This window comes from Crinia signifera, chromosome 2, assembly GCF_055691185.1.
Source record: "Crinia signifera chromosome 2, ASM5569118v1, whole genome shotgun sequence".
Lineage (NCBI taxonomy): Eukaryota > Metazoa > Chordata > Amphibia > Anura > Myobatrachidae > Crinia > Crinia signifera.
The window spans coordinates 142,166,387-142,310,565 of NC_139218.1; the positions used below are offsets into that span (position 1 = coordinate 142,166,387).

At 45.3% G+C, this 144,179-nt stretch overlaps 1 protein-coding gene across 2 annotated transcripts; it reads left to right on the forward strand.

Annotated features, from left to right (window-relative positions):
• The first annotated feature begins 44,690 nt into the window (after positions 1–44,690).
• MAPKAPK2 (MAPK activated protein kinase 2) lies at positions 44,691–100,648 on the forward strand. 2 transcript variants are annotated; one of them, XR_014470374.1, is made up of 11 exons: positions 44,691–45,395; positions 80,833–80,972; positions 82,110–82,174; positions 84,190–84,269; positions 86,265–86,391; positions 87,172–87,247; positions 97,058–97,182; positions 97,381–97,466; positions 98,242–98,322; positions 98,560–98,808; positions 98,975–100,648. XR_014470374.1 is itself a non-coding variant. In XM_083173048.1 (10 exons), the coding sequence occupies exons 1-10, from the start codon at positions 45,183–45,185 to the stop codon at positions 98,692–98,694; spliced, it is 1,128 nt and encodes a 375-aa protein (XP_083029174.1). In that variant the 5' UTR covers positions 44,691–45,182; the 3' UTR covers positions 98,695–98,862. The 2 variants fall into 2 exon arrangements, 1 of the variants encoding a protein (XP_083029174.1); XM_083173048.1 differs by lacking the exon at positions 98,975–100,648 and having other exon boundaries at positions 98,560–98,862.
• Positions 100,649–144,179: the final 43,531 nt, after the last annotated feature.

Below are 144,179 nucleotides of genomic sequence, written 5' to 3' on the forward strand. Positions count from 1 at the left end.
GCGTCTTAGCCTCCCTTCCATGTCAGACATTTTTTGACGCATGTCTACCATTTGACCACTCAAAGATTTGACCTGTGTTTGTAGTGGGGCTACTGTATCTTCCACTGCCGATATTCGATTTTCTACCTCAGTTACTCTTTCACGAATCTTTTGAGCGTCGTTTCTTAGTAGTGTAATATCTGACTGGACTTTATTTATTTGCTCAAGGAGACGGGTTTCACAAGTATTAATTGCCTCAAGGACTTGTTGCAGGGTTACCTCTGGAGGTTGCGGGTTTTTATTCTCCTTCGTAGGAGTTGATTGGGGGGTGCCCGTCTGGGAACTGCTTCCTGCTTGGGACCGGGCATACTTCTCCAGTCTGGCCGCCGCTGTATTTTGGCCTGTTTTGCCCATAGCGCCTGACCGCATACACCGCAACTGTGATGCGTTGTAATCACTTCCGCCCCTAAGAAAACAGTGAATTTCTCAGTCCAAACAACCAAGTTTCTGCCTCTAGATATAGCCCGGCCACCTGATCCTTATGAACTGCTGTCCGCAACCGGTATCAAGTCCGCTTGACAAGGAGATATGACCTATAGGATCACTCTTTGTCCTTTAGGGGGCTCAGGGTAACACGTGCAGTACTGAGGGTTCATTTTTTACCTGCGAGCAAAGCTCTAGTTTATGCAGTAAGTGGATAGTCAACTGAGTTTACAGCCACTCTGACCCTATCTCCCAGCAAGCAGGTTTAGCTCACTCCAGAGATTCATATAGGATAGAATAAATTGCTCAGTCCTTGCAGGCTGTAAACTGTCGCTCTCTCTTAACAGTCTCAAAAACCTTTATAGAAAACCGTCCAGCTCAAGTAGACACCTTCACATATCCCAACGTCTCATATGACAGAGAAAGTCTGTTTTGATCTTCGCCTGGGTTTTGCAGAGCGAGCCCACTTCACGCTTTCCTGTTTCACACAGTGCCTGCTGGTAGACAATATTTTTAATAACCCCACTGGTTCTGTCTTTTTCCCAGCCTTCCCCAGGTAGCAGCTATAACTCGAATACACCTGTGTTTCTTCAACTGGAGCCTGCCCTATTTCAGGGTACACAGATAATTTTACAACACTCTGTCACCTGGGCTGCCAACCAGTCCTGCCACACAGTATTGGTGAGGGATTTAAGAGTCACTCACCCACCGGGACCGAAGCTCTGTCCACACTTAGGTTAATTCAAACCCAGCAGCCCTCCTGTGGGTTAACGTGCCTCTGTCCTGCCCGGCGTCTCACTTGCGACCGGACTGGTCTCGCTGTATGCTGGCTGAAGTATAGTCAGGCACCTCCAGAGGCAGCCGCGCCGAAAGACCCTCTGCTTGGGCCGACTCGTCTCTCCTCGGCCTCCTTCCGGCAATCTGTGTTTGCCCGGCACCACGACTCACACCCGAGCCCGGGCGCACTCAGCAATATGCGGGGGAGCTTGCGCAGCCGTCTCACCCGGCGCCGCGTCCCTCCACCGACCTCCGAGCAGGCACTGTTGGGGCAGCTCACCAGAGGACCCCTCTGCTGCGTCCAAATCCGTCTCTCACACGGAACCACGGACCTCACCGCCAAGCCGCAACACCAGCCAGAAGGTACGCGCTGTATGCTGCTACGGTGCCGTCTGTCACAGAATCACTCTGGGGTTTCTGAGCTTACTTTCCCGGGGGAACTTAATTGAACATGGGCAGGAGTTTCATCTACGGCGGTAGGCACGGGGGAGTCTGGACGCACACCTTACTCACGTCCTGCCGTGGCCACGCCTTGTACCATCTTGCTTTTAACTATATTTTATTCACTGTGTTAGCGCTTACTGACAAGTAGTCAGTCACCTCCTGTCTTTCACTAAAAACACCGGTCCGTGTAGACCCATTACTTTCCTCACTCGTGTCCGGCATGGAAGACCCAATGACTTCTAGTTTCTGTCTACTGGGCGTTGGATGTTCGGTTGAAGCACTCGGTGGAACGCACCTAGTGTCCGTACCATCTAAATATATTCAGAGCTGCACATATCCAATAATTGTAAATGCAACAAACCTCACAACACAGAGAAAATATTAAACAGATTATCCACATACATTGTAAGAATACATTGTAAGCTTGCATTGTAAGCTTGCAGCAGGTCCCTCTGTAGTTACCCAGTTTGTTTTCTCACTGTCTACAATAGTAAAGCGCAACGGGAGGTGTGGCCAGTGGCCGAGGATACCTCCCGGCGCTCCTGAACCCGACTCCCTAAATACCCCTTCCCCTGGATCCCTACACTCTCCATGAGGCGTCCCCACATAACCCCCACACTGGGGGAACAATCCGATTACAGCGGTTCCCGGCCGGGCAGTGCTGCATATACTACCTGCAGCCTGCTCAGGGCTGTGAAGCCGCGGCCTGAATTTCCAGCCGCAAATGGGACCCATGGCCACCCACACTCCCGACCAGCTGCCCTACTAACCTGTGGGTCCTGACCGCTGGATGGCAGATCGCCTGCCCCAGCCAGGAGGCCTCACACCACGGCTCCTGATGCCACCGGTGCAGCCTGTGTGTGCTGCCAGGTCACAGGGATTCCATCTTCAACATATCTCCTTCCCTCTGGGACCACCAGGGCCGGCGCTACCCACTCAGCAGCTCCTGCAAAGCAGGGAGACGCCATGCTGAAAAGGCGCTGTCTCCCTCCCTGCTCTGCTAAAGCTGCCTCAGCCCTCACTGTCACTGCCTCCTGCATGCCGCCCGCAGCGCCTGTCTGACAGCGGGAGGGCGGCAGTATAAAGAGCTGCTCCCTGCAGCGCACACACACTCTCATCCTCCTGCGACCTGCCTCCTCTTCCTCACGGACACTTGTGCTGAGGCATGAAGCGCTGTCTGTGAATGCCTGGATGACATGTCATGTCCGGATCCGCCCCCTACCCATTGCTCCCTGCGTCTGTCAGCTGTCAAACAAATGACGAACAGGCAGCAGTGCCGCCCTTCCTTCCCTCTTCTCAGTGTGCTGTGCCAGTGCCACTGCCAGGCCTCAACACTCTGCCCCCTCTATCTCCTCTCCTCTTCTTCCATCTCCTCCTTCTCTCCCCTCCTGTCCCCCTTAGTCACAAGAGGGGTGTAATGGCGTCCTCAGCGTCCTGCCTACGCAGATAGAAGAGGAGGGGCTGCACAAGAGTTAAACAGCAAAATAACAGTGAGTCTTTTATTATACATGTTTATAAAAAATTTTTTAATAATTGTAGATTTTTTTAATATTAATTTAGATACTTTATAAATAATGGGCTGGGTTATGTGCCTAAAGGTGGCCATACACGCTGCAATAGCAGCATGCGATGCGATGTGCGCTCCTGCGGGCATCGCACAGTACAAAAAGTATGTGCTGCACATACTTTTTGTACTGCTTTCAGACCGCATCGCACACACATTGCATGCATGCCATGCGATGCGATCTAGCACATAACGTATGCGATTCTCGCAGTGTGTATGGGCACCTTTAGTGCCTGCAACATTTTGCGGACACAGCACTGAGATGGTGTATGCATACATGTACATTTACCCGAGGTCCTCCATAGGATCGCATGTTGCATACGCTCCCACAATCGGGCTGCAGCTTGTTGCAATGGCAATGTGAAAGGGCGCAAAATTTATGGTTTGCAGGAGGGCGCCAGACACCCCAGCACTGGCCCTGGGGACCACCCTGGATCAGGTACAGCATAGAGGGGTACAAGGGGCTCCCATACTCCCCCAAATCAGTGTGTGGCCTGTACAGTAGACCAATCTCTACGTCCTGGAGTATCAACATATCTACTCTGGAACTCTATAGGCCATATATCCCTTTGTACAGTCGCACCATCTTTTGGCCACAGGGTGTAATTGCACCCATCTGTACATTGTGCCCTTATTGCATCCCATTACCCTCCAGGGCCTATCATATGCTTGACTGTTATTTGGAATAAAATGCCCTGGATGTGATGTATCACCCCAATGCCACCTGTGCTCCACCTTCACCCGCACATCCGATGTGACTCTTTTGACTGGAACTGAGCTGGCTCCACACCATATACCTCTACTTTGCTGTCAATATTTTGCTGGACCTTATCCCCTCAACAAGTGTGATGCCATCTAAACGCAATAAAAGCTCCTCCAAAGTACCTCTGGTGAGCTTTTTAAAGGAATCATCATTGTCCCAAAGCACTACGTGTAAACCCATGCCTAATACAGTACGGAATCCCCTTTCTCTTACTAATAATCCATCCAATTCTCCCGCCACAACATCATCAGCAAAGTACGAGATGGCAGATGACACTCCGACGGTTGGCACTATGAAACAGCTACTCGCCTCCTTCAAGTCAGAGGTCTCACAAGAATTTAAACTGGCCCTCCAAAGCTGCCAATACTCTGTGGATGCCCTAGGCCAATGCACTGACCATTTAGAGAACAAGCTAGACGAGGTGGTCAAATCTCACAACAAGCTCATCTTACTACACGACGACCGCGAAGTGGAAGTTACAGCTCTCTGTAGTAAGGTTGGGGATTTGCAAAGACAGGTCACAATGGAATAATTTGAAAAAAGAAGAATTCCAGAATCAGTGCCTAATTCTGACTTAACGCAATTTGCTATTCATGTCTTCACAAAACTGCTCCCTACAGTCCACCTTACTGACTCTCTTCTGGACTGAATCCACCACCTCCCCAAAGCGAGAGCGGCTTTGAAAGCTGCACCCAGAGACAAACTCATGCATCTTCAATACTACCACATTAAGGAACGGATCCTTCAAGTGGCCAGATCAGTGGACAACGCAGAGTCTATACTGGGCGATCTCCAGATCTTCGGGGACCTGTCTGCCCCCATACTGACCCTTAGACAATCCTTCACTCAGGTCACCAGAACTCTAAGGCAAGTGAATACTGCTGGGGCTTTCCCACTCGCCTGATCATCAGGCGGGACGGCCGCACCACAATTATCTCCTCCCCTGCTGAGGGCTTCAAATTATTGGCCTCCTGGATTCTGAACATGACATCTGACGGCCCCCCTGTCTATTTCCAAAGTGACGTAGGACTGGTGGTAACACCCTTTGAGTTGTATTTGTCTTAGTATATGCTTTTATTCATGTTTACTGATCTGTTTTTGTTTATTCCAGTTTAGTGCCTTGTCATCTTATTATGTACAGGCCTTTTGTTTAAGATGTTTATGTGGCTACAAGTTTGGACCACGTTATATATCCTACAGTAAAGCACAACGGAATTTGCTGCGCTATATTAGAAACTCTAAATAAATAAATAAATACATATTATACAGCGGGATGTATCACCACCCCTATGTCCAAGTTGAATTTCCTGTTGTGGAACGCATCACCACGTTGTCAACTACTGGATGTTACGGCCATATCTCAATCATTTGAGCTTATACATAATTCTATAATATTATCCAAGGAAATTAGACATTCAGCTGAGCAGTAGTACCACAATGGCTCTATTTAGTTGCACCAAGGTAGCTGGATGACTATGAAAAGTGACACACGTGGGCGGCACAGACACGTGGCCCATCTAGGAGTGGCACTGCAGTGGCAGACAGGATGTCAGTTTGAAAAACTAGGCCCTGAAAAGCACATAATGCAAAGAAAAAAAAATAGATGCAAGATGGAAATGTCCTTGTGTTGTATAACCTGGGCATGCACAGTTTAACAAACCAATCATTTCATTGACAGGGTTTGCCGCATGACTGTGGCTGAAATGATTGGTTTGTTTGGGACCTCACACAAAAGAAAGCAACTCATCTCTCCCTGTAAAAACTGGCTCTACAGAGGCAAGGTGTGTACTTCCTCATCCTCACAGATTATCAATTAGTCCCCACTGGACTCCACAATCTAAGGTTCCTCTGTAGTCTCTGGAGGCAATTGTTGGTCTTCAATGAAGAATTGATAATTACTTTTGATGAACATCATCTTCTCCACATTTTGCAGAAGCAATCTCCTACGCTGCTTGCAGACCAGGTTCCCGCTGCACTAAAAACTCTTTCAGAGTACACACTGGAGGGGGGACAACTCAGGTAAAATAGAGCAGGAACCTCCAAACTGCCTTTTTTTCCTGCCAGTAAAGGTACGGACTGTCTGACATGTCTACTTGGATGCTGTCACCAAAGTTATTCTTTACCATTTTTTCAATGGTGACAGCATCATATGCAGCAACAGTAGACATGTCAGTAATCATTGGCAGGTCCTTTAGTCCAGACCAGATGTCCAAACTCACTCGTCCCTGCCCTGCATCCCCACCAGTGGGTTGGGTAGGAAATTTTAGCTGTTTCCTTGCAGCCACAGGTGTGGGAGAAAATGAAGGAGGAGCTGTTGCCATGTCATGGTCTGCTTCAGATGACAATCTCCTGACCAGCAGGTCTTTGCATCTTTGCAGACTTGTGTCCACCGGAAACAGAGGTTTTAAACCGAGGATCGAGTCCGGTAGCCAGAATGTATTCTTCTGACTTTAACAGACTGGCACCCTCATATCCTGGCAAAGCGTTTGTAGGGTTTCATCCAAAAGAGCTACATGTTTTGCAGAATCGCAACACTTTAGCTCCTCCTTCACTTTCTCCAGCTGCTTCTGTAATCCTGATCAGGGGAATCACCTGACTCAAGCTGGCAGTGTCGCAACTGACTTCACGTGTGGCATGTTCAAATGGCTGGAGAACCTTGCACAACACCTTTTGTTTGAGGTGATGGCAGGGCAGGTTGAGGAGTTTTTGATGCCGCTCCAGCCTTCAGCAGGCAGTGGCAGAATGTCGAATGTGTCCTGCAATTTTGATAGCCACTGCAAGCCTCTCGTGCGTCACTTGAGAGGAAATGCTGCAACACCAAATTTATTGTGTGGGCAAAACATGGTACATTCTGGAAATTGCCCATATGTAATGTTACTGGCGTTGTCCAACACCACAAATCCCCAGGAGAGTCTAAATTGGGTAAACCACTGCAAGATGATTTCCCTCAGTTTCTCTAAGAGGATCTTGGCATTGTGCCTCTTATTGAAACCGGTGTTACACAGTGTAGCCTGCCTTGGATGGAGCTGGCGATTCGGAGATACTGCTGCTGCTGTTGCTGCGGAAGTTGATGCATTGACCCAGTGGGCTGTCACAGTCATATGGTCCTTAGTTTGACCTGAACCACTTGTCCACATGTCCATTGTTAAGTGTACAGTGTGTACAACCGCATTTTTCAGGACAATGAGGACACTTTTTCAGACGTCTCTGTACATCACAGGTATCCGGACTGAACATAGACTGACTCATGATAGACAGCCATATGGTTGACCACTAATGGTCGACAGTCAAAAGGTCGACAGGGTTTAAAGGTCGACACACAATAGGTCGAAAGGGTCTAAAGGTCGACATGGTCAAAAAGGTCGACATGGAAAGGATCAACATGAAAAAGGTAGACATGCATTTTTTTTTACAAAATTGTCAGCTGATATGTGCCTACAGGTGGTATTTCATGCCCTACCATCCACTAGGGCGTGGAGGGAGAATAAAATAGTATGCCAAGCGCAGCGAGGCACTGAGCCCGAAGCATGGCGAGCACAGCTCGCCATGCAAGGGGACGCGGTACACTTAGACAGTGTCCATGTCGACCTATGTCAACATAGACACCCTACAAACATTAAAAACTCATGTTGACCTTTTTCCATGTCGACCTTTTGCATGTCGACTTTTTTTTTACCATGTTGACCTTTTACTTGTCGATCTTTAGACCCTGTTGATATTTTGACCCTGTCAACCTTGTTACTGTCGACCATTAGTGGTCAAACATATGATTGACTATCATGAGTCAGTCTATGTTTATACCATAACCACATCACAGGTATCGCCTGCCTAGTGAAGTGGAATCTAGACAGGATTTGGTACCGGGGACACAATACCTCCATCAATCGTCTAAATCCCACTCCACTGATGGCGGACACCGGATGCACGTCTAACACCATCATAGCTGTCAAGGCCGCAGTTATCAGCTTTGCCATAGGATGAATGCTGTTGTACTTTGTATGGCAAATGACTGTTGGATGGTCAATTGCTTAGTGAAAGACAAAGGTGATTTCCGACTTCCCCTCTGGGATGATGATGAATGACTTGCAACAGCAGCAGTAGGCATAGCACTGCAGGATCCTGTGAAAGAATCCCGGATGGAAGAGGAGTCAGTCATGCCAGTGACATGGCCTGCAGGACTACCTCCACTCCGTATCGAGGAGGAAATTGACGAGGAGGGAGATGCTGGTGTGCTTTTCAGGCATTTGGATACAACAGGACCAAGGGATTTAGATGTCACTTGACTGCTTACAGTCCTAGCCACAGTTTCTGACCTAAACACTGAATTATGAATGGTCTTCAGGTGATGTATAAGGGAGCATGTCCCTAGTTGGCCAACATCCTTACTCCTGCTTTTTGCAGCTTTACATAAGCTACATACAGTATGGCAATACATTTGTTGTCCGGAGTTGGATAAAAATAATCCTGACTGAATAGGTGGATTTATTGGTCTTCTGCCAAGGCATGGTGATGGGCTTTTTCATTCCACACCCTGGTGCCTCATTTAAGTAAACTACATCAGCATCCTCCTCGTCAACTTCTTCCTCAGCACCATCTACATCAATATCCTCCTCCTGGTGTACTTCAACAGGGCCATCTTCAATATCAGGAACTGCACTGTGGGTGATCCTTCCAGCATATGCAGAGGGTGTGCTGCAAATGGTGGAAGGAGCCACCTCTTCCAGTACAGTGACGGGAAGGTCAGGCTTCGAAACCACCAACACCCTTGGACTCTCCTTGTGGATTTGTGATACCATGTTTTTATAATGTGAACAAATGAAGTAACAAAAAATGTGCGCGATTAAAACAATGTGCAGCTATGTGTATATACACCAAAGGGTAAACATCCAGAAAGATACCCAAGAAATATTGAATAGACAGCGAAAAAGGTGTTTAACACAAAGTACTCAATGTATAACCTTTTTTACAGCAAATATAATAAAATCAGAGTCTCCGTATTCCACTGCATGGACACTGAATTAACTTATTATACAGGATTGGAGACCTGAAACGATAACCACCTATTCTCACAATACATGTTATATAGGTGGTATAATGGAAGACAAAAATAGTGCAAATTATCTTCAGATAAAAGGTTATTTAATACTCGTCCTCACTTTCAAAGTGTATAATGAGTTAATTCAGTGTCCATGCAGTGGAATACGGTGACTCTGATTTTATTATATTTGCTGTAAAAAAGGTTATACATTGGGTGCTTTGTGTTAAACACCTTTGTTTTTTTCTGAGCACTTCATTCGTAGAGCAGTATTCAATGACTATAATCGACATGTGCAGCAAATCCTTTTTAGGATTCACTGCACAGTCGCCGTGTTCTGGAGGGCTGGAGCCTTCGCTGCCAGCCCTCGCTGACACAGTATTCAATGCCGCAGGGGCTCTCTGCCCCTGACGGTGAATCTGATGGAAGTCTCCCTGCCTGCCCCAGAATGTATGTGGGGGGTAGGAGGGCCCCCCGGGACCCAGGCAGCACAAGCTGCCCCCCGGGAGAGCTAGCAGGGGACGGGGTAGGAACCACTAGCACTGCTCCCGATCATGCATTTGTAATGATCGGGAGCAGTGAATATATGAATATGTAATGAGCGGCTCTCAGCTCCCGCTCCCCTGCTGGCTGTTATGTGTAAAAAAATTTTTTTTTTAAAATTAAATATATATACATGTGCTGTAAGCACATGAATAAAAATAGCATGCCCCTTCAGATAATAAAATTCCTGATTTTTTTACACCTATTTTTTTTTTTGGTACTTCTGTACTTTCACGGCGCCAGCATGGCACCGCGCGTCAGAGTCCCCTTGCGGGGCTCACTTCGCTCGCCCACGCTGCGGGCTCGGTGGCTCGCTACGCTCGCCACGCTAATTAAAATCAACTCCATGCCAACATGGATAGTGGAGGTATGAACTATCCATGTTGGCATGGCGTTAACTTAGTTTATTTTACTTAGTTAGTGGCGAGCGTAACCCGGAAGTACGCGCGGCGCCATGCTGGCGCCGTGAAAGTAAAGAAGTACCTTTTTTTTTAAACTTTATTTTAAAAGTTCACATTCCACTTCACCATGAAAAGATGGCAATTGCTACACGGTGACACACAGCGAAAATCACTTAGAAAGCAATTTGCCATCTTCTCATTGAATACATTCACGGCAAATCACATTGAAAAACCGATTGAAAAACCACAGCGAATGGCAGAGACTATCAGACGGCGAATTGTCCGTCATTCACTCTTCGCAGACGGCGAAAAGTGCATGTTGAATAGGGTGATTCAGTTTCTGACACAAAAAATCACCTTCCAACGTCAAAATAGCACAAATTTGCCGTAAAACATGGTGAATTGGCCTCATTGAAAATTGGGTGTGCAGCTTATTGTAAATCTGTCACATATTTGTATAGATAGCTATATAGCCTGGCCCCAGATTTAGAGTAGGAATCCAGGGATTCTGAATGCTGCAATGCTGCCCAGTGCTCAAGATGCCTCTGCTGCAGTTCGTTGCAGCCTTGCATGTCTCCAGAGGACGTGGTGAGCAGGGCTGTGTCTGCAGGAGGCAACTGAAGACGCCTGGTTTCCCACTTGTGATTGTCTCTCCTCAGTGGTTACACAACAAAACTGCACTTCTATGAATGGGCTGGGTTGAACATACAAACTATATGTATGACAAAAGGAAGCTCTGAGTTTAAATAACAATGGAGATCTGTAAAAAGGCACAAAAATATTCCACAGGGAGTGTACACTTGTAGATTAGAATTGGTCCCAAAGGAAAATGGGTTATTCCTGATAATCGGATATAAAACTCCAAAAGCTCAGGAAATAGAGCAAGACACAATTTCCCAGCATGGAAGTCAGGCCACCCCAGAACAATGATTTTAGTGTCACTTCCATTGACACGCTTTAACTCATTATTCAAACACCAATGGGTTTGTAGTTGTACTGTGTTCTTCTGGTCTTTGCAGCAAGGAGCAGACATTAAATTGGATCTTTACCAGTTTAATTAATGTAATTGTCGAAGATAAATGTATTTGGTACTTTTTGTGGCTTGCACCTAAATTAAGAATTGTTTTTAAAAAGGTGTATTTTTTGCACAAACACTGCTATAATATGTACTCATTGTCACATGAAATATAATATTTGAAGCATGAAGATAAAATACAGTAGGTTCCCTGTACTGGTCTAAAGGAGGTATACAATAACCTGCGATCATTGATTGCGAGCATTAGTTTCAACCGGGGCTATACAATTAGCCCTGATAAGCTGCCACATGCTGTAGCTTATCAGGAATTTTGTTTTATCTGCTTCAGGCAGGCAAAAGAAAAATCCCTATCATTTTTTTGCATCAAATGCTTCATAACACAAATTGGATTCCTTCCTAAATGTAACTGTACCAAGTCAGGTCAGGACTGGCTACTTAGTGACTTAGGCCATTTGGCTACCGAATTTCCCCGGCATCTAAATACGGACGAGGCTAAAGCATCACACACCAGAGGTTTGGTAAAAACATAAAGATTTATTTAGACAAATCACATATATTTAAAAAATAGAGGATGAATCCTTACCCCTAAGGGTATTTGGAGCCAGCTAGGGATGGAAAAACGCAGGGATGCAGTCTGGAAGTGCACCCTGCAGTGGCCCCAAATACCTTAGCACTGGTCAGGTTCAGTCCAATGAAAGTCCAAACAGTCACTGCCGCCAACACGTTTCGAGCATCAGGTGCTCTTCTTCTAGGGCAAGGTGACTGGTATAAGTGTGGTGCTGGTATTTATACTTGAAAATGGCACCCATTATATCAATGGCCGGAAGTGCGCGATCGTGACCGGAAGTACCGCGGCCGCGACTTCCGGTTTTCGTGGCTGTGTTGGAGATAATAATTCTGGTAGTAGTTATGTCCCCCACAACTTCCCATGCTGCTGATAACATGCCCTGTTTATCTGTCTTGAAAAAGTTCCCAGTGCATTTTGGGTACGAAACGCGTTGACGCAATCTACAGCTCTTGTGGAGTCTCCAACCTTCCCCCAGCCAGTGTATACCTAACACACTGAACGCCGAGCAAATCCAGACTTTGGGTGAGATTCTATGGTTTGCGCTAAATGCGCATGTTTTATTCGCGCACCACATCGCCGCAAATCGCCTTTTTCTAATTCGCACTTTTCAGCCAAAATTCGATTATTTAATGTGATGCGCATTGGAGGCTGAAAAGTGCGAAGAGGGGCGATTTGCGGCGAAGTGGTGCGCTCTATTTAGTCCTGAAAATGTGTGATTTTCATGTCTGAAAATCGCACATTTGCAGGACAGCGCAAAGTGTAAAAAAAAAAAAAAACGAGCGCGGGGTCCCCCGCCCGAGTATAACCAGCCCCGGGCTCACTGAGCCGGTGCTGGTGACATAAAATCAGGGTCCCCAACAAATCGGGGTCCCCTTGATTTCATGAAAACAGCACCAGGCTCAAGGTCCGGCGCTGGTTCCCAAAATACGGAGGACAAAGTGACTAGGGGTCTACCGTATTTTAAGAACCAGCACCGGACACAACCAGCCAGCAGGGTAATGCCACAGCCGGGGGAAACTTATTATATAAGCTCCCGCGGCCAAAGCATTAACCCCCTGGCTGGTCAGCATGGACAGGGGTCCTGGGGAAGTGGGGACCCCCCCAATGAAGGGGTCCCCCCCCTCCAGGACTTACCAGCCCATGCTGATAGTCCGGGGCTGTCCCCGATGCCCCTGGGCGGTGGGCATTGGGCTGATGGCTTGTGGAAAAAAAGAAGTACAACTATTGTTTTATACTGGCGAACTATGAGTCCCAGCAAGCCTACCCCGCATGCTGGGACTTGGAGAACCACAAGTCCCAGCATGCGGGGCATTAAAGGGCCCGCTGGCACTTGTAGTTCAGCAGTACAAAAAATAGTTAACAAAATCACACTGACACACTGTAAAATAAAAGTTTAATACATACAAAACACACACACACTGATACTTACCTACCTTGAGCCCGTAGGTCGGTCCCTGGGTCCTGGGTCCGGGCTCCAGGGCAGAAGAGTCTGGTTCCGGGGAGGAAACATCTCTGCTCTAGATGCGCTGAGATGTTTCCTCCTCGGCGTCTCTAGTTAGAATGATTTCTGGCCAATCAGGAGCCGACTTTCTCGGCTCCTGATTGGCCAAGAAATCATTCTGTGCAGAGACGCCGAGCAGGAAACATTTCAGCGCCTGTCAAAGTCCTGCGAGCCGGATACCAGATTGGAGCAGCGCTGTCACCGGAGAGGATTCCGAGGTCGTCGCCGGGGACCAGGTGAGTTGGATTTGCTTCCTTAGGTACCCCTGGGGACTACCTCGGATCCCAGACCCCGGATTCTGCTGCCCAGGAGCCCCGGAACCCCAGGACCAGCCCCGGAACCAGGACCAAGGCCCCGGAACCGGACTCTTCTGCCCTGGAGCCCCGGAGCCCGGACCCAGGACCCAGGGACCGACCTACGGGCTCAAGGTAGGTAAGTATCAGTGTGTGTGTGTTTTGTATGTATTAAACTTTTATTTTACAGTGTGTCAGTGTGATTTTGTTAACTATTTTTTGTACTGCTGAACTACAAGTGCCAGCGGGCCCTTTAATGCCCCGCATGCTGGGACTTGTGGTTCTCCAAGTCCCAGCATGCGGGGTAGGCTTGCTGGGACTCATAGTTCACCAGTATAAAACAATAGTTGTACTTCTTTTTTTCCACAAGCCATCAGCCCGATGCCCACCGCCCAGGGGCATCAGGGACAGCCCCGGACTATCAGCATGGGCTGGTAAGTCCTGGAGGGGGGGGACCCCTTCATTGGGGGGGTCCACACTTCCCCAGGACCCCTGCCCATGCTGACCAGCCAGGGGGTTAATGCTTTGGCCGCGGGAGCTTATATAATAAGTTTCCCCCGGCTGTGGCATTACCCTGCTGGCTGGTTGTGTCCGGTGCTGGTTCTTAAAATACGGGGGACCCCTAGTCACTTTGTCCCCCGTATTTTGGGAACCAGCGCCGGACCTTGAGCCTGGTGCTAGTTTCATGAAATCAAGGGGACCCCGATTTGTCGGGGACCCTGATTTTATGTCACCAGCACCGGCTCAGTGAGCCCGGGGCTGGTTATACTCGGGCGGGGGACCCCGCGCTCGTTTTTTTTTTATTTTAACCCTTTATTTTATTTTTTACAGCAGAACCCTGCACAGAACATTGTGATCTGTGCAGGGTTCTGGCTAATTCGCCAAACAGACCCTGGTCTGAAATAAGTGTGATAATTAGGCACCTAAAAAATGCGATGTGCAAATGCGCATTGCATTAAATAAGCGACTTGTATACTTTTCTATACGAAAACATCTGGATGCGATAAAAATGCGAATTAATCTCGCAATTTTTATCAGCATACCTTAACGCACATAATATGCGATTTCAGTCCCTTAGCGCATCACATTAAATTTGCGATTTCTATGAAAAATGCGATATCGCCATTTTGTGGTCTAATTACTGCAAAATAAGCAAAATCGCATCCCATAGAATGTCACCCTTTGCCTCTAATTAAAAACAGCAGCACAGAGAAACTACTCTATTTGCGGTGAGCACACCGGCCCGGCTTCTCTCCTTTGGCCTTCCGCTCTCAACAAACTGAGCGAGGGAGACCCCTGCCGGTACCGACTGGTGTGCAGCAAGCACATCAGCCCTTTGCCATACAGTGTGCCACGCTCTGTGAGTATATAAAGGAATCAAGTGTAATACTTTACCTGCATTTGACCGGTGACTGATCTCTTCGCCATACAAACTCTTTTGAGTGTCAATCTACATGCTAATGGACTGGCTACATAGTGAAATACCGGCTTATTAATCCTACTAACACAGAGGCTACTACTGCTTGTTACATTGCTGCTAAACAAGAAAAATTTCTTTGGTACCAATAATCCATTTACTATTTGGAGACTCCAGCTGATATATTATTTCAAGTGCTATATTAACATCACAGCCCTATCCATAGAGCTACATGTTATATTTTATCTAAATGTATTTCTCTGTATAGAATGTTGTAATTTTTATTTGAGTTACTTTTTATAAAAAAGGTAGAATATATACAGTGTGTACATTTATTATTCTTGATCAGCAGACTATCATTTAAAGTACTACTATTCTACAGCAGCGCAGAGCATTACATATAGTGTTTTAGTTCTTGTATCTTTTTGGTGAGCTCCGGTGAACTCACTAGATGCTTGCAGCAGCTGGTTTTAAATAAATGTAACACACTTGTGTTTTTTTTAATTAAATCTTGAATCAAGCGCCAGGATTGTGAAGTCAGGTGGGGGCTTCCAACCTCTACTTGACTACACACCTTCCCCCATGCCCTGTTTATGCCTAGGGCTGGGAGCAGTCAGTGTGGCTTGTTTATTGCCAGGCGGAAGTGCCGCGATTTCCGAGTACCATGTGACCACTTCCACACTGCAGGGTGCACTTCCGGACTGCATCCCTGCGTTTTCCATCCCTTGCTGGCTCCAAATACCCTTAGGGGTAAGGATTCATCCTCTATTTTTTAAATATATGTGATTTGTCTAAATAAATCTTTATGTTTTTACCAAACCTCTGGTGCCTGTAAATTGTCACATCCAACCAAATTCTATACTATTTCAAGGTCTGAGGGAGACCTAGCGTGACAATCCAAAGGCAGCCTGAGAGGGAACGCAGGACAATTGGTACTCAAATCTACAATAAAGCATCACACGGATCTGTGTGATGCTTCCCTGTGTGAAAAATAGTAAAATAAATTAATAATTAAAGAAAAAGGCTTGGGGTCCCTCTGGCTCGTTGAGCCGGTTCTGGTTGCAGAAATACAAGGGAAAAAATTAAGCCCCCCTTTATTTCTATAACCAGCACTGGGCTATTGGACCAGTCCTGGTTACAAAAATAAGGGGGGAAAAATAGAGGTCCCCCAATTTTAACAACCTGCACTGTGCTCCAACAGCCAGCAGTGCCACACCACAGCCGAGGGAAACTTTTTTTTATGAGTTTCCCTGGCCAAAGAATGACAACCTGGCTGGTCAGCCCGAGCCGGGTCCCTGGGGGAGTGTAGACACTCCCAATAAAGGGGTACGCCCAGCTGAAGCAGTGGACACAGACACAAATAAGTATAATTTTATTACATACCTCACACATCCATACTTACCTTTCTTGATCCTGTAGGTTTGGTCCACTTGTCCAGTAAAAAATTCTGAAAGGGTACCTGTGAAAAAAAAAATGATGCTTCCCATCCATCTGGCGTAGATCGGTCCTTTTCTTTCCATGTAGGCAATACAGGGGCTAAAGTATAACAAAGCGCAAAAACCCAGTCCATACAAACTGAAAGAAGCTCATGTATTCAAACAGGCTTTCTTCCACCGAATGCCGGGTCCCTGCATGACTCTTGTCACTGCAGGACAGCGAATCAGGGAGCAACATGTCAGTAGCACTCCCCTGATTGGTTGAGCTCCGCTGACCTGTCAGTCAAGCTGAGCTCTCTATCTATTTAGAACAGTGAGGGATTTTCTGCTCTAAATATCCATGGGAACTTTGTGGTTTCCAAAACCACAAAGGTTAATTAAGCAACCACACAGCAAACCTTTATTGGGGTGGTCCACACTCCCCAGGGTGTCATGTTTTGGCCAGGGGGACTAATATAATAGTTTTCCCTCAGTTGTGGTATGGAGCCTGGTGCCGTTAATAAAAATACAGGGGGATATTATTTAATTTTTGTCCCATATTCCTGTAACCAGGACTGGTTCAAAGAGCTTGAGGCTGGTTATGCCAGCGATACAGCCAGGGCCGGCTCTACCATTAGGCAGCTGCCAAGGGCTCCGAGATCTTGGGGGGCGCCACAGAGTGTGCCTATAACAAAAGTACAGATGTCTATGAGGAATACATCTTTGTTGTACTTAATGCAGGTGGTGACTGAGGAATGTCTAAGATGCTACCGCAACACCTTCACTTATGGGGCTGGAAAGAGGGTATTGGTGGCAGTGTGGGTTTGCCAGGGGGGGAATAGACTGAAGTTTTGCCTAGGGTGCCAAGCAACCTTACACCGGCCCTGCGTACAGCCTTTAATGGCCGTTTTTAAGATCAAATGGGTACAATTGAATACATAGGTAAATTCCCCCCATATGTCTCCTGGCTCACTCCCAGCTTTGTTCTTGGACCCGTGCATTGCCCCCTAGTGGTGGGTCAACAGCATTTCAGGAGGCAAAATAGATATTTTGGTCAGCTAACCCATGACATCAGCTTGGGGGTAAATTTACTAAAACTTAAAAAAAAATAAGAGGTTATTTTGCCCATAACAAACAATCAAATTCTGTCTATAATTTATGGTTGCTATGGGCAACATCACCTCTTTTAAAAGAAAAATAAGCTTTAGTAAATGTACCCCTAGGTATCAAGCAAGATTGGTAGGGAACAGTGGCTCTAAACTGCACACCCTCAGTAATGAAAGGTGCCATCTGCTGAGAATAAAATGGTTTACACAGAGAGAGAGGGTGCAAATGCACTATGCAATCATTACATTATAATATAATATATAATAAGAGGTTGTTGGTATATCATTGGCAGTGATATTGGCCTGCCCACCAATCGTCCAGGTCACCTCTTGTCGAGCAGGTCCCTAACACTATTGGGTCACCACCTGGGACGCATATGGGGGAGGGCGCTGTGTGTAAGGTACACTAGGGTGCTGTGTGTAGTGGGTGGAAAATGAGGGTTAGTGGCTATGTATAATGCAATATGAAGCGTTGTATACTGGGTGTATACACTAAATGATTAACCATATCATTCAGTGGGGGGGTATTCAGTCTGGGATTCTGAACGTTCCGACAGTCGTAATCCCAGGCCATTTTGGTTTAATCCGGCAGTAATTTGAGTCATAATTCAATGTTCTGACTGTCGAGTGACTGGCGAAAACAGCTGCGGATGCTCAAATAATGGACGTGACAATCCGCTGCCGTTTTCGACAAGACAGATCTGATCTGACAGCCTTCAATGCTGTCCTCAAAAGTAGCATTGAATAGTTGAGTGCCTGTTGGGAAATATTGGCATATATTGAATACCCCCCAGTGATGTTACCCCGTCCTCTCTCCGTACAGGCAGTTATTGACGATAAAGAGGGTATTCAATCCCGGCCCAAAAAATCCAGCATCGGTGAAAACCTCATTAATTGCCACAAATTCCGGTGGTTTTGTTGAAGTCGCAGCCATTTTTGTAGCCGTTTTCACATTTTCTAAAATGTACTCAAATATGACCAAAAACGCCTGTGACTGAATACTGATAGGCGAATCTTTGCCATTTTTTTCGCTTGGTGAAAAATTTGGTTGAGATTGAATACCCCCAGTAGGCGATGTCGCTGAGCTCACACATCATGTAGTGTGTATCCAGCATAAATGTTAAATGAAAGGTTTAAACATGATCAGTCTGCTCCATTTTTTCTCAGGAATCCTCTGCTGCTTTTACAGACCAGGCTAAAAAATGGGGTGGTATGAGAGTCATGAGCCACAGTCCAGAGTTCTTTTACTTGTCCACCATCTGCTGCCTTATAAATGTGGGTAACTTAAAGCATTTGCTGGTTTACAGAACTGGTAGTGCACTGGGAATACTGGTGCACATAGTAGCATTCATGTCTATAGCATGTCACGAATCAGGGAGCCCCTCTACTTTTCTGAAATGTATGGGAGAAATATACAGATAGCCACATAGGCTCCTGTGATACTATTCAGGTTCTTAGTAAAATGGGCAGGATGGGGAGAATACCGGGAGCCACGGTCCATGGTGGAGGGGGCCAATGAAATATAATTCTAATAGATGGCCCGTGCGAAAATTGTGCATGCAAATTTATAGCAAGGTTGGTGGTTTGTAGTAGGATGAAAGAAGAACCAGTTCATTTGTAGCCATTTCCAGTAGCCTGGTAAAACTTAAGGGGCCTACACATGGGGATATGCTGAAGCGCTCAGAGGAGAACTACATCTTAAAATAGTACCTCATTTATGGATTTTGGTTAAGTATGAAGGGAGAAAAAGGAATCGTCATTTTCCTATGGACCACCTACTTTATTTATTTTTCCTTAAATTTTAGATAAACCTCAGGAGGAGCCACAGGGCCTGTGTATAGAGGCCTCTGCTGTGATTCCCACTGCTGGCTGCACCTGAGGTCCAGAAGGTAAGCAGCCTTTCTTCCTACTGCCTTTGTATACCACAACTAGTCCTCAGCCGCGGCTTTGTAAGCAGGGATGTGGCGCGGGCGGACTGGTCTCCAGCTTGTAGTGAGGACCACGTGCGCTTGTCCCGCTGCAACTGCATGGCTCTGCTGCTGGACAGGACTTAGTGTGAAGCGGCCGGCCTCTGATTGCACACGTTCTGCAGGAACTGAGCTGCAGGAACTCTAAGTAGCTGAGAGGGCTCTGTTTTAGCTGTCAGGTGGGGGCAGAGACTGCACAGCGGTGTAGCAGTACTGGCGGCAATGTACTAGTACTGCTAGTCTTATTAGCATGTGGAATCCACCATGTTTATTGTACACTGAGCGTATCCAGGGCAGTGGGAAGGTGGAGGGGAGGAGCTTACTGCTCCAAAGTCAATTTTTAACTTTGATTTTTAAACAAACAATACATTGTGCAATTAAAAACTAACAATTTGTCAGAAGCGGAGGACTTAAAACGGCACCTCATTTATCTATTTTGGTTAAGTATGAAGGGAAAATAAAGGATCGTTACCGAAAGCACCATCTAGAATAATATATATGATGATAATTGTTCATTCTGGCCCTATCCCCTCTTTTCAGGTCACTGCATTTTGATGTGAGAGGGTGGAGCCTAATGACACAACTATTCTAGCCCTGCCCCCATCAGCTCCCACTTGCATTTCCTCTGCAGGGACCAGAAGTACTAAGCTTCAAAAAGTTAGCGGAAAATGACAAACTACCAACAACTAGTTCCTAACTGCCATTTGTCAAACACAGCCTGTAACATGCAGATTGGTTGGTGCATTATCACCTTCGAATGTATCACATTTTTAAGCTAAGTACATCTGACCCCAGGGGTGACATTCTATGGGATCAGATGTGTGTTTTTTGGCGAATATTAGTAAAAAAAATGGCGACATCGCATTTTTCCTTGAAATCGCATATTTAAAAGGATGCGCTAAGGGGCGGATATTGCATATTATGTGCGATAACTCATGCGGACGAAAGTGTGAGAAAAAAATCGCATTTTTATCGCATCCAGATGTTTCAGTACAGAAAAGTATACAAATCGCTTATTTAATGGGATGCGTTTTCGCAAATCGCACTTTTAAGGTGTCTAATAATCGCACTTTTTTCAGACCAGGTTCTGTTGGGCGATTTGACCCAGAACTCACTTTGGTCAAGTGCACAAATGGTTAATTTCAACACAGGTGCACTCAATTTCACTCAGAAACACCCCTACATATACCCCAACATCATTAAGGACACCTGTGAGGGTTTAAGGCATGGAGATTTTGCAGAGTGGTTTGGAGTTGCTGATTTGTGATGTGGCCCATTTGGAGGAGCTGCGCAGGAGGGAGGAAGCTGCACACCAGATCCAGGTAGCCCCCCCGACTACTGCGTACCCCATGTATGTATCGTGCTCGGCTCTACCTGGACTCCCTCTCGGATCAACAGGTTGTGGGGATGTTTAGGCTGAACCGCAATAACCTGTTGGACTTATATGAGCAGGTGAGAGATGATTTGGACCCTTTCGGGGGTGGCAACTATGCAGTGTCTGGGCTGCAGAAATTAATGTGTACCCTCTACTATTTGGCCACAGGCTCCACTCAGTCTGTGACCTCATGGTCCTTGGGGGTATCACAGCCCACTTTCTCTAAGCATTTTACTCAAGTGTTACTTGCTTTAAAGAAGTTGTGGCGGACATACATCAGATTCCCACGTTCTGAGTTGGAGTGGCAGGACCACAAGGTGGCTTTCTATAGACTCTCAGCATTCCCTCACGTGCTGGGAGCTATAGACTGCACACACATTGGGATTAGGGCACCGCACGTGCGGGGATACGTCTATGTCAATCGGCGTGGGGCGGCACTCTTTGAACGTTCAGGTGGTATGTGATGCTCATCTCAAAATCCTAAGGCCTGGTACACACCAGAACGATCCTGATTGTTAGTAGATTGTTAGCAGATTGTGTGATGCTCACACGATCTGTTGGGTGCACACAATATGCTAACGATCTGCATCCAATCTGATCCCAATCCGATCTGAGTCTGTATCCAGTTGAATGGATCTTTTACAGATCCTCACTGCAGCAGGTAGGATCTGTAAAACGACCAAACGACAGCGGGGACGCGCATCGGATTGGAATCGGATCGGAATTGGACCTAAACATGCCCAATCTACATACAATCTGCATCCAATCGGTCGGAATTGGATCCAGATTGATGGAATTGAGCCCTAATCGTTCTGGTGTGTACCCCCCCTAAGTGTTGTAGCAGGCTTCCCTGGGAACTGCCATGACGCCTATATTCTGAGGCACTCAGCCCTCTGCAACCGATTCAACCAACAACAAATGCCAGAGGGCTGGCTACTTGGTAAGTACATTTTTACATATTACCCTCTCTGTACTTATTTGTACCTGCTCAAATGTGTGTGTTTCCAGTTTAACAAGCATATTGCTCTTGTCCCAGTGTCTCCTGTTTGCACAATGCACATACCTTACCATATAAGGCAATAACTTCCTATCTGTGTTTTAGGTGACTCAGGATATGGATGTGTTTCCTGGCTCATGACACCTTTGCGCTCCCCAGAGGGCTCTGCACAGCACCGGTATAATGAATCCCATATTGCAACCCGCAATGTGGTGGAGCGTACATTTGGCGTATTGAAAAGTAGATCCCGGTGTTTGGACCGGTCATCGGGTACGCTGCTTTACCACCCAGCAAAAGTAGTGATGATCGTCCAGGCTTGATGCATGTTACACAACATAGCCCTGTCCCAACCTGCCTATGTGGAGGAGGAACATGCAGCATTCGTGCAGGAAGCCCAACCTACCACACCTCGGCTAGTGAGGGGTACGCAGAGGGGGAATCTGGTGGGTACACAAATTATCAGGCATTACTTTTCTGGTAAGTACATGTGCCCTGTATTCCAACATGTACCTTTGCTGTAAGTGTACTCATAAACAAATGATTTAGCAATACCATCTGTTTCCACCCACATTTAGCCTAATACACAGAGCCCAACTGATGCAGCTTGTGGTGCTGACCTATCCCTTGCTGTAATCAACCTTGTAAGTACATTTGTAACATGTATGAATTAATTTTGCTCTAAAACATGGCTCACCTGGTGTTGTGTAACTACACGTGCCAGCATGCCCTGACACACTATAACCATTACAGTCCAAACAATGAGTGCCAGAGCTTGCTGGCATATGTAGTTCCACAACCTTTGACGGGCCAGAAGTTACCCAACACTACTTTTCAGCAATCCCATTGTCATATACCATTACACTATGTCATATTTCACACAACAAAATGGTATGCGTTTAGACATTTTTACTGCAGTATAGTACGTCATAAACAACCTGCATTTTTGTCACTCAAACATTCGAACTGTCGGGGGATGTAACAAGATTTATTGCATATTAGATGCAAATTAAAAATGTATAAATTATTTTCTCCCACCATCAGGCCACCCTAAACCACTTCTTGAAGCTGCACCCAGGCCACCCCGGGTCCTAATACTCCGACAGGGTGGGGAAGTGGGGGAGCCACTTACTGGGGTACTAGATACAGTACTCAGTGTAGATGCTGCTGCACCTATGGCATTGCCGTCCATCCGCTGAAGTTGTGCCTGCATACCTAATAAGGCATTGGTCTGCGCTGTACACGATTTGCTAAGTGCAGCTATACTTTGCGCAAGGCTGCCAATATGGCTATTCTGTTCCCTTACAGCAGAAGTAAGATCTGCAAAACGGGTGTCAATGCTATTAGCCATGCGCACATGAGTACCTACACCAACCCGTACACTCCTTGAAATTTTTCTTAATTGAAGAAAAGTGTGACGCATGTACCCCTGGATGTTCCCTATTTGCAGGCTTTGGGAGGCCATGAATTCAATTTGTTTCTCCTTCAAATTTACCAAGGAGTTAGCTACTTGTGCAGCAGAAGCTGCTGTAAGGGGTGTGTTTGTGGGTGGGGGTGGGTTGGGAGTCACACCACTTGAGGGAAGATCACTCTGTGATGACGTCTGTATTTCCTCCTCAGCCGCAAAGGTCTCCACGGGTTCTAGAATGATGTCCATTTCGTCCAACATCATAACAGAGGATTCTGTTGGTTGTGTTCCTAGTTGTACAGTACCTGTGGATACAGATGAAGAGGTAAGTACTGATGCATATATAGGCCAGTCTCTCTTCAGTACTGTTTTTGAAAGGGCTAGAGATGCTGAACGCACATACCTAGGGGTATTATGTACTTACACATGTACCCCGATACTGCATGTAACATTGACATTAATAATAAGTAAGATGGCTAGGTCAGATTACATTAATTTCCGTTGCAATGTAGCAGCAGGAGTTGAATGTAGTGTGAGATATTGTTGATGTGACATGGGTGTGTGTACTGTATGTGTAATGGCCTGTTTTTTGTTCATTTACCTGCTTCCACAGATTCTGCTCCAATGGGCCTTCTTTTCTGTGATGCGTGAGCACTTCGGGACCGACAATCAGTGAAAGGAAAGATGGCCAGCCATTATCTACCTTGCAATTGATAAACATTTATGCCAAATATGCATTGAAATGACATTACTGGACAATACTTCCTTTGGTTAAGGACTACATTATTTAGTCCCCACATTATTTGACATATGTTTTACACCTGAATTTTTTGTTAGATTATTATTAAACTATTTGTCACATTACAACTGGTGGAAAAAATGTGGTATGTAGGCAGGGCAGCTAAACCACCAGTACACCAATGTTTTTTGGGCCACATACATGTTAAGCTGCTAGAAAGAATGTTAAAGTGTTGATCAATATCAGCAGTTGTGGAACTACAAGGCCTAGCATTATGACCAATTTGAAAGTAGGAGCAGGCAATTTTTTGTGCCTGACCTTGCTGGGCTATGCAGTTCCACAGCAGCACTTTACTTAGCATAACAATACAAGTAAACATTACAGTTTGAAAACATTGCCATGTATGTTTAAGATTGCATGTGGTCACACTTACCAGCTCTGGGTGGCGTCGGCGGCCTATCGGTATCTGCGACGTGCATGCCAGGCAGGACCTCAGGGGGTATGATTCGCTTTAACTTGACCTCATAGGACGTGTAGCAGACAGTGGTGGGGCTTCCTCCGCCAGTCTTGGTGGCCTCCTCTAACTCCATGGCCATTTTACTTTTGAGCTGTCTCTTGATATCGTTGAACCTCTTCTTGACATATCAAAGAGTGAAATGGCGCCAGTGCCCCTTTATATAGGGGGTGTGATACATAATGGAGGGGACAGAGGTGGGCCAATAGGTTAGGGGGTTCTTAGTCATGCGGAGACAGTCTTGTAAATCGCACTCCGGTTGGTCCAAAACTCGCACATGACCGGCGGAAGAAATCGCACTTTTTTGTGTCATAAAATCACACCACTTCGCCGCAAATCGCACTACATCGCACTTTTCAGCATCCAAATCGCATCCCATTAAATATGCAAATTATTACCAAAAAATGCGATTTAAAAAAGTGCGAAGAGCGGCGATGTGGTGCGAGATAAAAAAATGCGCATTTATCTCATCCCATAGGTGTCTTATGTAAGGATTTATAAAGTAGGTTAAGTATGAGCTTCTACCTCCTTTTATGTATCCGGATGATAGGTTCTAGATACACAGTCAATAGTTTGATTCCAAAGGGTCATCATGTACAAGGTCGGCTTTAACAAAAGTTTGACACAAGCAAAGGGTTGAGGTGACAATGGTCGACACGTGAAAAGGTCAACATGAGTTTCTCATGAAATTTTTTCACTATTTGAACTTTCTCATACTTAACATCCACATGGACTCCAACTGGGAATGGTAAAATTTGCCAAGGGAAGTGGGGTACCTGGCCCAAAGCATGGCAAGCAAAAGGGTGAGATACAAGGGTACACACTACACTAATTGGGGATCCAATATGTGCTCATATGTCAATATTGACACCAAAACAACTTAAGAAAACTCAAACTTTTCATGTATTGACCTTTTCCTTGTTGACCTTTTTCTTGTATTCGACTTTTTGTCAATGTTGACCTTTTGGTGTTGACCTATTAACTGTCTATCTAGACCAGGCATGTCCAAACTATGGCCCTCCAGCTGTTGCGAAACTACAAGTCCTATCATGCCTTGTCACAGTTTTGATACAAAAAAACTATTTGAAACAGCGCTGTGCAAAATATATGGGTTATTTATTAAAAATATTTGGGTACTTATATTTTAGTTGGGAGCCCACTAAGCTATTTGCTTAGTTTTACTCGTTCCCTCACGGTGCTCGCTATGCTCGCCACGCTTCAGGCTATAAATCAGCTCCATGCCGACATGGATAGTGGGGGTATGAGCGTAGTAACTATAGTGGGCGCCCAACTAACATATCAGTACCAATATTTGTTTAAAACAATTGCTTCAGCAACAGCAAACACTTTAAATGTACATATACTAAACAATTTAAAAAGCTTTACTTTTCCCCTCTGGCTGTTATTGAGATAGTTAGTGCATGCATATAATTTTTTATCCAAGTGTCTTTGCTTTAACCGGTTTTAGTAGGTTAGTAAAACGCATTAATTCAAGCTCAGTCCCACCTATGGGCATATAATGTAATATACTTTTATACCTCTGTGCTATTTTTGTAGGGAAATAGGTTCAGGAACTGTGGGCAGGGCAGAAGTGGGCGGTGATATGGGTGGAGCTACCAAAAGGGGCGGGGCATCAATCGTTGCATAAACTTTTTTTTAACCACATAATGACCTCAGCAATGCCATATACACACAATGCCCCCAGCAGTGCCATATATACACAATGCCCCCTGCAGTGCCATATATACACATAATGCCACACTCCTATTATCCTCATGATAACAAATGTGACACAACCCCCCCCCCCCCTGACAACTCTAACCACCTGTCTCACACAGAGAGCTCCTTCACACACATTGGCCCCCCTCCCGACACAAACACAGACACTAGCAACACACATATATACATAGTAACAGCACAATCCCATCCCCAAAGCTAACAGCCACCAAAGATTTTACTGACTCACAGTGGTGTGTCAAGCAGGCGGTAGGCTCCAGCTCACAACAGCAGCCAGGGGCAGATTTAGGAGTCAGATGGCCCCTAGGCACAATATTTTTACCGCCCCCCCCCCCCCCCGTATATACGTTATACCTATCACCCAATATGTATTTCAATACACACTGTTTCAACTTACTTTTTGTGCTGATTGTGGCTGTTCCAAGTGACATTCAACTTGGTCAGGAGGCAATGGTGGCTGTAGGGTTACAACCTTTTTGTTCAGAGATTCCCAGACAGTGGCCTGCCTCTTGACCCACCCACATCCCACCCATTGACCTTCCCCTTGTGTCCCACCTTATCCTTTCTTTTAACCTTTGCTCCAATTCTATTCTTGATTTTGCACATGTAGGGAGAAATTTACTAAAGGAAATTTGTAAAAAAATAGGTGTATTTGTATCCAGAAATACACTTATTTTTGACATAGTGGGGGAAATTTACCAATATGAAAAACCTAGTTTTTCGTATTGGTATTTTCCCTACGACTGCATACGACTGTTTAAGTCGTATGCAAAGTCGTGTTCCGGAGGGGGATTTACAAAGCAGTCATATACGACTGCTTTGTAACCCACCGATGTCGTAGGAATTTGTATTAGCGGCCGTATATACGGCCGCTAATACGAATTATTTCTAGCAGTCTGCACGGATCAGTCAGATCCGTGCAGGCTGCAATGTGTAAAAAAAAATAGAAAAATAAATAAATTAAAAAAAAAAACGGCGTGGGGTCCCCCCCACAGCCGAAACCAGCACCAGGCTGACAGAGCCTGGAGCCGGTAATTAAAAATCAGGGAACCCGACAAATAGGGGTTCCCCGATTTTTAACAACCAGCCCCAGGCTCCTGCTCTGGGGCTGGTTCCCAAAATACGGGGGACAAAATGACTAGGGGTCCCCCGTATTTTAAGAACCAGCCCCAGGCAAAACCAGCCAGCAGGGTAATGCCACAGCCGGGGGGAGACTTTTTATACAAGTCCCCCCGGCCAAAGCATTCATCCCTACCGACCAGTCAGCCTGGCCAGGGGCCCTGGGGGAGTGGGGACCCCCCCAATAAAGGGGTCCCCCCCTCCAGGACTTACCTGACCAGGCTGAAGCCTGGTGCTGTCCTCGATGCCCCTGGGCGGTGGGCATCGAGCTGATGGTATGGTGTAAAAAATAGAATAAAAACCATTGTCTTTTACTGGTGAACTATGAGTCCCAGCATGCCTCCCCCGCAAGCTGGGACTTGGAGAACCACAAGTCCCAGCCTGCGGGGCATTAAAGGGCCCGCTGGGTCTTGTAGTGCCACAGTAAAAGAAAGAGTTAAATAAACACACTGACACACGTGAAAAATAAAAGTTTAATACATACATAACACATACATACTGATACTTACCTTTCTTGATCCCGTAGGTAGCCCTGGTCCTGATGTCCTGTGTCGTCCATGTCGGCTGTCTGCGTCGTCCTCCAGGTCCATGTCGACGGTCTGTGTCGTCCTCCAGGTCCATGGCGGTGTCCGGGTCCGAAGAAATCCATGTTGGAGCTGTGGAAGGAAATCCTACTCACCTGGTCCTGCGCTGAAGAAGTCTTCTCTTGATCCGACGTAGTCCAGGTAATCTTCATGCTGTCGCCGGTCCCCGCTGTCTGCGCTGTCTCTGCATCGCGCTGAGGAGAGATGCTGAAGTTTCATATTCGGCGCCTCTCCTCAGACTGAATTCTATTGGCCGCCTAGCAGGCCAATCAGGAGCCGAGAAAGTCGGCTCCTGATTGGCCTGCTAGGCGGCCAATAGAATTCAGTCTGAGGAGAGGCGCCGAATATGAAACTTCAGCATCTCTCCTCAGTGCGATGCAGAGACAGCGCAGACAGCGGGGACCGGCGACAGCATGAAGATTACCTGGACTACGTCGGATCAAGAGAAGACTTCTTCAGCGCAGGACCAGGTGAGTAGGATTTCCTTCCACAGCTCCAACATGGATTTCTTCGGACCCGGACACCGCCATGGACCTGGAGGACGACACGGACCGTCGACATGGACCTGGAGGACGACGCAGACAGCCGACATGGACGACACAGGACATCAGGACCAGGGCTACCTACGGGATCAAGAAAGGTAAGTATCAGTATGTATGTGTTATGTATGTATTAAACTTTTATTTTTCACGTGTGTCAGTGTGTTTATTTAACTCTTTCTTTTACTGTGGCACTACAAGACCCAGCGGGCCCTTTAATGCCCGGCAGGCTGGGACTTGTGGTTCTCCAAGTCCCAGCTTGCGGGGGAGGCTTGCTGGGACTCATAGTTCACCAGTAAAAGACAATGGTTTTTATTCTATTTTTTACACCATACCATCAGCTCGATGCCCACCGCCCAGGGGCATCGAGGACAGCACCAGGCTTCAGCCTGGTCAGGTAAGTCCTGGAGGGGGGGGACCCCTTTATTGGGGGGGTCCCCACTCCCCCAGGGCCCCTGGCCAGGCTGACTGGTCGGTAGGGATGAATGCTTTGGCCGGGGGGACTTGTATAAAAAGTCTCCCCCCGGCTGTGGCATTACCCTGCTGGCTGGTTTTGCCTGGGGCTGGTTCTTAAAATATGGGGGACCCCTAGTCATTTTGTCCCCCGTATTTTGGGAACCAGCCCCAGAGCAGGAGCCTGGGGCTGGTTGTTAAAAATCGGGGAACCCCTATTTGTCGTGTTCCCTGATTTTTAATTACCGGCTCCAGGCTCTGTCAGCCTGGTGCTGGTTTCGGCTGTGGGGGGGACCCCACGCCGGTTTTTTTTTTTATTTATTTATTTTTCTATTTTTTTACACCGAAGCCTGCACGGATCTGACTGATCCGTGCAGGCTAAAACGCAAATACGACATGAAAATGGTGTTCTATTTTCCTGTCGTATTTGCATGCCTGTTTTACACCACTAAGCAGCCGTATTATCAGTACGGCTGCTTAGTAAATCAGAAACCACCATTCTTTTGAATGGTGATTTCTGTCGTATTCTATCGATGGTGTAGACATTCGTATTTGTAAATACAAATACGAATGTTCCATCTTTAGGACTACGAATTGTTGTATTTTTGGGATTGTAAATCCCAAAAATACAAATTCGTAAAAAAAAGGTGTATTTCTGCCTACGAATACACCTTTTTTCTACGAATCCATTTTGGTAAATTTCCCCCTTACTATCCCGAAAATACAGCAATTCGTATTCATATTGATAGCACATCAATACGAATACGAATTGCCGTATTTTTGGGATAGTAAATGTCAAAAATAAGTGTATTTCTGGATACAAATACACCTATTTTTTGTACAAATTTCCTTTAATAAATTTCCCCCGTAATGTCACTTACATGTTATGCCACACACAGTAATTCCTATTACACAGTATGCAACACACTGCAATGCCCATTACATGTTATGCCACACACCGATGCCCATTACACGTTTTTCCACACACCGTGCTGCCCATTACACATTTTGCCACACACTGTGATACGGTATACCCAGTACACCACAAACCATGATGCCCATTACACCACACCCTGATGCTCATTACATAAGCCACACACCATGATGCCCATTACATGTCATGCAATGGCTCAGCAATTTTTTTTTAAATGTAGGAGTCAGGATAAAAGTGCAGGAGCCAGAAAACCAGAAAATACGGGTAATGCGAGCCGAAAAATTTGCACCACAATGCTTATTAAACATCACATACCCATTACATATTATACCTGTGCCGTAATGCCTATTACACATTATGCCACACACCGTAATGGCCCGTAACACACAATGTAGTATCTATTACACTACATGCCACCATAATGCCCATTACACGTTCTACCAAAGACTGTAATGCCCATTACACATTATTCCACACGCCGTAATACCCATTACATATTACATATTAAGTGCTGCTTACCTACTTGCTTGTTGCTACGGGTTTGATTCTTGATGCCAGGGCTTTCAATGCTTCATGCCCAATGCCAGGGATTGCAGGCTCTCTGCAAGAAGTTACATGATCTGCCAGGGGTTGTATGCGCTTTGCCAGGGGACACTCAGTGTATAGTTGAGTGTAAGAGCTTTCTCTGCGCAGCTCAGCCACCTGTCCAGACTCCAGGGGTAGGGGGTGAGATAATGCAGCCAGTTACCTGTGGAAGGTCGGGGAGGGTGTCACTGAGAATGCGCTATGCTGCAGCATCAGGGAGAACAGATCTCCCTGTCCTCAGCACCCACGGGCCAGGCGGATCCCCCACCTGCGCGATTGCTCCATAGGCTCCCGGGAAGTACAAGTCCCCGACCATTGCCCGCCTCCAGCCCTGACAGCAGCCACTTCTCCTCTCCCCGTGAGCTGTCAGAGGCAGACTGGGAGGCAGACTGCAGACACGCCGGGTTACAAAACGGATGCCCATCCATGTCTCCTTCCCAATCCCTTCACAAGCTGTGTCCCTGTGAGGCTGTGAGGCTGACAGGGACACAGACAGTGAAGGGCAGAAGAGACGCACAGTGCGTTCTCCCATCCTATCAGAAGGGAAGCGGCGGTGAGAGACCAAGGAGGAGATGTAAGGAGGACAGGCCGCAGAGGTCCCGGAGACAGTGGCGTCACTAGGGTTGGTGTCACCCGGTGTAGGAACTGATGGTGTCACCCCTCCCCCCCACCAACTTTCTGGAAGACGGAGAGTGGATGCTTGTGCGCGCCCAAAAATTGGGGGTGTGGCCTATCAGAAGGGGCGTGGTCTGTACCATGAATGTATTGTGTACCTGCAGATTGCACATTTTAGCGAACTATACCCATTACACATGACGTAATGCCATTTACACATAATGCCACACAAGTGATGCCAGTTACACATTACGCCCACACCGCAATGCTAATTACATCGCACTCTGATGCTAATTACACATTATGCCGCAACACCTTGATACCCATTACACCCCACACTGTGATGGCAATTACCCAATGCTCCCCACACCGTAATGCCCATTACGGCCCATAATGTGATGTCCATTAAAAATATGCCCCCACAGTGCAAGATACACATATGCCCCCACAGTGCCAGATACACATATGCCCCCGCAGTGCCAGAGACACATAAGCCCCCACAGTGCCAAATACACATATGCCCCCACAGTTCCAGATATGCCCCCACAGTGCCAGAATCACATGCCCCACAGTGCCACACATGCCCCCAGTGCCAGATATGCACACACAGTGCAATACATATGCCCCCAGTGCCAGCCATATGCCCCCCAGTGCCACACATGCCCCCAGTGCCACACATGCCCCCAGTGCCAGATATGCACACACAGTGCAATACATATGCCCCCAGTGCCAGCCACATGCCCCCACAGTGCCACACCTGCCACCAGTGCCATATATGCACACACAGTGCAATACATATGCCCCCAGTGCCAGCCATATGCCCCCCAGTGCCACACATGCCCCAAGTGCCAGATATGCACACACAGTGCAATACATATACCCCCAGTGTCAGCCACATGCCCCCCAGTGCCACACATGCCCCCACAGTGCCACACCTGCCCCCAGTGCCAGATATGCACACACAGTGCAATACATATGCCCCCAGTGCCAGCCACATGCCCCCACAGTGCTACACCTGCCACCAGTGCCATATATATGCACACACAGTGCAATACATATGCCCCCCAGTGCCAGCCATATTCCCCCTAGTGCCACACATGCCCCCAGGGCCAGATATGCACATACAGTGCAATACATATACCCCCAGTGCCAGCCATATGCCCCCAGTGCCACACATGCCCCCATAGTGCCACACATGCCCCCAGAGCCAGATATGCACACACAGTGCAATACATATACCCCCAGTGCCAGCCATATGCCCCCCAGTGCCACACATGCCCCCACAGTGCCACACATGCCCCCAGTGCCAGATATGCACACACAGTGCAATACATATGCCCCCAGTGCCAGCCATATGCCCCCCAGTGCCACACATGCCCCCAGTGCCAGATATGCACACACAGTGCAATACATATACCCCCAGTGCCAGCCATATGCCCCCCAGTGCCACACATGCCCCCACAGTGCCAGGTATTCCCCCCATAGTGTCAGCACTGCACAACTCACCTTGCAGTGCTGGCTGGCCTGCTCAAGTAGTCTGAGTCCACTCCTCGCTCCCACCGCGCGCTGCTGCTGCCACCTCCCACTGCTGCTACTGAGGGAGGGGAGGGAGAGGAAGGAGAGCCGCGCAATGCACTCCCCGCCCCTCCCCTCCATAGGGAATCTGCTGTGGCTGGGGGCGGCGGACCTGTATAGGCCGCGCCCCCCGCCGCTTACGTTTCGGGGGACTTTCATATGGCGGTACCGGGTACCGGCACACCCATACCGCCTAACCTGCAGCATTGGGTGTCACCCCACTAACTGGTGACACCCGGTGCGGGCCGCACCCCCGCACCTGCCTAGTGACGCCACTGCCCGGAGATGTAAGGAGGACAGGCCGCAGAGGTGACGTCATTTTGAAGATGAGCTTCAGGAACGGCTTTCCGGGCCGTTCCGGCCCAAAAATAGCCCTGGATATATCTCTGTGATCGGTGGGAGTCCCGGCTTCCAGTCCCTGGTGGCGCACTCCGTCCACTGGTGCAGTCTGATGCCGTCCCCTTCACCTCTACGCGTTTCTCCACCTAAAAGTAGTCTCAGCGGCTTCCTCAGGAGGTAGATCTACCTCCTGAGGACAGCATCGGCAGCACGCAGATCCAGAACTGGTTGGTGACCCTCAGACAAGGACGCACACAATACAGACTGCACCAGTGGACGGAGTGCGCCACCAGGGACTGGAAGCCGGGACTCCCACCAGTCACAGTGATATATCTAAGTATAAAGGTATATTACACCATGTGCACATAGGTGGGACTGAGCTTGAATTAATGCTTTTTACTAACCCACTAAAACCGGTTAAAGCAAAGACACTTGGATAAAAAGTTATATGCATGCACTAACTATCTCAATAACAGCCAGTGGGGAAAAGTAAAGCTTTTTAAAATGGTTCGTATATGTACATTTAAAGTGTTTGCTGTTGCTGAAGCAATTGTTTTAAACAAATATTTTTTATAAATAACCCATATATTTTGCACAGCGCTGTTTGTTTGTTTTTTGTATCAAGATTTGTATGTGGAAGGGGTTCTGGTAATCCCCCTTTTAGAAACAGCTGCAGTGTAGAATATAACAATCTGCGCTCAGAATCTTGTTTGTACTAGTTGTCCCTGTTTTGCTATTAGGGAATGCTAAAACTATGGCAAGGCATGCTGGGATGTGTAGTTTCACAACAGCTGGAGGGCCACAGTTTGGACATGCCTGATCTAGACACTGTAGACCTTTTAATCTGGAACCCTAATTTTACTAGTGCTGTTACAATTATCATACATCTAAAGACAGAGCCCATTATACACTAGACCCGCACTGCGGATGATGTAGTAAACGATATCGGCGCAGGTGGAAGAATTGAGCATACTCACTGAACAATATCTGTAAATTATATTGTTCAGTGGCGTCACAAGGATCCGCTGAACATGTGAGGTATAAAACTACAATCAACCTGCATGTTTAGCCAACGGGAGGAGGGTCATTAAGGTTGCGGGCATGCGTGCATCATTAACAATGTTGAGTGTACACTCAAGACCTTTTTTTTTTGTTTAAAGTTATTGCTCAGAAGGGCCCTTCTGTGGGATATCATTAAAATGTTTAGTGTGTATGGGGCTCTAGGCATATTCTGACTTACACACAGTACTGTAGTTTGGTTATTTTTTTTTACACTCTTGGCACCAGCCAGGACATAATTAGCTAATCAAAATACATTTAGAATAGTTGATAGATTTTCATTTCTAGATATAAATAGATGGGTTGGGCAGTTCTTAGCTAATGTTTACACATTTCCAGAACAATTTTTTCTGACATTTGAAGCAATGATGCATTTCTCAGGTTCCCATCTCCAATAATTTGCATACATATTAAATTGACAGCACGTACTGTACCTTATTCTATCAGACCAGCTAAATTATAAGAAATACGCCCACAATACCAAGTACTGGAAAATTAGGTATAACTCTACCACCCCCTTAACCACCCTTGACCCCCTCCACTAAACATCCCTCCCCTGTATGTGCCAACAAAATATATCACCAATGATTTCATCTTCACTATTTCATTCCGTAGCCACAAAATGTTAACATTTCTAGTCTATATCTTTGTCAAGCCAGGAACAGAACATGCTAGTCACCTGCATTGCTCGAAATTGAGCAAAAAACCCCAAAATATCAGGATAAAGTAGTTAGTAAGAATTAATGATACCAACTAAATTTAGGGTAGCCGAAAAATTCCGACATACCTATTCAATGTGGCGGTTTTTTTTGTTAAAAAGTCAAAAAGGCATCCGCGGAAAATAGTTGAAAATGCAGACGTTTTAGACTATTTTCCACTGACGCAGATTTTTATGAAAATCGGCACTTGAATTGAATAGGTCGAATGTAAATTCAACCAAAAATCGTCGAAAAGTGCAGATTTTCTGACTGTGGATTGAATATTCTTGATGAGTACCAGAAAAGAAGAGTAGAGAGAGTTGCATCCCCATATGCTCTGTGGGATCCATATAGTCAGGAAAACAACCCACCTGAGCCTGAATGCTAGAGAGAAGACTGTCTATGGGGCACAGAAGAGGCCGGGACAGTGACTTCTACATATGTGGCCTGTGGCTTGTCGCAGAAAAGACTGGTACAGAGGAGAGGGCTGGCTAGTGATGCACTGACAGCAGTGTCAACAGTGGTGTAACTATGGTGCGTCAGCCACTGCAGTGGCTTGGGGGAGCCAGGGCCGGCTGGGCACACTGACCTAACCCGATCTCTTGGGACCAAATTGAACTTCAGGGAGGCAGGTGCGCTGGTTGTTAATAAGGTGCGCCCTACACCTGTCTCGATGGTGGCAGCAGCCTCTGTGCTCCCTGTCCCTTATGTGGGTGGGCCCCAACGTCCCCAAGTGCTGTCACACTCTTGAGTGACAGTGCGCTCAGCCAGCGCCATATTAACAATGGGGTGGATGGAGCTGCAGCTCCAGGCCTTCACATAAAAATAGGCCTACCATCATGACAAAATGATGATCACCAGACAGACACCAACTGACCACATAATAGGCCATAAATCATAAGTATTAAAATCGCATACCTATTTTACACATTTATGCAATTTTTGTACATTTATATGTATGGAGACATGAGGGCATATAGTGTATGGGTTCTACATCTCAATTTCTCATAATAAGCCCCCTGAACATTTCCAGCTCCAGGTCCATTATGCTCTTAATAGTGCCCTGCACTCAGCCAGCCCCCAGCACACCAAGTCAGTGTGTGACTGTGAGTGCAGCGTGTTTAGTGGTATGTGTGTGTGCAGCACCGCTAGAGTGCCCGATATAGCGTGCCTCTACCTCACTCTGTGTCCATCCACCACCTGAGGAGAGGGGACCCTGCAGCATGACAGGACAGCGTATCAGTATACAGTGCGTCCTGAGTCCTGGGTCCTTAGCTGTCAATCACTGCTCGGCCAGCATGAGTTCCCTGCATAGTGCCGCAGCGCTACAGACTTTAAGCCTACAAAAGAGAGCTCCATACTCCACTCCACCTATCATCCTTCTACAACAGGAACGATAAGTATCCTGCACCATACACCTGTGTACCCTGCCTGTATTACATGCTATCAGTATTAACTACTGCTACACCTGCCTGTGATATACATACATCTGTTTGTCTACCTTTCATTTCTGCTCAAGCTTCTAACCCAAAACGTCTTTTTAATACATTTAAATCCCAACCATCCCTCACCCAAGCCACCAGCCACTATCCATGCACAAGATCTTGCTTCATATTTCAGGGATAAGATTGCCAAGATCAGAGATGAATTGGTATGCTCCAACTCAGTTGGTGATCTGCTCAACTCCATACCTGAGCCCTCTGACGCATTTACTTAATTTGTTCCCACGAATGAAGATGAAGCACTTTTCTCTTGCTCCCACTCTATTACCTCTCCTCTTGACCCTATACCCTCACAAATAAGTAAATCTCTGTCTCCTGTGCTCATCCCAATCTTAACTAAAATCTGTAACCTCTCTTTCTCTACTGGTGTCTTTCCTTCATTGTTCAAACATGCAGTTATCACTCAGATTCTAAAAACAATTAATTCTGATCCAAGCTCTCTCTCAAACTACCATCCCATTTCTTAACTTCCATGCACCTCCAAACTACTTGATAGACTTGCCTACACTCGCCTCACAAGCTTTCTTAACTCGCACAACTTACTAGACCCGCTTCAGTCAGGCTTTCGTGCCCAACACTCCACAGAGACAGCACTTACTAAAGTTGTGAATGATTTGGTCACTGCAAAGTCTAAAGACCACTATTCACTACTTATTCTAGATCTCTCTGCTGCTTTTGACACTGTTGACCCCACCCTTCTCATACTAACAGTACAATCCCTAGGTCTTAAAGACACAGCCCTCTCTTGGTTCTCATCCTACCTATCTAACCGCTCCTTTAGTGCTCGTTTCTCTGATTCTACCTCCTCTTCGCTACCTCTTCCAGTTGGAGTACCTCAGGGTTCAGTTTTAGGTCCTCTGCTTTTCTCAATCTACAGTATACCTCATCTCTTGGCAAACTAATCAGCTCCTTTGGATTTCAGTATCATCTGTATGCGGATGATACTCAGCTCTACTTATCCTCCCCGGACCTGTCCCCATCTGTATTGAGCCGTGTCTCTGAATGCCTTTCTGCTGTTTCATCCTGATGTCATCTCGCCACCTCAAATTTAATATCTCAAAAACAGAATTAATTATATTTCCGCCAATAAATAGTAGTTACCAACCTGATATCTCTTTTGCTGTTGAGAAGATGACAATCACTCCTACCTCTCAAGCTCGCTGCCTAGGTGTTATCCTTGACTCTGAACTTTCCTTTGTACCTCACATTTAATCTGTCTCAAAATCATGCCACATGCACCTAAAAAACATATTCAAAATTCACCCTTACCTTACACAAGACACTGCATAAACTCTAATCCATGCTCTCATTATCTCACACATTGATTATTGCAATAGTGTTCTTATTGGCCTTCCCCAATACAGACGCTCACCACTACAATCCATTATGAATGCAGCTGCGAGGCTATTCTTCCTAGCCAGACGTTCATCGTATGCAAAGCTACTCTGTCAGTCACTTCATTGGTTATCTGTATTCTACCATACTCAATACAATATTCTTGTACTTACACACAAAGCCATAAACCAAACTACACCAACATATATATCTTCTCTTATCTCAAAATATCTTCCAACACAACCTCTACACTCCTCCCAAGATCTGCGTCTCTCATCCACACTCATTACTCGCTCCCATTCCAGACTGCAGGACTTTTTTTCGGGCTGCACCCACTCTGTGGAATGCCCTCCCAAGCACAATAAGATGCCTCAAACTTTTTTTGCAGGGGAGAGAAAAATGTATAGTTACGCCACTGAGTGTCAATAGTGTGGTGTGTCATAGGCTGAATACAGAAGGCTGGGAGCTGAGCAGGCTGGGGTAGAGTCGAGGGCTGTACCGCCATTGCTGGATTTTCTGAAAACTACCCAACCAGTATTAGGCAGCCTTCAAATTCCACAGCTGATTTCAGGATGGTCCAGAGGAATCCTGGAAAGTGGCAACCCTAGCTACACCATAGACTGCATGGCAAAAAGATGGGGAAACTTGGAAGCTATGATATACTGCATAATTATCCACACATAAACTAAACTACAAAAGCAAAGTTCCCCATTCTAAATAGTCAACTAGGCAATTACACAATGTTGCAACTTGCCAAACACAGAGGTGTAGCGTGGAGCCATGGCACCAGGAACCAGCTCATGTCACCCCATGCCCACACACACATATATATTTACACACACACACACACACATGTTCACAAATGCACATTGTCCTAACAGGGAAAATAAGCATTGACCCCCACAGGGAGCAAAGAATCACAATGTCCCCCACAGAAAAAAAGAAAGGGGCTTATTGTAAAAAAATAGTTTATTATAATGCATTAAAATTGTTCAGTGAACGTGTGCCTAAACAGATTAAACACAGACTTCAATAAATAGATGGTTTATTCCACTAGGATTACACTGGTGGTGACCTGGCTGCAGATAGGTATTCAATGTGTTTATTGGGCTAGAGGGGTGGTAGAGAGGGGCAGCCCATCATTGTTAAGCATGTACACTCATGGCATATACTGCCTAACGGCACCTTCTCTATACAATTCATTAGTGACTGAATACATCAAAATAATTATAAATCACCCTTTGCGCCATGCACATGTAGTAACAACTATGTTGGCTTTCCACAGTCCTCCGTGTTGCGGCGTCCGCACAGTAAGGGCTCCCCTTCACGGTTTCAGTGGCAGAGCTTCCACTTTCTTTCCGTCCACCCAACCCGGTAAGCAACTTTGAAGAGCCAATTGCTGAGTTGCGCCATGGGTAAGGCTACCGGCAGCAGACACAAGCACCCTGTGACATTTTCCCTGGCCACACAATGGGGGAATTTACTAAAATGTGTATTGTACTTCACATGTGATGTTGCTATGGGCAACCAATCAGATCCTGTCTACTATCTTCTAGAGGTTGCTAAATAAATAAGAAGTAGATTCTGATTGGTTGCCCATAGCAACATCACATGTGAAGTGGAATTCACATCTTAGTAAATTTCCCCCTACTGTATGTCTTTTTTTGAATGAATTAATGAATGAATGTTTTGCATGTTTATTATATACTGTAGTGAAGGATCTATGTTCAGTAAAAGAACCCCCAGGCAGTCGAAGAATGAAAATATGTCACATAAACTGTGGCACCATTAAATTAAATATAAAATTTTTTTTGGGTACTTGTGTAGTTTCACGGCGTCAGTCTCTGTATTCAGCGTAGGCTAAGCTACATTGTCAGCGTAGCTCAATGGCTGCCTGGCGTAGCCAGCATAGTGTCCCCGCGGCAGCCCTGCGTAGTGTCCCACGTCAGGCAGCGGAATCACCGTACTGTCCCCGGGAGCTGCAGCTCTGTCCCCGACGTCACTGGCAAGCCTAGTGAGCACCTCTCACACAGCGCTGGCGGACACCTGAGGAGAGGGGATCATGCGGACGCTGATGGAGAGGCGCTCCATCTGTCTGAGACACACGAGCGTCTCAGACGCTTGTGCGTCTCAGCAATTCTTGCGGCAGGGCACGGCAACCCTGCCTGTGTCTGCTTCAGTGAGACGGACAGGGTTAGGGGTTCAGTAGCGCATGCATCTCCTGCACAAAGGGGCGTGCGGAGCACAAGTGCGTCTCATGCACAATAAAGGCCGCATTTGCCAGTGCTCCATGTTACATACTAGCTAATGCCTCCATTTCAAACCCCCAATATCATCATCAGCCCGAAGCGAGATGAGCGTAGCGAGCCTTGCGAGGGGCCGCAGTACACGTCCTCCTGACCTTTTCATACACCCACTATCCACGTCGGTGTGGAGTTGATCTTATAAAGTGTGGCGAGCCCGAAGCGTGGTGAGCGGACGCGGATTACTTGATGTGTATTCCGTGTCCCATTGCGGGTCTCGCTGTGCTCGCCAGGCTTTGGGCTCAGTGGCTCACTGCGCTCGCCACACTTTATAGAATCAACTCCACGGCGACGTGGATAGTGGAAGTATGAACAGGTTGGGAGGATGCGTACCATGCTTTGGGCTGGCGTGGATAGTGGGGGTATTTCAGAAACGCATTCACACCTGTCATGTCAGGCAGGTTAAAATGGTCAATGGTTCCCACACAATGGGCGGTATTCAATGAGAATACCTGTGAGGTGCAGCGAATCCTTTTTAGGATTCGCTGCACATTCGCCACGTTCCGGAGCCTCGCTGGCTCCGGTATTCAACGAGTCAGGGGCTCGCTGCCCCTGACCGGCGAATATGAGCCTGAGGATGGTGGCAGGCAGAGAGATGGAAGTCTCTCTGCCTGCCCCAGAACGTTTGTGGGGGGGAGGTGGGCTCCCCGGGTGCCAGGCAGCACAGGCTGCCCCCCGGGGTGCCAGCAGGGGACCGCGTATATTCACTACACCCGATCGTAACGATCGGGTGCAGTGAATATATGAATATCTAATGAGCGGCTCGGCTCCGGCGCCCCCTGCTGGCTGCTGTGTAAAAAAAAAAAATATATATATATTTTTTTTTTTATTAAATCTATATTCATGTGCTTACAGCACATGAATAAAAATAGCATGCCCCTCCTCAGAATAAAATCCCTGATTTTTTGACACCAAATGTAAAAAACAAAACACTTTATTTTAAAAGTTCACATTCCACTTCACCATAAAAAGATAGCGATTGCTACTCGGTGAATCATGGCGAAAAAAACCTTTAAATGTATTCGCCATGTGGTCATTGAATAGGGTGATTCACCGTTTTAGTCAGAAATTCGCCAAACAGCACAAATTCGCCATAAAAACATGGCGAATCAGGCTCATTGAATACCGCCCAATGTAATAAGCATTGACTTACTACACTAACTGCGTAGCGCTGACTGACTACGCAATGTAAGCTCCGGTTAGCCGCAAATGGGCAGGAACACGACGCTAATACTGACAGGGACGCCTGACTGACTACGCTAACTACGTAATTTCCGGCTAGCCGCGAACGGGTGGGAACACTACGCTGATACTAACAGGGACGCTGACTATGCTGGCCGCGTTAACACTACACTGATTCTGACAGGGACGCTAGGCTGATTACGTAACTGCCGCCGTGAAACTACACAAGTACCTTTTTTTGTACTTGGAAAGTACTCAGTGCATTTCAGTAGTTGCCACATTTGCATTAAACCAGAGTAACCTGCCAGACACCTGCTTTCCCTGTCTAGCTTGCACTAGATGTCCAAAAAGGTTATGGATCATTAGGTCACCAGCATTATGATCGACAAGCATTAGGTCGACACCAGTAGGTCAACATGAGTTAAGGTTGACATGCAGGAAGGTCAACAAGGTCATTAGGTCAACATGGGTAAGGTCGACAGGGTCATTAGGTCAACATGGGTAAGGTTGACATTGAAATAGTCAACATGTTTTTTTAATCGGAATGTCAACACAGTCAACATTAACTCTAAAACGTAGCACCTCTCACTGCGCTCACCATGCTTTGGGAACGGTGCTTCGCTACGCTCGGCACACTATTTTATTCTCCTGCCACGCCCTAGTGCAGGGCTGGGCAATTGCAGCCCTCCAGATGTTGATGAACTACACATCCCAGGATGCTTTGCATTAATTTTGCTATGTGGCCATGCTGAAACTGATGCAAGGCATGCTGGTATGTGTAGTTCATCAACAACTGGAGGGCCGCAATTGCCCAGCCCTGCCCTAGTGGATGGTAGGGCATGAAATACCGCCTGTCGGCACATGTCGTATCGACATGGAGACAAAAAACGTAGCACCGCATCCCCTCGCATGGGTCGCAACGCTCACCATGCTTTAGGCACATACTGTCGGCACATTTCGGGTCGACATGGACACCAAAATGTTCCACTTCGTCCCCTCGCATGCCTCGCTACGCTCGCTATGCTTCAGGCACAGGAGCCTCGCTATGCTCAGCACACTATTGCATTCTCCCACCACGCCCTAGTGGATGGTAGGGCATGAAATACCACCTGTCCGCACATTTTGACTAAAAAAACTGCCTGCAAGCCGCGGTCAGAGGGGTCCCTGCGGTGCTGTGTATTAAGTTGCCGGGGTCCCTGCAGTGACTTGGAAATAACTAGCGCTATCCGCCGGGCGGCGGCGTGGGAAGTGCGTCTGATTTTGAAATCAATGAATCTCAGCCAATCAGCGTGCGACCAGTGTTTTCAAACCCAGCAGCGCTTCCCCGCCACTGCCCGGCGGATAATGCTAGTTATTTCCAAGTCACTGCAGGGACCCCGCCAACTTAATACATAGCGCCTCAGCGACCCCTCTGACCGCGGCTTGCAGACAGCGCCGCAGTTACCCCCCGCGCCACACGAACCCCCCTGCCAGCTCCCCAGTTAAGCCCGGCTTGTGGCTTAACTGGGGTGGGAGGGGGCAAAATTTGTTGTTACGCCACTGCTCTAGGGTCCTTATTTTAGTTCACTCGCAAAGGCAAATTTCTTCATAAATGGTCAAAACCATGGCCCTTATTCTGATCGGTGCGGCCGAATCCGAATATGCGGCCAGCACCGTGCGTCCTAAACCCCGCCTTCCATACGGATCGCCAACTCCGTCCGTACGCGGTAAGAAGCTGTCCGAACGGACCGCACGTGTATTTCTCATGAATACACCTCCTCCATCTCAGGGAACCTCCCCCATCATTCAATGGTTGCAGAACATCGAATGCAGGGCCGAGTGGTCCGCCAGCTCCCGCAACCTCAGACCACACGGGCATTTCTCCGTGCAAAAGCAGGGATCTGGGCGGGCAGCTGACATCCGGCAATGTCATATGTCTGCCCCCTACACGTGCGTCACGGCCGCATTACCATATGTACGCCCAGCGTTTGCATGAGAACGCCAATGAAACGCGGGGTGTAAACATATGGTAATGAGCCCAAACAGCCCTTCACACCCCTCTCCACCCCCTGTTAGTAGTGTACACATTTCATGCGGAATGTGGCCGTGCGTCCCGCTCGCACATGCGCAGACGCCTCTGCACATGCGCAGACACAAAACATCGGCGGCACGAACGCACGTGGATATTACCGCACCAACCAGAATAAGGGCCCATGTGCACTGCAGGTGAGGCAGATGCAACTTGTGCAGTGAAAATTAGAAAACGTGGCCATCAAAATGGTGAGGCTTGCCAGAAAATGCAGTGGACTCGCTGCATTTGCGGCGAACTTCGCAGTTTAAAGGAATCCTCCCCGTCCTCTAACAGCGAGGATTCTGGCCAAACTTTGAATATGGCGAGGGAGGGGTTGGACGGCGAGGATGGCTTTTCTGTGCCGAAAATAAGCCATCCTCGACCATACAACCCCCCTCGCCGCATAAACATGATATATACAGGATTACAAATTAGACACACAAACATATGGTGCAATTTCAAACAAAAAGGAAATAACAGAAAATATAACATGCAGCCCTTTTCACCATGCTGAAACAACGTATGCTGAAATAACATAGGGGCTAATTCAAACCCGATAACACGACTGCTAATTCACAGGGCAGACGAAAACCATCAGGCGATAAAGTCCTGCTACTTTTTTGATCACTGGCTTGTGAATGGATGTTACACAGTAACATCCATTCGCAGGGGGAACCTCCCACATCTTTCGATGGTCGCCAACCATCGAAAGATGTGGAAGGTGCACGCATATAAAAGTGACTCTCAACTCACTTACATATGTGTGCATGCTCGGAAGGAAATGGGCGGGCAGCTGACAGTCGGTGATATCAGCTGCCCACCCCAAGCACCTGCGTCATGGCCTCATTAGCATGAGAATGCCCAGTGTTTTCATGGGAACGCCCCCAGTCCTGGGTGCGTGCACACAGCAAACAAACTGTTTGCCATGGGAGCACGCACCCTGCATATTCGCAGTACTAAAACATTGGTCTCCGTGTGAACGCAACCCTGCTGCGAATGAATCAGCATAACCCCCAAAGCAGAGGCGTAGCTACCGTAAGGCAGCCACCGCGGCTGCTTGGGGGAGCAAGCGCCAGCGGGGCGCCCCCGGTGCCCGGGCACTCTGGTCAGACCCCCCCTTACCCCTCCGCATGCCGCCGCCACCGCATTCAGTCCGGCACTACAGATAGCCTCCGGGCTCCGTCTCCTGCAGTAATGAAAAATGTCACGACAAAATGGCTGCCCCCTAATAGCTAATAGGCTATCTGCGGTGCCGGACTGAATGCGGGGCCGGCAGCGGCATGCGGAGGGGTAAGGTAATTTTTTGGCGGGGGGGGGGGGGGGCGCCACAATATTAGTTACGCCTCTGCCCCAAAGTATGGAAACTGTTATATCTTGCCTCTCTTTTACCTCTTGCTTCTATCAATTAGTTACTAACCAAGGGGTAAATTTACTGGATTTTGCTATTTTTTTTATATTGCAAAATAGGAAATCCGGTTTTGTGTTTCAGCTGCAATTCGATTTTAAAAGCTAAAGACTAAAGTCAGTCGGTTTTGTTAGTTTCATTTCAGATTGCCTACAAAAAGAGAAGTAGTAGAGCAGCCTCAGTGTCAGACTGAATAAAAACAAAACCCCCGCTTCTTATTGAATTTTTTATTGGTGAAAACATACCACATGCTAAGCAAGCGTCACAAACAATACTGTGGGAAGAAGACTGTTGGGGGCCCCACTGGCAGCACTATCAGTTGCTGTTTTAACAGCTTGTGTCGCCCTTTTAAGAGCGGCAGCCGAGGCTGAAAGCGAGGCTGTGACGTAATCGTGGAAGTGATCCGGCGCTGGAACGTTGTGTAGCAGCCGGAGAGTCAACGTTCCAAAGAGCGATCGGTCACGGTGTGGAGTTCCGCGTGAAGCCGGTTCTCTACGGGCTCTCCGCCAAGCCGCCCGAGGGTTTCCTCCTCCGAACACACCAATTGGCACCTCCGGCTTTCTGCTCACTTTGTAGGACCTTTAAAGGGTGAAGTCTCAGGGGCCCCTCCCCCCTCTCCATATAGGGTCCCATAGAGTCCTAGGCTCAGGGGCCCCACGTACGTTCCTTATGTCCGATGTAAACGCCGTGATTTTTATAGATTCTTTGTTGGTTATATGGCCGGTGATTAGAACGTAATATCTCCTCTCTGCCCCACCGAGCCCTATATATAGATCGCCAGGTACAGCCAGCACCGGCCACACCGTCCTGTTTTCCTGTTTTAGTGGGTACATATAGTTCCTAAGCATGATGAACCCGGGGCTCCCCTTCCTTAATCCACCAACACTTAACCAGCCCCCAGTCCAACAGCAGCAACCACAGTATAAATCTGCCCTACCCATCAAGAAAAATGCTATTACTGATGACTACAAGGTGACCAACCAGGTCCTGGGACTGGGCATCAATGGAAGAGTGTTAGAGATCTTCAGCAAGAAGACTGGTGAAAAGTTTGCCTTGAAGGTAAATGGGATAATGGAGGAAGGGGTGCTTCTATCTGACAATAGGGAGCAGATGGCTGACCGTGGCCATTCATACAACTAGCTCACAAGTATTTGCTTTATGATAACAAAAAGTGGAAGTAATGTCATTACCAAGGGGAAGCTGTTATTGCATCTTCTTTTATACCACAAGGAAGCGTAATGTTTTAAGACACAGTACTTCGGTTTTAGGTTAGTGTTATCATATTGGAATCTGACAGTATTCGAAGGGGTCGATCCTATTAACTGCAAAGTGTGTGCGGTGCTGATGAAGCAGTGTTTAAACACTGGCACCATATCAGCCCCTATGGGGCAACAGGCACTTTTATGTGAATTTCAGCCGGCGTAAAGTACTGCCGTGATGATTCACATTGTAAATTCATTGCAAATAGGTTTGACCCCTAAAAATTTGTGGCGTAATCTGGTGTACAAGTTATGTTGCTAAAGTTGGGGTTTTACCAAATGTTTTGATGTTTCTTTGCTATGTTATATAGAGAACACTTCCATAAGTCTGGTTTTAAAAGGCCTCAACTGTTTGACTGACAGATTGAGTGTAGGTTTGACAGCTGTTTGAGCAAATCAGCATCCTGTATACATGGACAGTGCAAGGGACACCTGTCACAGATATTGAAGCACATGAAGGCTACATTGAGCATTGCAAGGGGATGACGGGTTCCTTTTTTAGAATAAAGTTGTAATATAAAAATAATCTTCTACAGGATGTTCTTAATCTGCAGGAATTATAGAAAACATATTGTATATTATACATATATTATAGACCTTTTCTTTTCTTTTTATTCCTAACATACTGTAGCTCCACTTTCAGTATATAAAAACAAACCTGTAATGGTCTTTGAGGGGGTGCCAATTTGCTGTTGATAAAAGGCCTTGCTAAAAACTGCACATTTTATTTGACCTATATCCTACAAAAGTATATTGTTGAGGAACCTGTGACTATGGCCCTTATTCAGATCTGATCGCAGTACAAATTTGTTCTCAAAATGGGCAGAACCATGTGCACTGCAGGTGGGGCAGATGTAACATGTGCAGAGAGAGTTCAATTTGGGTATGGTGTGTTTGAAACAAATCTAAATTGCTGTGTAAAAATAATGCAGCCAGTATTTACCCTGCACAGAAACAAAACACTCACACAATTCTAACCCTCTCTGCACATGTTACATCTGCCTCACCTGCAGTGCACATGGTTTTGTCCATTTTGAGAACAAATTTGTACTGCGATCATATCTGAATAAGGGCCTATATTTCTATCTTTCTGAATGGCAGTAATGCAAAGCTTAAGTGAGCTAACCGGTAAACTCTTAAACCGATTAAAGGTCCAAAATTGTCAGATGTGTGAGCTGCTGTGAACGTTTGTTTACCTGTACACATCGAGTGAGAATCATGCTTCCCTTTATCCATTGTTAGTTCTAAATCCACACAACCATTTATATTAAGATACAGGTTGCCCACCGTTTTTCCTGGCACCACTTTTAATCCGGACACATTGGGTGCTGGGGGGAAATTAGGATTTGGTGAGATGAGGGTTAAGTGAGGCAGGGGTGAGGGGAAGTCATACTGACATGGGATCACGCCGCAAGGGGGAGATCAGTGGCCGGAGGAGGCGCCTGGAACATGTAATGCTGGCCACACATCAGACCAACTTTCCTCCAACCATCCAACTAGTTGCTTGGATGGAATAAAAACCTGGTACTGGATAGGAGCAAATGTAATTAAGTCATTTGTTTCCCAAATCTGAAAATGGACAACTGTCACTCAGACAATGTACTGTAGTTGGACCTTTTTGATTTAAACAATTTTACTGAATGTTTTTGTCCATTCTCCTGCGTTTGTGAGCAAATTGCTTATTGGCATTTGCCCCCACACAGTACCAGATTTTCAGTCCAGCCAACCAACTAGTTGGATAAAAGTTGGTCGGGTCTGATGTGTGTGTGTGTGTGTGTGTGTGTGTGTGTGTGTGTGATTCTGTGAAGCGAATACCAAAGATAATCCGGCACAATGGATGGTACTTGTTTCCTAGAACGGCCACAATCGCGGGCATCGTGTACCTTAAAGTTAAGGTACACGATGGACCCGATTTCCTTTGAAATCAGGTCCATTTTACCATCAAAGGCAAAATCGGGGGCATCGCTTCGGTCGCGGCCATTAACATGGCCCCCGACGCGATGCCCTCGATTTTGCCATAGGCTTCAATGTTAAAATATTTTTTAACATTGAAATCGGGAGCATCGCGTCGGTCTTGTGCCATTATAATGGCACAAGATGAGATGGACTTGATTAAGTCCATCTCACATAGGAAACAATGTGAAATGGGCCAATATGACCCATTTCACATTGTATATGGCCCCGTCGTCACCCCACGATTGACGCCAACCCGAAGCGTGGCGAGCCCGCGAGGGGCGGCGGTTTGCGTCCTTTGACCTTTTCATACCCCTACTATCCATGTCGGCGTGGAGTTGAGAATATAAAGTATGGTGAGCGCAGCGAGCCACCGAGCCCGAAGCGTAGCGAGCGGTCGTGTATACCTGTGAAGTTATACGCGTCCCCTCGCGGGGCTCGCTGCGCTTGCCACACTTTATGTTCTCAACTCCACCCCGACGTGGATAGTAGGGGTATGAAAAGGTCGGAGGACACGCACCGCCGCCCCTCGCAGGCTCGCTGCGCTCGCCACGCTTCGGGTTGGTGTCAGTCGTCGGGTGGCGGCATTAAGGGGGTAAAAATGGGGGTCTGGGGAATATTTTACATTGAATCCAATGTAAAATAGGGTCCCAGGGACCCTATTCACATTGGATTCAATGTAAAAATCGGGTTGATCGCGTCGGTCGCATCGCATGCGATTTTTCCGACACGACCACCCCGATGCAAATCGGTGTGGCCGTGCTAGGAAGCAAGTACCCAATGGACTATCTGACACAGTGACGGAACCGAGGGTGCTGGGTTATAGGTGGTTTACGTGTACTTAACATTATTATTATTATTATTATTATTATTATTATTATTCCACCTGCTTGCCTTAAATTGTCAATACTTGGCTGCAATAGGGTTAGCACACTGACATATGCAATTCATCAAATAATCTTGTGATCTATAGCACTAGCTAGAACTATACTTTGACAGGCCAGATGCAGGGTGGCTCTCGGCTGTGTGGCAAGTTGTAGGGCAGTATATAAACTTGCCAGATATATTGCTTTTTTTTTTTTCTTCTATATCGTGTATTTGATGTTGGTATTGGCATAATGGTCGTGTCCTCCTGGTGTGAACTGAACCATATTGTCTAATTATTTGATCAACTGTAAAATATAGTGTCTCCTATGTCAGAATGGGTGTGTATACATCACTAAGGGAAATTATAGTATGCATTTTCAATGGCAACCCTGCCATTGACTTTTTTTTAAATTAAATTTGCATTATTTTCAGTTAACTTATGAAATCGCGTGGTAGTGCGGGCTTAGCTACACGGGGCTGCTAATAGCCTCCGAGTTGCCATGGGTTTGAGATTTTGTGCGTGTGTGGTTTTTTTTTTTTTTTTTTTATTGTTTTGTATTTGTTTTACTTTTGCAACAGTTTACAATGCAAAAGCAACCTGGATTTGCCTTGTAAATGATTGGCTGTTAAAAAAACAAACAAACAATAAAATTATTAATGTTCATTGCAATAGACCAGCAGTTCTCAAACTTGGTCCTTAGGCCGGCTTCTCACACTCCGGCTCCTGCCGGACGGCGAAATCTCGCACGGGCAGGCAGCCATGCCGCACACATTAGTTGTGAATGGACACTATTGTGTCCATCACATGGGACGGTTGCAGCCGGATCCCGCCACTGGAAGGGACGGCTGCCGGGCTGTGGCCATCCCCTCCATGATAAACTACTGTGTGCGGCACGGCTCTCTGGCCGTGCGGGATTTCACCGTCCGGCAGGAGCCGGACTGTGTGAAACCGGCCTTAGGACCTCACAGTGTTCATGTTTCCAGGTCACCAGGTGCACTCATTACTCACTGACACATTTTAAAAGATCCACAGGTGGAACTAATTATTTCACTTGATTCTAGGAGGAGCCCTGCAAAACATGCACAGTGTCGTTTCCTGAGGACTGACTGAAAACCTGTGTAATAGACAAAACCAGTGCTGATGGCTGCCATTCATATAATGTGTAGAAACTAAAGTGAATCCTATACCCAGGGCTATTTTTGTGCAGGCTCCAGCAGGAACTGTGGCCATTATTCTAGTTCACTCTTTCTGAAAAAATATTCAGATGGACAAAACCATGTGCACTGCAGGTAAGGCAGGTGTTACTTGTGCAGAGATAATTAGATTTGGGTGGGGTTTTACACCTGCAGTGCACATGGTTTTGTCCATCTATGAAATATTTTGTCAGAAAGAGTGAACTAGAATAAGGGCCACAGTTCCTGCTGGAGCCTGCACAAAAATAGCCCTGCCTATACCCCACCACATAAGTGATCCTAAGGATGACACAATATACTTCATTTAATAGTAATTTTTTTTCCCTATATTTTCCAATAAGAAACTTGTTGAGGTTGCAAAAAGTTTGGGAACCACTGTGCTAAACTATTCCCTACAATACCCGGCTGCTGTAATGAACATATGAAGCTCAATTTATCTAGAAGATTAGTTTTGCATCTCTGTTATGCTTTTGGGGTGTCTGCCAGCCAGAGAAGCTTCACAGGATCCCTTCTTTTTCTTCTACGATCCCCATGGCAGCCATAACACTGGGATGTTCCCTTCCCCCATAGAATTAGACAGGATAATTTTTCTCTAGGACCGCCCACCTTGGGGTATAATAGCCTCCTCTTCCCCCTCCTCCATGTCTTTTTTCCTGTCTCCGTTAGAGTTAGGACAGAGTAGGCTGTTATGTTTGTTTTAAGCAGGGTTACCTCACGCAGCATGGAGCTGAAGGGGTGGCTCCCCGGGGAGAAGAAGTGTCTAACTAGCTTTAGCTATGTTAGTGCAATGGTTCCTGCCTGTATACGCGATGTGAATAATGGTGACAGTCCCACGTGGAGCGGAGGTACCTGTAGTAGATGGACACAGGGCGCCAGCGGGATCCTTGTGGCAGGGTGAAGCTGTGTGCGCGTTCCACGTGGAGTGGATGCAGACCGGCTGGAAGCCGCGTCTGCACGCTCCGGATACATCAGGCAGAAGGGGCGGAAGTGTGCGCGCGCGTCACTTCCGCCTGCAAACGCCGGGGGACGGGCGGTAAATGCTTCCCCGCGGAAACAAGGGGAAGCATATTGGTTCCGCTCGGCCATCCTGAATGAAGGTGAACCGGGGAACTGAGGGTTAAGGCGCCATATTTAAAGGTGCAAATGGACAGCGTGCCTTACACTGATCTCAGTGCCTGGCTGTTTTTGACTGCTGTGTGCATCATGGATGAGCCTTCTCCCCATAAGCCGGATAATGCCCCTCAGAGGTAAGCCCTTGGTTTTTGTGGGCATTAGCTGTTTATTTGTAGCATTTTATTACAGAATAGTACTTAGTATATTCTCTTTTGTAGTGTGCCTATAGAACAGGATGAGGATGTACCTGCTATTCCTAAGAAGAGAACAGCCAAAAAGAAATTTATACAGACTAATTGCATGTCATGTGACAAATCATTTGCATCTGCCCAGAAGAAATCTCTATGTGGAGAATGTGAGTCCAGGCAGGACAGATTAGAAAAGAAAGAAAAGAAGTCAGATGTTCTTAGAGAACTCATGGACTGGATGAAAGAGTCCTTTGTGTCAAAGCAGGAGTTTGCTCAGTCACAGACCCAGAAAAGATCCAGAACCCAGGCGGAGTTTAGCCAGGAGGAGGATACAATTGAAGAGATAGAGGGTGATAGAAGGGATTCTACAGATGAAGGTGAAGTTGAAGATGTAAGATCTTTTAATTTGGAGCTGGTGGAAAATGTATTAAAAAACATCTATAAAGCTATGAATTATAAAGAAGAACCAGGTACGTCGGAGAAAAACCCCCTATTTGAAGATAGGGAGAAAAAGGGAAGAACGTTCCCGGTTCACAAAATGGTAAGAGATACCATTTCCAAAGAATGGACGAATATGGATAAAAAGCTGACTCTGGGAAATCGTATTGAGAAGATGTATCCGTATAAGGATGATGAGTTCCTGGGATGGTGCTCTATCCCTAAGGTGGACGCTGCTGTAGCAGAGCTGACCTCCAAGTCTACTATTCCGGTGGAGGACGCAGCAGCATTCAAAGACTCAATGGATAGAAAAATTGAGAACGGACTTAGGAAGGTTCATACGGCCTCAGCTGGGTCTCTTAAGGCTACGGTAGCAGTCGCATCGGTGTCCAGGGCCCTGAGACTGTGGGCGACTAACCTACAGACAGACGTGGAGGAAAGAATATCTAAACATTATGTATTGAAGAGTTTGGAGGTGATGCAGAAATCCATAGATTATCTGTGCGAGGCCTCCCTAGATTCAGTGGCCTTTGCAACGAAGACTATGGCAGCAGGGGTAACCGCAAGGAGGGCCCTGTGGCTAAAACCCTGGAGCGCTGACGCGAATTCCAAGAACAAGCTGACTACTCTGCAGTTTGAAGGGAAATTTCTCTTCGGCTCAAACCTGGACGCTATGATACAGAGATTGTCAGGAGGGAAATCTGTACGTCTCCCGCAGGACAGGAAGAGTCGCTTCCCGTACCCCAGCACGACCAAGCAATCCTATAGGGACTCTAGGAGTTATAGGCCTGGTAGGCCTTATTATAGGAGAGGTGGAGCAAGCACTTCAAGGCAAGCCTTTCGCCAGCCCTTTCGAGGACGCTTCCAACCTGACAGAGGAAGATCATGACTATGCCCAGGAGGCAGTGATAGGAGCCAGACTCCTCCAATTCAGGACCCAATGGGAGAGTACCATATCCGACAGATGGGTACTGAAGATAATCCAACAGGGTTATCATATCGAGTTTATGGAAATCCCACTACAGAACAGATTCCTGACGTCCAGAGTACCTATAGAAAAAGAAAAAAGGTCAGTTTTATGCTCCAAGATAAGCCAACTACTGAAGCAAGGAGCGATCGAGTTTGTACCCGAGATTTACCACAAGAAGGGATTCTACTCCAACCTATTCTTAGTAGAAAAAAGCAGTGGAGGTTTCAGGACAATCCTGGATCTCAGGGACCTGAACTGTTTTATCAAGAAAATGAAGTTTCGCATGGAGTGTCTGTCATCCATAGTGACAGGCATAAGACAGGGCGAGTACTTAGTGTCAATCGACCTCAGGGACGCTTATTACCATATCCCGATTTGTATGGAACACAGAAGGTTCCTAAGATTTCATGTGGCCGGCCAGCATCTCCAATTCACGTGCCTCCCGTTTGGGTTGAGGACATCCCCAAGAGTCTTCACCAAAGTCTTGATTACGCTGGTAGCGGAGATGAGAAAACAGAAGGTCCAGATCTGGCCATACTTGGACGACTTATTGATAGCTGGGAGCTCAGTGGACGAGCTGAAGCAAAGCTTGAACCTGGTCACAGAGACACTGCAGAGCCACGGATGGGTCATAAACAGAGACAAAAGTCAGTTGATACCGACCAGAAATATTCTTTTTTTGGGGGTAAGGATAGATACCAGAAACTATTCTGTAGCCCTATCTCTCGAGAGGTGCATGAAAATAAGGGAGCTAATTCTGGAAGTCCTGCAAGGAAGGAAAATTCCCCTAATAAAAGCAGTACAGTTACTAGGAATGATGGTCTCCTGTATAAAAGTCATTCCGTGGGCACAGTGGAACTCGAGACAGCTTCAGTGGTTTCTTCTGCCCTTACTAAAAAGAGGACTAAGGGATCAACATATGATAAAGTTATCAAGCCAGGTGAAGCAATCTCTTGGTTGGTGGCTCCAAGACTTGGAAAACAAGACATCAAGTTTGGAGAACCCACAGTTCTTGGTCCTGACCACGGACGCCAGCTTAGTGGGGTGGGGAGGTCACCTCGAAAAGATGTCGGTCCAGGGAACTTGGTCCAAGGAAGAAGCAAGGAACTCTTCCAATCTCAGAGAACTGCAGGCAGTCTGGGAAGCTATGTGTCAACTAAGACCCAAGATTCGGGGCACCCATCTGAAGATTATGTCCGACAACGTGACTGTAGTCGCTCACATAAACCATCAAGGCGGGACCAGAAGCCTGAAACTGATGAGGATGTCGGAAGAAATTATGAAGTGGTCGGAGAACAACCTAAGGTCAATCTCGGCAACCTATATTCCAGGCAAGAAAAATGTCATAGCAGACTACCTGAGTCGCAAGACTATATTGCCGGGAGAATGGGAGTTGAACAGCGAGGTTTTTCTGCAGACAACAAGAATCTTTGGAACACCGGAAGTGGACCTGATGGCCACCTATTTGAACAGAAAGGTGAGCGAATTCTACGCAAAGTATTATCATCCACAGGCGAAGACGTTAGACACTTTCTCAATCAAGTGGACATTCAAACTGGGATACCTGTTCCCGCCATTCCCAATGATATCCAAAGTATTGAAAAAGATCAGGGAAGACCAAGTAATAGTGCTGATAATTCTTCCACATTGGCCAAGAAGAGCCTGGTTTTCCAATGTCTTAAGGATGGCGATACAGGGACCATGGCAGCTACCCAACAGGCGGGACCTTCTTCATCAGGGGCCTATGCTGCACCCAGAGCCGGCGAGTTTACAACTAGAGGCGTGGAAATTGAGCGGCAGATTCTAAAGAGACACAATTTGTCACCCCAAGTGATTGAAATGATGCTGAGGGCCAGAAAGAAGGTTTCATCGGAGGCCTACTATAAAACCTGGTATAGGTTTATTAGTTGGGGACAGTTCAAAGATAACTATTTGGACATTCCTACTGACCAAGTATTACAGTTCTTGTTTGAAGGTTTCCAGATGGGTTTGGCCACAGCGACGATTAAGGCACAGATATCTGCATTAAGTGTGTTACTGGACAGACCTCTAGCAGAAGAAAGAATTGTTAAAAGGTTTGGTAGGGCGATGAAAAGGATCAGGCCACCGATAAAATCAATTGTCGCCCCCTGGGATCTAAACCTGCTTCTGACGGTATTAACAAGGGATTCCTTTGAACCACTTGAAGACTGCCCGCTAAAATATCTAACTTGGAAAGTGGTGTTCCTAGTAGCTGTGACTTCAGCACGGCGGGTTAGTGAGCTTCAGGCACTGTGGATGGAGGAACCATACTTGATAATCTTCCCTAATAGGGTAGTATTACGGACACATCCAGACTTTGTCCCCAAAGTAGTGTCAGCGTTTCATCTGAACCAGGAGATAACCTTACCTGATTTCTATCCTCAGCCTAAAGGTAGAGAAGAAGAGGCGTGGCACACGTTAGACCTGGTGAGAGGGATAACGTTGTATCTGGAGAGAACGAAGCCTTTCAGGTTAACTAAACACCTGTTTGTGATTCCGGAAGGAATAAAAAAGGGTAAAGCACCGGTGAAGCAGACCATATCTCGGTGGATTAGAGAGACCATCTTATTCGCTTATAAGAAGGAAGGCAAAGCACCACCTTCCATAGTACAGGCACACTCTACCCGGGCAGTGTCTACCTCATGGGCGAATAAGGCGAAGGCGTCAACAGCTGAGATCTGTAAGGCAGCAACATGGTCGTCCATCCATACGTTCTCAAACCATTATTCACTCAACGTTTCTACTGCCCACTTTGGGACGCATGTGTTACAAGAAGCCCTTACGGGTGAATGACTATATATATATATAAAATATTTCATGCAGTATCTAGCCCTCCCGTGTGTTTACTTGGGTATGTCCCAGTGTTATGGCTGCCATGGGGATCGTAGAAGAAAGAGTCGAATTATACTCACCGATAATTCCTTTTTCTTCCTAGAGATCCCATGGCAGCCACTGGTTTGCCCTCCCTGTGTTATGTATTTTTCTCCAGGACATATTCGGAGACAAGAAAAGACATGGAGGAGGGGGAAGAGGAGGCTATTATACCCCAAGGTGGGCGGTCCTAGAGAAAAATTATCCTGTCTAATTCTATGGGGGAAGGGAACATCCCAGTGTTATGGCTGCCATGGGATCTCTAGGAAGAAAAAGGAATTATCGGTGAGTATAATTCGACTCTTTTTCAAATCTTGATTCTGGTGGCTACTGTACTGTATATTGCAACAACTCTCAGTGATAAACTGCTGTGAGGGAGAGGAAACCTTATAGAAGCAGGGATTTGCCAGATTGAAAATTGCAAATGAAATTCATTGGGTATTGTTACCGGATGCACTCACAGAACCAACAATAATAAATATACATCTCTAGAATGCTTTACTGTCCTTCATAAATAATAACCAGAACCTCCTCACATTAATTTTAAGAAAGTTGCTTACACCTTTTGATTAAAAGCCCTCACATATGTACATACTAGGTCAGCGGTTCTCAAACTGTGGGTCCTGACCCCAAAGTGGGTCCCGACTTTCTCAGCATGGGGTCGCGACTCCATTTTGCTGACCATCAGGCTGATGACTTTTCTAATCTCAGTCAGTGATTGAAGGAGTCTGAAATATCTGTTGAATTGTGTGTTACTTCAGGCTCCTCCCATCATTTTGTGTCTCCACAATGCTGCCCTGTACATGCTGTCTGCTGCCTACACATGTGATGTGATGACCTTCTGCTGTAACTTGCTGGGGTCCCGCAATTATTTTTATTGTCTGATGGGGTCCCAGAGCAAAATAGTTTGAGTACCCCTGTACTAGGTGATTCATCACGCCCTACGGGCGCTCTTCACACAGTCGTTAGGGTTTGCGCCCCTTAATTTGTGAACATTTGTATTGAGAAATATGGTTAGAATTGTATGAAAGATGCCCTGTATTGCAACTTGAGTTATAGGTGAAATGTGTTAAATAGAAAGTATATGATTTGGAAGGGGGGGTGTATTCTTTTGTTTAATTAAAAAGCGGTTGTTGAGGTGTGTGTGTGTGCAATAGTATAGTAGGGTGTTTTTGAGTCAGCGGCTCCCCACTGGCGGAGGTCACGACACGGGAAAACAGGAGGCTGGGTAGTGATGGGGTGTGTGGGCATAAGGGGGACTAAAGAGGAGGGTGGGGGACACTGTGCAGCTTCTGCCAGTGGGTGAGGGTCCAGCGTGGCAGCACGGGAGTACAGGACGGTGCCCCTGAGTCAGTGTCTCCTCCTACTGGGTGGGAGTCAAGTGCATGAGAGCAGGAGGCTGGGTGGTAAAGCATGATAGGGGAATGTGGGCAACACACGGTTAACGGCTCCCCACTGGCGGAAGTTACGGGGCAGAAGAACAGGAGGCAGGGCAGTGATAGAGATGTGTGGGCATGAGGGGTAGTAAAGGTTTTTGGCTGTTGCTGAGTAGGGATAGGCATTGGTGCAGACGCCATCGATGGTTGGCATTGATGGCGATTTTGCACCCTCGACTGTGCGCCATCGATAGTAGTAACATATTACTTGGATAACCATCGATTGGTTGTAGCTATCGATGGTCATCCATTATATCTGACCTGAATAGGCCATGGGTCAATCAGAACTTGGTGGCGGGACTTCCGGGTGTGGGGGGCGGAGCTATGCTCCGTGTCCCGGCACCTTAAAAAAATTTAAACTTGATCGGTTCTCCTTTTGCCATCGATGTAGGGAAAAATCTGATCCTCCCACATCGATGGCAAAAGTATTCAACATCGGCCATAAACCATCGATTATTTGAAATCGTCGATGGGCATCCCTAGAACTGGAGGAGGGTGGGGGACAGTATGCAGCTCCCGGCAGTGGGTGAACGTCTCCTCCCACTGGGAGGGAGTGAGCGTGCATGAGAGCAGGAGGCTGTATAATAGTGGTATGTGGGCAAAACATTGATAAAAGTTGTGGCACTGGTGCAGAGGACCGTGGGGACACTTCTGGCAGTGGGGGAACCTGCAGCGTGGCAGCCAGGGCCAGATATCCCACCTAGGGGTGGCACCTGCTTCTGGCGGGGTACGTGAAATGCGGGGTCGAGGGGGTCCGCTGGGGGGTGGAATTGCCGGAAGGGGGTCAGGGGGAGGGGGTGTGTGCGGGGATCCACGATTAGCGGGAGGGGGCAGGGGGCAAGTGGGGGCTTAAAACGCGGGAGGGGGGTTGTCGGGGTCAGTGAATTGTGGGAGGGGGGGGGGGGTTGTGGAGGTTTGTGAATCACGGGAGGGGCGCCGGGGGTGCCGTGAATCAAGGGAGGGGTGGCGCGGGGGTCCATGAATCGCGGGAGGGGGCATGAATCGCGGGAGGAGGGGGTCGTGGGGTGCCGTGAATTGCGGGAGGGGGTGTGAATTGCGGGAGGGGGGGTCCACGAATAGCGGGAGGGGGTCTGCAAGTTGCAGGAGGGGGGGCGCTATGGGGGGTTCCGTGAATCGCGGGGGGGTCCAAATTCGCAGAATGGGGGGTCGCGGGGGTCCCGTGTATTGCACGGGGAGGTTGCGGGGGGTCCCGTAAGGGGGGTCCGAGGGGGGGGTGCTGGCAGAGGGGGGTGGGGTGCGGGAGTAATGCTGGATGGTGGCTGTGGAGTAATGGTGTATGGTGGGTGTGTACTGTACCCCTGGCTGGGTGGGGGGAGGTGATGTCAAGGGGGTGGAACATTATACACATAAAACACTGGTCTTTTCCCTGGGGGGGGGGGTGTATGCCGCTGGACAGGAACGTTGTATACACAGGGGATGAGTGACAGATCTGGCTAAATATAGAAGAGATGTTGATTTGTGAACTCAAATAATTGGACACCATAATGTAGAATTTAGTCGTCATTGATCGCCGGAATTGCTTCACCGTGCGTATTTAATTATCCCTAATAAGCCGGTGCAAACCACATCTTATGCTGGCCATACACCGACGATCAACTTTCATCCAGCTAGTTTATGTGGGAGAAAATATATTATGTAAACTGATTGATTGTATATAAAATTGCTGAAACCATGTTTAACCCTTTGAGTGCCAAGTGAATTTGCCAAAATAGGTGTGAAGAATGGCAAGCAAACTCTTTTATTCCTCATAATGACCTGTTATGTTTTCCCTTTTATTTAGGAAATAGGTTTTTTTTACACAACTTTTTTTTTTTTTTTATCTGAGGCTGGCATTTTTATCAGATATTTTCAGCATCTCACAGAGATGGTGAGGGATGTTTTTAACATTTTCGCTCCCCTCCGCTGGCCTTTGCATTCTTAATAATCTCATATGCTCTAACATATGTGATTATTATTAACACAAGGGACAGCTCTTGCGATATGAGTTGTCCCTTGTGATGCGGCTCCGGACTTCCGGTCCGAGATACAGGAGTTCCTGGGCTGGGGCCAGCTGTGGGACATGCTGGGATCTATGACTGATCCCTTACACAATGCTGCGGTAAGAAGCCCATAGGATACTGCAGGGAATCGCCAGCTTTTGCTGGCGATTCCCTCTGCAGCGCCGACACTGCAAAGGGGCAATAGAGCATACAGAAATGTGGTAAAACCCCCAATAACTATGGAATCGGCATATGGCAGTTGAACTGGAGAGTTCCGGTACACTACGCATTCGCTATGGAACTTCAGAAGCTGTTGGGCCCGTTCTGCCGATAACAGCCATGGATTGTCGTTATCTGGGCCGCAGATCGATGATCCACGGCCGTTTTTCACAGCCACGCTCCCTTTGTGCCCATCAGCAGGTGGGACATTGAATCCCGTCTGTCGTTTTGCGGTCGATCTGATCGCAAACGGGCCAGGATCACTGCTGTCGGCGGGGATCCTCAGCCGTGATCCCAGATTACGTACCCTCCCTGCCCAGCCATTTTTCCCAGGGGTGGATGGCTTTCCATAGCAGGAGGCTATGGAAAGCCATCCACTCTGTCGCTCATCTGCTGGTAATGCCAGCAAATGAGCGGTGTCCGGCAGCGCTGATGCGGGTGTGCGCAGCAGTGCTCACAGCTCATCGCTGCCCCGTATACACTGGGTGTCTTTCATGCTGAAAGCTGCCCAAATGAGAAAACTGAGAGACTTTGACTTGAAAGACTTTAAACTACAGCTTACCTTCTGTTTTGTAACATTGGGCCTAATTCCGATGTGGTTGGAGATGCTATCACTGCTGCTTCCATGAAAACAATTTCTACGGCATGTGAATTATCCCCAATATGTAAATACCAGAAGAAGAAAAAAACAAAAGTGACCAGCACTTCCTTATCTTGGCACAGAAAATCCCAGAAATCTCCTTCCAAAAAGCGGTACAACTAGTACTAGTTATACTATTTGAGGGTAGACTTTTTAATATACTGTGTTGTGTTGCATCACATTGACTTACATACTGTACGTTTACTACTTAATTATGGACTCTAAAACACGTGGCGTGTAACCAGACACTCCGCCCTTACTTATAAACTGGAATGTGAAATAGAACCATGCTGCTATAAAAAGCTGTTTTTTATAGTACATAATCTACAACCGTCTTTCTGCTATAGGTGAGCCTGTTCTATTTAAGTACACTGGAGGCAAAAGGGTTAACCTTTCTTATATTGTCATTCTGCCAGAGAATTAAACAGGCTTCAGTGTTGGTTCAGAGCCCAAATTGTGCCCCTTTGTTCTGTGAAACAAACTCAGTGCAACTTGTGATTAGTTGTTGCCAGGAACATTAACTGTAGATTAATGCTGCCACGTGAAGCATTAACCCCTTCCTGACAGAGCCAGTTTTTGCGTTCCTGACAGAGCCCTTTTTTTCAAATCTGACATGTCTCACTTAAGTGGGGATAACTTTTTTTTGCTTTTACTTATCCCAGTGATTTTGAGATTGTTTTTTCGTGACACATTGTACTTCAAATTAGTGGTAAATTTGGGTCGATACAGTCTGTGTTTTTTTGTGAAAAATACCAAAATGTCGTGAAAAAATGGAAAATTTAGCAATTTGCAAAATGTTAAATTTTCTGCTTGTGAGACAAATAATCATACCACTCAAAATAGTTAATAACTAACATAGACCATATGTCTACTTTATGTTGACATCATTATTTCAACTTCCTTTTCATTTTTTTGGACACTAGGAGGCTTACAATATGAATAGCAAATTCTCAAATTTTCAAGAAAATTTCAAACACTGATTTTTTTAGGGACCAGTTCAGTTCTGATGTGACTTTGAGGGACTTGTATGTGAGACACCCCCATAAATGATACCATTTCAAAAACTGCACCCCTCACAGTATTCAAAACAGCATTTTGGAAGTTTGTTAACCCTTTAGGTCAGGGCTTGACAAATTTTTTAAAATCTAGGAGCCAGGATGAAATTGTAGGAGCCAGACAAACTAAGGGTGTCCATACACGATGCGATGCGCTACAGCATGCTGCACTTACTTTTTGTACTGTGCGATGCACGGGAGCGCACAACGCCTCACATGGTACAAAAAGTGGGCCCATTTATCATATAATATTTGCAGTTATATCCCCAAAAATGGGTTAGCCTCAAATATTAAGTATCAGGATGGACCACAGCAGCAATCTCAGATTCCTGCTGCGATCCCTCCTATCCTGGCGCCAGCAGCATCTCCCATAGGTTTCTAGGGAATGCAATGCTGCCCAGGTCTCGGGTCTGCCGCATGCCCTCTTGCATGCGGCAGACCCGAGACCTGGGCAGCATTGCATTCCCTATAAACCTATGGGAGATGCTGCTGGCGCCAGGATAGGAGGGATCGCAGCAGGAATCTGAGATTGCTGCTGTGGTCCCTCCTGATACTTAATATTTGAGGCTAACCCATTTAGCACAGGGAACACTAGGATGCAGAAGGCAAAGGGCGACACTAAGATGCAAGAGGGCATCTTAGTGCCGCCCTTTGCCTTCTGCATCCTAGTGTTCCCTGTGCCCCCTTGCGGCTTACTCACCCATGCCCTCTTGTGTACTAGTATTACCCATGTACCTTTAGGTCACCTGTGCCTTATTGTGTTCTACTGTTACCCACACACTTGTGTGCTTTTTGAGCAAGTGTAGTACATGCATCCTATTTATAGCCAATGCCCTGTTGTGTGCCCTAGGGTCGCCTGTGACCCCGTGTGCCCTAGTGTCGCCTGTGACCCCGTGTGCCCAGATCCCGGGCTGGAAGCCGTGTAGCCACCGCTCATCCAGCAGCAAGGAGCACTGCTGGGGGCTGAATGGTGCCCCGGATGAGTGGAGGTGTTCTGGCAGGGGATGGTGGGGGCACTTGCTAAGCTCCCGTATGAGTGTAGCTGCTGCCTACCTTGCTGTACAGGCTCAGGTCCAGGTAGCCGGAGAGCCAGGGGAGTGGCAGCTTTGCAGGGACTTAAGTGTCCGGCGTCTGCTTCAGGTTGGTGCAGGGCAGGAAGGGCACGGGCAGAGGTGAAACGTCTTAGGCAGTGAACAAATTAACAAATTGCTGGCTGTGGTGATTGGTTGGGGTGGCGCTGGGGATTTTTTAATTAATGCGCATTTCCCTCCCAATAAGAGACCCATAATATCTGGCCTGGGCATAGGTTGGCTGAGGCTCACCTTGTAGACAGAGACTTCAGAGTGTACTGTAGAAGGAGAAGCTGGGGGCACAGACACACGTGAAAAGAGAGCCTTACACGCTGCTCTGAGAGTTTAGCAGCGTGTCAGCCAGCAGTAGTAGCCGCATCTCGTCGCGCTGGGGGGAGTGAATGCAGGAGCTTACACGCTGCTCTGTTTAGCAGTGTGTCACTCCGTGCTGCCAGCCGCGTACCGCCCCGCTGACCTATAATGAGAGCGGCTGTCAGCACAGCTGACAGCCGCATCCCGCCCCTTCCGCCGCTCAGCCTATCAGCAACAGTTATGGGGCACACCAATAAAGAGGAAAACGGATGCGCGGTGCCCCGCACAATCACGTAGCAGGAACGCTACACTGCCGGGGGTCAGTCAGCGCTCCACACGCTGCTGCTAGTCTGCCCTCGACTAGATTCTGCTTCCTCCCTGTAAAAAAATCTGTTCGCCAGGAAGCAGAATCTGGTCGCCATGGCGACCTGGCCCCTGGGATTTGTCGAGCCCTGCTTTAGGTGTTTCACAGGAATTAAAACAAAGTGTAGGTGAAATTTCAAATTTTCATTTTTTTTGCAGATTTGCAATTTTAATACATTTTTCTAAGGAACACAGTACATTTTACTAGAGAAATGTGACTAAAAATTGATTCCCCCAATTCTTTTGTTTTCATAAATATCCTATATGTGGCCCTAGTGTGCACGTTGACCAAACCACAGGCTTCATAATAGAAGGAGCACCTACTTGATTTTGGAGCCTCCTTTTTATGAGATTATTTTTTAGGCACCATGTAGGTTTCTAGGCACCATAAGATGCTAAAAGTTAGGAACCCCCCCACAAGTGACCCCATTTTGCAAACTACACCCCTCAGGGAATTCATCTAGGGGTATAGTGTACATTTCAAACCCCCAGGGGTTTCACCAATTGTGGTACAACTGGGCAGTGAAAATGAAAAATTAAATTTTTTTACACAAAAATGCAGTTCTGGCTCAAAATTTTTCATTTTCAGAAGGTATGAAGGAGAAAAAGCACCCCAAAATCTGTGCCCCAATTTCTCCCGAGTACGGCAATGCCTCACATGTGACCAAAAAATACCATTTGGGTGCATGGCAGGACTCAGAAAGGAAGGAGTGATTTTTGGATTTTGCAGCTCAGATTCTGGTGGAATGTTGGTGGGTGCTATGTTGCATTAGCAAGACCCCCCAAGCACCAATACAGTGGAACCCCCCCACAAGTGACCCCATTTTGCAAACTACACCCCTCAGGGAATTCATCTAGGGGTATAGTGTACATTTCAAACCCCCAGGGGTTTCACCAATTTTGATACAACTGGGCAGTGAAAATGAAAAATTAATTTTTTTTTACACAAAAATGCAGTTCTGGCTCAAAATTTTTCATTTTCACAAATAATGTAGGAGACAAAGCACCCCAAAATCTGTGCCCCAATTTCTCCCGAGTATGGCAATGCCTCATATGTGACCAAAAAATACCAGTTGGGTGCATGGCAGGACTCAGAAGGGAAGGAGTGATTTTTGGTGGTGGAATGTTGGTGGGTGCTATGTCGCATTAGCAAGACCCCCAAAGCACCAATACAGTGGAACCCCCCCACAAGTGACCCCATTTTGCAAACTACACCCCTCAGGGAATTCATCTAGGGGTATAGTGTACATTTCAAACCCCCAGGGGTTTCACCAATTTTGATACAACTGGGCAGTGAAAATGAAAAATTACATTTTTTTACACAAAAATGCAGTTCTGGCTCAAAATTTTTCATTTTCAGAAGGTATGAAGGAGAAAAAGCACCCCAAAATCTGTGCCCCAATTTCTCCCGAGTACGGCAATGCCTCACATGTGACCAAAAAATACCATTTGGGCGCATGGCAGGACTCAGAAGGGAAGGAGTGATTTTTGGATTTTGCAGCTCAGATTCTGGTGGAATTTTGGTGGGTGCTATGTCGCATTAGCAAGACCCCCCAAGCACCAATACAGTGGAACCCCCCCACAAGTGACCCCATTTTGCAAACTACACCCCTCAGGGAATTCATCTAGGGGTATAGTGTACATTTCAAACCCCCAGGGGTTTCACCAATTTTGATACAACTGGTGAGTGAAAATGAAAAATTACATTTTTTTACACAAAAATGCAGTTCTGGCTCAAAATTTTTCATTTTCAGAAGGTATGAAGGAGAAAAAGCACCCCAAAATCTGTGCCCCAATTTCTCCCGAGTACGGCAATGCCTCATGTGTGACCAAAAAGTGTCAGGACTCAGAAGGGAAGGAGTGATATTTGGATTTTGCAGCACAAATTCTGGTGGAATGTTGGTGGGTGCTATGTCGCATTAGCAAGACCCCCCAAGCACCAATACAGTGGAACCCCCCCCACAAGTGACCCCATTTTGCAAACTACACCCCTCAGGGAATTCATCTAGGGGTATAGTGTACATTTCAAACCCCCAGGGGTTTCACCAATTTTGATACAACTGGTGAGTGAAAATGAAAAATTACATTTTTTTACACAAAAATGCAGTTCTGGCTCAATTTTTCATTTTCATAAGGTATGAAGGAGAAAAAGCACCCCAAAATCTGTGCCCCAATTTCTCCCGAGTACGGCAATGCCTCATGTGTGACCAAAAAGTGTCAGGACTCAGAAGGGAAGGAGTGATATTTGGATTTTGCAGCACAAATTCTGGTGGAATGTTGGTGGGTGCTATGTCGCATTAGCAAGACCCCCCAAGCACCAATACAGTGGAACCCCCCCCACAAGTGACCCCATTTTGCAAACTACACCCCTCAGGGAATTCATCTAGGGGTATAGTGTACATTTCAAACCCCCAGGGGTTTCACCAATTTTGATACAACTGGGCAGTGAAAATGAAAAATTACATTTTTTTACACAAAAATGCAGTTCTGGCTCAAAATTTTTCATTTTCAGAAGGTATGAAGGAGAAAAAGCACCCCAAAATCTGTGCCCCAATTTCTCCCGAGTACGGCAATGCCTCACATGTGACCAAAAAATACCAGTTGGGTGCATGGCAGGACTCAGAAGGGAAGGAGTGATTTTTGGATTTTGCGGCTCAGATTCTGGTGGAATGAATGGTGGGTGCTATGTGGCATTAGCAAGACCCCCGAAGCACGGTGAAATGATGAACCTAAAAATCCATAGATGTGTGGTATATTTTAAAACACTCCTTTATACATAGGCCGGGTTTGTCGGGGCAAGTGTCACACTGGAAAATAGTTTGCTTTCTTATTCCCTTTTTATAGCAAACTTTGCACCTTTTTTGTGTCCTGCCCTTTTTTCCAGTGGAGGGGATTTCATCAGGAAAATGCTGCCCTGGTACAATACGGGGGCCAGTACTAGAAGTACTGGGGCCCTCTGCCTGCTGGTTCCCAAATACTAGGCCCTTTATGACTTCCTCTTGAAAGTGCATAAATGTCCCCCTCTGGCCGGTAGAACGGAATAGCACGTAAGCGTTATACAGTGCCATCTGGATGATATACACGGCCAGCTTCTTGTACCAGATTTTTGTTTTCCGTAGGGCACTGTACGGCTTCAGTACCTGATCTGAAAGATCCACTCCGCCCATGTACCTATTGTAATCCAGGATACAATTAGGTTTGGAGGTGTGGGTACTGGTACCTCGTACAGGGACGGAGGTGGTACTGTCTCCGTGAATTGTTGTCAGTATAAGGACATCCCTCTTGTCCTTATATTTGACCAACAACATATTTTCGGTGCATATTCCCCTGCTTTCACCCCTTCTCATTACTTGGGCAATGTGCGTTTTTGGGAGGCCTCTTTGGTTCTTGCGCACAGTACCGCAAGCTGCTGTACCTCTTGAACCAAGGGCCTTAAACAGGGGGATGCTGGTGTAAAAGTTATCCACATATAGGTGATAACCTTTATCCAGGAAGGGGTGCACTAAATCCCAGACAATTTTTCCACTAACACCTACGAGGGAGGGGGGGCATTCTGGCGGTTCAATTCTTGAATCCTTCCCTTCATATACCCTAAACCTGTGGGTGTACCCTGAGGTGCTTTCACACAGCTTATACATTTTTATGCCATACCTTGCCCTCTTACTGGGAAGGTACTGGCGGAATTTAACCCTTCCTTTAAAATGTATAAGGGACTCGTCTATGCAAATGAATTTATCTGGGATGTACATCTCTTCAAATTTGGCACTGAAATGATCAATGACCGGCCTGACTTTGAATAGCCGGTCAAAGGTGGGATCATCTCTGGGTGGGCACTGTGCATTATCGTTGTAATGCAAAAATTTAAGGATCGTCTCAAATCGAGCCCGGGGCATGGCCATACGGTAAAATGGGGTGCTGTACAGAACATCTGTACTCCAATATTGCCTAATTTCTGGCTTTTTTACTATGCCCATATGAAACACCAGACCCCAAAACGTCATCATCTCTACTGCATCTACAGGGGTCCACCTAGCAAATGATGACGTGTGGTTTTGAGCAATAAACTGCTGGGCATATAAATTAGTTTGGTCCACAATTAAATTTATAAAATTATCAGAGAAAAATAATTTGAAAAAGTCAATTTCTCTGAGACCTGTGGAATCAAATTGGATTCCTGGCATGGCCAAAAACTCAGGAACCTGGGGCTCAAAATTGTCTGGTGGTGGGGTCCATACGAGATCAATTATTGGGGAGGGGGTCTCAGCTGCTCTACGGGGGCGTCTTTGAGGGGGTCCCTCATTACTAGAGGAGGAAGATGAGGTTAAGATGAATCCTTCAAATTCCCCGCTTGCCTCACTGGCTGTGTCAGAATCAGAGGCAAGCATGGCATATGCCTCCTCCGCTGAATACATTCTTCTGGATGACTGGGATGACATTTGGGATGCCATTTTTATTTTTGTGTTACTGGTAGTGAAATGTTTCAACACGTGTATAGTGTAGGGGGGGTACAAACTTTATTTCAACCCGGGGGGTATGTAGTGTGTAGTGTGTATGTAGTGCAGAAAAAAAAAAAATACTTTATACAGGAATTTGAACCCAAAAAAAAAAAAAATGAAGGGGTTAAAAAGAAAAAGGTCCTGCGCCAAAAATTGAGCACAGATGTTGGTCAGTAACGTCCGTCACTGAACAGCGCTCAAAGGCAACAGGAATTTGATCAAAAAAAAATAAAAATAGATCAACCCTGTGCCGAAAAAGCTGATCAGTGATGTACGTCACTGATCAGCGCACAGTGGCCACAGGACACCCACAAAATCACAGTGTGTGTAAAAAAAAAAATTAAAAAAAGACCCACAGCAGCCTCAAAAAAAAAAAGGTGATCAGTGATGCAACACTGATTACCAGTGAGGGGCAGCAGGTGCACAACCTTTGGTGCAACTGACAGTGCAACTGGCAGCAACTGACAGGTATATATAAAAAAAAAAAAACCTCTGCGCCCCCAAAAAGTTGCTGATCACCTCAGATATAGTGATCAGCACAAAAGGCGGGGGTAGCAGACACAAAATATACACTCTCTGTCACTATCTCTCTCTATCTCTCTCTATCTATCACTATCTATCACTATCTATCACACTGCAGCAGCAGCACTGACAGTTATATGTATAAAAAAAACCTGCACCCCCAAAAAGGGGGGGTAGCAGACACAAAATATACACTCTCTATCACTCTGTCACTATCTCTCTCTATCTCTCTATCTCTCACTATCTATCACTATCTATCACTATGACACTGCAGCAGCAGCACTGACAGTTATATATATAAAAAAAAAAACCTGCACCCCCAAAAAGGGGGGGTAGCAGACACAAATCTCTCTATCTCTCACTATCTATCACTATCTCTCACTATCTATCACTATCTATCACTATGACACTGCAGCAGCAGCAGTGACAGTTATTTATATATAAAAAACCCCTGCACCCCCAAAAAGGGGGGGTAGCAGACACAAAATATAGCTCTCTCTGTCACTATCTCTCTATCACTCTCTATCTCTCTCTCTATCTCTCTATCGCACTGCAGCAGCAGCAGGAAGTCCCAAGAAGTCAGATCCAGGAAGCGTCCAGCACGCTACAAGCAGTGATCAAGTGATCAGGTAAGGTATTTGCAAGGATCAGGTAAGTATTAGCAAGGATCAGGTCAGTATCACGGCAGATAGGCACGGTGACCGCTCTGCACGCTATTCCAGACCGGAATGGCGTCTGCAGCGCAGTCACCGGTAGTTTAAATGTCGCGCCTTGGCTGTGATTGGTCCGTGGGTCCCACGGACCAATCACAGCCTTGGGGGCAGGTGGGGTGAGGGTGGGGTGAGGTGTCATCGTCACCGATGACCCCCTCATGCCCCCTGACGCCCGGCGGTGATTGACACCTGTGTTACCGAGCGTCCGATTGCACAGACTGAACAGCCAATCACAGCGATCGCCGACGGGGGGGCGACATCGCAGCCCCCCCTGGGCATGCAGGGACATGTCTGCTGTCAGGGACAGCAGACATCGTCCCTCTGTCACTGCGTCTCGAGACGCAGTGACAGTTTAAAGTCATGACGTACATTTATGCCATGTGTCGGGAAGTACATCCCGGCCATGACGTAAATGTACGTCAAATGTCGGGAAGGGGTTAAAGTAATCGGTACATGTATCTGTAAAACATACAGAATACCCGCTTATTGGTTTCTGTTGTAGCGATTGCGTAAATGCTTAGAGAATGGTTAAAGGTATTTAAATGTTTTTCATATGATTAAAGTGATGCATAATAATTTCTATGTCCAAATGTGTCCTCATACATCTTTGCAGTCACGGCAAACAGACCCTCTTGGTACGCCATGCCGCATGTGAATCTTCTTCTTTTATTTTTTTAAGGGATCACACAAGGATACTGATTGAATAATTTGAGACCTATATGGCCAGTATATCTGTGTGACTGTGGGCCAGATGTATCAAGCTTGAAAAAGTGATAAAAAAAAAAAAGCGCAGAGAGATAAACAGCCAACCAATCAGCTCCTACCTGTCATTTTTCAAGCGCAGCCTGTAGCATGGTGTGTAGGATTGGCTGGCTGTTTATCATTCTCCGTTTATCATTGTTTGAAGCTTGATACTTCTAGCTCTGTGTGTCTGCACACAAAGTGTTAAAATATAGCATCCACATGTTTTTCTTCCAATACATCAGGGCTCCACAAATACCGGGCGCCAGGCCACCACGATGACCAGATTGTGCTTCCTAGTGACCAGATTTTTTGCAGGGAGGGAGGAATCAGAATCACCCAACTCCCCCTCCTGTCAGGCCAGCCACAGCGTGGTCCACCACCCCCCCCCCTCCATCGGAAAACACTGGCAGTGAGGACCCCATTTTTTAATGAGGTCATGCAGCAGCCAATAAAAATCCCCAGCGCTGCCCCAGCCAATCACTGCAGGCAGCGACTTCTTTAATTTACTGCCTGAGACCTCTGACCTTCCTTCCCTGGCTGCCGTCTGCGTCATCCTGATAGATGCCAGGCACGAGTCCCGACTCCCCGCAGAGACGCCGCTCTCCTTGTGACTGACTACATGACTCAGCAAGGGAGACAGCGGCTAGCTACTTCTCATACAGGGGTCTTTCGGCCCCGCAGCCTCCGCTCTTCGTGGCACAGTGCGCTGAGCCCCCACCGCTTCTTGCTGCTGGACGAGCCCGGCGTCCGGCATGTTGACCCCTGGCATCAAGCTTACAACCCCTGGCATCAAGTATGCAACACATAGAAATGAGCATGTAGGTAAGCGGCACTTATGTGACATATGTACTAAGCATTACAGTGTGTGGTATTATATGTAATGGACATTACAGTGTGGCTTAATGTGTAATGGGCATTCTGGTGTTTGTTAAAATGTGTAATGGGCATTACTGTGTGTGGCATAACATGTAAAGGGCATTATGGCATGTGGAATAACATGTAATGGGTGAGTGACATGTTTAATAGGCATTGTGTTCCCTACACTGTCATCCTGGCTCCTGCAATACATGTTATGTTCTGTTTGGGTATGGGACATAGGGTCGACTATGTCTGAAGGTTGACATGTTGTTTTTCGGGCACACTATTTTCTTCTCCCACCACACCCTAGTGGATGGTAGGGTATGAAATACCACCTATCGGCTCAAACAAAAAGTGAAAAGCCCCATGTTGACCCAATGCATGTCGAGCTTCCTCTTGTCGACTTAGCGACTGTATCCCTTCTGTTCAGCTCAGTAGACAGACTTGGTCACGCGCAATACTCAGCATGTCTGCTCATGCGTCCTAGTCACATTGCGTTTTGACCTGAACACATTTTCAACAAAAAAAGCCCATCTGTAGCAGAGCTGCATGGGACCTGGCTGCTCACTCATGCTCACATCTGTAGCAGAGCTGCATGGGACCTGGCTGCTCACTCATGCTCACATCTGTAGCAGAGCTGCATGGGTCCTGGCTGCTCACTCATGCTCACATCTGTAGCAGAGCTGCATGGGTCCTGGCTGCTCACTCATGCTCACATCTGTAGCAGAGCTGCATGGGACCTGGCTGCTCCCTCATGCTTTGCATCACGCAATGCATGGCATATTGGGACTAGATGTATGAGGACACCTGTGTAAGAACATTGTCTATTACTAGTGTCATTTCATGTACAGACAATAGTTACCCTGGTGGTTGCCCCCCCTGTCAGAGGAGTAACCTTCTTTATTCAGATAAGCAAAAGCTATAACTGGCAGACATGAGAAAATATATTTTGCCTTCACTGTCAGGATGTGTTGTTTAGTAGGAGGGAGTGGCCTTCAGTGACCAAATTCTTAGTGTCATTTCATGTACAGACAATAGTTACCCTGGTGGTTGCCCCCCCCCCCCCCCCCCCCTGTCAGAGGAGTAACCTTCTTTATTCAGATAAGCAAAAGCTATAACTGGCAGACATGAGAAAATATATTTTGCCTTCACTGTCAGGATGTGTTGTTTAGTAGGAGGGAGTGGCCTTCAGTGACCAAATTCTATGTTGATACTGTGGTGAGTGAGCCTGGGTGACCCTGGGGTCGGATGACAGCCTTGCTGCCAGCTCTGTGTGCGTTTCAGTGACATCAGCAGCTCAGGACTGTGCTGTTTCTTCTGTCACTGTTAACAAGAAATGTTATCTGATTACATTCATCGGATTTCACGTTGCTGTTCTCATTCATTTGATGTAAATCACAAGATTCTTATTTTTTATTTGGTTTTGCTCTTTACATTTCTTCATGCCTCCTTTTTTGTCTTTTTTTTTTTTTTTTTTTTTTTTTTTATAATTCTTGCACAATGTCTTACTTCACCTTGCTGTCATGTGGCGAAGTTGGAGTTTCCGTTTTCTGAATGAATACAGGAAGAGCAAAGTGCATCATGGGGGTTTCCTCCTGAAGTCTGACTGATTCTAATATGCAGGGCATGGAGCTTCTAGAGCAGGGGTTCCCAATCTTTTTTGATTCACGGCACCCTAGAGAATCAGTATTTTTTTCACGGCACCCCCAGGTCCAAAAAAATTAATTAGATTAAGTTTATATGCGATTCTTAGGGTCAGTTATGTGGTAAATGGCAGGATTTGCTTCTGTTTGTACACATTCTATGATTGGCAGCCACCAGCACTGGTTTTGCTCCTAAATAATTACCATTAATAATTTGAGTTTGGACCACCAACCCACGGCACCCCTGCATGTGCCCCGAGGCACCCCAGGGAGCCACGGCACACAGTTTGGGAACCACTGTTCTAGAGGGATTTCTGTTTGCACCCACCTGAGATAACAGCAGAAATGCTTGTTCAAGGATGACTGCGTGCCCTAGCAGCATTACTCCAGTTCAGAATTCCCCTATGTTTTGTGAATGGTAACATTGCAGTAACAATAGGAGTCCTTGATCTGTCCCCAAATGGTACGGTACATTTGTCCTGCCATAAGCTGTAACGGACGCCTAAGGCCATCACCTATTCTGCATCACATTTGATCATTGGCAGTCTAGGGACAATTTAAAGTTGAAGCCTGTATCTGCATCCCCTTCCCCCAGCCAGAATGAACTCCCATGCCTTTTTATCACGTCCTCCACCCCATAGATGATGTCAAATACACATAATGCTGTGTACACATTGGGCAATTCCTGTGGCCGCCAATATAGTATTGACCATACACACGGGCCCCCACTCTGTACATGCAGTCGATAACTATATTGTCAGATTGAGCTAAGTGTACAGACGATGGGGGTTTGATAACTACCCACGGCCACACGCATCATTAACTATATTGACTGTCCACATTGGGCGATATATATATATATATATATATATATATATATATATATATATATATATATATATATATATATATATATATATATATATATATATATATATATATATATATGCAATATTGTTAAGATATCAACATTGTCCATATTGTGTGTATATATATATATATATATATATATATATGCAATATTGTTAAGATATCAACATTGTCCATATTGTGGATGATCTAGTACCCAGCGATACGATTTAAATTTATCAATGTGTTTTTATCCATGCTGTCTGGGAAATTACATTTTCCAGCTGCTGACAAGGTACTCTAATGGATGTACTGTGACTGTCATTCCCCCTTTTTAAACAATAAACTTGAATTTTCATAGTGGACTACTGTGATGGTTACTTGGCAGGCAAAATGAAATGCTTGTGGTATTTTGCTCAGCTACATGATGTATGTGGTAATTATGGCTGGTGGTGTGCTGCCAACAGAGGATAACTGACATACTTGTGGCCTTTCAGGCTAAAGTAGAATAAGTGCCAGTAGCTAATGCACAACCCAGTATGTAATACATCAGAATGTTTATGTCAGCAGTCCTCCGGCATCACACTGTCCATCTCCCACCATTTTCTATTTAATGACACTTTTACTAAACCTCAAGGGAATTTCAATATATCCAATTCTCTATAATATCCTTACAGCTACTCAGTTTAGAAATGTTTTTTGAGAAAAGCAGAGGACATAAGACTTGGGGCCAGATGTATCAAGCTTCAAAAGTAATACAATGGAGAGTGATAAAAAACAACCAGCCAATCAGCTGCTGCCTGACATTTTTCAAACCTAGCCTGTAACATGGCAGGTAGGAGCTGATTGGCTGGTCGTTTATCACTCTCAACTATATCAGTTCATGAAGCTTGATACATCAGGCCCTTAGCCTTGTTGTACTCCAACTGACGGAGGTAGTGAGTAGGAGGTAGAATCAGAGAAGCGAACACTGAAAGAGCGATTAGATAGGTAGGATGAGAACCAATCCACATCTGCATGGAGTTGATTAATGATTTTTTTAGTGTGTGGCTAGTGAACGCGGAAAACGAGCCCGTAGCGAGCGCGAAATACACATTAAGTAATTTACATCCCCTCGCGGGGCTCACTGCACTTGCCATGCTTCGGGCTCGTTTTCCACGTCCCCTCGCGGGGTGCGCTACGCTCGCCATGCTACGGACTCGCTACGCTAAAATCATCTCCGCGCCAACGTGGATAGTGGGAGTATGAACAGGTCGGGAAGACGAGTACTGCATCACCTCACGGGGTTCGCAGCGCTCTCCATGATTCGGGCTGACGTGGATAGGAACACAGTCACACCTGTCATGTCAGGCAGATTAAAAATGGTCAATAGTTCCCACACAATGTAATAAGCGCTAATTGTGTAACGCTGACTGACTACGCTAACTGCGTATGCTCTGGTTAGGTGCGAACATACATACAGTCTCCCACGCTGGCTGCGATGCTGACATGGACACTACGCTGACTGCGTAAGTGCTGCCGTGAAACTGCACAAGAATCAAAATGTATTTTTGTATATTTCCTTCAAATGTGTTCTCCCCATAAGTAGCCATGTGGGGGAGGTTTTTTTTCACAATAATAAAGTGTTTTATTTCCTGACCTTATATTGACTTAAACTTGAGATTTGAATGCTAAGCAGCTCCCAGATGTTGCCCTAACTTTCTGGCACCACAGAGTATTTCTGACGCCACCTTGCACTGTGATAGGACATGCCCCCCTGCCACCCCGACACTGTCCTTGCAGTCCTGAAGTTCGTCACCTGATACCTGGCACTCTTGCCAATTAGACCTTGTTGACTTTGGGCAAAGCACCAGATTGGAATATCATGTGACACGGACGTCGGCGTAGCTCGGCTGTGACAGTCAGATGATCATCTCATTGGGCGGTCCGTTCAGAATTGGCATCCGCCAGCAACAAGTTTTATTTGGAGAAAGTGCAGACTCCAAGTCCACAAGTAGCGGGCAGCAGAGCATCTCTTGCCGGGCAGAACGCTCGAAAATATAAGCCTGGGGAGAACACTGCTTTGTAAATCTGTTTATTTATACAGTAGCGGTTGCCATATTGCAGGCTGAGGTTTGCTAAAGTCCTTTTAAGTGGGCTAAATACACAATTAAGCGCTAGATTCCAAAGTGTTTAATAGTATTCAATGTTTTGACAATAAAAACAATCCTTGTATACCTATTCTACAGTTTTCTTTTACTAAAGTCTTCGACAACTACCATTTCTAATAGATCTTCAGGCATCAATGAAATAACATGGTATCATGCTTGCCAACATTACTTCCTCGCTGTGCTGATGCCTTCAGTTCCATTTCTGGCCTGGAGTTCTATCTGCTTGGCATTTGTACACTACCTCCTGTGGGCCAAAGACACTGGTACTTGCAGTTTAATTGGTTTCTGAAATGGCATTTCTGTGTTTGACATTTGTGCTTATCCCGGTCTAATATGCATGAATAAAACACTCTGATTATCCTATACTACAACGTGTTTGCAGCTATGTATTTTAGTAAATACAAGGGTAAAGGGGAAGCTGTGTTTTACGCTACTACTTTATAGCGTATGTCTAATTTGAATCAGCTTTGAAACTTAAGAGGGTCTTCCACATTAGTTGAAAAGGAATACCAGGGAAACCCTGGCATGCTAGCGCTGCTTCTCCTAATTCTTTCAGTGCAGACCAGGGGGGTGTATCCAATTAATGTTGAAACTGCTGTCTTGGATAAAAGACAGCAGTTTTCGGCATGAATAGGTTGGAGGGGTTCCGACCTATTCAGTGCTGGCTGTTTTTATTTTATTTTTTTCCGGCATGTCTGAATGTTCTGACCTGCTGAAAACCAGGTGGATTGATGGAATATTCGCTAATTCACCTGCTTTTGCCGGAAACACAGCCAAAACGGAAAGGGTTTGGCCATGTTTCTGGCAATCTCAATCCGACGTGAAAAGATGTCTGAATGCGGCAGGGAGGTCGGCGCCGAGTGAGGAGCAGCATCTTACACGGCGTCGTCCTCCTGTACCCTCCTGCAGCACTCACCTGTCCCGCAGGCTGGGTGAGAGCAGCTCGCCCGGCCCTGTCCCAGCTCACGCCGCCTCCCGGGCAAACGTGCTGCCTTCCGCCGCTGCACTTACTCGGTCCCTTCGACGGCCGGATGAGCATCAATCAGCGGCCAAATCCGACATCTGGATTTAGCCGCTGCATTGAAAATGGATACCGGGTCCATTCGTCAAAAAAAAAAAATTCAGAATGGATCCGGCATCAATTGAAGAGACCTTGAAGGTGTGCGTGTGAATTGTGACAGGAAGCCGATTTTAATAAAAATTCTGTTTGAAATTGTCCAAGAAATGTACTAAAGGTGCCCACACACGCACCGATCCTGGCGATGCTATGCGATGGGGTGCGCGCTCCCGCGGCACCTCATCGCACAGTACAAAAAGTATGTGCTGCACATACTTTTTGTACTAGATTTTTATCGCATCGCATGCACAAGGCATACGATGCGATGCGTGCTAGTTAAGCACAGAACGCACGCCGGGATCGATGCGTCTGTGGGCACCTTAAGTTGTGTTACATCACAGATTTAACAGTCCAAGAGCTGTAAACAGTAGAATTGTTTCTTATTATAACTTTTTTTTTTTTGAGCAGGGGTTTTGTCCTTTTTAATAATCAGGAATGTGTTCTTCTGCAGGCAGGATCCTGTTTTGTTGCACTTGTGTTTCTGAAGGTTCAGTATCTGATACTGGTGGAATTGTTCCTGACTGCTTGTTACTAAAAATAGGTTAAGGACAAAGGCTTGCCCTCTCCTATCTGACCTTCCCAATCCTTTTAATAGCGGTGCGGTTTGTACATTATGACAGGTCTCATGTATGAGCAGACTATATTTTACATGGGATTACTGGAAGTAATGAGGAGATGATAGGCAGCTGGTGGAACAAAAGCTGTAGTTACCAGCCAATTAGCATAAGGCTTTTCAGAGCACTTCCGGTAGTAGTGGAGTTACTCGCTGGAAGAAAGTTCTGTCTTCTGAAGCACATACGTGATGTAATACTCCCTGTAGAGGGCCTCCTGTATAATTAGCAAATATTACTTTCTTGCCTCCTTCACATTAATTTGTTTCCTGTTATTGCCCTCTGACCAGTACTTGCATAGGGATTGTGTAGTAATGCCTCTCCCTCCCTCCCTCCCTTCCTCCCTCCCTCCCTCCCTCCCACCACCTTATTGCAGAGCCAGGAAGTCCTCAGAATAAATCTTTTCTTTGAATCTGTAAATTTTTTAGTTGAATGCTCTTACAAGAATGCAAATTGCTATGTAGTCGTGATCTAATATTCCACCTATTTTCTTTTAATGGGAATCCCCTTCAAGCTATCAAAGATGAATGGCAGGAATTTTTCTTTAAAAATGTATAATTTTATCAGGACTGGTTCTCCATAGTAATTCTCTTTTAGATCTTCTTGCCTGTACACCTCCTAAATTGCAGTTTACTAATTGTCAGTGAGCCCTCTTCCACTGATCCTGCGTGTTACATCAGCGCTGAGGTGATGAATTCTTTCCGCATCAGCTCATACGTGACAAAGATGTTTGAGCTGCCTATGTTCTCTCTTCCTGTAAGGGGACTCCTCTGAGCAAATGCATGTCAGTGTATTCCAGTCTGCTTTATGGCAGAACAGTGGCTCATGTACTAATGATTTATTACTACTTCGTTTCTAGTCAACAAAACAAAGATTGGCTGCTTTATTAATTATGACCTTTGCAGGGTTGTTAATATGGGTTGTAATGCCCAGGGACCAGTGTGACCTGGTCCCTCAAAAAATAACCCGGGTCATCGTTACATGGGTAGCTAGCAGTATTGTCCACTGAAGCGACCCAGGTTAAGTCCCACAGAAAGCTGGCTCAGACTCCTGGAGATTATATAAACTCATAGCCACGGCACAGGAGTTGACACTGGACCCATATGCCGTGTAAACGGCTCCATCCCAGGAATTACACCCCTTTTCCACTAGCAGAAATAACCCCAGTCATTTCTTCTAGTGGAAATGCTCCCATGTCAAATAACCTGGATTGGATTCCCTTGCAATCCAACCCAGGTAATTACCAGGGTTAAACCCAGAATGCTACCGGGTCAAGGGGTAGTGGAAACTCTTCCAACCTGGTATATTTGAAAAACAGAGCTGATTGGAGCTACTGGGGTATTTTTTCCTTAATCAGGAAATGTTTTCTTTAATGGTGGCCTTGTTTTGTGACCTCTCCCTGGGTAAAGCCCTTTAAAAAGGCATTTTCTTATGTGATCTTTAGGAAAAACAGGTGTGAAGTGCAAACTGGACTGATCTGGCAATTTAACTGGTAGTACTGCTGTGGAAATGTCTTAAACCCAGGATCAACCTGGCATTGACCCGGGGACAAATTTACCGGGTCTGACCCAGGTTACTAGTGGGAAAAGGGGTATGAATGGGTCTGATGGTGTTTCAAATGTGCATCAGATCCGAGTTGCAGGTGGTATGACCCTGGAACAGGGGTAGCATGCAATCCAGCACATGTGAAAGGACCGCATGTGATGTTTTGGGGTATGTGGACTCCTGATTGTCTGTCTCTAGTCGACAGTCATAAAGTTGACCACTATTGGTCGACATTACTTTTTTTTTATTTTTGTACAAAATTTTGGGCTGACGTGCTGACAGGCGGTATTTCATACCCTACCAACCACTACGGCATGGTGGGAGAATTTAATAGTGTGCCGAGTGCATTGAGGCTCCGAACCTGAAGCATGGCGAGCTTACGTGGTACACTTAGGCGGTGTCCATGCCGACCTAATGTTGACAGTCACAAAAAAACCCATTGAAAACTCATTTCATCCTTTGGACCCTGTTGACCTTTTCACTTTTGACAATTAGTGGTCGACCATATGACTGTAGATCTAGACATTATAGATCTAAAATACCATAACCTAATTTTGTCAGCTTCTACGTACTGCATTGTTTCCTAGGTGACCATCTTGTGTTTCTATGCACCGACTAGAATGGAAAATTATCATGTTTAGTGTTATAAGCTGCCCCCCCCCCCCCAAAAAAAAAAAAAAAAAAGTATGTAGAGAATCTTCCCTTTTTTATATAAAGTAATTATAAAACTTACAGATTAGGGACATGACAGGTTTACAAATACAGTGTATGGACTTTGTACACTCTGCTTGATAGAATGTAGACCACACACGTGACAGTTAAAGAGTTGGTACACACAGGAAACTTGGTTGCGCAGTTTAAGTTCTTGTATGGTCTCTACAAAACTGATGCCCATTTGCTTTTCAAAACCTTAATGGTTGTTCTAATCTTAGTAGTTCTGTTCATAACCATGATAAGCCTAGATGGCTTTTGTAAAATGAAATGCCTTTTTCGTCAGAGTTGTCAAGCTATGTGACATCTGACTCATGGAAACACTGTATCACTAGAACAGACACTGTCTTGGAAACTTCTGTGATGTTCAGTTAATCTGGAGGACCTGGCTAATACAATTTGTGAGATCAAAGGGCATGTTGGTTCTAGATCTGTCTCCATTACAATTGCATTCTTAAATATGCCTGGAAACTGTTAATTATTATACGGTTTATTTACGGAACATGTTTGTTCATAATTTTTTTATTTATTTATATTTTTTTAAATAATAGGAATTAATTTGATTTAGATGTAAGAGAGGCACATTTCCATTGCAAAGTGGAAACGCTGCCAATTTGCCCCATCACAGTGCAGTCTCACCTGGAACAGTACCAGAAGTTAAGGCCCATACACACTAGAAGATTTTCATTTCAAAAGACTTTGGCAAATTCTTTGATAGATATATTTTTCACCAAAGTAGTGCGTACACACTGAGCTATTTTCCCAAAGAGCAAAATATTTTCAGGAGGCGAAAGACTTTGCTGAAAATCTTTCATTAAAAGGCGATTTACATAATGGGCTGGGTTTGAATTCGAAAGGCGGGAGCAGAGGCCATTATATTTAGTGCATCTCTGTTCTTGGGGCCTGATTTAGAACTAATGTAAACCCCACCCTATGCTGCTAGCTAGGGCTTTCTTGATCTTTGCCAGGGGTTACATGCTCTTTGCAAGGGGTTTCATGCTCTTTGCCAGGGGAAGTTACTCTGTGCACTGCACTCCGTGGTAAAGGAGACAGCCAGGGAATAGCGGTGGGAAACCCAGATGTCTCAGAACAAGTCTATCTGTCCGTGGCACGGCTACTTGAAATGATGTGCCGGCTCGTGACTCACAAGCTAATCGAAGCTCGCGGCGTGGCATCGCCTGATTGGTTGCCTGGCCGCTAGTCCGATTGGCTCAGGAGTCGCGAACCGGCAGGTCATTTGAAACAGCCGTGCCACAGATGGATGGACCTGCTCTGAGACAGCCGGGTATATATTACTAGCTAATAAATTGAGTAAATAATCATTGGTGGGTAGTGGTGCCAGTGATATATACATTGCTGGCACGTGCCAGCAATCTATATATTACTGGCTTATGATACACATTGGTGCCCAGTGGTGCCAGTAATATATACATTGCTGGCACATGCCAGCAATGTATATATTACTGGTTTAAGGATCTCATTGGTGCCCAGTGGTGCCAGTAATATATACATTGCTGGCAAATAGGTGTGGCCTATACTAAGGTCACTTCCTCAGGGGGGGGTTTTCTTATGTCCTATTGGTGCTCCTCTTGTAATAGATCAATAGGGATCAGCTATACTACATCTACAGTAACTCGCCCTATCAACTTCTCCATAGATCAGATCATATGGGATACAGTCACTAGGTCGACATGACTGAAGGTCGACATGGGGTTAGGTTGACATTGGGAAGGTCAACAGTCCAAAGGTCGACATGGGGTATTTTCAGTGTTTTTTTTTTTATTTTAAAGCCGACTTCTACCAACAGGCGGTATGTCATGCCCTACCATCCACTAGGGTGTGGTGGAAGAATAAAATAGTGAGGCACTTTTTTAGTGTCCATGTTTACTCTGTCGATATTCGGGTAAAAAAAAGTGAAAAACCCCATGTCGACCTTTTGACTGTCCACCTTTTTCGTGTCAACATAATGCTTGTGTTGTACTAATGCTTGTGTTGACCTAATGACCCTGTCAACCTAGTTGTTGTCTATCCAATGATCCATACCCAATCATATTGGTCCCTCCCTTTATTAAGGTGACTTTGTGTCACCAATACTGCATATATAATATTATTATTATTATTATTATTATTATTATTATTATTATTATTATTATAAAAAAAAAATCTTTTTTCTTTGTTAGAACTGTTTTGCCCATTGCTAAAGCGTGGCTCTATAACTGTGCTTATAATATGTTCCCAAAAACCATTGTATAATACCAGTCACTTGAAGTGCTCCAGTTCCTTTCAGCTTGTAGAACTGTGAGGTTCTCATGTCTGAAAGCTCATGTAGTTTTCCATATACTGCTGCCTGAAATGGGGTTAATTGAAAGCTTTTATACTTAGAGGACTTCAGTGCAATTCTATCCATGGTGATAGTATTTGTTGTGACATCCTATCTTATACAGTTCATGTTACTACTCCAAATATTTTATTCAACCTGCCAAAGTGTTCCCATCCCTTGTTTATCCACTGTATGAAGTATTTAGGGAGGAGTCTGTGTTGAATGACTTATCCTGTTTTCACCCATAGATGCTGCAGGACTGTCCCAAGGCACGCAGGGAAGTAGAGCTGCATTGGAGGGCGTCTCAGTGTGCACACATAGTAAAGATAATTGATGTATATGAGAATCTCTACCAGTCTCGGAAATGCCTGCTCATTATTATGGAATGGTGAGTATGAATCTGGTTGGTTTGCGGCTTACAATATACACTTTCCTCTCCAATATATATATATATATTTTTTTTTAGTTGTGGCGGCTAGCTTGACTCTTATTTTCTGTATTTTATGTAATGTCTTTTTTTTAATGCTTTTAATTTTGGAAAAATGTCTGTTAAAACTGTGATTGGGGGCTCCCACCATGTAGGAGTATGAAGACAAAGAACTGTGTTGTTCAGAGATGTATCACTTTGGCTGTGCAATGCAGCAGATGCCCGATATATCTAAAGCCTGTACAGCCGCCAGAGATTGACAGCTCAGTGGGCGGGTGCATGTATGGAGACCTCGCTGCTCCTATCGGTCTGTAGATATATCTGCAGATCAGATCTACTAGTGTGTACCCAGCTATAGTCTCAATGCAATGAGCTTAGGGCGCAAGAGGAGACTGATCTGATCAATTTGATATACCACATGTATATCTGAATCTGTACATGAAGCCCCCACTGCAGCCGGAGATCTGGCCACAGGACTGCAGGGGTATATGTATTGGATGCTGGGGTATGGAAGCCTAAATCCCGACGCCCCAACGATAGAGTGTGGCTCAGAGCTGCGGCAGGGTCTGGAATGTTCGGCTCCCAGTGCAGCGAGGAAGCATGTTCAAGGACCATGACTGTAAGGTCTCCATCCAGAACAACAGGGTGGCAGGGTTGAATAGCCACACACTGAGAGATGGGAAGCCAGCCCCTGCATCTGGCTGCTGAGATATGCAGGAGCAGAAGCAGTCGAGGATGTGTCCTATGTCTGCAGTGCCCATTAAGCTCTTTGTTAATCCCTACACTACCCAGGATGCAGTGAGGGAGTCACTGGAGCCTACCGGACTGCAGGGCTAGGGGCGTGTCCAGTGCTGGGCACCGTGTAACAAAATAGAAGCAAATACTTTACTTTAAATATTTATTATTTAAAATGTATATTCAGCACCAGAAGAGATATTTTTTTGTAAGGTAGTACAGATGTATTACTGCCCCTTTGAGTAAAAGATTTACTGACCCATAATTCAGCAGACGTCTCAACAGACCAATGTGATATCTACAATAAATTATAGCTGGTATAGCGGAACTGTCCTTTACTAACCTCTTAATTCTGTCTTCCAGTCTTGATGGTGGAGAGCTCTTCAGTCGCATTCAAGACCGAGGTGACCAAGCCTTTACTGAGCGTGGTAGGTCTATTTATTAATTTTTTTCCCCTAATGATCTGGTTTGCAGATCATATAGATATATAGATATAGGAGGGGTTGTGTAGCAGCACTCCACGGATTTTGACAAGAAGACTCCAGACACTGGTAACAGTCAACGTTTCGGAATTTACTTCCGTTCTCAAGACAAACCAAATGCATAATGAACAGTGAACAACATAAATACTGTGCAGTGTGCGACGCTCCTCCAATTCCTCCGCCCGCATCCAGGATGTCAGCTCCCATATCCCCGCCATTTCCGGGTCCATCAGACCAGCGTGCTGATGTCATCAAGCTGCGTCCCGCTCGTTCCCATGTTGCCAAGGAGACGCATCACGCCCACCCGTGTTTCCAGTCACTCAGAGCCGGCGTCAGTGATCCAGTCTCCTGTATACAAAATCCGCCGCTCAGTGACATCCACTTGGCAGTGTATAGCGCCCTCCGGCCTTGGGAATAGGGGGTAGTGGTCTGGATGCACTTCACGAGCACCCTGATCACGGGGCACACGTAGATGGCGTCCGGTTGCTAGGCAACAGGCTGGAGGCTGTCTCGAATAGGAAGGAGGAGAAAGCACAACAAATGAGTGAAAAATACATATTTACAAGTGCATAAAACCAACAAATAACAGTACCAGTGTGAGAAGCTAGCGTAACATTACAGGTCTAGAGGTCAGGATAAGGGGATCTATAAAAAAATATTAAAGGGCATGTGTTCGTTCAGTCCTTTGGGGTTTAAAGTTTGTAGCCGAAAGATCCAGTATGTTTCTAATTTAAGCAGCTTAAGAGCCCTGTCTCAAATGGCACGTGATCAATGATCACATATTTCAAGTTGGCCAAAGAGTGTTTGGCAGCCACAAAATGCCGAGCCACCGGCTGGTCGTTCTCTTTATTATTCAATGCAGCTTTTATTGCGGATCTGTGAGCCGCTATCCGTTCCCTAAAGGTCCGGATAGTTTTCCCCACGTAGCATAGACCACAGGGACATGTGATCATATATACTACGTGGGTACTTGTGCAGGTTACATCATGCTTAATTGGTATCTGATGTCCCAAATTAGGATGAGGGAAGGATTTGGTGGTACGCATCCCACTACAAGTGGTGCACCCTACACATCTCGTGCACCCCCCTGGTTTATGTTGAGTATTGGGCGGTAGTCTGAGAGAAATGTCCGACTCATGATGTAGTCGCGAAGATTACGGCCGCGTTTATAGCATGCAACGGATAGCGGCTCACAGATCCGCATTAAAAGCTGCATTGAACGGAACGGAAGTAGATTCCGAAACGTTGACTGTTACCAGTGTCTGGAGTCTTCTTGTCAAAATCCGTGGAGTGCTGCTACACAACCCCTCCTACACTTCCAGCACCCTGTGAAGCTAGGGACACACTGATAATAACGTTTGTTCAATCGAATGGCTGGAATATTGTAAGACCTGTGGCAGATGTTTTTCCCCATCTTATCTGAACAGTATAATTCTCACACGTCGGCTTGTGGCCAATATATAGGCCCATCTAGCTATGTATATGGGAGGTTGGCATACACTTGCTGCAGAGGTCGCTGGTCAACTGAGCAAACATGTCTAAATGCCTGTTCGGTTGTGACATCAGGCACGGCACATCAGGTGAAATGATTGGTAAAGCTGGGTACACACTATACAATTTGTGGCATTGTGGTGGTGTGCCTACACGAATGGACAAGCGCTTAACACTGAACGATGTTTTTCAGTGATGTTTCCTTACCCTGCTGAACATGCACTGGGTGATATGCACAAAAATATCGTTAACAATATTGTTATGCATATCATTTGCAAAAATCATATAGCATGTGTATGTATGTCGGCAGATCGCAACATGGCTGATCAGTCGGCCATGTGTGTAATCGACTTTAGATTACTACATCATGGAGGCTTTTTGTCTTGTTCATAAATTAACATTAAAACAATGATTTAACTCACTAAAAAAGTTTATTTACATCTCTACATTAACATTTATTTGGTTTTCAGAGGCTTCTGACATCATGAACAGCATTGGAGAGGCGATCCAGTATTTACACGCCATCAATATTGCCCACAGAGATGTTAAGGTATTTGCAAAAGCATATGGGGTTTCCTGACCTAATATTGTGGGAGCTGTCAAGATGCAACAGTCTGAGATTTGTCCTGTTAAAATAGATGTGTATATTTGTAGTCAGTGTTTGTATTAAAGAGTAGAGACCACATAGTAAATATTTGGTTGTGGCTTACTTTCACCCAATGTGTTGAGCTGTAAAATATTATAGCCTTTGGTGCAATGGGAAATTCCAATCGCAAGAATTGGCAGCATACATCCTGGAGTACACTATAACTTATCAGAATGATGAAAAATATTACAAGAAGTCCTCCCTGTTTACTTTAATTTGTTGTGGTGAAAGAGTGGTCAGTGTTGAAACATAAGAGTACCATAGGCGGCCGTATGAATAACCGCAGTCAAATTCACATGAGTATGGTGTTAAAACACCTAAAAAGTTGGAGACTGTTACACTCTGCTTCTGAGCGCCTTACTCCGAGTGACGATGCTAGCCCCTAGCGTGGCCTACCGTCATCACTCGAAATAAGGTGTTTGTATATGTGTAAGAAAGGCAATCAAGCCATGAAACATCAACATTTGAGAGATGGCGTAAGAGGTTTAAATTAATAAATAAATAAAATAATAATAAAAAAAAAAATGATATTTATTGCAATGTAGCAAAGAGTAGACAAGAAGCACCTGTAACCGTCCCTTCAATCTACAAATCTGTGCTAGGATATGTAGTGGTATGTCATCTGATACCTGTGCTCCAGCTTCACCACCTCAGCTCCCTGTCTGGACTGCGCTCCTGCCACTTACAAGGGCTGCTCTGCTGAGGTTTACACTCGTATGTCGCTGACATCTGCTACTTGCAGCTCCTCTCTTCCTCCATTACCTCAGCCCACTGTCACTGATTTGTCTGTGCACATCATACGCTCTTCCTCCTCCTTTAACAGTGCCTCCCAGTTGTGCCTCGCTTTTTCTCCCGAGCCTCACACTGTGCCTGCCCCTGTCGCTCAGCTGTTAGCTGCATAGTTGCCAGATCATCCCTTTAATAAGCCCAACATATAAATTACACAGGTTCTTGACTACTTTTCAAATGTAATGACAGTTGGTATGAACTCTTGAACTGTCACCTCCCAACCATACCAGCTGTCATTACATTTGAAAAGTTTGAAAATTAGTCAAGAACCTATTTAATTCAAATGTGCCCTTATTAAAGGGGATGATTTGGCAACTATGCTGTTCTGGCAGATGGCCCTCCACAGCACTTGTCAGAACTTTCACTCTACTCTCACTGCAACCTCCAACTGTCCATTTTAAACCAATTTGTTTTTAAAATGACTATTCTGACTATTGTGTATCCTTAAATCCACCTGCCTTACATTGCGTAGCTCCCCCCTCACCATAACCGCTTTGACCTCTGCTTCAGGCACCCAAAGGTGACACCCAATCTGGGGAATGCAATGGCCTTTGAAGTATTTTGTCATGGTTTCTTTAACCGCTCCTAAACGATTTTTGCCGTGTAAATTACCCATACAGCAACCATACGAGGGAGGTAATGTATTTTTATAAAGGGCTGGGAAGAATGCCTTTTGAGCGTGTACTACTAAAGTCCAAACAATGTGGGAGGTCGAGAATGCATATTCTTGGCAGTTTGAGCTGTGATCGAGGTATCCTTATAGTTTTAGATAACATTGCTAAATTGAGAGAAGATACTGTAGGAGCAGCATGTTTCTATTCATTAAGCATTGAAAAGAGTGGTTCTCCACTGGGTCACTCTCCAATCGGCATTGAGAGAACAACATTTCCCAAGTGCATTCTATAATCTACATAGCAGCTGATTGGTTGGAGACTTTCCCACTTTTTCCACTATTTTCACTGTTTCATGAATAGACCCGATAGATATATACATCTCTCGTCACGTTTTCTCCACAATAGTCTGTATACATTTTAGCCTTTATGTATGTATGCATGAAAATTGCCAGAATGCCAATGGTAATAATTATTCTTGGCTTATTTCCTATTGCAGCCAGAAAATCTTTTGTACACCTCAAAAAGACCAAACTCCGTGCTAAAGCTCACCGATTTTGGCTTTGCCAAAGAAACCACCTCACACAACTCTTTGGCCACACCCTGTTACACACCTTACTATGTGGGTGAGTATTTCTGTTGACTCAAGATTGAGTTGTTAAAGCTCCATTATTATGAACTATGACATTAACTAAACATTAGCTTATTAGTTATGCAACTGAATGTAAAATTGATAATATTTTATAGATCAATAACCATTGGCTCTTCACACTTACAGCTTTTGGGGCATTTTTATCAACAATGGCAATTGAGCCCCGATCATTTCTTATTGCAGCACTGATGGTAATGTGTCAAAGAACCCATATGCAGGGAAAAAGGCTCAGATATGGCTCATATAGGCTACAATGTCTGATGAAACTGGTGCATGGTGATTTAGCAGTTGCATAAAAACTTATGTTGGCAGCTTTTCCCAACAAAAATGGAGAAGCCTGACACTGTTGTCTCCCCTTCTTACATTCTGGGGAAACTTCATTTATTGCTGCTAACATTTGACATGTATATGCTTGAGGAAATACTCCCAAGAAAGCCAAAGACTCCCTTTTTATAGTTGATGCTCTTAAGAAGGCACACATATGATATCCCTGTGGTGAATATGCCGGTGGTCAAGAAGGACAGCGGAATTCCGATACAGAAAATCGTGACAGGCTCCATAGGCACCCTTACTCCACTAACCCACCCACACACACTTTAGCAGTCTGACCCTAACCCTCTGCAATAGTGCCTAGCTCCTGTTCTCTGCCACCTAAACCTAACCTCCTACCCCCATATTTACTGCCCTCCCTTTGTGCCTTGTAAGTTCATTTTTTAGACGTTGTCATTGTAAGACTATCTTTTTTTTTTTCTAGCTCCTGAGGTTCTAGGCCCAGAAAAATATGACAAGTCATGTGATATGTGGTCGCTTGGTGTCATCATGTATATTTTGTGAGTATACAAACTGTTACCTATGTGTTTTATCTTATGATTTGGGCTATTTATTACATGACCATTTGATTGCGGATTCCATATCGGACCTAAAGCCCATTGTTGTGCAGAAACGCTGGAGAGAGAAGTCACTGATCTGGCTGGCTCACTGCTTCAGCATGACAAATTGTGGTGTTTTGAAGTGTCACTATGGCTTCTTTTTTTTTTTTTTTTTTTTTTTTTTACCAAACCGTATGGTGTTTTCTTCCCAAAGGCACTTAAGCCAGTGTTCCCTGTAGTCATTTACTTTCCCTGTCTGAAAAATTGTGTGTGTGTGTGTGTGTGTGTGTGGTTTCATCCAGTCATTACCCTTCTATGTGCTGGCCTTTTATTTGAATATGGCCGCATTATGACCACCAGAAGATTTTCTACGCTATTTTGCTGATAATCCTGACCTAAGATGCCTGGATCTGTAAAAGAACAGAGGTGAAATAATGGGTAAAAAATGCAATCTGATGGATTCTGAACCTGAAATTCTGCTTGCAGCAGAGGTGTAAGCAAAACGGCTATATTGGCGAATTGAATACGGTCACTGGGTCGACATGGCTTTAGATCGATAGGGTCATTGGGTTGACACAATCATTAGGTCGACAGTCAGAAGGTCAACATGGGTTTTTTGTAAATATAAATTTTTGTGTGTGTGTGTGTGCACCGACGGGGTATTTCATGCCCTACCATCCAATAGGACGTGGAGGGAGAATATAATAGTGTGCCTTGCCCGAAGCATGGCGAACGTAGCAGTGCACTTTTTCGGTTTCCATGTGGACTGTCGACATTCGGGACAAAAAACATGACCCATGTTGATTATTTTGACTGCCGACCTAACCAATTTCGACCGAATGCTTGTGTCGACCTAATGATCTGGTCTACCTTCAGTGGTCGAGCTTAGTTTGGTCGACCTAATGACCCATACCTAATTGTTCATAGAGTGCAGTTGTAAAAGTACGCAGAGTTACCAGAAACCTCAATCTGAACTAGCTGCAATACTTGCCGTTGTATAAAGTTACTGGATGAATGGTTGGACGGAGAGTTGACAGAATTGTTCAGTCTCACAGACCACAGCATTGCATCAAATTATAGATCATGTCCATGAAGGACCAATTCAGATGACCTTTTAATAAACAGTTAGCCTTTTTTATATGATATTGCAGTCTGTTGCAAACAGGGTGAGACATCTCCAGTTTAATCTGGAACACAGAAATTGGACAGTAAATTATATTTATTTAGGTACTAGTTATTTATATAGCGCACACATATTCACAGCGCTATACAGAGAATATTTGAACATTCACATCAGTTCCTGCCCCAGCGGAGCTTACAATTTTTTTATATTCCCTTCCACATGCACACACATTGATTCTAGGGTTAATTTTGTTGGAAAATGGAAAAATTCAACCTGGGTTGAAAAATAGAGCGCTAATACCAGAGGTGTTTTCCTAAAAAGCAGCTGCTAGGATAAGGGATGGTCAACCTAAGAAAAAACAAAGAAGCAACAAGAATTTTAGCAGCGCTTGACAGTGAAAGACACTAGATGGTGAAAAATGTAGCAATTTATTACACAATTAAAATACAGTCTAAAAATAAAAACATATCCACATAATAATGGGGGAAATGGGGGGCAAGTGTTGGTAGGAATAGAATGGTGAGGAGGACCAAATGATAATATGACCTGCTCTGATCCGTGTAGTAAGTCCCGATGGAGTATAGTCCAAGATTATCTGGGAATCGCTGGAGGGATCGGTCCTTATAGATGTTGAAATAGGACCAATCTTAAACCTCAACCAGTGGAGCGAAGAGTGGTTCCAGTGGGGATATATACTTTCCAAATCGGGTGGTGAGATGAAATGAACGGCAATCAGAAAAAGTAGGCAGGAGATGGTCCAATATGCCCTCAGAGTCCAAACCAAGGTGGGGGGGGGTTGTTGGTGCCAACAACCCCCCCCCACCTTGGTTTGGACTCTGAGGGCATATTGGACCATCTCCTGCCTACTTTTTCTGACTGCCGTTCATTTCATCTCACCACCCGATTTGGAAAGTATATATCCCCACTGGAACCACTCTTCGCTCCACTGGTTGAGGTTTAAGATTGGTCCTATTTCAACATCTATAAGGACCGATCCCTCCAGCGATTCCCAGATAATCTTGGACTATACTCCATCGGGACTTACTACACGGATCAGAGCAGGTCATATTATCATTTGGTCCTCCTCACCATTCTATTCCTACCAACACTTGCCCCCCATTTCCCCCATTATTATGTGGATATGTTTTTACTTTTAGACTGTATTTTAATTGTGTAATAAATTGCTACATTTTTCACCATCTAGTGTCTTTCACTGTCAAGCGCTGCTAAAATTCTTGTTGCTTCTTTAATTTTGTTGGAAGCCAATGAACCTACCAGTATATTTTTGGATTGTTGGAGGACATAGGAGTACCCGGAGGAAACCCACGCAAGCACGGCGAGAATATACAAACTCTGCACAGTGACATGGTGGGAATAAAACCCATGACCTTAGTGCTGTGAGGCAGCAATGCTTACCATTACACAGTCCCACCGGTTTCAATCACATGCAGGTGGTGGGTGGAGCTATAACAACAACAGCAAGTATGCCTGGATCTTTCTTGAATCATCATGACACAGTTCATGTAATTCGGGATGGTAATCCCCTTATATACATTATGGAAACTATTCCTAGAAGAATTAAAGCCGTATTAAGGGCAAAAGCTGGGCCAACAAAGTACTAACTCGGTGGTCTTAATAATTTGGCGGCAGTGTAAAATCGATATACTGTACATCACTCTGAGACGCTTAATTATGAGATGTGCATGGGGTGTATTGTGTTAATCTGGGTTGGGATCATTTGGTCTACAGCAGGCATTCCCAACCACGGTCCTCAAGGCACACCAACAGTGCAGGTTTTGTAGATATCCAGGCTTGAACACAGGTGACTTAATTAGAATCTGAGGGATTCTGATTAAACCATCTGTGCTGAATGCCTGGTCTACAGCATGATGGTCGACAGTCATTAGGTCGACATGGGAAAAGGTTGACATAGGTCTAGGTCAACACGGGAAAATGTTGACATGGTTCTAGGTTGAAAGGTCATTACTTTGACAATGTCTAGGTCGACATGGGGGTTTTCTCAGTTTTTTTTTTGCCTGAATGTCAACAGTCGACATGGACACAGTTTAAAGTGCACCGCATTGCTCGCTATGCGTCGGGCACGGTGCCTCGCTATGCACAGCACACTATTTTATTCTCCCACCAGGCCCTAGTGGATGGTAGGGCATGAAATACCACCTGTCGGCTCAAAAAACAGTGAAAACCCCCATGTCGACCTAACTGTGTCGACCAAATGACTGTCTACCATAATGCTGTAGACCAAATGACCGCATCTCGTTCATCTATACTGTAAATTCTTTCACTTCTTTTACTATTGTTCTGTTTCCTGTCTTTGCTGTTGGTATAAAACACAATATAGGCAAGTGTGTGTGTGTGTGTGTGTATATATGTACATGGCCTCACCTAGTTCCTGAATTATTTTACGTGAAAGAGATATGACTTGCAATATTATCATCCTTGATTTCCCACTACGTGTTGCCACCACTGGAAAGTGCATCCACAGTTCCCGATGCCGTGGGGAAAAGGGACCCACGGCGAGTGGAGTGACTATCATGCCTTGGGAGTGTGCATAGTTAACAACGTGTAGTTTACACACTAGGCGATATTGTAAGCACAAGCCCTTTCTGAGTGATATTGTGAACAATATCACCATGTGTGTCTGAGGCTTTAATGTAACATTGTTATTTTTGGGCCTGGTTAGTGCTGACCCTGCTAGAGCATTGAAAAAGCTTTTCATTAGAATAGCGAAACACAGGGAAATGTTCTTTAAAAAGAAGATAAGCTAATCAAATTTATTTTTTTCACCAAATGATTGTTGGGTTCCTTGTTTTAAATACATTTATAGATAGATCTGGGGAACTATCTTGTGCTTTAGTTCAGTGGTTCCTAAACACGGCACCACAACAGTCCGGGTTTTAGATTTTATTCCTGCTTATACACAGATGGAATAATCAAACTGAATGCTACTAAGTAAGTCACCTGTGATTAAGCATGGATATATCCTTTAAAACCTGCACTGTTGGAGTGCCTTGAGGACCGTGTTTGGTAACCATTGGTTTAGTAGACACGATCTGACTTGGATGTAACTGCAATTGACGTGCAAGGCACTGTTTAGATTCTAGTGTTCATTCTAGCACCTGCCATCTTTGAAAACCCATGCAGTTCCTCTTCCCTGCCTGGGGTGTCGCTGTCTGCTGTTGTGTTTCTAGCACCGATCTGGTTTGCATATCAGTGCTGATATACAGACCACACTGCGCTAGAAGCACTACAGCAGACAGCGACCCCCCAGGCGGGGAAGTAGAACTGTATCGATTTTCAATGATGGCGGGTACTAGATTGGACACTAGATTCAGGTGGCTCTGGATTTCACTAGAGACCCCGGTACTTGTGAGTTATCCGGGCTGCCGATTTTTTTCATCGCGCCCGAAATCGGGGGCATCGCGTCGGTCGTGGCCGTTATAAGGAGCCGCGACGCGATGCCCACGATTTCCCATAGACAGTAATGTTAAAAGACGCGATGGACCCGATTTCCGACAAGATTTCCCATAGACAGTAATGTTAAAAGACGCGATGGACCCGATTTCCCATAGACAGCAATGTTAAAATAAAATTACAATGTGAAATTGGCCAATATGTTTTTAAAATAAATGTTTCATGGCCCCCCACCACTGTTAACGCCACCCCGCTATTGACGCCAACCCGAAGCGTGGCGAGCGCAGCGAGCCCGCGAGGGGCGGCGGTACGCGTCCTCCGACCTTTTCATGCCCTACTATCCACTAGGGCGTGGAGTGAGAATAGAATAGTGTGGTGAGCGCAGCGAGCCACCGAGCCCGAAGCGTGGCGAGCGCAGCGAGCCCCGCGAGGGGACGCGGACACCTTCACAGGTATCCGCGTGCCCTTGCGGGCTTCACAGGTGTTCGCTGCGCTCGCCACGCTTCGGGCTCGGTGGCTCGCTGCGCTCGCCACACTATTCTATTCTCACTCCACGCCCTAGTGGATAGTAGGGCATGAAAAGGTCGGAGGACGCGTACCGCCGCCCCTCGCGGGCTCGCTGCGCTAGCCACGCTTCGGGTTGGCGTCAATAGCGGGGTGGCGTTAACGGTGGTGGGGGGCCATGAAACATTTATTTTAAAAACATATTGCCCAATTTCACATTGTAATTTTATTTTAACATTGCTGTCTATGGGAAATCGGGTCCATCGCGTCTTTTAACATTACTGTCTATGGGAAATCGTGGGCATCGCGTCGCGGCCCCTTATAACGGCCACGACCGACGCGATGCCCCCGATATCGTGTCTTTTAACATTACTGTCTATGGGAAATCGGGGGCATCGCGTCGCGGCCCCTTATAACGGCCACGACCGACGCGATGCCCCCGATTTGGAGCTAAATCGTGGGCATCGCGTCGGTCGGGTGTCCTTAAGTTAACCAAACTTAAGGACAAAATCGGCAGCCCGGATAACTCACAAGTACCGAGACCCCTTTAAGGTCATGGTTTACCTGTTCCTAGGCTGAGAACATACACAACCTAGTAAACAGGTCTGAATCAGGCCCTTAGTGGATTACACCCTATTGGCAAATATAAAACATAACCCTTATTCATTTATTAAATAAAATACCGTTCATCCTGAAGTCTTAATTAAGCTGTCTAACATCTGTAGGCAACATGCAAAAGCAGCCAGTATTTACCCTGCAGAGAAAGTATTATTGTTATTTTATTTATAAGGCACCACAAGTGTTTTGCAGCGTCGTACAAAGGAACAGTACAGAGAGACCAAACTTTGCATTACATTGAATAAATAACAAAATAGTACAAATAAAGAGCGATTACAAATTGTGAGTAGTGAGGACTACATTAACATACAACCAGAGGCTTGTGGCCAATGATGTAGATGAGTATGCAGACAAAGGTGGTTACTGAGTGTTTGGGTATGGGAGAGCTGTGAGTGAAATGTGAAGAGAAGTGGGCTTTGACAACAGGAGGGAAGAGGGCCCTGCTCGGAGGAGCTTACAATCTAGTAGGAAGGGGAGACAGACAGATTAAAAGAGGTGCAAGCAAGTGGGTGGTGGCTAGATAGCAGGATGTAAACAGGCAAGGGGTCGGAGAACCAGCTAGTTTATGCAGTGGAAGGGTACGCTTTGATGAATAGGTGAGTTTTCAGTGCCTGTTTGAAGCTTTGCAAGGTCGGGGAGAGTCTAATGGAGCAAGGGAGTTCCACTGATTGGGTGCAGCATATGCAAAGTCCTGTACAACAGTCGCCGGCCGACCGTAGAGGGCGGGAGGGTGTATGAATGGAGATGAGGTTAGAGATATATGGAGCAATGGAATTAGAGATGGCCCTGTATGTGAGTGTGAGGTGTTTGAAGAGGATTATGTAGGGGAATAGGAGCCAGTGTAGATTTTGTTGAAGGAATGGCAGAATTAGAGCGGCGGGAGAGGAAGATGAGTCTGGCTGCAGAGTTGAGGACAGATTGGAGAGGAGCCAGTTGGGGTCAAGTGAGGCCGGTGAGGAGAACATTGCAGTAGTCAAACCGTGAGATGACCAGTGAGTGGATAATGGGCTTAGTTGCATCTGTGAGAGAAAAGGCCTGATGCAAGCAATGTTGCGTAACTGGAACCGACAAGAATGGGCCAGGGCTTGGATGTGGGGTGCAAAGTGGTCAGGTGGAGCCAGAGGCAGAGACTGAGAAGGACCGGTTGGAGAGGTAAGAGGAAAACCAGTCAAAGACCATGCCAGAGAGACCAATGTTTTGGAGTGTGTGGAGGAGGAGAGGGTGATCCACAGTGTCAAAGGCAACAGAGAGGTCCAAAAGGATAAGCAGGGAGAAGTAACCCCTGGATTTGGCTGACAGCAGGTCATTGGTGACTTTCACTAGGGCAGTCTCAGTGGAGTGAAGTGGGCGAAAGCCAGATTGAAGGAGATCAAGGATGGCGTGGTCAGACAGGTAGCTGGTGAGTCGCCTGTAAACCAGCCTTTCAAGTATTTTAGAGGCAAATGGGGGAAGAGAGATAGGGCGGTAGCTTGTGGGAGATAAAAGGTCCAGGTTCGGTTTTTGAAAAATAGGTGAGACCAGAGCATGTTTGAAGGGTGAGGGAAAGATCCTAGTAGAAAGGGATAGGTTAAAGAGGTGAGCAAGGTGTGAGAAGCCAGTGGGGGAGAGGGAACGGAAGAGATGGGAGAGGGTCCAAGGGACGTGTAGAGGGGGGAGAGGATGAGATGAGGGAGCGGACTTCCTCAACTGTAATAAGGCAAAAGGATGACAGAGTTGGGGTGGGTGTGCTGCAGAGGGGGTATGGGAGGAGATATCATGTTGGATTATTTTATTTTTAGAGTGTAAGGAGGAGGCAGTCAGTGGCAGTGAGGGATGAAGGGAGGAGGGGTGGAGCAGGGCGAAGTAGAGTGTTGAAGTTTCAAAGAGACGGCGGGGACTGAGGAATGAGAAGAGATGAGCGATTTGAAAAAATATTGTTTGGCAAAGGAGAGAGCAGCGCTGTAGGAGGAGAGAATAAACTTGAAATGGAGGAAGTCTCTAGGGGGAGGGGCCCTAAACTGCACACCCTGGACATGGAGGAAGTATGCCAGAGAGTGAGATTTCCTCCAGGGGCGTTCAGTAGCGCGTGCACATTTTTGCAAGAATTGTGTTAGTTTGTTGTGCCAGGGTTGGGGTTTAGAGCATCGGAGGGGTCTACAGCGGTGAGAGAAGAGTAATAGAAAGAGGCAGCCTGGTTGGGGCAGGTCATGGTGGAAAGAGGAGAGAGGAAAGTCTCCCAGGGAAGACAGGACAGTAGAGAAACAAAATAAATGTAGTTGCTCCCCTTGCATAACAGCATGGTTTGTTCCAGACCCAAAATTACTTGGTGCTTTGCTTTACTGAATCTGGCCCATTATCCACTAGTACCTGATATGCCAGTATTGCATTTATTTTGACTCCGTAATTCAAAATGGGTAATGGGTATCTACATAAGTATAATTGAACTGTGTGTGTGTTCTCGAATGCATTGTGATAAGTCGTTTGGAAGCTTATGATTTTCTGAATACAACACAATAAACACTCCCTTAAAGGCCTATAAGGGTCCATTGCATAAAAAACCTTTTCACTTTACAAAATACTGTAGATATCGTTGTGAGATCGATCCCCATTCAGTTATCCCCCCCCCCTCTTGATTATTAATTGAGGGTTTTCAGTATATTCTGTACCTGCTGCAGCTCCTGCCCTGCTGTGGTTGGGAAGGTGGATAGTTGGACATCTTCTCTTGCTGCAGCAGCAGCTTTTACACTGGTGTGGGTGAATAGGGTAGATGGAACAAGAATTGCATAAACTTTCGCCCATCCATCGGACTGGCCTTAAGACTAGTGCAGTATATGAATACGTTTGTTTGTATGTCAATATCTTTCACAGTTCTCAAGGTGAAACTGACAAATCTTACAATGTTTTATATAAAAAAAAAACTTTTAAGACAACAATGCAACCGACTCTGCTTGTACACATATACATCGCCGCCCCTCGCCTGCCAGCCGCCGCGATGCTACCGCATATGTACTAACATATGCAGCTAGCATCGGGTTGCGGTGACGGAGACCTGTTATGTGGTGTACGGGGGTCTCCGTCACATCCCGGCGGCTGTCAGTGTCCCCCTGTGTCTCCTCCTCCCCCTGCAGCCAGATGTCCTCCCGGCTGTGAGACATGCTGGGGGGAGGAGGAGATCGATGGAGTACGGGAGGGGGGGGGGGAGTCACGCGGACGGCGATAGAAGCCTATGGGCTTCTATAGGGTGGTGGCGATACTCTGCCAGGTGGAGACGGGGTTGATGGGTATTGGTACATAGGAAAATGCGGTAGAACGTCCGCTTTACAGCATTTTCCCTTTAGTACATCCCGCCCAATGAAAGGATAGAAATGAGAATAATTGAATAACGTATCTGTTAAATGTGTGTACTGTGCTTATTAGTATGATCATCTGGAAATACAAGTGAACTAATGTGATTGTGGGAGTAAAATGTCCCACAAACCAAGTTTTCTTGTAGCAATATCAAGTTAATTACTTAATTAGTACGTAATTGATGAACTGAGGTGTTCCCCAGTTATCATGGGGAAGAAATTTATTTTAAGATGAGCAATCCAAATAATTATCATATCCAACTTTGGAGATTGTGTTTAGCGGATAGGTAGAAAGTATAAGTTGGTTTCAAAGAAAAAAAAATCATAAAGCAAAAGTGGGCTTTGACATGTCGATATGCTAAATGTCGTCATTTTGACTGTCAACATAATGCATGTCAGCATTTTGAACGTGTCTGTATTTTGACTGTTAAATTGACTGCATCCTTTCTCAAGAGCAACTCTTAAGTGTATTTTGTAAGGTATATTACTTGTGAATTGGTTTGCGATTTTTCATTTTCTCTTAACACCATGTATTCATTCTCCTGTGCGCTACCTCATCTTGCCTGACTCCTATTCCTGATTTAGCAGATGCTGTCATTTACCGCTTTGCATGGGATTTTGTGCCCTGCGCCACCAATGTCCTTACACATTGTGCTGATAGAACCATTGTTAGCACAGTATATACAAATACATCTCCTATCCATCTACCTCTATACTAGTTTAAAACTTTAAAACCTTTTTTTTAAATTGTCATTCTTTTTCTTACAGACTCTGTGGATATCCACCCTTTTACTCCAATCATGGACTAGCAATATCTCCAGGTATGAAGAAAAGAATCCGCATGGGCCAGTACGAGTTTCCTAATCCCGAGTGGTCTGAAGTATCTGATGAAGGTGAGAATATTGCTTTTAATGCTGTGATGCATGATTGCTTTATTGAGCTCTGAAGACAGTCTTTTGTAATTGCTTTGACCACAAGTGGGGAAGTGACCTCTTAGCATGTGGTACTGCTTTATGGGTCATCATGTGAAGTGGCATGGAATGTTCCTAAGCTGGAAACTAAAATAATTTAATATATTTTTTTTTACTTAGTCAAACAACTGATTAGAAATCTCTTGAAAACTGATCCAACTCAGAGGATGACGATCACAGAATTCATGAACCACCCTTGGATAATGGTATGTATGATAGTAGGACATACTGTACTGTATGTTGGTTCCATCATGATGGGGTTTTTTTTCCGTTTGATTTTCCCTCTGTTTTCAAACCAAGCCCTTAAAAGGACAGGAGCTGATAGATTGGTACTTTATCTCTTGCTACAAGTTTTAAAAAGTCTCCCACCAGAGGGCGCCACATAATCACATCAGCAATAGAGATGAAGAATGTCTCTAAAAGACATCCTTGTGTTAAATGACATCGCATCTGAGTTCTGTCAGACATTGCTATGCCTGACCGCAGTGTATATTTGTGCAAATTTATGTGTAAGCTCCCAAGCCTTCATCAAGGCTTCTCTGTATATTGGGGGTCCCTAGCGCTATATCTAGGTGCCAGATGCAGCACCCCAAAAACCAGCACAAGCTAGCGGCACACCAGTGAAAATACTATAGTGTCAATAGGTATTAGTGATAGGAAGCCGAAGCTATATATAGATAGTGAGAGAGAAAAAATAAAATAAAAAAATACTCCTTTTTAAATAGCCCTGTTGGAGGGTCTTATGCGGCATCTTGATCCACTACACGTGTGTGTGCTTGTGTCTCCGAAACACTGCCATCTGTTGGCAGTGAGTAAAACTACATCTTTCACATGCACAAACACAGAAGCAATCACAAGGTAGCAGACTCGCTTTTGAAGCATTTGCTTCGAGCAGGCTTTCTAGTATATACATAAGCATGTATTATTATTACTTTTTAAACATTCCTTTCTGAGTGTCTCCTATCATCCCTTTCCCAACAGCAGTCCATGCAAATACCTCCAACTCCACTCCACACCAGCCGGGTCTTGAAAGAAGAAAAAGATTTGTGGGAAGATGTCAAGGTGAGTTTTTGTGCTTGTTCTATCCAGTTGATTTTCATCTTTTTTGCTATTTTTATATATTATATATTTTTTTTGTGACCCCTGTTTAAACTGGCTTGTGATATTGGATATTTTCCTATCATTGTATTTAGTTTCTTCATGAAATACTAACAATCTATTATATCTGACATGTATTTCCCCTCCACAGTATTTTTTCTTTTTCTACTATTCAAACCCACTTTGTCCACTGTATTGCAGGAGGAGATGACCAGTGCCCTGGCCACCATGAGAGTTGACTACGAGCAGATAAAGATCAAGAAAATTGAAGATGCCTCCAACCCACTTCTACAGAAGAGGAGAAAGAAGATTACCCCTCATGTTGCCAATCATTGAGCTAACCATTCTTTCCATTATGCTCTAGAACTGTTGGTGCCAATCACACCAGCTCAGTGTTAGCTGTAAATGTGGTTTATTAGCGCCACGGTAATAATAGTGGGAAAGGGCTGTTGGTCTATAGCATGGGTCCTCAAACTGCGGCCCTCCAGATGTTGTGAAACTACAAATCCCAGCATGCCTTGCCACAGTTTTGCTATAAGGGAGTGTTAAAACTGTGGCAAAGCATGCTGGGATTTGTAGTTTCACAACATCTGGAGGGCCGCAGTTTGAGGACCCATGGTCTATAGGATTGAGGCCTAGCATGGAAATCCTTGTGTTTTCCTACTTAACTACTCCATTTTTAGCCTGGAAGTTTTTATAATTTTGTTCTTACTTTTTTTTTTTTTGATTTTTAGAGAATATTCACAGTATATTTTATATATAAATATAAGGTATTTTAAAATGACTCTAGTCAGGGGGAACTTTTGCTGGGTTAACAGACAGACAGTGGAGTCTCCCGGCCTTAAAAATAAGGGAGAGGTAAGGTATACTCTGTTGTACCCCATATGATGAGGGGAAGCTTACGTAATTTTTTTTTTTAAAGAGAGCATTGGCAGTGGAATGGGGAAATTGTCTAGCTCTGCAGAGCATAGAGCGTTGCCATCAGATTTATATCCTTGGTAATGGAAAGGTGTAGCTCTGCAGAGCATAGAGCATTCATTTGAGATATGTCCCTTTGCAAAGCTGAGCAGAGCTAGTTAGGCCACTGTGTATTCAGCACCTTGTTACATGGCACATACACAGAAGGTGTCACACCTTGCTCTCTATACCTTTTTGTTTAAAGATTTGATTTCTGTTCTTCTTCACATGGCTTTAAAAGACAGTATCACCTTATAGTTGTGTTAAATTTGTGTAAATATAGCAATTTTTTTATTATTTTAATTAATTCACTGTGTGTCTTGCTTGAATAGCAATACTGTTAAAGCCTCTGTGTAAACTTTTAATTATTTTGTGTTTGTTTTTACTCCGTGCCTGCATATGCATCAAGTTGCCTTAAATGCAACCAAATATAGTTCTTAAACGGTCTCCCCCCCTCTTTTGCAATGTATGTATATTGTATTGTGTCTGTAAGTCATAGCTCCTCCAGTGTTTAGTGGCTGTCCGGCCTGTAGTTAGGTCTGTATGAAAATCTTCACACTTCGGCTCATACAACTGTAATTTGATTTGGCAACCAAAGCGAAGGTACCCAGTTCCTTACTGCCAAATCTGTGATCATGCTGCTGCCGTGTTTCCTTGCTACTATTTTCCATCTCTGATCGTAAATTGTTTATTGGAGATGGTTATGGTCGAGGAGATCTAAGTATCGTGTATGAGTGTTAGTGGAGTTTCTCTCCTCAAAAACTCTGTCCAACAAGCATTCTGCATGAATTTTTTGCAATTCCAGAATGCAATAGGCACTAGTTTCTTGTCATTATTGTGATCCAGACAAAATATCCTGTGGTTTGCAGAAAGTGGAAGGTATGACTTTTGTACAGTTAACCCACCCAGTGTCGAAATGATGTCATTGTTTAATCCATTAACCTGCACTTGAAGGGCAGAGTAGGGGAATGATAGCATATAGACATAAGGGGTTATGCTGTAATATTTTTGTAAGTCCTCTTACTCTGGTGATTTCTGCAACGCATAATATTTTCATTCTCTGCTCTGTGAGCTCAAATTTTGTTCCTTTCTCTTGAAGCAATATTCCTTCCTTCTGGAATTCTTGTAAAATTATAATTTTGTATGATCAAATTGTTTAACTAAACAGTAATATTTGAAAAATCGGCCTATTACTCGTTTGTTTTAAGTACACATTTTAAGAGGTGAGAGGTCTTGTGAGCGATTTATGTGAATGGCTGAGTAGAAACCTACACATATAGACTGCATACTGACTGCATACATCACTTTCATTAAAAAATGTATATAAATGGCACATGCTTTTCCAATCAGGTAATTTTGTGGTGTGTGTGTGTGTGTGTGTGTGTGTGTGTTTTTTTTTTTTTTAACACCACAAATATGGAAAACAACAATAACATCCAGAAGTGCGAGAGATCTACACAGTAGAGTAAAAGATCATCTCAGACAAATGAAGTGCTAGCAGTTTTATATTCCAATTACGCTGGTATGGCTGGAAGAACAACTGAGGAATTTCTTGAAGTCACACACTGTTCAGCCTGATAGATCTTGGACATTTTACAATGGAGTGTTTCTACCCTGTAGTTATTAAAAAAATAAAATAATTCTGTCTTGTAGAAAACAACAATAATTCTACACTAAACATTAAGGCGTTAGGTCGGTAACTTATTAGGCCCAATCATTCTACGGCCCGAATAAACTGCTGATAGCATGATTTTGCCCTGATTGCTATCTTATTACTGCCCAGTTTTGATCATAGGATCAGGGATAAGTTTCCAGACCCATGTGTTATCCGGGTTGGAAGGGCGTCTTATTGGGTAATATGCTTCAGATGCCTCAATAAGTTTTAACTGGGCTATTCGGATAACCACCGGCAAACTGATTAGCAGCGGTAAATTACAACTACTAATAGGATATCCCCCATAATGCCACAAATTAAATATGTTGCTTTCAAAGTTAAGCTTGGAATCGTGACCCTTTGAGTGCCAAGTGAATTTGTCAAAATAGGTGTAAAAATTGGCAAGTAAACATTTTTCTTCATAATGCCCTGCAATGTTTACATTATATAGGAAATATCTTTTTTTATACAACCTTTTCTATTTGAATTTATATAACAAATGTGAGCAATGCTCTCGCAATTTTAGTGGATATTTTGAACATCTCCCAGATGTTGGCACTCAAAGGGTTAACGTAGAGGTGTAATATATTGTAGCCAAGTACAGGGAATGGAAGGAGTGGCTCCTTACGCTTAATTTCTAATGCTTTTTTTTTGGGGGGGGGGGGGGGTACTGAATTATATTAATACATAGTGTGATTTAAGCCTCTCATGCTCAGTGGCAGGAATGTTCTTGTGTTTATATGGCACCCAGAATCATGTTTTCCATACCTATGCAGTTAAAAACTGTAAATGTATGTGTCTGTGTATTATGTGAAAGCGTCTTCATTGTGTTGGGTATACAAAGTGTCTTTATTGTGTGGTCAAGCAGATATTTGGGGGATGGCATTTCTTTTTGCATCATGCAAGACGGTCTCTGGGAATTATGAGGTTTGTAGTGTCATAAAGGGGGAGCCCTAAATGGAATACATATGGATGACTGGCAGACTAAGTTGCGGCATCCCGATAGAGGGAATCCTGAAAAGGATCTGGTAAGTAGACTGACCTTCCTCAAGCTAACAACCAAAGCCAAGTTAGAGAGCAACATACAGACCTGCATTTTCCTTGGGCAACAGTTTAGAACTTTTTTTTCCCTTTAATCTGCAGATAATCTAAAAAAACAATTTTTTTTTATTTTATTTTTTTTGAGCACCCCAGAGCCAGCGGAGGTAAACCGATTAACACCCAGGTCAGGCAATTCCTTAGAAGGCCAGTAATCATCAAGATAGTAAATGTCCTAGGTCCTTTTTACTAGATGACACCACATTGGTGCCACCCTACATTTTATGTCTGGACTTCATCTCTGGTAGACAAGTGTTTCATATAAACTTGACATTCCACAAAGTACTGGAGAAATTATTACCCGTCTCCAAAATTCTCACCTGTATCTATGGTTGCTGTGGAGTGGAGATGTGTGTCAGAACATTTTTGTTGGCTTAGTTCTAATTCGTCATCCAGTTTTGATTTTGGACTCTGGTTTGCCCCTCCCCACGCATTTCTTTTTCCCCCTAGAGTATTATTAACCTCTATAACAACATTCACTTCTTTCCAGTCAATTTTGATCCACCTCACTGTTAATACGGTTTTCTTCTGCTTTAGCGAGCTGACTGGTTACTATGAAACAGAACAACGACTCATGCGCAGCAGTTTATAGCACATCTATGAAACATTGCTACAGTGCATAGAACAGTACAATCTATAGATCAAGATTTATATTTTTTTTAATTTTACAGCATGGTTCAAAATGCGTATAGTCACAGGGTTTATACAGGCGTAGCAGCTCTGATTAGAGCTGCTCCTGGCGATTCTATCACTATCTACCACTGTTCACTAGTCCGCAGGAGGAGGTGCCCATGCAAGAGATGCTCGCGTGTCCCGTTCTGACAGAGCCTGCCACTGCCCGCACACCCACCTAACCTGAAGCAGAGACGGGCAGGGTTTCTGCCATCCGCCGCAGAGTGAAGGGGACACGTGTGCATGTGAGATGCTTGCGCATCCCCGTAAGATACAGCACCTCTCCATCGCCAGATTCCCTGGGCTGGCTGAGAGGCGCTACATCTGTATATGCACTTGAACAAAGCCTACTAGGGTAAAGTGCAGCAAACAGTCCGAACAATAGAATATTTGACAGTCATACAATACACAATGCAGTGCTGCTTGTGAACAGCCACTTTAGATGAGCATAGCACAGCCAGTTTACAGCAGAGTGCAGCATAGCATACAGCAGTGTACCCCCTATGCACTGACTATATACAGAGCACAGCCACTTGTAAGTCTGGGTTCTAAAGAGTTTGAACATAGTACACTCACCACTCATTGCTGCCCTGTACATACTGGGCGGCTTTTTTTTTTTTTTTTTAAATCAACATACTAAAACGAACACATAGGGCAGTATTCAATGTTCCCGATACCCCGATTCGTTTAAAAAAAAAAAAACAAAAAAAAACCTGGTGCGTTTTCTCTCTGCAGTGAATCTTTTGCACTGAAAATCTGATTCACCCTATTCAATGTTCACTGTTCGCCGAAAGCGAACCGAGAATGCCGGCCAGTTCGCAGTTTCATGCTTGCTACAATACGCTGTTGTTTTTCAATGTGATTCGCCATGAGTGTATGCAATGCTCGGATGGCGAATTGCTTTCAATATGATTTTCGCCGTGTGCCACCGTTTAGCAATCGCCATCTTTTTAAGATGAACTGGATTGTGATCTTTTAAAATAAAGGTTTTTTTGGGGTGGGGGGGGGGGGGGGTGGGGTTTGTGTAAAAAAAATCCGTACATTTCATTCTGTGAAGGGGGATGCAATTTTTATTTAGGTGCTTGCAGCACATGAATATATATTTAATTATTATTATTTTGTTTTTTACACATTTGCCAGCAGGGGGCAGAGAGCTGCTCATTAGATATTCACTTCACACTGGTCCCGCTCATTACATACGCATGAGCTGGACCAGCGCAGCAGCTCCCTCCACCATGCCCCTGCCAGCACTCCCGGGGGCAGCTTGTGCTGCCTGTCGTCGTCCCCCCCCACCACCACCACACACATTCTGGTGCAGACAGGGAGGTATCCATCTCCCTGCCTGCCACTGTCCCCTGGCTAATGCCGCAGGGGTTAAAAAAATGCAGTCTGGCAGCGAGCCCCTGCGGCATTGAATAGGATGAGAGGGAGGGCTGGCAGCGAATGTTCCAGCCCTCTGGAACCCTGCGAATGTGCAGTGAATCCTAAACAGGATTCGCTGCACATCGCAAGAAATGTCATTGAATACTGCCCTTAATGTTTTTTTTTTTTTTTTTTTTTTAAAGCATTCTTAATTTGCAGCATTTTTTCCACACCTACCTAAAACTTTTCAAAAAAGTACTATATTTCTCAAAATCCTCACCCCCCCCCATGCCACAAACTACTTCTGAAAGACAGTTTAAAGGCTCTTATGGTCCCTGAATGATATGTGGCACCTCCATTATGGTTTACTATATCGGTGGTGCTGCAAAAAAGGAACAACCTGCGGGTGAACACTAAACTATACCATTCAGTGCCGTCACTGGGACCCTCACTGAACATGCTGTCGGTGATGCCCTATACAAATTGGACAGCATGTTCGGGCATATCGTTAATGATTTGCGGGAGTGCACATTTGTTAATGATATACTTGGTACACACTTAATGATATGCATGCTGAACTCTGAGTTGTGCCGCAAAAAGGAACCTGGCACCAGTCACCTGCATTTTTATGACCTTTTATAAAACAGACAAATTTCTGTGTATTAAAAGAAAAGTGGTTTGCACCGGCGCTGGCTGAAAAACACACTTGAGACGGTATAATATAATTTTTACTAATTAAATCATAATAAATTTCAAATGAATAAAAATAATACAATTTTAATAAAAAACTTGTTAGTTAAAAAGATGACTATTCGTGGGGCTCAGTCTCTTACACATTGGTGGTATATATGAAAGTTATAACCAGCTGAATAAAGGTAGATTTATATTACCATCCTTGTAGACATTATTTGTATTCCAAGGTTTGGATAAATGACCAATTGTTCTCAGTGCTCTATGTTTCAATGAGCTCAGGATTCCCTTGTAGCTCACCTAGGTATCCAATTCAGGGATTATACTGAATCCCACAGCCTGGATCCAAATGAATGGTGTGCTGGTTGCAGGGAAAGATAGGTAGGTCTCTGGGATGGGTTACTCCTTCAGCTGGTCAATTGCTGGTGCTCAACGCGTTTCCCCGGTAAAGTAGATATCCGGCTTCCTCAGGAGCAAGTGATAACAGATAAGGATGTAGGGGTGGCATATATTTCGACCTATACCAAATACTGCCCTGAAATCAAAGCCATTGTCCAAAAAAATTATAATATACTTAGACAGGACCCACTTTTGATTAAAGCCATTCCGGAAAAACCACGTTTCATTTTCAAAAGGAATAAATCCCTCAAGAACCTTCTTGCTCCTAGTCAACTAAAAGAACAATCTAAACTACCTATCAAAAATCGACTATGGTTCCCTGAGAAACCGAAGGGTTTCTATAAATGTTGCAGCTCTAAGTGCACAACGTGTTCATATATAGAGAACAAAAGAATCACATCCATCCGGATAGGAGAAAAAACTTGGTCTATTAATTCCTTTATTAATTGTAACACTACTTATGTGATGTACATTCTTTCGTGTGGATGCGGTCTCAACTATGTGAGACGCACCACTAGAAAACTAAAAATCAGGTTCCTCGAACATCGTCGAAATGTAATTAATCATGTAACCTCGCATAATCTTTCGCAATAACCATTTCCATGAACACCACCATGGCAACCCTAGCAGTTTAAAACTTCGAGGGGCTGAACATATCGGAGTTACCATCAGGGGGGGAGACCGATTTAGAAGACTATGCAAACAAGAGGTCTTTTGGATGCATTTGATTGGTTCAATTCAACCTGATGGCCTTAACGAAATGGTTGAATTGAATACAGTAATATGATATCCAAAGTCCCATATGATCACTTAAGAATAGAAACTAACTGCTACCAAAGTTGCTTCTATCCCTTATGTGGGACCTCCTGCTTTGTCTTAATCAACAGTTATTTTTGATTGACTCATTTTAACCAATAATTGTATCCCAATACTTTGGTTACTTTTACGGTTTTTATGTGTGTGACATTCAAAACACTATGATAGTGATAACATCAAAATAGATATAAAAACATAGATGGGGAGGAAAAAAATAATCATAAAAAGCATTCCACCCCTTCCCCTCCCTTCCGATAGTTAGGTAAGGGTTAATTGTGGGATTGATATTTATTATATACACTTATTCCATACAATATGAACTTTTCCCCGCATTTACAACCTAATTTATATATTTATTTTTTCGGAGTTGTAGGATAACCTTTATGGTTTAATATGAAGATCCAGCACTAAGTTAGATATATAATGTTGAATTAGCCGAATAGGAGATATGTTTATTTCTGTTACCTTGACAACTACTATATAACTAGGTCTTCCGAGACTCTATCTCAAGTCTGATTCTCATGAACCAATCACCAATAACCTCCAATGGACATCAAAGCATCATCTTCCCTCCACCCTATTGAAGTGCTAAGCGGAGGTCACGTGATACGCCCATGTATTCTGGGTATTGTAGTTAAACAACGTTGGAGCGATTACGTGACCCGCTCTATGGGGAAAGTCCTAGAGTGAGAATTGCGCAACACAATATGCGCAAAGGATACTACTTTAGTCCCACAATAATATGACCTTGTGCTTCACCTACTTTACTGATGAAGCATCTCGTAACCAACCTATATTGGTGAAACTTGGCAGCGGGGGTCACGAGATGTGTGATGCGTTATGCCTGATGGATATTGTAGTTTTTCTACTATCCACACAACCATGTCATTCACTCGCTACACCAATTAACTTTACTATTCCAGGTCATGTGACCACCACCACCAATGAGAAACGGCAGATGCCGTGGATATGGAAGTAAATTGATTTACTTCCCGTTTTTACAATAAAAAAACCTATTTAATCTTTATCATTTTTAACGTTCTGTATCAATGTATATGTTTAGCTTCAATAATGGTCTGCCTCCTGTCTTATGTTATGAATTATTGGTACTTATGTAATATCTGGGCTCCCGTTTTTCTTATGAGACCGTGTCCCCTCGCGGGGCTCGCTGCGCTCGCCACGCTTCAGGCACGGTGGCTCGCTGCGCTCGCCACACTATATAAAATCAACTCCATGCGTAGTTGGATAGTAGGGGTATGAAAAAATGGGGTGCATTTAACATGGGAGCCCAGATAATACATAAGTACCGAATTATTCAATGTATTGATATAATTGGATGATCTATGATGATTGATTGTTTGGTCATGTGACCCACTCTCTAAGGTATATATACCCACACATGCCTACCAGCATTATACCTTTGATAAAGCTGCCAAGAGTGGCGAAACGCATCAGGTAGTGCCTGCCCATCATCTACCTATCCAATTTGGGATTGTAGCCCGGACCAGCCCTACAGGATTGAACCTGCTCAGACCACCCAATTCCATCTGGGAAGTCACCTCAATTTCTGGTGCACCAGCCATCTCTCCTGCTGCTGCATTTTTTTCCAACTACCAGTGGATACCGGTGATTTGTGCCAGTCTTGGGACGGCCACTTGGACATATGGACGGTGTCTACAGAAACAATCCAGCAATTAACCAGGAGTGGTAATTATCATCTCTACAAAATTATTGGGGCCTATTAGGAACGGACTCTCCCTACCTTGCTATCAATTGTGGGTATGGGCAATGCTTACTAAATCCATTGTCATATTTTATATGTTTTTAAATTAATGTTATTAATTTTCATGTGGTACCAATAAATATTTGTGAAGATCATCCAATTTAAATAATTCATTTTATCCAATCTGGGATAAATCCCTAGAGCGCTGCTATCCCCTTCTTCTTTTTTTGCAGACAACAAGTAGTGTCTGATCAAGTGATTGGCATCTTACTAAAAGCAAGAAAAGACATATCCTCCTTGGCATATTATAGAATTTGGAAAAAGTTCTTAACCTGGCAAGAAGTACCTTCAACTTTGTCTGACACTCCTACTTCTCAAGTATTACAATTCTTGTGTGATGGCTTTCATTTAGGATTGGCAGTATCCACCTTGAAATGTCACATAGCAGCATTAATAGCAGCAATGTGTTGCTGCAATTTAAGCTAGCTGAGGATGAACTAATCATCAGATTTTGCTGAGCAATCAAGAAATTGAGACCTCCCAGGAAATCGATGGTGTCACCATGGGATCTTAATTTAGTTCTAAAAGCATTAGTTAATACACCATTCGAACCTTTTGAGGAGGTGGAGTTAAAACTGATCACTTGGAAAACTGGATACTTGTGTATTTTGGCGGCACCCATCGCATGGCATACCATAACGCATACGATGGTATGCGACGCGATAGCGTACGATAGTGCACGATGGCATACAATTTTGAAATTGTATGCCATTGTACATGGCATACGATGCCATACGATGCGATGCAATTAAACATTGTATAAGCACCCTAATGGGTGCTTATACAATGTTAAGCACCCAAATGGGTGCTTACAATGTTAAATGCACCCCCACGCCACCCCCCCACTATAAACGTGAACCCGAAGCGTGGCGAGCGCAGTGAGCCCGCGAGGGGCGGCGGTACGCGTCCTACGACCTTTTCATACCCCCACTATCCACGTCGGCGTGGAGTTGAGAATAGAATAGTGTGGCGAGCGCAGCGAGCCACCGAGCCCGAAGCGTGGCGAGCGGACGCGGATACCTGTGAAGCCCGCGAAGGGACGCGTTTACCTGTGAAGGTATCCGCGTCCCCTCGCGGGGCTCGCTGCGCTCGCCACACTATTCTATTCTCAACTCCACGCCGACGTGGATAGTGGGGGTATGAAAAGGTCGTAGGACGCGTACCGCCGCCCCTCGCGGGCTCGCTGCGCTCGCCACGCTTCGGGTTCACGTTTATAGTGGGGGGGTGGCGTGGGGGTGCATTTAACATTGTAAGCACCCATTAGGGTGCTCAAAAGCACCCTTTAGGGTGCTTATACGATTTTTGATCGTATAGGGGGTCAAAATCGCGTTGCATCGCATCGTATGCCATCGGTTGCATGGCATACGATGCGATGCGATCCATTCATCGTACGACGGACATCGGGGGCGCCGCCAAAATACACAAGTACCGAAAACTGTTTTCTTAATTGCTATCACATCTGCAAGAAGAATAAGCAAGATACAAGCCTTCTGGTCAGAAGAACCATATCTTATCTTTTTTCCAGATAGAATTCTGCTGAGGACTCATCCAGATTTTCTAACAAAATTTGTCTCAAGGTTCCACTTGAATAAAGAACTTATCTTCCCTGTTTTTATTCCTGAAAGCACAGATTAGCATTTACTGGATCCAGTAAGAGCAGTTACTCTTTACCTACAAAGGGTAAAGGATATCAGAAAGTCTAAACCGTTATTTATAATCCCTGAAGGGGTTAGAAGAGGCTCGGTTCCTGCTAAGCAGACTATGGCAAGATGGGTAAGGAGTCTTATTACCCTTGCGTGTGAGCTTCAAGGAGGACCGTTTCACCAATCCTCAAAGCACACTCAACCAGGGCAATGGCTACTTCATGGTCAAAGAAGGCTCAAGCTTCTACCTTGGATATATGCAAAGTTGCTACATGGTCATCTGTCCATACGTTTACCAGGCATTATGCTTTGGATGTGTGTCCCCAACAATTTGGTGATAAAGTGTTAAAAAATGCTTTGACTAAATGACACTTATGCATTGACATGTTTTATCGCCCTTAATTATTGCTTTGGTATGTCCTATAGTAGGCTGCCATGGGGATCGTAGAAGAAAAAAATCGAATTATACTATAACAAAAGCAAATTCAAACTACAAAAAATATATATATATATATATATAAATAGGGAAAGAACGGGCACTCAGGGTCTTGATAGTGGTGAAAATAAAGGACTGTTTATTCAGTCAGATGGTCCGTCTACGTTTCGGGGTCTCCCCTTTCGTCAGGACAGGTAATGGGTATAACCCCATTACCTGTCCTGACGAAGGGGGAGACCCCGAAACGTAGACGGACCATCTGACTGAATAAACAGTCCTTTATTTTCACCACTATCAAGACCCTGAGTGCCCGTTCTTTCCCTATTTATCTACAAGGGGCTGAAAGGTCCCTATCGTTGGCACCTGGGCAGTTACAACCCTCCTTGGCTACCCCAAGACCTGTTGTGCCGGATCCTCCTCTGTGTATATATATATATATATATATATATATAATGTAAGAATATGTTGAAATATATATTAAAGCCAATACACTACGAGAACATATCATCTACAGTATATTACAGTATACAGTATATATATAGTAATTCTTGCAAAGGGGTATCTACACAAATAGAAAAGTAACGAAAATCATGATAAAAGCAAAGGCCTGCCGGAGTGAATGATCCAAAGTTGTAAATTAATTCACTCTCCTTTTGTAATAATTTAAGGTGGTGATCCCCACCTCCTTTAAGTGCCTTTACTTGATAAAGTGGCATAATCTTAAAGTCTTTGATTGTATGACCAAAAAAACGTCTTGCAACATGTGTTGTGCTTTTGATTTCTAACTAACATGTCTCATGCATACCAATGTGCTCTTTTTTTTTTTTTATATTTTTATTGAAGCGTCAAATGCAACAAATACAGAATAAGAAAATACAATCAATTCTAAGAGTGACAAATGATGTGGAATACATCGGACATTTTCCTGCAATATAAGAATGTGTTGTAGAAGGTCTTATACAGTTTCAGGATATATTAACAGTATCCATCATGCATACTTTTTATCCAGTTTTCTCTTTTTTTTGTCGTTTTTATTAGCAAAATCATTTGTTAGAATTGATAAAGTACAATCAAATTTAAGAGTATCAGATGATGTGAAATACAACAGGAATTTTCTTACACTTGAGAAGGTCTTTATACATTATCAGGGGGTACTAACAATATCCAGTATGCAAAGTACAGTAGAACAAGGTGACAGGTAATACGTGGCGCAATGCAGCCTAAATTCACAGTCCCCAGAAGTTACACCCTAACTTCACAATACATACAGCAAGAAAACAACACGGGGAAATAGAAAAACGGCGCAGAGAGTGTATTCAATGTCTTTTCTGATGGCTGTAGATTTCTCTTATAGGTGTGTCAGCAACAATTCTCGCATGGAGGTTGATAACCAGATCCCAACAGGTGTTCCAAGAAAAGACCAAATAAAAAATTACTAAATCTGTGAGTGTCAATTTTTTATAAACCACTGATTGTGGTGGTGATAAAAGTGGGTTTGATAATTTCCACAGGCGTACCCGAACTCACGTGATATCGTGAAGGTGCTCCTCATATAAAGGTATCTTTTGAGACGTCCTTTGGAGTTTCTTTTAGTCCAGTATGGATGAAGACATGTGCTCAAAAGAAGTGAAAAAAAGGATCTTAGATTCTATTATATTATTATTATTATTATTATTATAATTTTATTTATAAGGCGCCACAAGTGTTTCGCAGCACCGTACAAAGGAACAATACAGGGAGACAAAACTTGGCATAACATTGAATAAATAACAAAAATACAGTACGAATAAAGAGCACCACAGTTCAATACACATTACAGCTTGGATATAAGTAGTGAGGACTCAATCAACATACAACTAGAGGCTTGAGGCCAATGATGGAGATGAGTATGAAGATGGTCACTGAGTGTTGGAGTATAGGAGAGCTGTGAGTGACATGTGAAGAGAAGTGGGCTTTGACAACAGGAGGGAAGAGGGCCCTACTCGGATGAGCTTACAATCTAGTAGGAAGGGGAGACAGACAGATTACAAGAGGTGCAAGCGAGGGGGTGGTGGTTAGATAGCAGGATGTAAACAGGAAACAGGCAAGGGGTCGGAGAACCAGCTGGTTTATGCAGTGGAAGGGTACGCTTTGATGAATAGGTGAGTTTTCAGTGCCCGTTTGAAGCTTTGCAAGGTCGGGGAGAGTCTAATGGGGCGAGGGAGTGCGTTCCACTGAAGGGGTGCAGCACGGGCAAAGTCCTGTACTCTAGCATGGGAAGCAGTGATCAGGGTGGAGGAGAGACGACAGTCGTCAGCTGACCGTAGAGGGCGGGAGGGTGTATGAATGGAGATGAGGTTAGAGATATATGGAGCAATGGAATTAGAGATGGCCCTGTATGTGAGTGTGAGGTGTTTGAAGAGGATTCTGTAGGGGAATGGAAGCCAGTGCAGATTTTGTTGAAGGCACATATTATGCACATTCTTTATTCTCACATTGGTGCGTGAATAATATGACTGGGCGTGAATCGTGAAACTGTGACTGCGTACCTCACTTACGTATTTAAAATGTGAGGGGGAACACACGTAAAGGTTTCTTTAAATGTTGATAACAAGAGGGCGTACCCCTACTCACGATGCGGTTGGATGGCTTCAAACATATAAAGGTTTCTTTACTTCAGTTCCTCCTTGATTTTCGTGTCTTAATGTGGGTCCTCAAGATAGAAGGTTCCACACGTGCTCAAAAAAATTATATATAGAGGGTGTCTTATTTACATGATAAATATAGGGGATGAACACACACAACGGATTCTTTTCTTATGAAAGATGGAATAAGATGGGCGTACCCCTACTCACGGTGTAGTGGGGTATTTTGAAGCCTGTAAAGGTTTCTTTTTGTGTGTTTTTTCTCCCAGATATAGTAGGTGATATGTCCTGCCTGGGTCTGTGGTGTAGTGCTTACACCTTTAGCCTCCCCGGGTATAAATATTCAAAAAAGACAGAAGGTGTATTTCAGCATATGGCTCAATGCATGAGTTTATAATATCATGCCGGGTTTGAAACCGGAGGCTAGTAGCGTACCTTACTCACCCCTTAAATGGGGGAAACATGCCCGTAGCGGTTTCTTTTCCAATGGGTTTGTTTGTGAGTAAAACCAAAAGTAGAGCCAGGAAACGGATATAAAAGGGAAGTATCACCAAATTTTTAATCCCGAACAAGTTCTTGTACAAAGTCCCATAAAAAAAGGATTTTGGAGGCCCAACCTCACAAATCCAATACAAAATTTTTTTTTCCTTTACAAAAACAGTACAAAAGTTAAAAATCGAATAAAATCAATACATACAGAGCATGAGGTGGTGTGGCTGTTCACTCTCATCTGGCAAAGTCGACGCGTTTCGGTCCCTGTGACCTTTCTCAAGACATGCCAGAATAGAGTGAAGAGCCCTTATTTAAACGATGAACAGCCAATGGGAGAGAGACAGGAAGTGACATGATCGTTAATATTAATCCTGGCTTTCTCTCCTCAAATTAACGTCCCACCTTAAATGGTTAATGTCTTGCCATATAGTAGTACACAAGTACATTCAAAATTCAATAATAACATATGTAAAGTCCACAAGATAAGTCCGGAGGATATAGCGCATCCGGCCGTTACCATGGAAACCCGACCCGACTTCCGGTAAGGCGATGGTATATGTTGTAAAATCAACAGGATTCCTGGACATTTGGATCCATTAATTTCACGGTTTCCACCCCTTCCACAAGCTCCAACCGAGCTGGTGGAACGTTCAAGACAGCCGCCAGTGTGCGGCACCTCCGATACCCGGAAGTGTGTATGGAACGCACTCCGTCGGAAGCGCCCTCCCGTGATAGGTTGCCGGTGACACGCATAGCGCGTGTGTTCCGGTCTTCTGATTAGAAGCTGGCGGAGAGCGTGTGGTGGAACGCACGCATAACGTCAGTGTTGAACCGCATATCACTGCGATGTCTCCCATTGGATAATTTTCATAGAGGATAATCTCCGGGTGTAGAGCCGGGTTTCCAGGGCAACCTTACGCTCCCTCTGTACATGAAAAATTGGGAGAGAAAAAAAACCATAAGATTTCTGTATAATATCAAATACATAAAAAAGGTTTAATGCCCCACATTTATCCACTTATTGTGCCGTTAAGACCCATGATTTTGCCTACGGTTTAGGTAAATCTGAAGGGTGTATGCTCCTTATTATATTTTTAAAAATGTTTATGAAACGCAAAATGGCCAAATCTGACTGCGATCGTACGATCCGCAGCCAGACGAGGTTTATAGCGTTATCAGTAGATCTTAAAGGGAAAGACATTTGAAAAAATGAGGTGTCATAAAAATTACACTAATATCAAAAATAATTTGGCTGAATGTATATGTTTTGCCCAGTGGACTCAACCGTCCCTATAGGAACCACTTAAGTTCAAAGTCACTGTTGAGTCCACTGGGCAGTAGTGTCTTGCAGTTAAATATCAAGCTCATCTCTGCCTTTGCAAGGGCGGTAGTGCAGTCTGGTTGCCTTTATGTTTTTTAGACCCCCAAATTCTATGATCTCTTTAGTAGAACATTGGTGGGTACTTTTGAAGTGGGCAGATAATGCATGCGTCTCCAGGCCCTTTTTGATGTTTCTTAAGTGTTCGCCCAAACAAACTTTTAAGGGCCTGGAGGTGCGTCCGATATAGTACAGATTACAGCTGCATTTAACCATATACACGACATTTTTTGTATGGCATGTTATGAAATCATGGACCTTGATGTTATATCCATTGATTACATATTCTTCAATTTTACTTTTGCCCAGGCTCTTCACATTAATGCACCCCTGGCAGCTCCCACACCTATAAAATCCTTTTGATTTTATCCCTGGTTTGGAAGTTTTGGATGAAAAGTTGCTGCTAACAAGATTCGTCCTCAGGTTGGGCGCTCGCCTATAAATGTGCTTAGGACGCTTTGGGATCAATTTACCCAATTTGGGATCTTTTCGTATGATATTCCAATTTTTATTGAAAATATGTTCAATTTTTTTATGTTCGTCTGTAAATGTGGTGGTGTTAAACACCACAAGTTATCAAAATGAAATAATGCGTCAACTAGGGGACACTAGCACATATAAAAAGCTGAGAAGTGACCCTACCCCCACCACCCTTCCCAAAATGAAGCTCCTGATAGACACGGCTCTAAATAAGGGGATTATTAATAAAGGACAGGCACAATTTCTTTTGAACGAAAAACCATCCACCCCCGTGATGTACATCCTACCAAAGGTGCACAAAAAACTAGTGGACCCTCCCGGACGTCCCATCATATCCGGGATAAACTCCCTGACTGCAAATCTGTCGATGTTGATCGACCACCATCTCCAACCCCTTGTCCTTTTAAATAAATCCCATCTCAAGGACACGGGGGATTTTCTTAAAGGGATATCAACCATTAAGTGGGAGGAGGGGGATTTGTTGGTTACTGCCGACGTGGGCTCTCTCTACACCATCATCAATCATGTTGATGGTGTGGAGAGCGTTAAAAGATTTCTGGGAGAATCAGACAAACCTGTTCCCCTTCAGGATTTCATCACGGAGGGCATACGTTTTATTTTACAGAACAACTATTTTTTGTTTAATGAGGAATTTTACTTACAACTTACCGGAACCGCGATGGGCACCAGATTTGCCCCGAGCTATGCGAACATTTTTATGGGCGCATGGGAGCTCGATACCATCTGGGCTCCAAATCAGTTCGGGGCGAGTCTGGTGTCCTATATGCGGTACATTGACGACATCTTTTTTTTGTGGAGGGGCAAGAGAGACATGCTTGATGCCTTTTGCACATATCTAAATAGCAACAACAAAAACATTGTTCTTTCTTTTGATATACAATCCACCCACATTAATTTCCTGGATATCACAGTATATGTAGAGGATGGAATTTTGAAGTTTAAAAACTTCATCAAACCCACGGACTCGGGATCTTATATCCCTTATTCCAGCTGCCACCATGATCATTGGCTCAACTCTGTACCCGCGGGGCAATTTAAAAGACTAAGGAGGAACTGTCTGGAGGACTCAGTTTATCATGCTCAGGCAACTAGCATGAAGGACAAGTTCTTGGCCTGTGGGTACAGAGAGAGCACGATCATGAAAGGTTTTGAGCAGGTGAACTCAAAGAGGGAAATAGAAGGATCTACCCCCCCGCTTGATAAACCCAAAAATGGGAAAAACAACGACTTCGCCTTTGCTTTTATAACCACATTTACAGACGAACATAAAAAAATTGAACATATTTTCAATAAAAATTGGAATATCATACGAAAAGATCCCATATTGGGTAAATTGATCCCAAAGCGTCCTAAGCACATTTATAGGCGAGCGCCCAACCTGAGGACGAATCTTGTTAGCAGCAACTTTTCATCCAAAACTTCCAAACCAGGGATAAAATCAAAAGGATTTTATAGGTGTGGGAGCTGCCAGGGGTGCATTAATGTGAAGAGCCTGGGCAAAAGTAAAATTGAAGAATATGTAATCAATGGATATAACATCAAGGTCCATGATTTCATAACATGCCATACAAAAAATGTCGTGTATATGGTTAAATGCAGCTGTAATCTGTACTATATCGGACGCACCTCCAGGCCCTTAAAAGTTTGTTTGGGCGAACACTTAAGAAACATCAAAAAGGGCCTGGAGACGCATGCATTATCTGCCCACTTCAAAAGTACCCACCAATGTTCTACTAAAGAGATCATAGAATTTGGGGGTCTAAAAAACATAAAGGGTAGTGCAAGACAACCAGACTGCACTACCGCCCTTGCAAAGGCAGAGATGAGCTTGATATTTAACTGCAAGACACTACTGCCCAGTGGACTCAACAGTGACTTTGAACTTAAGTGGTTCCTATAGGGACGGTTGAGTCCACTGGGCAAAACATATACATTCAGCCAAATTATTTTTGATATTAGTGTAATTTTTATGACACCTCATTTTTTCAAATGTCTTTCCCTTTAAGATCTACTGATAACGCTATAAACCTCGTCTGGCTGCGGATCGTACGATCGCAGTCAGATTTGGCCATTTTGCGTTTCATAAACATTTTTAAAAATATAATAAGGAGCATACACCCTTCAGATTTACCTAAACCGTAGGCAAAATCATGGGTCTTAACGGCACAATGGCCCTTATTCAGATCGGCACGGTACGGCCCGCGTGCGGCCGTACCGCCGATGTTTGTGGTCTGCACATGCGCAGAGGTCATTCTGCGCATGTGCAGCCCCCTTCGCCGCAGACGGATTTCGTCCGCCGCAAAGGGGGCGTATAGGGGCGTGAGGGGCTTCAGCCCCTCATTTCCCTATGTGTACGCCCCGCGTTTCATGGGCGTTCCCATGAAAACGCGGGGCGTATGCATGGTAATGAGGGCATGACGCCCTCATTACCATGACATGGGGGCGGAAAGCTGACGTCGCCGGATGTCAGCTTTCAGCCCCCTTACAAGCTCCCACACGGACGATTGTCCGTGTGGTCTGAGCTTGCGGGAGCTGCCGCGGCGTGCGGGCCTGCCTTCGATGGTCGTCGACCATCGAAGGCAGGGGGCAGCTCCCACCATGGTGGAGGCGTAGCCTCCACCATTTTTGTGCGGATCGCCAGCCGTCCGTGTACGGACGGCCGTGGCGATCCGTCCGGTGGGCGGCCCTTGGTTTGTGCGGTCGGAGCCCCGTGTGCGGCTCTGACCGCACCAACCAGAATAAGGGCCAATAAGTGGATAAATGTGGGGCATTAAACCTTTTTTATGTATTTGATATTATACAGAAATCTTATGTTTTTTTTTCTCTCCCAATTTTTCATGTACAGAGGGAGCGTAAGGTTGCCCTGGAAACCCGGCTCTACACCCGGAGATTATCCTCTATGAAAATTATCCAATGGGAGACATCGCAGTGATATGCGGTTCAACACTGACGTTATGCGTGCGTTCCACCACACGCTCTCCGCCAGCTTCTAATCAGAAGACCGGAACACACGCGCTATGCGTGTCACCGGCAACCTATCACGGGAGGGCGCTTCCGACGGAGTGCGTTCCATACACACTTCCGGGTATCGGAGGTGCCGCACACTGGCGGCTGTCTTGAACGTTCCACCAGCTCGGTTGGAGCTTGTGGAAGGGGTGGAAACCGTGAAATTAATGGATCCAAATGTCCAGGAATCCTGTTGATTTTACAACATATACCATCGCCTTACCGGAAGTCGGGTCGGGTTTCCATGGTAACGGCCGGATGCGCTATATCCTCCGGACTTATCTTGTGGACTTTACATATGTTATTATTGAATTTTGAATGTACTTGTGTACTACTATATGGCAAGACATTAACCATTTAAGGTGGGACGTTAATTTGAGGAGAGAAAGCCAGGATTAATATTAACGATCATGTCACTTCCTGTCTCTCTCCCATTGGCTGTTCATCGTTTAAATAAGGGCTCTTCACTCTATTCTGACATGTCTTGAGAAAGGTCACAGGGACCGAAACGCGTCGACTTTGCCAGATGAGAGTGAACAGCCACACCACCTCATGCTCTGTATGTATTGATTTTATTCGATTTTTAACTTTTGTACTGTTTTTGTAAAGGAAAAAAAAATTTTGTATTGGATTTGTGAGGTTGGGCCTCCAAAATCCTTTTTTTATGGGACTTTGTACAAGAACTTGTTCGGGATTAAAAATTTGGTGATACTTCCCTTTTATATCCGTTTCCTGGCTCTACTTTTGGTTCTACTCACAAACAAACCCATTGGAAAAGAAACCGCTACGGGCATGTTTCCCCCATTTAAGGGGTGAGTAAGGTACGCTACTAGCCTCCGGTTTCAAACCCGGCATGATATTATAAACTCATGCATTGAGCCATATGCTGAAATACACCTTCTGTCTTTTTTGAATATTTATACCCGGGGAGGCTAAAGGTGTAAGCACTACACCACAGACCCAGGCAGGACATATCACCTACTATATCTGGGAGAAAAAACACACAAAAAGAAACCTTTACAGGCTTCAAAATACCCCACTACACCGTGAGTAGGGGTACGCCCATCTTATTCCATCTTTCATAAGAAAATAATCCGTTGTGTGTGTTCATCCCCTATATTTATCACGTAAATAAGACACCCTCTATATATAATTTTTTTGAGCACGTGTGGAACCTTCTATCTTGAGGACCCACATTAAGACACGAAAATCAAGGAGGAACTGACGTAAAGAAACCTTTATATGTTTGAAGCCATCCAACCGCATCGTGAGTAGGGGTACGCCCTCTTGTTATCAACATTTAAAGAAACCTTTACGTGTGTTCCCCCTCACATTTTAAATACGTAAGTGAGGTACGCAGTCACAGTTTCACGATTCACGCCCAGTCATATTATTCACGCACCAATGTGAGAATAAAGAATGTGCATAATATAATAGAATCTAAGATCCTTTTTTTCACTTCTTTTGAGCACATGTCTTCATCCATACTGGACTAAAAGAAACTCCAAAGGACGTCTCAAAAGATACCTTTATATGAGGAACACCTTCACGATATCACGTGAGTTCGGGTACGCCTGTGGAAATTATCAAACCCACTTTTATCACCACCACAATCAGTGGTTTATAAAAAATTGACACTCACAGATTTAGTAATTTTTTATTTGGTCTTTTCTTGGAACACCTGTTGGGATCTGGTTATCAACCTCCATGCGAGAATTGTTGCTGACACACCTATAAGAGAAATCTACAGCCATCAGAAAAGACATTGAATACACTATCTGCGCCGTTTTTCTATTTCCCCGTGTTGTTTTCTTGCAATATCCAGTATGCATTTTTTTATTTTTTTTGCAGGTTTTATTAACAAAATCATTTGTTAGAAATAATAATAAACCAAAGGGAAATTAAAGGAGAATTAGGGAAAAATTAAAGAAGAATTAAAGAAAAAATTGAAGAAAAACTGTGGCTCCCCCCCCCCCCCTGCCCCACCCCGTCCAAGGACAGTGCACCTATGTGTTGTCATTGTCTAATGTTACAGGCGGATCCCCACCTATCAGTCACAAAAGGTACCATGATGTGTTTTTGAGACCTAAATGGACCTGATTTCTCATGTCTAGGGACCAATGTGCTCTTTTAGCAGCCTAATCATCTTCTAAATGTAGAAAGGTTGACACAGACATAGATTCAGGTAAACCATGTACTTGCTGTCACATGTCAACCAATGTTGGATCCTATATTTGAACACAGTAACAGGATGCTTTAAAAGTTCATCGGTCAATAAATGCTGGCAATTAATGCAGCCACTACATCTAAATGCTCCATTTGTGAGATTCAGCCAAGAAGTATGGCTCGGTGTAGGACTAATGTCAGAGAAGGTCACAGATCTTTCAAATTGCTGCTACGTTTATATGCAAAAAAAATTTCTCTTGGCAAAATTGGGCCATAACAAGATCTGCTTCCAATAAGTGCCAATGGAACCTTTTGAGGAAATTATAGGTCTCCTCCCTGGTGATCTATGAGGGGTGACTTATGTATTTTCGGTAAAATGTATAGCAATGGGGTGACAGGATGAGTTTGAGTTAAAAATTAATATGTCACCTCATCCAACCATCCATTGGTCACCCCCATTGCAATAAACCGTCTAGTTCCTTGTGGAATCATAGCGGAGGACTTTATAACAAATGGTGTCTGCCAATTGCCGATTGATTTCCGCTATATAATCATATTTGTTAAGTACCACCACTCTTAGCCGTGGCATGGATTATTATTTCTCTATTCAACTGTAGGAATTTAATTTGCTTTACTTTCATTCAATGCAGTATTGGAGAAAGACATTTTCTGTTTAGCCATAAAAGGTATAAGATTCCATTTTACCAGTCTCATAAAGGTGGTGATGGATGGGTTAAAGCAAGGTGGATCAAAGGTGCATTTCTTTTTAAAACAATGGGTGAAATGTAATAGGGTGAGAGATTCAGAAAGTGAGAGATTTGGTAAGAAATCTCCAGTTTTTTTAAAGCGGCAATCATTTACACTGCAAAATCAAACTGGTTTTGCAGTGTAAATGATTGCCGCTTTAAAAAAACTGGAGATTTCTTACCAAATCTCTCACTTTCTGAATCTCTCACCCTATTACATTTCACCCAGTGTTCTTCAGTGGATTTATTACTCTTTTTTAGAATTTTTTTTTTTTTTAATTTTAGTTGTCTGTGGAATTTATGCAATTCTGCTTTGCAATTAAATACTTTTTGTGGGTTTGGACAAAAGAAAGACCTTTGGCTAACACTCTGGTTTCAATTGAGCTAAGTGTATAATTAGAAATATTATATATCGTTATTTCTTCTGTGTTCGTGGAAGTCATTTCCTTGGCTAAATTCTTCCGACCTTCCCACCTACATTTTTTTCTCTGTTTCTTAACCGGGAAGGGCCTGCCTCTTTTTAAAAAATAAATAAAAAAAATGGGTGTTGGAGGAGGATTGATATGAATTAGATGTTTGAGATTCCATATCAGTGTAAGGTCTAAAAAATATTTTCCTACCCCCTGCTCGTGATTTCCTTGTGCGTGTATTGCCATGAGAACAAATTCATGCAGGTTAACACTGACATTGTAGGTTTAGAAAAGGAGGTTAGTGATTGTGAGAGTCATGGATTAGATGTTTTAAAAACTGATACCAATACTGACTGGATATTTAAATTGGAGGGCGTGGGGCTTTCTGGGCTGTTCCATGGCATCATATCGTACACCTTCCATCACCCCTTTTAGTTTGTTTTGTATATATGTAGCACTGCAAGATTCAAGATAAGTGGAAATTGTTCTTTTATGTGATACTTGTAGGTCATTTACCACACATTGATGTTATCTGCACCCTTGCCCTTGATTGTATTATATATAATATATACTTTAAATATGCACCTCTTCAATTTGCATTTCATATTAATAAGATTTGGTTTCAAATCAATCTCTCTTCTTAGGATTCAAACCAACATGGATCTATAAGTAAAAAGAGGACAAACCATAGCATAACACATAATGGGGGAAATTTACTAAGAATACGAATACAAATAATTGTATTCATATTCTTGCTACGAATGAATACGACTGCATACCTCGTATGCAAAGTCGTGTTCCGGAGGGGGATTTACAAAGCAGTCATATACGACTGCTTTGTAACCCTCCGATGTCGTATTAATTCGTATTAGCTGGCCGTATATACGGCCACTAATACGAATTCCTACAGGCAGTCTGCATGGATCAGTCAGATCCGTGCAGGCTGCAAGGTGTAAAAATAAAATAGAAATAAAAATAAATAAATAAAAAAAACAGCATGGGTCCCCCCCACAGCCGTAACCAGCACCAGGCTGAAAGAGCCGGGCCTGTAATTAAAAATCAGGGAACCCGGCAAATAGGGGTTCCCCGATTTTTAACAACCAGCCCCAGGCTCCAGGTCCTGGGCTGGTTCCCAAAATACGGGGGACAAAATGAGTAGGGGTCCCCCGTATTTTAAGGACCAGCCCCAGGCCAAACCAGCCAGCAGGGGTAATGTCATAGCTGGGACACACTTATTATATAAGGTCCCGCGGCCAAAACATTAACCCTACTGACCAGTCAGCCTGACCAGGGGCCCTGGGGGAGTGGGGACCCCCCCCCCATTAAAGGGGTCCCCCCCTCCAGGACTTACCTGACCAGGCTGAAGCCTGGTGCTGTCCCCGGTGGCCCTGTGCGGTGGTCACCGGGCTGATTGAAGTGTAAAAAATAGATGAAAAACTATTGTTTAAACCTGTGAAACTATGAGTCCCAGCAAGCCTCCCCCGCAAGCTGGGACTTGGAGAACCACAAGTCCCAGCCTGCGGGGCATTAAAGGGCCCGCTGGCACTTGTAGTTCCACAGTAATAAAAATAGTCAAATAAATACACACTGACACAATGAAAATAAAACTTTAATTCATCCAAAGCCCATACATACTGATACTTACCTATCTTGAGCCCGTAGGTAGCCCTTGGTCCTGGTGTCCTGTGTCGTCCTCCATGTCGGCATCCGTGTCGTCCTCCAGGTCCATGGCGGTGTCCGGGTCCAAAGTAATCCATGGTGGAGCTGTGGAAGGAAATCCTACTCACCTGTGGCGAAGATGTCTTCTCTTGATCTGTCGTAGTCCAGGTATTCTTCAGCATGCCAGCACTCCCCGCACTCTCCGCATCCGACTGTCAGAGGCGCAGAGATGTTTCATCTACCGCGCCTCTTCTCAGAATGATTTCTATTGGCCGCCTAGCGGCCAATCAGGAGACGACTTTCTTGGCTGCCAGCCGTATTTTCAATCAGGAACCACCATTCTTTTGAATGGTGATTCCTGTCGTATTCTATCGATGGTGTAGACATTCGTATTTGTAAATACAAATACAAATGTCCCATCAATATGAATATGAATATTTGTATTTTTGGCATATTAAATGCAAAAAATACGAATACACCCAAAAAATTCGTATTCGTACGAAAATACGATTTTTTTTTACTAAATCATCTTAGTAAATTTCCCCGAATGACTGAATCGCTCTTGGGGGGGGGGGGGGTTTGTGGTGTTGGTGGTGGTGGTGGTGGTCTACTGATTGCAGAACTCTGGCCTAGTTCCAGACTGTTAACTGGGTGCTCCAAATCAGAGCAAAGTGATACAAATGGCAGAAAACTTTGTTTTTAACTATCTACATAGACATTTGTTTGACTACAATTCATTTACATGTTTTACTTTTGTTTTAAATTAGAACTTGTCCAATAAATTTGTACAATAAATAAGCAGACTTGCTTTTTTTTACTATAGTGAAATAATGTTAAAATGGGTTTGCTTTACATTTAATAAACATTTGACATTCTTAGTGCACGAGGGGCAATAGTTTTGTTGCAGAACAAACACATGTAATAACACAAAAATTCAACCTGTGTAACAACCCAAATCACTGGCATTGCTCCTCCTGTTCCTCCTTGCACAAAGGCGGAGGTAGCGGTATGAATGATGGTGTGAAGACTTAGTGAGGGTACACTAGACAATGTATTAAATGCTATGCACAATAATGACACATCGCAATGACATTCATACGTGTATATATACTCAAGTGTGTATACACTATATTGTTAACGATGCACGCTCCTGCAGAGTTGTCTAGTGTGTACCCATCTTAAAGTCTCCCTGCATTGCTTGCTTTTGGTACAAAAACTCATGAGCTCACTTGGAAGATCTGTTGTCTTAGCAATATAATTCTATTTTTCAATAAGGAAACCTGACAGAAACTCTGTTCTGTATAAAAATGGTGATTGCACAGAGCATTACTATAACTGTGAGATGGTTCCCTCTTGTGGTGAAAGATTAAACTGACAGAGAAGCTTGTAGCCATCCCTAGTTACGGAGTGCTTTCAAAACGGCAAGTACAGAAATGACCAGATAAAATTTGCAGCATCAGTCAAAAATAAAAGGTATAAACATTCTGACTATAAACTTGCATTGCAGTTCATTATGCTGCATCTGGCAAATGGCAAGGAAGGATGGACTGCTTACCAATTCCACAAATCTTGATAATTATTGATCATATACAGGTGGTAATTCTGAGTTGGATGCAAGACAAAAAATATAAAGTACATTTTTAGGATAAATCATGTTGCAATGCAAGGGGTACAAATATGTTTATTTAATATTTGCCTGCAGTGTAAATAATGGCTGCCTTTCCATATAGCCCAGAAAATGTTATACAGCTCTATGTTTATAACTATAGCTTTGAATTTGGGCACTCCCCTCTCAAATCCAGATTTCTCTGCACATGTTATATCTGATCCTTCTGTAGTACAGCATGGTGTCACCAAGGTTCGCACATTGTGCCCAGCCCTGAATCATACCGGTATCCGGACTATTTGTCTACAACAAGAAGATAAACAGCCATTAGGTCGACACCATTAGTTCGACAACTCAATAGGTCGACATGCTTTTAGGTCGACATACCATTAGGTAGACATGTCATTAGGTCGACATGTCATTAGATCAACATGCCATTAGGTCGACACTGCCATTAGGTCGACAGTGTCTAGGTCGACAGTCAAAAGGTCGACATGGTCTTTTTCACTGTTTTTTTGAGCCGACATGTGCCGACAGGCGGTATTTCATGCCCTACCATCCACTAGGGCGTGGAGTTAGATTATAATAGTGTGCCCGAAGCATTGCGAGCGAAGCGAGGGGCTGCGGTTCACTTCAAACTGTGTCCATGTGGGTAAAAAAACAGTGAAAAAACCATGTCGACATTTTGACTGTCGACCTAATGGCAGTGTCGACCTAATGACATGTCAACCTAATGGTATGTCAACCTAAAAGCATGTCGACCTATTGAGTTGTCGAACTAATGGTGTCGACCTAATGGCTGTCTATCTTCTTGTTGTAGACAAATGGTCCCACATCCAATCATACCTACTCTCCAGGAAGCTGTGGAATACTTAGGATTTTTGGGTAGTTCCCCTCACCCTAGTGAAGTAAAAAAAAATAAAAAAAAATAAAATATATATATATATATATATATATATATATATACACACACACACATATATAGGGGTGTCAACAGCCGTGTCGACCCCTGGGCATAGCAATGTTTTGGGGCCTCTACCGATCCTCCAGCGGTAGTGGTGGGGGAAGCTTTGATGTCCCGCGGGTGGTAGAAGGGGTATTATATCAACCGCTCAGGGCATGTAGGGCCTGGATAGTAATTTCCACTAATTACCCCTTTACTGCACAGATGGTGGGAGAAGGGGGCATTGGGCTGAATGAAGGGGCCCTGATACATAACTTCCAGGGTGGTAGAGGATGTTTAATACGCAGAGTGAAGTGGGCTTATTCATAATTTTCTGGTGGGAGGACAGCTTGCTTGACTGCAGATATCTCCAGTTTCCAGAAATAGATTTCTTAGATTTTAATGGAATTAAAAACTAGAAAATCCCACCTACCAAATGGTATTGGGAACTAGGGGATCAGAGTTCAGGAGTCAGAGCAATCTGCCAATGAGTATGTACTGTAAAACTACATACCAGGTGTGTGGAGCTGGAGCAGTAACCAGCTGCTGGAAGGTTGATATCTCTGGTTCTGGGAAAAGTAGAGACAAGCTACTAGTGTCCTTCAAAGGGAGAGAGTCCCAGATTTTGGAATATACCCTCAGAAAAACTCTACGTCAGACAGAACCTGAAATATCTGACTGGGAAGAGAGATTAACATGCTTGGATGGGGACCACTGCTTTGAAGTCAGATATCTCCGGTTCCCAAGGGTCGATTTTTAAAATTATTGTACCTATAAAAAGAAGGGCCCCTCAGCTTTCAGTCTAGGTTCCTTAGACTCCTGGGGGGTGTTTCTGGGTACTCATAACCCCCCCCCCCCCCCCTGTGTGCGCCACTGTTGAAATTTTACTGTTTGGGGAGGGGAGGCTTAATGTTGCAGCACCTGATCCTACTCCCTGAACTTACTAGTTGCTTCTGCTCTTCAGGCTTGTTTCCAAAGAGGGGATTTTAAAATGGTGCCAATATGCCCTGAATCAGCCCCACCATGTTCTTTATATTACAGGTACTTCCTCAGCTGAGCTCTACTATCCTGTATGCCTTTTATGATATCCATTCCCATTTCAAGAACATCAAGGCACATTTGCGAAGAAGTTTATATCCATGCACAGTGGCAAAAAAATCAGCATGGATCGTTAATCAGATAATTCATAAAGAGCTGCTGCTCATAATAACATACAGATGGAGCGCTTTTCATTGTTCTATCACCAACTGCCAGGACTGTTTCTATCGCCAACTGCCAGGACCCACCATCAGATGCTCGCGAACCCTCCGTTGCCACCCCGCCGCTCCCCCCCGTAGCTCCCCGCACTCCCCCCCCCCTAACCCTGCCCATCTTTCTTAGGCAGAGATGGGCAGGGAATGCACTCCCCACTGCCGTGTTGCCAGGGACGCGCGTGTGTGTGTCTGAGACGTGTCCCCGTCAATGGGGCACCTCTACGCCAGCGCAGGGAATCTGGTGATTCCCAGCAGTGACTGAGAGGCGCTCCATCTGTAGTCGATTACGTTGAAAAAAAATACATCAGTCCCTCAAGTTCAACATATATTGGATCTGCTGATGGGCACAGCTTAATTTATAAAGACCAAGCTGAAATAATTACCAATCTGTTTCAAACAGAATCCCCAATGCCCCAAAATGGCAGTCCTAATGTTCTCTGGTGCACTACTATACTATGTAATTAATGGTTATAACCCTGGATACTCTACTTTTTTTTTTGAACAGGATAAATACATAAATAACATTAATCTTCACCACAATAAAGCACATACACATAATATATAAATATAAAAGGAATAGCATGTAGAACTATCTGAAACAGTGTATATATATATATATATATATATATATATATATATATATATATATATATTTAGATTTCTCTACATATGAACGTCTGTTAGGAGCTGCACGGGCAGCGCCTCCGCTCGCCCGGCAGTCTCCTCTAAAGTTCTTCCGGCGGTTGCCGGGTTACCTCGACGCCGTCGCGTCATCAGCCGGGAGCTTCCGGCGGGCGGTGACGGGCATCAGGCTGCCGGCGTACAACCCCTTCCTCCCTTGCCACAGCGGTTGCCAAGGCGACGGGGGACGCCTGGCGGCCGCAGGGAGGAAGGGGTGTGCATGACGCCGCACGCAGCGTCAGGGTAGTGCGCAGCGCGCTATTTAAACTGGATTGCTGGGGCACTCAGACGCCGGCTATAGCTCTTGATTTGGCGTCCTGAGTGTTTCCGGTTCCAGGCTCCTGTCTACGCTTGGCTCCTGTTTCCAGTACCTGTTCCTGGCTGCCTCCAGGATCCTTGCCTGCTGATCTCTTGGTTTTCAGATAAGTTGGGAGATTCCCACTCCTTGTCTCCCTACTTGTCACTTATTTATTGTATCACCATACTGTGTATTGTTACACCCGTCAACAGTTCTTATTGTGTCAGCATATTGTGTATTGTTACACCCGTCAACAGTTCTTATTGTGTCAGCATATTGTGTATTGTTACACCCGTCAGCAGTTCTGATTGTGTCAGCATACCGTGTATTGTTACTCCTGCTAAGCATCTGGGTACACCTCGTGTATCGTGATACCGGCCAGCTTGGCCACGGTACTTTGTCTTACCCGTTGCCAACAGCATTAGCACAGCGGGCTCCAGCTTAGACTGCTATCCACTGGCACCCCCTCCGTGGGGCAGGGTGGTTCTCGCCTCCTTGTTTGTTAGGTAGATTTCCCCTTGTTTACCTCTGGCCTTGGCGGCTGCGTTGTCACTAGTAAGACCAGGTGGCATCGGGGTGGGAGCCTGACTAACGGGCTCCCACGAACGCGGCTATTATTGGTGAAGGTTAGCTTAGCACGCATCCGCCAACTCCAAGGGGTGACAACGGAGTTAGGGTAGGCGAGATCTCCCTGTTCCTAACATTATAGCCGGCCACCTACTTCACCCAGCTTCCAGTCAGCTATCATGGATCCGGCCCAGCAGGCTGCTAATCACGCTTTGGCGGGGCAGATGCATACCCTGACTCAAGAGCTTCAGAAATTGACCCTCCGGGTAAACTCACAAGAGGAACGGGTACAAGGGGTCTTATCCTCATCCAGAAACCCCGAACCCAAGTTGAGTCTCCCGGACCGGTTTTCCGGGGAGCGTTCCCAGTTTTTTAACTTTAGAGAGTCGTGTAAACTTTATTTCAAACTCCGTCCGGCCTCCTCCGGCTTGGAATCCCAGCGTGTGGGAATGGTTATCTCCCTGTTACAAGGGGACCCACAGACCTGGGTGTTTGGCCTTCCCGCAGGGTCCGAGGCCCTTACCTCTGTGAATGCTTTTTTTTCTGCCATGGGGTTGCTTTACGACGACCCAGACCGTGCTGCCTCAGCCGAAGCCAACCTGAGGGCACTACGGCAGGGTCAGAGTAACGCAGAGGCTTATTGTACCCAATTCAGGAGGTGGGCCATTGACTCTGGTTGGAATGACCCAGCACTCCGCAGCCAGTTTCGCATTGGTCTATCTGAAACGTTAAAAGATGCATTGGTTCACTACCCTACCCCGACCTCCCTTGATGAAATTATGGAATTAGCCATCAAGGTAGATCGGAGGTTCCGGGAACGCCAGAGGGAAAGGGACTCCGGGATATATCCCTCATCATCACTGGGGGAAACCTCGGAGGTTGCTTGTGACGAACCCATGCAGATTGGGGCTACACGTTTATCTGCCGCAGAAAAGAATCGTAGGAGGCTGAAGGGTCTCTGTCTGTATTGTGGAGGTCAGGGTCACCGTGCAGTGGTCTGTCCGTTGAAGGCGGGAAAAGACAGGGCCTAAGTGGGTTTGGGGAAACTCACTTGGGCCTATCTTGTTTTTCTCCCCTAGACTCGATCATTATTCAGGTTTCTGTCACCTGTAATAACTGCACTGTCGCTACCACTGCCTTTGTTGATTGCGGTGCAGCCGGCAATTTTATTGACAGGGGTATGGTTTGTTCATTGGGGCTCAAACCCATTCCCCTGGTCAATTCCTTGTCGGTTTGTGGCCTGGATGGTCAGCCACTCTCCAACGGCAGTGTTACCGCGTGCACCCCTTCTCTTCAGCTTTCGGTGGGGGCTCTTCATTCGGAAGAGATTTCTTTTCTGTTGTTTCACTGTCCACTCACGCCACTCGTCCTGGGGTTACCATGGCTTAGGAAGCACAATCCCAGTATCAACTGGACCACAGGAGAAATCACACGTTGGGGCTCTTCCTGTTCTGATCATTGTCTCTCTCTTCCTCTTCGTCTTGTCCTTCCCGTTTTTTCTTCTATACCCGTACCCTACAGAGACTTTGCCGATGTGTTTTCCAAGAAGGAAGCAGATACGTTGCCCCCTCACCGTCCCTTTGATTGTACCATAGACTTAGTTCCCAATGCCAGATTGCCCAAGGGACGTCTATATGCCCTCTCAGCACCTGAATCCCAGGCCATGGATTCATACATAAGTGAGAGTCTTGAAAAAGGATTCATTCGTCCTTCTAAATCTCCCGTAGGTGCAGGGGTTTTTTTTGTTGAAAAAAAAAGATGGATCTTTACGTCCCTGTATAGACTATAGGGCCTTGAACAAAATTACTGTAAAAAATTCCTATCCGTTACCACTCATCTCTGTTTTATTTGATCAAATCCGGGAAGCGATGGTGTTTTCCAAGATCGATCTTAGAGGAGCATATAACCTCATCAGGATTAGAAAAGGAGATGAGTGGAAGACAGCCTTTAACACACATTCAGGTCACTACGAATATCTTGTGATGCCGTTTGGCTTGGCCAACGCTCCTGCAGTCTTTCAGGATTTTATCAATGAAGTACTCCGGCCGTACCTGGGGGTATTTGCTGTGGTTTACTTAGACGACATTTTGATTTTTTCCAAGTCACTCCCTGAACATCGGCAACACGTCCGCCTGATCCTTCAGAAGTTGCGTGAGAATCAATTATACGCCAAACTCGAAAAGTGTGAATTCGAAATTGCTCAAGTCTCATTTCTGGGTTATGTCATCTCTCCTAAGGGTTTTTCCATGGACCCCAGCAAGGTTCAGGCCATCATGTCTTGGGCTCGTCCAAACAATCTTAAGGCCATCCAAAGATTCTTAGGATTCTCCAATTATTACCGGAGATTCATCCGTTCCTTTTCTGACATTGTTGCCCCCATTGTGGAACTGACTCGCAAGGGAGCCAATCCAGAAGTTTGGTCCCCACAGGCCATCGAATCCTTTCATAAGTTAAAGAAGGCCTTCTGCTCAGCTCCTGTCTTACATCACCCGGATCCCAGAATTCCTTTCCTTGTGGAGGTTGACGCCTCGGATGTAGGGGCTGGAGCTGTCCTTTCTCAGAAGGACATTCATGATCAGAAAATTCATCCTTGCGCCTTCTTCTCCCGCAAGTTCTCCACAGCCGAAAGGAACTATGATGTCGGGAATCGTGAATTGTTGGCCATTAAGTGGGCTTTCGAGGAGTGGCGTCATTGGCTTGAAGGGGCCAAACACATCATCACTGTGATCACTGACCACAAAAACTTAGCCTACATCGAGTCGGCTAAACGATTAAACCCACGACAAGCCCGGTGGGCGTTGTTCTTTACCAGGTTTCAATTCATCATTACATTCAGACCCGGCCCCAAAAATGTCAAAGCTGATGCGTTATCTCGTAGTTTCCAGACTTGTCAGAGTGCTGGACTTAAAGATACACCCATTGTCCCGTCTTCTGTCATTTTTGCGGGTCTGACTCAGGACTTGGCCTCCCGTGTCCTGGCTTCCCAGCCTTCTGCTCCTCAGGGGACTCCACATAATAGACTGTTTATTCCAAAACATCTCAGAAAATTGGTCCTCAAAGACTTTCATTCCAGTAGGGTCACTGGACACCCCGGCGTTACCAAGACCCTTGAGCACTTGTCCAGAGCGGTTTGGTGGCCCACCATAAAACAGGATGTTGCTCTGTTTATCTCTTCTTGTCCGGTCTGTGCTCGACATAAGTCTTCCAGATCATCACCAGTGGGTACACTCCTGCCGTTGTCCATTCCAGAAAGGCCATGGTCCCATATTTCTATGGACTTCATTGTCGACCTTCCTTCTTCTACTCGTTTTACCACCATTTGGGTCACGGTCGACCGCTTTAGCAAGATGGCACATTTTATACCCTTGCGTAAACTCCCCACTGCTAAAGAGTTGGCACAGCTCTTTATCTCTCATATTTTCAGACTCCATGGCCTTCCCTTGGATATAGTTTCAGACAGGGGGTCTCAGTTTGTGGCCAGGTTCTGGAGAAGTTTTTGTTCCGGTTTAGGAATACAGGTCAGTCTTTCTTCCGGGCATCACCCACAGTCCAACGGACAGACCGAAAGGGTCAATCAGGCCCTGGAGCAATATTTACGCTGCTTCGTCTCCAAATGTCAGAGCAATTGGGCTGAGCTGGTACCTTTGGCAGAATTTGCTTATAACAACTCTTATCATGTGGCCTCCAAGAGCTCGCCTTTTTTGTGTAATTTCGGGTTCCATCCCAAGTGCAACTCCTTCTTTGTTCCAAGGGATTCCTCTCGGTCGCCCTTCTCCACAGTGTCCTTCCTTAGGAAGTCATGGCAAAAGGTTCATTTGGCTCTGAGGCAGTCTTCTGCACGTTCGAAAATTTTTTTTGACAAGTATAGGAGACCATGTTTTTTCCGAGTGGGGCAAAAGGTGTGGTTGTCTACTCGCCACATCAAGCTTCGCCAGAGATGCCCAAAATTAGGACCCAGGTTCATCGGTCCATTTCTGATCACGGCTCAAGTCAATCCGGTGGCATTTAGGTTGCAGCTCCCCAGAGCACTGCGAATCAATAATGTCTTTCATTGTTCTCTTCTTAAACCAGCCTCGATGGCTCCCCAATCAGGGCCCGCTCCGAACCGCAAACCAGTCCTCATTCAAGGGCACAAAGAATTCATAGTAGAGCAGATATTGGATTCCAAGGTCGTTCGGGGTCAACTGAAATTTTTGGTCCATTGGAAAGGGTTCGGAGAAGAGGAGAGGTCTTGGGTGCCTGAGCGATTGTTACATGCGCCCAGGCTCAAAGCAGAGTTCTTTAAGACTTTCCCGTTCAAACCTGGGTCTAAGGGTTCGGTGACCCCTCCTCAAGGGGGGGGTACTGTTAGGAGCTGCACGGGCAGCGCCTCCGCTCGCCCGGCAGTCTCCTCTAAAGTTCTTCCGGCGGTTGCCGGGTTACCTCGACGCCGTCGCGTCATCAGCCGGGAGCTTCCGGCGGGCGGTGACGGGCATCAGGCTGCCGGCGTACAACCCCTTCCTCCCCTGCCGCAGCGGTTGCCAAGGCGGCCGCAGGGAGGAAGGGGTGTGCATGACGCCGCACGCAGCGTCAGGGTAGTGCGCGGCGCGCTATTTAAACTGGATTGCTGGGGCACTCAGACGCCGGCTATAGCTCTTGATTTGGCGTCCTGAGTGTTTCCGGTTCCAGGCTCCTGTCTACGCTTGGCTCCTGTTTCCAGTACCTGTTCCTGGCTGCCTCCAGGATCCTTGCCTGCTGATCTCTTGGTTTTCAGATAAGTTGGGAGATTCCCACTCCTTGTCTCCCTACTTGTCATTTATTTATTGTATCACCATACTGTGTATTGTTACACCCGTCAACAGTTCTTATTGTGTCAGCATATTGTGTATTGTTACACCCGTCAACAGTTCTTATTGTGTCAGCATATTGTGTATTGTTACACCCATCAGCAGTTCTGATTGTGTCAGCATACCGTGTATTGTTACTCCTGCTAAGCATCTGGGTACACCATGTGTATCGTGATACCGGCTAGCTTGGCCACGGTACTTTGTCTTACCCGTTGCCAACAGCATTAGCACAGCGGGCTCCAGCTTAGACTGCTATCCACTGGCACCCCCTCCGTGGGGCAGGGTGGTTCTCGCCTCCTTGTTTGTTAGGTAGATTTCCCCTTGTTTACCTCTGGCCTTGGCGGCTGCGTTGTCACTAGTAAGACCAGGTGGCATCGGGGTGGGAGCCTGACTAACGGGCTCCCACGAACGCGGCTATTATTGGTGAAGGTTAGCTTAGCACGCATCCGCCAACTCCAAGGGGTGACAACGGAGTTAGGGTAGGCGAGATCTCCCTGTTCCTAACAACGTCACATGAATTGGTTCACAATCACCTATTATTTGGAGTCAAGCGCCATCATTGCTGTTTTCCGACTATAGTACCTTGCAAAAGAGGCGTTTCCAGTGATCCTCTATCAACTTTGAGGCAGCACGGACTCCCTTATTGTGCCTTGGGATATTCGGTTTGAAATAAGTCTGTTGTTAATACATAATGTTAATAGGGAATGTCTGGTATTCCCTACAGAGGATTTGCTAATAAAGCAGTGAATGCTTTACATACAGTGCTTAAAGTGGTCATGGAGAGGTGGTGGAACTCTCCTTCCCTGCCAACTGCCCCCCCCCCCCCTCTGCAGGCAGAGCTAGAGTTGGTACTAGCGTATCTGTTACAACAGTAATTTTTCTCCCTACTGGCCAACAACCACAAAGAAATTGTGCGCGGTGAAAAAGTGGGGGTGGTAAAAAAAAACATTGGGCACACAAAACTATTGTCCACACAATAGTAACCCCAGTTCAAATTATGCCATAGAGTAGTACAATCCTATTCACATTACACAACACACGTAGTTACCCTTAAGCCCCATACACACGGGGGAGATATATTGCTCAGCCATATATTGCTAGCAATATATGGCTGAGCTATATATTGCTCAGTTTCTCCTTTTTAAAGGGAACCTCTGCCGGCGTTGCAAGCTCCTGCGACCAGCGATTGGAACGGGGCTGAAAAAGGGAGCGCACACTCGGCGATTTATGGCTGGGGCACACTCCCATCACTGGCAATATGGTCGCCTGCGACCATATTTCCAGCGATTTCAGCCCCTATCGCCCCGTGTGTACACAGCTTTATTCACATTAACCTTACATGGGGACCCATAGTCATGCTACACAACACTTAGTGACCCTTATTCACGTTTCACATCATAGTGACCCATATTCACGCTACACAACACGTAGTGACCCATATTTACATTCCACCTCATCTAGTGACCCATATTCACTTTACATCTCACATAGTGACCCATAATCACATTATGAAATGTTCCACATTATTAAATACACTTATACACATAATGACACACATAACACTCCTTACACACATATCCCCCTCCCACATTATTAAATGCACTTACAGTAAACAAAGCCCTACATAATTATCCTTACAAGTGCCCCACTTTATTTAATGCCCCAATACATAGTGACACATAATGCCCCTTACATAATGCCCCACTTTATTTAATGCCCTTATACACATATGCCGCCCCTACCCCACCTTTCTCTGCAAAGCACTTACTTACCTAGCATGAGGTAACAGTCAGGCTGAGCAGGAGTAGTGGTGAGCCGAGGATGCAGCACCAGCAGAAGTATAGGGTGTTTGAAGGGGAGTAATATCACAGATAGGTGCGGCTCCTGGCCTCAGACTCCTGCGTCTGGACCGCCTCCCTGCTGTGCCCTGCTTCCGCCGAGCATCTCTAGCCGTCTCACTTCCGGTGGCTGACATCCCCCAGCTCCTTGGGCCGCTAGTCTTATTGTCAGCTAGCGGTCTGCACGTTTGGAAGGGGGGGGGGGGTGCCAGGCAGGGTGGACCGGCACCGCGGAACCGTTCCGCCTCCAGATTGGAACCTGGAATTTAAAGAAACCTTTATATGCACTGTGATGACTCCATTGAAGATGTGGTGACTAACTTTAGAAACTCCATTGGTGACATCATGGGATTTGAGTGTTTATACAGGAAATATATGGTCTATGGCTTCTTCAGAATTTGGTGACCCAGTGCGGAACCCTATTGTGTATATCATATTCTGAAGGTTTGTGCAACTGAAGGGTTAGCTTTTTAGAGCATTCCTGAATTTTATAATTAGTAAGTCAATTAAATACAAACCAAACCAATAAGCCAATTCAATAAGCTTATTTAGGGGGAGGGCGGATGATCGGCACTATGTATATAATTCACATAGTAGAGTGAATAGCCAATCACCGCATACATGCATATCACAAATCAGGAGTCATCAAATGTAGTTGACTCTACGTTGTCTCCTTGATGTCCCAAGTAACCAAGTAACTCAACTGTAAAATGGAGAGTGATAAAGAGCCAGCCAATCAGAACCTAACTGCCATGTTACAGGCTGCTTTTCAAAAATGACAGTTAGGGGTACATTTCAAGGCTTAGTACATCTTGCCCTCTATATGCAAAACAGAAAGACTTACCATAAAACAAATGCAGAAAAGTCCCAAGGCGCTATAAGTCCATGCAGCCTCAATTCCCGTGGAGGACCACTTGGAAATCCTCACTGTAACAACTCCTCAAACCAAAAACTGGAATTGACGGCGCTTGACTTGAGTGTCCAATGATGTGGGTGTTTCTCAGAATGGGAAAAACAAAACAAAAACAGTGTATAAGTGACACATAAAGTTCTGGTTTAAATAAGGGGAGTGATGCTTCCCAGAGCCAGAAATTCGTACCAAACTCACAATGTGGAGATGTGCTAAACGTGTATAGCGGTTTCTTTTAAGGGGACACCAGTGATGATAGGTATCAAATATATACCATCGAGTGGATGAGAGCTCCAAATGTGCGTACCGTACTCACTAGGGTGGTGAGAGACTTAAGACACATAGGGGTTTCTTTATAGTGGTGGGAACCCAATCGAATTCAGATAGACAGTATCCCAAAGATGGCGTACCATACTCACTGCTCATGCAGGTGAGATCCACTCATAAAGGTATCTTTGTGGAGAGGCTTTCTCCTGCAACCCACTCACCAATTGTGAGCATGGATTAAACAAAGAAACAAAGGACCGGTCTCAGTACCAAAGATTTAATAAGTCACAAAACGAATGACAAATAAAAGTAGCTCCAGAATAAAATAGCTTTGCAAAGCAGCATAAAAAACTCACTTGGCTTCCAACATGTTTCGGCGGTCCCAGCCGCCTTTTTCAAGGATAGCCAGTGAGTGAAAATGACAGGGTTTAGATAGCAAGATGGAGGATCCATTTCCGGGTCAACATAATTATGTTGAACGGGATTCGTAGCCTGATATAATTCAACTAGGTGATTCATCGCGCCCTACGGGCGCTCTTCACACCGTCGTAAGGGGCTGCGCCCCCTTAATTTGTGAACGTTTGTATATGAGAAATATGGTTAGAATTGTATGAAAGATGCCCTGTATTGCAACTTAGGTGTCCGCGAATCGCGGGAGGGGGGGTCGCGGAGGGTGCCGCGAATTGCAGGAGGGGGGGTCGCGGGGGGTGCCGCGAATTACAGGAGGGGGAGTTGTGGGGGGGTGGATGCTGCGAATCGCGGGAGGGGAGGGATTGCAGAGAATTGCGGGAGGGGGGTCGCGGGGTGGGTTGCCGCAAATCGCGGGAGGGGGGTTACGGGGGCGGGGTTTGCGGCGAATCATGGTAGGGGGGGTCGCGGGGGGTGTGCCGTGAATCACGGGAGGGGGGGTCACGGGGTGGGGTGCCGAGAATCGCAGGGGGGTGTGTGTGTGCCGTGAATCGCGGGAGTGGGGGTTGCGGGGGGGGGGGGGGGTGTGACGCGAATCGCCACAAGAAAAAAACAACACAGAAAGGTCAACACATGTAAATGTTGACATAAGTGTGGCACTTCATTGGTGTCCATGTCGACACATGAGAATGAATATGAAAACATTCAAAAAATGAAAAAAAAAACTTCAAAAACTCATGTCAACCTTTTTCATTGTCGACCATAGCCATGTCAGTGTTTTCCATGTGCAATTTAATTCTGGAGCTGCAGCGAATCGCGGGGGGGTGCCGCGAATTGCGGGAGGGGGGGTCGCGTGGGTGCCGCGAATCGCGGGAGGGGGGGTTACGGGGCGGGGGTTGCGGCGAATCATGGGAGGGGGGGGCGCGGGGGTGTGCCGTGAATCACGGGAGGGGGGGTCGCGGGGTTGGGTGCCGCGAATCGCGGGAGGGCGGGGTTCACAGGGGTTCCGGTGGGGGGTTGCCGCGAATTGCGGGAGGTGGGGGGTCACGGGGGGTGCCGCGAATCGCGGGGGGGGTTGCGGGGGGGTGTGACGCGAATCGCCACAAGAAAAAATCAACACAGAAAGGCCAACACATGTAAATGTTGACATAAGTGTGCCACTTCATTGGTGTCCATGTTGACACATGACAATGAATATGAAAACATTCAAAAAATTAAATAAATCTTCAAAAACTCATGTCAACCTTTTTCATTGTCGACCATAGCCGTGCCAGTGTTTTGCATGTGCCATTTAATCCTGGGGCTGCCGCGAATCGCGGGGGGTGCCGCGATTTGCGGGAGGGGGGGGTTGCGGGGGGTGGGTGACGCGAATCCCGGGAGAGCGGGGTTCATGGGGGTTCCGGTGGGGGTTTGCCGCGAATTGCGGGAGGGGTCGCAGGGGGGTGCCGCGAATCGCCGGAGGGGGGGTTGCGGGGGGTGTGACGCAAATCACCACAAGAAAAAAATCAACACAGAAAGGTCAACACATGTAAATGTTGACATAAGTGTGGCACTTCATTGGTGTCCATGTCAACACATGAGAATGAATATGAAAATATTCAAAAAATGACAAAAAAAACTTCAAAAACTCATGTCAACCTTTTTCATTGTCGACCATAGCCATGTCAGTGTTTTCCATGTGCAATTTAATTCTGGAGCTGCCGCGAATCACGGGGGGGTGCCGCGAATTGCGGGAGGGGGGGTCGCGGGGGTGGGTGCCGCGAATCGCGGGAGGGCGGGGTTCACAGGGGTTCCGGTGGGGGGTTGCCGTGAATTGCGGGAGGTGGGGGGTCACTGGGGGTGCCGCGAATCGCGGGAGGGGGGGTTGCGGGGGGGTGTGACGCGAATCGCCACAAGAAAAAATCAACACAGAAAGGTCAACACATGTAAATGTTGACATAAGTGTGCCACTTCATTGGTGTCCATGTCGACACATGACAATGAATATGAAAAAATTAAAAAAATTAAAAATAAATCTTCAAAAACTCATGTCAACCTTTTTCATTGTCGACCATGTCAGTGTTTTGCATGTGCCATTTAATCCTGGGGCTGCTGCGAATTGCGGGGGGGGGTGCCGCGAATCGTGGGAGGGGGGTCACGGGGGAGGGTTTGCCGCGATTCGCGGGAGGGGGGGTCGTGGGGTGGTGGTTATGCCGCGAATTGCGGGAGGGGTCGTGGGGGGGTTCTTTTTGCAGCGAATCGCGGGAGGGGGGGTCGCGGGGGTGTTTTTGCTGCGAATCGCGGTAGGGGGGGTCGCGGGGGAGTGGGTGTCTTTGCCGCGAATCGCGGGAGGTGGGGGGGTGCGCGGGGGGGGGGGAGGTTTTGCCGCAAATCACGGGAGGGGGGCGCTCACCTGGTGGCTGTGGAGTAGCAGTGCTGGGCAACATGGGAAGGCAGTGGGTGTCTGGCACTGTCTGTGGGCTCACTGGGCTGGTTCTCTGTCAAATACCTCCCAACATGACCCTCTCCAGGAGGGACACAATGCTCTGTTTCTAGACTTCCCCTTAATGTATGATTGCCATTACCTGTTTTAAACAGGTTAATTTCTCAGAAAGGTGTTCAGCACAGATGAAGGCAATCACACATTAAGAGGAAAGTCCAGGAACAGAGCGTTATAGACACAGACACCCACTTTGAGTGACAGATGTAGCCAAATATATAGGAGATATTGACTAACAGTCCCCACACCGGGTACTTACTCAGTACCATAGTAGGATTCTACAGCATCCGTTAAAGCTGTATGCAGGATCGCTAAAGTAACGCGGTCATTGCTTCCGGGATGTGGAACGCATCCGGAAGTTGAATGACCTATGAGCGTCCTGTGATTGGAACGCATTGCCGGAAGTCCGGCGAATAGCGTACGTCTCGGCTGTGTTAGGGATCACCGCTGTAACACGGTCATCACTTCCGGATGCGTTCCACATCCAGGAAGAGATGACCGTGTTACAGCGGTGATCCCTAACACAGCCGAGACGTACGCTATTGGCCGGACTTCCGGCAATGCGTTCCAATCACAGGACGCTCATAGGTCATTCAACTTCCGGATGCGTTCCACATCCCGGAAGCAATGACCGCGTTACTTTAGCGATCCTGCATACAGCTTTAACGGATGCTGGAGAATCCTACTATGGTACTGAGTAAGTACCCGGTGTGGGGACTGTTAGTCAATATTGAATTATATCAGGCTACGAATCCCGTTCAACATAATTATGTTGACCCGGAAATGGATCCTCCATCTTGCTATTTAAACCCTGTCATTTTCACTCACTGGCTATCCTTGAAAAAGGCGGCTGGGACCGCCGAAACATGTTGGAAGCCAAGTGAGTTTTTTATGCTGCTTTGCAAAGCTATTTTATTCTGGAGCTACTTTTATTTGTCATTCGTTTTGTGACTTATTAAATCTTTGGTACTGAGACCGGTCCTTTGTTTCTTTGTTTAATCCATGCTCACAATTGGTGAGTGGGTTGCAGGAGAAAGCCTCTCCACAAAGATACCTTTATGAGTGGATCTCACCTGCATGAGCAGTGAGTATGGTACGCCATCTTTGGGATACTGTCTATCTGAATTCGATTGGGTTCCCACCACTATAAAGAAACCCCTATGTGTCTTAAGTCTCTCACCACCCTAGTGAGTACGGTACGCACATTTGGAGCTCTCATCCACTCGATGGTATATATTTGATACCTATCATCACTGGTGTCCCCTTAAAAGAAACCGCTATACTCGTTTAGCACATCTCCACATTGTGAGTTTGGTACGAATTTCTGGCTCTGGGAAGCATCACTCCCCTTATTTAAACCAGAACTTTATGTGTCACTTATACACTGTTTTTGTTTTGTTTTTCCCATTCTGAGAAACACCCACATCATTGGACACTCAAGTCAAGCGCCGTCAATTCCAGTTTTTGGTTTGAGAAAACAGAAAGACTTGTTATCAGGGCTAACAATAATATACTGTAAATCTGTGAGTGTTTAACAATAGAAGTAAGGGGATTTTGTTAAAAACACTTGCAGCTCATCAACCAGGGACCCCAGTTCTTTAGAAGACTCTATGGGTGACATTTAATAGGAGTTGATTTGTTTTTTTTTGCGATATTTTCGCATAAAAACCCGCGATTTCTTATTTTATCGCATTTTTTGGCCAAATCGCACATTTAATATGGTGCGCAACGGGCCGTTTTTCTATTTTTTTTTTCTTTCTAAAAGTGCGTAAAAAAAAAAAAAAAAATCGCACTTAATTCGCATTCAGATGTTTTCGCACAGAAAAGTATACAAATCGCTTATTTAATGGCATGCACAAACGGAAATCGCATTTTTTTGGTCAATATAAATCACACTGTTTTCAGACCAGGTTGTGATTGGCGATTTGGCCCACAACTAACTTTGGTCAAGTGCACTAATGGTTAATTTCATCACAGGTGTCCTCATTTTTAATCAGAAACCCCCACATATACCGCAACATCACTAAGGACACCTGTGAGGGCTTCAGAGATTTTGCAGAATAGTTTGGAGTTGGCTCTATGTGATTATGCCATTTGGAGGAGCTGCGCAGGAGGAGGGAGGAAGCTGCGCGCCAGATACACGTACCCCGACTACTGCGTGCTTCACGTATGTAGCGTGCAAGGCTGTACCTGGACTCCCTCTCGGATCAACAGGTTGTGGGGATGTTTCGGCTGAACCGTAGTAACCTGTTGGACTTATATGAGCAGGTGAGAGATGATTTGGACCCTTACGGGGGGCCAACTATGCAGTATCTGGGCTGCAGAAATTAATGTGTGCCCTCTACTACTTGGCCACAGGCTCCACTCAGGCTGTGACCTCATGGTCCTTGGGGGTATCACAAGCCACTTTCTCAAAGCATTTCACTCAAGTGTTACTTGCTTTAAAGAAGTTGTGTCGCACATACATCAGATTCCCACGTTCTGAGTCAGAGTGGCAGGACCTTAAGGTGGCTTTCTATAGGCTCTCAGCATTTTCTAATGTGCTGGGAGCTATAGATTGCACACACATTGGGCTTCGGGCACCGCACGTGAGGGGACACGTCTAGGTCAATAGGCGTGGCCGGCACTCCCTCAATGTGCACGTGGTATGTGATGCCAGCCTCAAAATCCTAAGTGTAGTTGCATGCTACCCTGAGAAATGCCACGATGCCTATATTCTGAGGCACTCAGCCCTCTGGGACCGATTCCACGACCAACAAATGCCAGAGGGCTGGCTACTTGGTAAGGACATTTTTAATTATTTAAATATCTTCTCCTGTGGAGTGTCCCTATAGTCTGTGAAATTTACCCACACCTCCATTAAATCCTCATGGTACTTATGTAGTATCTGGGCGCACGATTTTAAGATCGGGTCGGAAAATCGCATCTAATTGCATCGAAATTGCATGTGAGATCGCATGCAATCCGATGTGATTCTATGCGATTTTTCATAGGATTCAATGTTAACAAGGTCCTGTTCATTTCCCCACTATCCAAGTGGGCATAGAGTTGAATTTATATAGCATGGCGAGCGCAGCGAGCCACCGTGCCCAAAGCGTGGCGAGCGGCCGCGGATTACTTAACATGTTTTCAGCATCCCCTCGCCATGCTTCGGGCTCGGTGGCTCGCTGCGCTCGCCACGCTATATAAAATCAACTCTATGCCCACTTGGATAGTGGGGAAATGAACAGGACCTTGTTAACATTGAATCCTATGAAAAAATCGCATCGGATTGCATGCGATCTCACATGCAATTTCGATGCGATTTTGCCGAAAAATCGCGTCAAATCGCATCTGATTGTATGCCTTAAGGTAAGGCATACAATCACAAAATCGGGCGCCCAGATACTACATAAGTACCATCCTCATTAACATTACAATTCCCATTAATTGTGTGTCAAATATGCTGATAGCTGTTGTCCCACTTACTCATGTTAGGCCAACGCACATACCTTACCATATACTGCACTGGCTGCATCTTTTCTGTGAAGGTGATTCAGGATATGGGTGTCTTCTGTGGCTCATGACACCTCTGCGATCCCCAGAAGGCCCTGCACAGCACCGCTATAACAATTCACATGTTGCCACCCGCAATGTTGTGGAATGCACCTTTGGGGTGCTGAAAAGTCATTTCACGTGTTTGGACAGGTCATCAGGAATACTGCTTTACCAATCAAGAAAAAGTAGTGATGATCGTCCAGGCTTGCTGCATGTTACACAACATTGCCCTGGCCCGACCTTCCTATGTTGAGGATGCCGATGCAGCAGTCATGCAGGAAGCTCAAACTACCTTGGCAACGGTAGTACGGGGTATGCAGAGGGGGGATCTGATGCGCAGGGAGATCAGGCGCTACTTTTCAGGTAAGTAAATGTGTCTTTTTACCTACCCTGTACCTTGCCTGTAAGTGTGCATGCATAAACTGACCCAAATACCATACTTTATCATCAATATATAGGGGAGTAGTTTGAGGCCTGTTGATGACAATCATTCATCCTGACATTTCCCCTGGTGACAGCATGCTGGTAAGTATATTATTGCATTTGGAAATAACAGTGACATCACATTCATGGGTCTGCAGCTGCTGATCAACTACACATCCCAGCATGCCCTGGCACAGTTTAAGCAATCCATTGTATGACAGGTGTGCCAGATCATGCTGGAATGTGTACTTCCACAGCAACTGGAGGCCCATGACTTCAACTCCATAGTTGTATACCTACTACACTTACAAGGTAAGGGAGTGGTGAAATTTTCAAATATAGCTACACATTTTAAACATTTCTGGCATAGCCAAAAAATATTTTTTTTAAATTGACCACAGATACTTCAGTTTGGTGCATGTCATTTTTACTTGAAAAATTTCAACAAAAGCCACTTTTTTTTGTGGTCAAACATGAACAATGTTTACAAATGTGTTCAAAGATAAAGAAGAAAAATTATCAAAAATATACATGTATAAACTATCCCATTAATGTGATAATAAATGCATTTTAAATTGCTTTATGTTTGAGATGGCTGAGCACGCGCACACCCTCCCTTGGCACCTGTGCCCAGTCCGCTCCTGGTCCTAACATTCCGTCGTAAGGGAGAAGTGGGTGAGCCACTCACTGGTGTGCTAGACACACTACTAACAGTAGAGGTAGGTGCACCTACCAAATTGAGGTCCATGTGGTTAATTTGCGCCTGCATACCAACTAATGCATTTGTTTGCGCAGTTAGAGCTTGATTTTGCCCAATAATGGTTTCATTAAGGGTGGCAATATGAGTATTATGCTCCCGTATGCCATTACTTATTTCGGACAAATGGGTGTCTAGGGTACTAGCCATCCGCACTTGTGTGCCCACAGCAACATGGACACTGCTGCCTAATCTTTTAACTTGTTGGAACAAGTTATTAATGTAGCCTTGGATGTTACCTATTTGGTGACTTTGCATCTCCATAAACTCAAGCTGCCTAGTTTTAAAAGTATGCAATGAGTTAGCAATTTCTGTGGGTGTAATTGGTGTGTGGTTCGATGTGGTTGGTGTGGGTTGTGTTGGGGTCACCACACTTGCAGCATTCTGGGTTTCTGATGTCGGCATGCTTTCTTACTCATGTGCCCCGGAGTCCACCGGCTGTAGAATGATTTCCATATCTTCCTCAACCACTTCTGATGATGTTGTGGGGTGTTGCCCTAGTTGTGATTGTCCTGTAGATACATAAAAAATGGTAA

Bases quoted from the DNA above. Each gene is read 5' to 3' on its own strand.
- MAPKAPK2 (XM_083173048.1), top strand. From the start codon at position 45,183: ATGATGAACCCGGGGCTCCCCTTCCTTAATCCACCAACACTTAACCAG. The intron at 80,973-82,109 runs GTGAGTATGAAT...TCTGTCTTCCAG, and splicing joins CTGCTCATTATTATGGAATG to TCTTGATGGTGGAGAGCTCT. The intron at 86,392-87,171 runs GTGAGTATTTCT...TTTTTTTTCTAG, and splicing joins TTACACACCTTACTATGTGG to CTCCTGAGGTTCTAGGCCCA.